Below are 144179 nucleotides of genomic sequence, written 5' to 3' on the forward strand. Positions count from 1 at the left end.
AGGTTCCTGATCAGATGTCCTTACCATATTCTACATTTGGTGTCTGACTGGATGCACCTGCACATTTTAAAATTTTTTTGTTCCCCTTTTCCTCCTGGCACCCCGGACCTTCCTTCCAAGTCTGCCTTTCCTTCCTAAAGCACCTTTAGAAGTTTCTCTAGGGAAAGGTCTGCAGGCAGTAATTTATTTCAAAGTTTATTTTTCCTAATCCTCGAAAGACAATGATTCCGAGCATACAGACCCGGGGTTGCAGTTACTTCTCTCCAAAGTCTGAAGATATGGTTGCATTGGCTTCCTGTTGAGAGCTCCACTGCTGAGTGGTCCCTTTCTCAGGCATCCCGTACTGCTTTCTGGCTGTTCTTCACCATCAGTTGCACCCAGATGTGTGCAGATGTGGGTTTTGACGTGCTCCTCTGGCTTCCTGTGTCTGGGGGTTCATCTCTGTCGTCATTGCTCAGCCCCAAGTCCACTGAGGGCTGCTGCTTCTCTTCCCGTCAGCCCTTGTCTTCCTGGACTTTGCCTGGACACACGATAGACCTGCCAATGCCATTTTCATCCTTTTGCTTCTTCACATCTCCTCTATTTTCTTGTGTCTTTGCGCTGCAGTGTTGGTGATTTCTTTTCCGTTGTTGGTTTTGTTTTTGAGACAGGGTCTCTCTACATAACCTTTGCTGTCCTTGAACTCCCGGCATAGACCAAACTGGCATTGACTCACAGAGATCTGCCTGCCTCTGCCTCCAGTGTGCTGGAATTAAAATCCTATGGCACCATGCCTGGCAGCCGTTTCTTGAGGAGCCTTCCACTTTCCTAATTTTCTCTTTTGCCATGTCTAGTCTACTATCTAGAATGTATTATACATAGTAATATTTTTCAATGTTATGTTTGGCCATGCTTAAATCATCATTTATTTCATTCTGTTTTTATTTCCACAAGCACATAACATTATTTGTATTTTGAATTTAATAGTTTTAATATAGGAAGCACGTAGAAGCCTTGTCTTGCTTCTGTTGGGTCTCTCATGGTATTTGTTTCTTTCTTTTTTTTTTTTTTTTTGGTTTTTCGAGACAGGGTTTCTCTGTGTAGCTTTGCGCCTTTCCTGGGACTCACTTGGTAGTCCAGGCTGGCCTCGAACTCACAGAGATCCGCCTGCCTCTGCCTCCCGAGTGCTGGGATTAAAGGCGTGCGCCACCACCGCCCGGCTGGTATTTGTTTCTTGAAGAGTTTTTTTTTTGTTGTTTTTTTTTTTTTGTTTTTTGGTTTTTCGAGACAGGGTTTCTCTGCGTAGCTTTGCGCCTTTCCTGGAGCTCACTTGGTAGCCCAGGCTGGCCTCGAACTCACAGAGATCCGCCTGGCTCTGCCTCCCGAGTGCTGGGATTAAAGGCGTGCGCCACCACCGCCCGGCTTCTTGAAGAGTTTTATGTTGATTTGTTTGATTGATCTTAAATTGTGGAAGTTCTGAGGGCCTAATTCAGGATGTTTTACTCCAAAGAAGCTCTGTGTTTGTAAGAGGAGTCTCTGACCTAGGACACTCAAGTGTTTAGACTGATGGAGAGGTCAGAAGCTGCCAGAGCCACTCTTGGTCTGTGATTAGCCTAGACATTAATCATGGTGTCCCTCTAAGCCTCTTGACACACATATGTGATGTTCAGCCAGACTTTCCCTCACAGATGTTGTCTAGGGATTTGTTTCTCTGCTGATGTTCTCATTCGGGCTCTTGTGATGTCTGACCTGAATTATTTTAATACTTTCCCAACTTCCTCGATCTCTTTCTTCTCTCCCCCCTTAACCCCCCCCACCCTGCCCCGATCCCCAGCCAGCTGCCTCGTATTTTTAAACCATGACTCTGAAGTCTTTAGGTTTACATCGCTTGTCACCTTTTTGAAGGACTCCCCTGGGCTGGGTCCCCTGCATCTACGACTGAGGCATGGCCGCTGGCCTCCCCTACATCTACAACTGAGGCATGGCTGCTGTCTCCCCTGCATCTATGACTGAGGCATGGCTGCTGTCTGTCTCCCCTGCATCTATGACTGAGGCATGGCCGCTGTCTCCCCTACATCTACAACTGAGGCATGGCCACTGTCTCCCCTACATCTATAACTGAGGCATGGCTGCTGGCCTCCCCTACATCTATGACTGAGGCATGGCTGCTGTCTCCCCTACATCTATGACTGAGGCATGGCCACTGGCCTCCCCTTGCCTTAAGTCTTCCTTTGAAGTGCTTCTGTGATGAATTCTGACTTGTCTTTAACTCCTGATGTCCGTAAGTCCCTTGTATACATCCTTCTGTCTATCCAACATGCATGCTCAGGTCTCCTGTCTCTGCCTTCGTCCCTCCAGGTCCCTCTTGTCATCACTATTTCCCTTCAAGTTCTAACTCAGTGATTTCTCTTCTTTACACCCCACACCCCCAGCTGACGGCTCTTGGCAGCTGATGGCTGCTGAGGGAGGGAGAATCGGTTTTCACTAAGGCTGTGGTCCCTGGTAGGTAGGTGGATCGGGCTTCAGTGGATGGTCCCACGCCTGTGTCTATATGGGCAGTCCCAATCTGACTCAGTGGGCTATTAAAACTAACAAAGAGAGGACATGCAGTTGAGGGGGTGCATCTGGGAGAAGTTTCAGGGAGAGTGGGGATGAATGTGATCAAATATACTGTGGGCATGTATGAAATTCTTAAAGAATTAATAGAATATTATATTAAAATAATGACTCTTCTAAGATGCCCTGGTGAGTGAATCCTGTTCCATCTCCCCTGTGTTTTTGGCTGTGCTCTGTGCATGTACACACACACGTGTATGTACATGTACAGATGTCTTTGTCTTAGAAAGTAATATCATGTTCATTTCTTCTTCCCCACCCCCACCCCTCTCTTTCTTTCCGAAGTCTTGCCTTTGAAGTCAGGTTCTCCTTCATCTTTGCAAACCACTTTTCTCTTCTGTTCATTCCTGCCCCATCTTTAGTGATTTTCGTCAGGAAGGCAAATGCTTTTATGACATCCTAAATGTTTGTCTGGAGCACAGGCAGACGTAATGGAGAAAACCACAGTGTGCACAATTACTTGATTCCACCCAAGGCTCCCCAAGACTCTCTGGACGGAGCAGGGGATGTACAGGGATGTATTTAGAGTATGGTTTAGGGACCAAATTGTTCCACCAGAAGTCAGGAAAACCCTTACTCTCTGACTGGAGGAATTTCCATGAGACCCCATCTCTGAAAATTCTTACCAGCTCTCAACATTAGGCCACAGAAAAAAACAAACTCCAACACAGGAATTCTCCAGCAACAAACCACATCCATGACATAGCTGTCCTGAGATCCAAGGTACCTTGTCTGTATATTTCAGGGTCATTCATAGCCAACTGCTGACAGAGGGAAGCGAACAGGGTGAGTGTTACCAACGATGAAAAAATTGAATCTGATGAATGAGCACCTGCCACTCACACCCCCACATTGGAAACAAATAAACAGCCTCTTGTAACTGGCTAGATGCATTGCAGTAGTGACTGAAAAAACTGAGTATTTCTAAGATGCAATTGCTGTACTGCCCCTCTGCCTCAAGTCCCCTGTCTACAGGGTCACAGGATCATGCAGGGTGTTCACCATAGCCAGAGGGTGGGATGGGGGTGGAATGACCAGATTACACTGACTTCTTGCAGAGGGCCAGTCTACCAAGTCTGCACCACCGAATAAAGGATGTGCCTACATGGACCCACAAGCCTTTCCATGTATTTGCTATAAGGCAGGGCTGGCACCAGGTCCTAAGGATGCAGAGTGTAAGGTGTGTAATTTGGATCGAAATGTCCCTTGAGTGTCTTTGTGCTCAAGCTTGGTCCCCACTTGGCACTGTTGGGAGGTGGTAGAAACATTGAGAGGTGGGGTCTAGTCGGAGGTGGGTGTCTTGAGGTCACTGGGTAGATGCCCTGGAAGTGGATGGTGGTACCCTGACCTTTTCCTTTTTTTTTCCCAAACAAGAAGTTTCCTGTTGATGAGATGAATGATTGCGATTTCCACGAGTTTCCACTGAGATGTGCTTTCCTGCTACAGGCCCAAAGCAGTGGAGTCAAACGACCCTTTCCTCTAAACGAGCTGATTGTCTCAACTGTTTGTTATAGCGAGGAAAAGCTGGCAGACATGCAGGCGGTGAGCAGAGCCAGACATGGCACGTGTTCTTATGGAGTTTGTACTCAAGCCAGAGTGGGAGACAAGGGTTAACCTCAAAGACAAGGCTAATTCCTCAGCCAGGAGAGTGACCACAGAGGAGAGTTATATGGCTTAAAGAATGGGGGCAGGCAGGTTTCCCCGACCAAGGGAGGTTTGTGGGTGACTCTGGGGGCAGCTGAACTTGAAAGTCTAAGAGAAGGCAGAAAGGGCCAGGGGTCAGTGCCAAGCCGTGAGGAGATCCAATGGCTGTGGCCTGAGCAGACAGGGTGTGGATGGGTCTCCTGTGGAGGGCAGAGAGGGCACAGGAAAAGGGCTTAGACTGCCGAGGGGATTCAGGAGTGCCTGGGTTGTGTGTGAAGAGGAGCTGGCAGAGGTAGATGCTTCCAGACCAAGAAGATGCCTTGGGGATGAATGTGCCAAGGTCTCCTCAAGTCCAGACTGTTGTGCAAGATTACTTTAACTAGGCAAAGATGCGTTACATTTGTTTACGCTGCATTTAATTATGTGAAGATGTGTTGCTGTTTCACCTTGCCTGCCTAAGGCACCTGATTGGTCTAATAAAAAACCAAATGGCCAATAGCTAGGCAGGAGAGGGATAGGTGGGGCTGGTGGGCAGAGAGAATAAGTAGGAGGAGGAATCTAGGCTTGAGAGAGAAGAGAAGGAGAGAGAAAGAAAGGGAGACCCCAAGGACCAGCCCAGCCAGCTGCCAGCCAGCTAGACCCCTCAGGTAAAATGTAGATGAAGAGCAACAGGTTAAATGACAAGAGCTAGCAATCAATGAGCATAAGATAAGGCCGAGCAGTCATAACTAATAATACGTCATGATTGAGAGCTGGTTGGTGGCCCCAAAGAGAGGCTGTTACACACAACTGAAGTAAAGGCAGAGCCGACAGGTCCTTTCCTGTTGGAGGAGACCAGAGAGGAGCTCACGTGCCCCTTTTCTTCCCCACAGCATCGTGTGAATAAGAACGAGGAATCTCCTGCGAGCTGCGTTAGAGAAGTGCTTTCATTCAGATGACACAAAAAAACCACAGAATGGTGCTGATGAGACACCTCGGTGATAAACTGCTTGCTACCCAGGCATGAAGGTCTGAGTCAAGTCCTTAGCATCCATGTAAAACCTGGGCATGGCAGAGCATGTCTGTAATTCCAGTGCTGTGGAAGAGAGGATGCCCGGGGCTTGCTGACCAGCCAGTCTGGCTAATCGCTGAGCTTCAGGTTTAGTGAGAGGCCCTGTCTCGAAAATAGCGTGGGGAACAGTAGAGGAAGGCAGCCTCCATGGCTAAGTGGGCTGGTTAAAACTCAGATGTGGAAAATGGCCCCTTTTCTCAGGTTGGAAATTCCTTAAGTAGAAATAAAAGAGGCCTGGACCTGATGCCTCCCAGCCGACATTCTGTTCCTGTTGATGTCATGTTGGAGAATCTTTCTTTCAGTTCTGAGTCGGTGCAAAGACCACCAAGCTTGTTCACAGAAGATCAGGCTGACTTCCCTGGCTGTGCTGTTTGCTTGACTGAGTAAACATGAGTGGGATACAAACCTTTCACTTCTACCTCTGCAAAATGTCTCTACTGACAGTCCACGAGCATGTTGGAGTGGGTGCTTCATGAGCTGCTAAGTACCACGTATGCACAGAGAACACTTGAAGGCTTCCTAGCCACTCACACAACTCAGTCAGAAAGAGGTGGTTGCCTCCCAGTCAGAAAAAGGGTGAGATTTTGGAGGGAAGGATTATTTATTCTACCGAGGCTTGAAGGTCTTGCTTGGCCTTTCCATAGCTCGCCATGGGGCAGCTCACTAGGGTGGTAACAACCAAGCCAGCTGGTTCTGATGTCATTTCATAGGTGACCATGGGCCTGTGCCTTCCTTGTGGGCCAGGTGCACAGTTAGGGCTCATCTCAGGACTACTGAACCAATAATTAGTTTCCCCATCCTGAGAACAAGTGCCTGTCTGTCCTCACGCTGGCTGAGGCATGCGGGACTTGCAGGACATGGGCTTGGAGGACATGCTCTGGATGACCCTGCAGCTTCAGCTTGTGAGGATAGCTCTGTAGTGGTGTTTGCCTCATGGTTGTCCGCTGCCCTCGGCAAGGGGCTGGGAGTCAGTGAAGTGCAGCCTGGGAAGGCGGCCAGACATGTTTCCCTACTATGGTGCCTGGGCCAACTTTTAAAAAACTGTGACTGAAACGTGAGGACTACACTTTGAGCCCTCTTTCTACCCAGACTTGCTAGTGTCTCGAACTCATACCATGCTCCCGTTAACTCCTCAGATTCAAGTGAATGTGACTGTGTCTCCCTACAGCAACAGTTCTTAGCCTCTGGGTTGAGACCTCTTTAAATATTTAACGCTACGATTCGTAACAGTAGCAAAATTATAGTTATGAAGTAGCAATGAAAATAACTTTATGGTTGGGGTCACCACAACATGAGGAACTGTATTAAAAGGTCTCAGCATTAGGAAGGTTGAGAACCACTGATCTATAGGACACGTATGTGGTGTTGTACCTGGGGTCACACACCTCCTTGTGGGGGTCAATAGAGTGAAGGGAGGTAGGCAATGTACGTAAAATATCCTTTGAGCTTTGTACAGCCTTCATCATACTGGACTGCAGTTTGGTTTTGATTGACTGGATGCACTGCATTTGACCTGGCACTCCTTGGCCAGATTTTATGCTCATATCCCATCACCCTGCATGGAACAGGAGTAGATGCTGAATAGAGAGTATGCACCAGAGGTGATGAATGTAGAATCTCTCTTCATATAGTCCAAACCAAAGGCCCATTGAGGAGTGTAGATACAGCTGCTTTGAGATATGTGTGCCTAACTGACCTGGGACATTGAACAGAAGGGTACAACCCAAGTCTGGGGCTTTCTGTAGATCTGTGGGCACTCTCTCTGTCTTGTCTCTGTCTTTCTGTCTCTGTCTCTGTCTCTGTGTCTCTCGGTGTCTCTCTGTCTCTCTGTCTCTCTGTCTCTCTCTCTCTCTCTCTCTCTCTCTCTCTCGGTGGGGGGGGTGGGGATGTGAACACACTCATAACGTGTACCTGGAAGGCAGAGATCAACACCAGGTTTTGTTCCTCTAGAGTCGTCCACCTTGCCTTTTGAGACAGTCCCTCATTGGCCTGGGGTTTGCCAGTTAGTCTATGTTGAATGGTGAGTCCTAGAGACCCATCTGTCTTCCCTTCCCAGTGCTGGGATTATAATAAAGAGGCTTTTTTTTTTCATAGGTTCTTGGGATCTTACCTGGTCTTTGTGCTTGTACTGCAAACATTTTTTCAGCAGAGCAGTCTATGGCCTTGTATTTTGCCAACAGAAGCAGTCTCAGCTAGAGCTTTTAAGGATGCACATACTAGGCGGAGAATCTGACATCCTTCATGTTTCACCAACACATTGGTACTAAGGAAGATAATTGCCTTGGCACTGCCTTGCGGTGGAAGCAAGTCAGAACTTCTGTGCTCAGGAACTGGGCAGTGACAGAGCAGCAGGAGGATCCCCTAACCCCAGACACCGTTTCTTTCCTGTCCCTTCCAAACTCTGAGAAGATGAGTGATGTAGCACCCAGGTCTTGCATAAGTGCATGCTAAAAATGATTGGGTCCCATTTGGACGCTACCAGAGTGTTTCTCTCAAATCTACTGTGGTATTTGGGCATGTGAAATAGACTTTTATCTGCATCCCTCTGCCTTGATCACATTCCAAGTTGTCATTTATGGTAGATTCAAAGCTTGGCTGGGCTGTCATGCCCGCTGGTTAGAGGACCTAGGGCATGCCAGACTCCCTGGATCATGGATCTCTCCATAAAAGCCTTTGAGTGACACTGATGAGACTCTTCCAAGGGCAGAATGAACACAGGTCAAGGAAAAGTTTGCAAAGCATCCTCTTATTGCCAGGTAGAAGCAGATCCATCCGTCCCGCCCCCGCCCCTATAGCAATGGAATGAATGAGGCTCCTGTCAACTTCTATTTTTTTTTCTGCCTTTTCCATTTGTTTACTGAGTCCTAGAGAAACACGCTTCCCTCCTGATTTGTCATGATGAAATTGTTTTCACTCCAATCACCCCAAGCATGTTGGGTATGTTCTCTTTTCCTGCAGAACCTGTAAAGACCGTGTGAGCACTATCATTGTATAAGGGCATTTCACCGTATCTGTAGCTGCCATCATGAGGTACATCTGCAAAGACAGTGTTTCCAGAGGAATTGAAGAGCCAAACCCAAGACTGAGCATGACTGGCTGACCTATGAAAGGGACAAGACACATGCTTTCAAAGCTCGCGCTCTCATCTCTCCAGAGATGGCCATTTGGACTTGGTTCCCATTTATCCACAGGAAGTATGAGAACAGCACTCTGATCCTCACCCTGCCACATAGGAATGCCAGGACAATGTGTAGGGAGAGTGCTGAACTCTTCTGATGCATGGTTATTTAAAACATAACTAGAACCAGAGACAGTGTGTGTAGACACAGCCTGATGCGTGAAGCTGGGAATAAACCATAGAATGGAGCTGGAGGCAGGCTGGCAGAGGACCACATAACTGAGGATCTACACAACCACTGAGAGACAACTTTTCCTCTCTCTTTCCTTCCTCCCTCCCTCCTTCCTTCCTTCCTCCCTCCATTCCCCCTTCCATTTTATATATTTATTTATCTTTGGAGACAGGATCTCATGTAGCCAAGGCTGGCCCCCAACTCTAGATCCTCTTGCCTCCAATTCCTAAGTGCTGAAATTTTAGTCACGTGCCACTAAGCCCAGGTTTTGTTTTAATTTGATGAGTGAAATCAAAGCAACAATCAGGAGATTAAGAAAGTGTGCGGAAAGATAGTAAAATGTGTTAAGGCAGCATTGGTGGTTGAGTCCACTCAAAATTAAAGCAGAAGGGACACTGTGGGAGAGGGAACTAGCCCAGAGCGGGTGTGGGGTGGGGGTGGGGGAGGGGAGTGCAGGACAATGATGGAGGGGGCCAAATTAGAACAAAGTGTGTGTGTGTGTGTGTGTGTGTGTGTTATACATATATGAGCAAAATATACATGTGTATATATATGACACACATATAGGAAAATACCATGTTGAAAAACATTACTTTGAATGCTAACTAAAGAAATAATAATTTAAAAAAGGGCTGGGGATGTAGGTAGGTGGTAGAGCACATTTAAACACAGGAAGCCCTGTGTTCTAACCCTAGCACCACACAGGCCAGGTGTGGTGGTGACACACACCTGTAATCCCAGCACTTGGGAGCTAGTGGCAAGAAGAGCGAAGTTCAAGGTCATCCTCACCACGTGGCGAGTCTGAGGTCAGCCTGGAATAAATGAGACCCTGTCTCAAAAACAAACAAGGAAAGCGTCAGCCTGCCTATGTTTCTGAGGCGGTCACAGGCAGGACAGATGGCAATGACTCGGGTCGGTTTAATGTCTCTCCTTGTGTGTTCTGAACCTAAAAGCTGGGATGGGGAGATGGTAGTTGGTAAAATGCTGCTGTGCAAACCTGAGGACCAGTTCTGATCTGCAGCACCCGGGAAAATGCCAGGTGACGGGAGCCTGTCATCCCGGCCCCGGGGAGGCAGAGACAGGAGGACCGCTGGGCTCACTGGGCAGCCAGTCCAGCTAAAGTCGTCAGCTCTGGGCTCTGTGAGAGGCCCTGCCTCAAAAAATGTGGTAGTGAGTGACTGGGGAAGACACTGATGTCAACCTCTGGCCTACACACACACACACACACACACACACACACACACACACACACACACACACACACCTTAAAGTTATGATACCCTAGAAATCTCTTTTCGAACTTTAAAATTTCATATACATTGTCTTTTTTTTTTTTGAGACAGGGTCTCACTACGTAGACCAAGCTGGACTCCAATTCGCAGTGATCCCCACCTGCATCTGCCTTCCAGGTGCCGGGATTAGGAGTGTGTACCACCACACCTGGGTCAGATTTGTATTCAATCTGAACCAGGATTTGTTAGTGTTGGTTACTTCACTGAGTGTCCCAGCCCTCACCGACTTGGACTCTGACTGTCAGAAGTCTAACACTGGAAGTTGGTTTGGCCTGGGCTGTCTGAAGAGTCCCCAGGAGAAAGTTACTCTCACAAGCCACCTTCTGGGGTGGGGAATAAATGCATGTGTGTCTCACACTAGAAGAAGGGACACACTGTCTGCTGAGTCTCTGCCCATGATATCTCATGGATAATCTTATTGAGTCTAAACTGAGGAGTGAAGTCTTGGGATCACAAATGTCCCAAAGGGCGGGCTGAGGAGGGCGTGCCAAGGAGGGTGTGCCTTTGGGCACTGTCAATCTCTTTTCTTCACAGCTGGTCTGTTATGGAGTCACCCTGGCCATCCTTTCAAGATGATCCTGGGATGTCCCAGCTACATGCCCTGCTCTTTGTTAATCCCAATGAGGGGAGGAGAAAGACCACTGGCCCAAATCATCATGGCCAAATGAATTAAAACAAGCAGTAAATTAAAGCAAGCTTTTTAAATTTATGTACACAGGCTGCCTCCCCCTAAGGCAGGGTTAGAGAGGGCAGCATTGGATGTAAGGAGGACAAGGCTCTTACAGTTCAGGTAGGGGGATTCCAAATTGGGGGAAATAGGCGGGGAGCAGGAGCAGGTGGTCCAAACAAGGTAGTCATGGGGGTCATCTAACCTTCTGAAACAAAGGTAGGGTTGCAAGATGATCATAGACAACTTTGGAAACAAACATGGTTGCCGTTCCTGGAACAGGCAGTATAGAACCATATGTAGTTGAGATTACAGGTGGGACACACCCCAATCCTTGAGAAACAGATTTAATCATAAACAGGAATGAACCTAGTGTGTCTTTACTATAAGTTGGTTTTTAAGCCTAAGATGGAGGCAGGCTGGTTCATCATCAGTCTTCCCTGGGTTATGAGGGCCTATTCTGGTGTGTCTCCTGCTCAGAGTTCTGAGCCCAGCACTCCGCCTACCCCCAGCCCCTACCCCCATTTGGTGGCGTTCTGTGGGAGGCTCCCTTCTCTCAGGTTGCATCCCTTGGGCCAGAGCCCTAGCTCATTTTGGCTTATTCCATTAGGCTCTGGCCACTATCACAAAGTATCATACACTGGGTGGCATAAACTTCACGTGTTCCTTTTGTCACAGTTCTAGAAGCAGAGGTCTGAAGTTAGGTCTGCTGCACTTAACAGCCAGGGCAGGCAGGGCTGCACACAGGCTCTGATGAGAACGGACCTTTGCATCTTCCTGCTTCTGGTAACTCAACTCCCTCTCTCCTTTTTATAAACACGTTACACTCATAGCCTAAACTCTCTTCGATCTCAGAATGCTCAGTTCAGCCACAAGTCTTACCCCCATGCCAGGTGCCCAGTTATCACAGGCTCCAGTGATGAGAGACAGTTTGGGGACTGTGTTTCAGTAAACCATGGCTACTGCCCTTCACCATCCAGGGGCCAAGGAGGAAGAGAAGTTCTCTCACCAGCTCCACCTAGAGAGATCCCCACCTCTGGACGGACCAGCAAGAGCCACAGGAGCCCTGGGCCAGCTGGCTTGGAAGGAACTATTGAGAAAGAGTGGAGAAAAGGGAGGGAACCTTGTGGGGGACCTGCCCCCCCCAGGGTACTCTTGAGTAGGGAGAAGTGATAAATATTTAGAACTATAGAGAGGAGAGAGACAGAAACACAGGATAGCCTCTGGAGGGCCTGGATCAAAACCCACCAGCCCCTTCGGTCTCTTCTAAAGGGCTTAAAGGAATGCCAAGGGGTGGAGCAAAAATCTCCCCCCAGCACAGCCAAGTGCAGACCCTTCCTAACACCTGGTTACCACGCAGGTGGTCAGTCCATCCCCTTATGCAGCCCTGCTGGGTAAAACAAGCTCAGCTCTCACTAGGAAACCTCTGTGGGCTCCCACAGAACCTGACACTCCTGAAAGAAGACCATGCTGGTGTGACAAGTGCCAGCGCGCCGCTAACTGGCATGTGCAGAACCTAGAGCCCTAAGGGGTGAGGCAGGAGTGTGTTTACAGTAGAATGTTCCCAAACTCTAAAGAGGGGATCGATGGAGGGCCCTCCGTGGGGAACCTGGAGACAGTGACTGCAGGCTGCAGCCAGGCTGGGCTCAGCAGTGGATGTCTTGATTTTGTTGTCTTGTTTCAGAACAGGATTCCGTGTTTTATTGCCAATCATTCCACACTTTGTTTAACGTGCTTTCCTTCCTGCGGGATGAAACAAGTCCGGTCAAGTTTGGGGTTGCCACGTGGGCGAGCCCCTTCCATGTTCTGTCGCTTTTCAGCCGCGTCGGGTTGGTTTGCAGAGAGCCACACTCTGCTTCCCTAGCGCGCATCCTTGTCGCCTCCAGGGGCGCTCCGATTCCGCTTGCGTCTCAGGCCGGGAGTGGACCCAAACCCAGGCTGTTATTCCGCACAGCGGGACCCCAAGGCAGTGTTTAAATTACAGAAAGAGAGGTCAAATAAGTTCTTGGCCGGGCGTGTGCGGCTTGCTTAAAGCCTGCTTCCGTTTCAACTGGAATCACGCGCTCCAGCGAAATGACAGCCAGGAGCAGCCCGGTCTAGTACAGCCCATCACCCTTCCCCAAGCGCTCTGGCTGCGTGGGAAGGTCACGGCATGCCCGCGGACCACTGCCATGTGCAGAAAGGGTGAAGGGTCCCGGCTTGGTCCCCGAAGTTGAAACCACACAGAGAGGTTAAGGGGTTCAGGGGACAAGTTTACGTCCGATCTTGGCACCAAGATCTTGGTTGCAACGGGCCAGAAAGTAGAAGAATTAGACAAAGAGAGGGACTTTCCTGTCACTATTTTTTCTGGTCTAGATAAACCAAGTGGGGTTCCGGGACTCCTGGACTCCTGGGTCACTCACCCGGCGCCCCGCCCGCCCTGTGGAGCCCCCGTCGCGAGCGCACCGGCAGGGGGCGCCCGAGCGCGGCTAAAAGGCGCGGCGGGCAGCGGGTGGCCTCAGTGGCGGACCGCGGCGGCCGTGCGCGGCCAGGAGCGATCATCGAGGGGCTGCAGCGCCGCCCGCACAGGACCCAGCACGCCCGGCGACGGGCACCCGACGGCGTTGCCTCTGAGCCCCCCTCACTCCGGCCCGCGCCCTGCCGGCCACCCGCGCTCGGTACCCCGCATCCCGGGCTCCCGATGGCCCCTGAGGCCGGGGCGTCCCCGCGCCCGCTGCCCTGGGCGGCGCTGCTGCTCCTGGCTGCGCTGCTCCCTGTGGCCTCCTCGGCGGGGCCCCCAGGTACGCGCTTGCGGGGCTCCACGGTCGGTCGGCTGTCTTTTTCCCTGCCCGCCCGCTTGTCACTCTGGGGACCGCTGCCCCGCTCTGACTCCGTGTTGCCTGCGTGCGTGTCTTTTCACTAACCTGTGCATCCTCGTGGGTCGAGTCAGGGCGCGCTGGGTGTGGGCACTGGACACTCTGCGTGTGGGAGATGGGCTTGGGGACACCTTCAGCACAAGAGAACTGGGGTGCTTTAAACCGCGTCCTAGAACGTCCGGGAATCAGGGGGCTGGAACTTGCCTAAGTGTCCTGGAGATCCAGGCAAAGGAAAGGAAAAGCGACTTTGGGCATCGCGAGGGGGTGGGAGGTGGAGGGCTGGGGAGCTGGGGGACGCTTTCTTTGGTCAGACTCTTACTGGGGGTGTGGGTGGTCATCTTGTTCACCTGTCTCGAGGTAGGACAGGGTCACTGGGGAGCCCAGAGGGAGGCAGACAGGCAGGACTGTACTCCAGGACCAGCAACAGCCAAAGCCCTAAGCTTCAGGCTTGGGAACTTTGCAGCTGGAAGAAGACTTGTGTCTTTGGTGGAGGGAGAGGGACCCGGACAGTCAGTGATTTTCCCGAGAACCTCACCCTCTCCTAAGCTGGGACTGCAGCGTGGACAGACACCACTTGCTTTGCAAGCAAAGAAGCTTGGCTGGCTCTCAGTTTTCTTGCGTGTTTCACCCAGGAAGAGAGAAAGAAAGACACAAGCTTTTAGCGGGCTTTCATCCCTATGTCCTTGGTGTCTTGGTTTCCACCTCCGTGCATGTATTCCTACACTTGGAACTGTGGCTTTTATGTATGTCATCAGTTTTTAGGAACCCAAGAAGCAGACTTTCTCTCTCTCTCTCTCTCTCTCTCTCTCTCTCTCTCTCTCTCTCTCTCTCTCTCTCTCTCTCTCAAGTTTCTTTCCCAATTAGGGCTACTGGCTTTGTATGCTGGTGACTGCATTATTCTCTCCACAAGGATAAAGGGAGACACTGCTCTGACCTCTTTGGTAGCTCTATCATGCATATTGCTTGGTGGCATTGTATGTCACATACTCTGATGCCGAATTCCTTTTCCATAAAGAGGTCATCTAAGGCAGTGAAGGCTCTTTTCTTCCCTGTTCACGATCTTAAGGCAAGTATTCAGATTTTATACAATGCCTGACAGAATAAACCTAGTTTTCCAACTCCCCCACCTCCAGTCCCACTGCTGCTTCTCTCTTTCTAATCTAAGCTAACGTTTTCTGAGCGTTGAAAGAGTTTTTGCTACAGAAAGCGACTTGAAAGCGGAATCACTAGTAAGCGAACTTTGTGGTGACCCAGCCTCCCTTTCCGATTCCCGGATTCCCGGGTCGGTGGGTCTCCTGCGGGATGGGTTCTGCTTGTGAGTGTGGGGAGGCAGAGCTGTTGGCGATCCCCGGGGGTTCCACAGCGCTGCTGTCAGCCATCCTTTCTTAGGCGCGCTGCTCTGCAAATCTCTGCACTGTGGAATGTTGGAACTGGAAGGCTTGTTGGCACTTCTCTCCACTGCGTCGAAGTGGGATTTGCAGTCTGGATGATGACCAGACTCGAAACGGACAAAGAAGACAAGCACATCTCCAAGTGCCTATTTACCCCACTTAAGTTCAATTAGTGAAGGGAAGAAGTGGGCATAGCAGCCCGCGGATGGCTCCCGTGCTGGGGAAGAAATCACGCAGCAGCATGTAATTTATTCCATGGGCTCCTCGAGGAGCCTTCCTGTCTGTCTTGCCATTCAGTTGCAGCAGCTGCTTGGATTTGCGTCTGATGGGGAAGGCCATGGGCAGACTTAATTCATGCTTCCTGCAGGCGCGGGGCTGCTGTCGGCCTCATCCCTCCTCTTTCGGGTCCAGCGTTTTGGGCCCAGGCGAATTACCCAGAGCCATGCTGACAGTAGCAGACAGTGCTACAGAAGTTTTCTTTGCAGCGCACCCCGAAGATCCCAAGTGAGCCCTGAGACTCGGGATTGACTAAAACCAAAGTAAGCAAGCCACGCCCCCTACGCCCACCGCATCCATTGCTGCAATAGGTTACCATGCAAACATTAAAATAATAGTAGTGCTCCCTAGTCTGTAGGACACATTTTTCTAAGACCACGTATTCATTTACAGTGGACATGCAGGGATGGCTTGGGATGATTTTTATTTAAGGCTAAAGATCTTTTCAATAAGTCCTCGAGTCAAACTTATTCTCAAAGCTCTTTGCCTCTTTTCTGCGTTGATGTTCACATGGATGTTGCAAAAGCTTCCTGGATATAATAAATGGTGGCTAGTAATAAGGCCAGGCAGGGATGCTGAAAACATGAACAGTGCTGAAAGAATATGTGGCAGTTTAAATGATTAATATCTTTGATATCATTTTTTAGTAGAAGTATTAACTCTAACCCCAGGGAGAAACACCTGTGTGACTCCATGTCAACAGCTGAGTAACTTGCTTTCTAAGTGGAATGCTGTATTTACTTAAAAGAAATGGCTACAGAGAAACTTTAGTTACTGACTTGGGTAGCTCTGGCACATTTTTTTTTTTCTTCAAAAATGAACAAAGTAGTTGCAAATTTTTCTTGTCAGTGATACAACTTGAGTTTTTTTTTAAAGTTAAAATGTCATGTTTTAACTTAATGTTGCTGAGCTGTCTCTCTGGTTGGCAGGTGCTTCTCAGTATTAGACACCTTACTCACGACAGTGGTGGTGTGAATGAATGTGGTTTTCATAGCAATGTGAGATGAATGTGATTTTAAAATGTCACATGATGAAACATGCCAAGTCCCAATGGCTACCATCCCCAGTATTACCCAGGGGCCCGATGTGGCGGCGCGCGCATCCTTAACGCCAGCGCTCCTGTGGTGAGATGGGAGGTGGAGATGAGAGGGGGAGTCACTGGAAATCCCTCACAGTTGTGAGTCAGCTGGCCTGGGGTGCATAGCACAGCAACAGAACTCTGCCCCAGTGAGGTACAAGGTGAGAACAGACTTCCAAAAGTCTTGTTCTGGCCTCCATGTGCAAATGTGTGCACATGCCAGAGCACACGTGAATCCACAACACTCTCTCTCTCTCTCTCTCTCTCTCTCTCTCTCTCTCTCTCTCTCTATCTATTGTCTATCTTGAACTTTGAATCTTTTACCCTTGTAACATTTTATTGTGTTGAGAATTGAACACAGGGCATTATGCTTGCCAGGCAAATGCTGTACCACTGAGCTATACCCCTGCCCTAGAGGGATGCATTTTTAGTGTACAAAAAAATGAAAATTCTTTCCATAGTTTCGGATTCTACAGTGCAACCAACCTTTAGAGAAGCTCCATGGAGAGTTTGGTGTAGTTGAGATAGATTCCCAAAGTTGTCCACAAAGGCTTTGGAAACACTTCCCCACCATACATCTGTAGGAGGCCAGATGTTCCTCAGCCCAAAAACAATGTGTCCTAGTGGATGGATGAGTTAGCAAATAGAGGGCCAGCTACCTTCTGTGAAGATGCTTTGCCAAAACACAACCAATGCCGCCGCCCCCCTTCCCTTCCCTTCTCAGTTTGGAAAACATAGTTATTTTTTTTTCAAAGCTTTACTTTGTGTCAACATGTAGGGGCCTCATATAGTTATTCAAACATTTTTAAATTGAAATGTTCTGTGTGTATGAGTGTCTGCACGTATGCATGTATGCATGTATGGGAGTGCGTGGTGCCTGTGGAAACCAGAAAAACAAAACAAAACAAAACAAAACCATTGGGTTCCCCTGGAACTAGAGTTACAGATGGTGTGAGCCACCATGTGGTTGCTGGGAATCAGACCAGGGTCCTCTGCAAGAGCAGTAATCTCTCTTAATAGGTGAGCCATCCCTCCAGCTCTATGGTTATTATTTTTAAATGCATCAGTAAGTGCATATTTTATTATTTTGTCTGTCACTGTGGATCAAACACAAGGCCTTATACATGCTAGGCAAACACTGCCACTGAGCTACACCCTTCCTATAAACTAATTTTTAGATAAGTTTAATTCCTAGCACAGTAGAGAAGAACAGAGGCAACCCCAATCACACACAAGTTTTATGGGAATTTTGTAAGTTTAAGGGTAGAAAGGAATCCAGAGGCCACAGCACTTCAGAGCTCCTGGGATACACAGCTGAATGGAAGTTGGAAGACAGGGCGCTGGGTCAGAGTCAGCTCCATCACGACTTCTCTGCTGGCCTTCAGCAGTCCGTCTTCATTTGCAGATAGACCTGGTCAGTGCGATCCTCTCGCCCTTAGAAGTCTTGGAAACCTCCCCATGACCCAGCCTGCTCCAGCTCCAGCTCCCTGTTCCACGCCATCTTTGCCAGCAGGAGATCCCATTGTGTCTCAGCCTGTGCTTCCGAGGCTGGCAGACGGATGGCCCTTACCGCTGACTTTTCTGAGCACAGAATGCATTGTTGTGAAGTTAGAGGGTGTCGTGGGATTGCAGAGTGACAATTCATGTCCCTAGAAAGCTATCACAGAGGGTTTCCCAAGATACCAGCATGTCCTCTCTGCACTTACGTCATGATGGCCCATCCCTTGACGACAGGAGAGATGGGTTACTGTGAGGATTGACCACCCCCTTCTGGCTTAAAGCAACAAGAATTTGTTGTCATATAGTATTGGAGTCCAGGAGTCCAGAATGGGTCCTGTGGAGCTAAAATCCAGGATTGTGTTCCCTTGGGAGACCTATGGCATGATTGGTTTACTTCCCTTTCAAGCCACAGAGTGCCTACCTTCCTTGGCTCTGGGGACTTACGGGGAGATATTTGGGAACCACTACTCTCCCAAGGGATGTGAATAGAGAACCTGGACACAGACAGGCCCAGAGATGCTCTCGGAGGCTGACTCGGATCGGACCTCTGCTTTGTTCCCTATGGAATTCCAGGGCTGTCTTAGACTGTAATTAAACTTCTGCTATCAGGAGCTTTTGTTTTAATTAGAAAATACGGGGGTGGGTATTTAAAGCTATAAAAGGAACAGGCCTGCTGTGTACTTGTGAATGCGCGGGATTCATCTGTCCAGATATACAGAGCAGACAGGAAACCCCGTCGGTGCTTTGGGGAGAGCAGGTAGTTGGGGGAGGCGGGAAACTGTGTCTGTTGTTGCCCATACTGCTTCACCAGCGTAAATAAGTGCCCACTCGAGTACCTGGAGCAATTGGTTAGTCACATAAACCAGCACCCTCTTTGCCTTCCTGCTAGAAGCCTTAAGACTTGGTTTCATTCCTGGACCATGAGCTCGGCCGCGCTTCCAATCTATGGCCCATAGAGGGCGCTCCCGGCCTTTCCGAGGCGGTCCCATCTTCTGTGGGCTTCTTTAAAAGGGATTTATTTATTGGTGGCTGGGCCTCAGAGAGAGAAAATGAGCACAAACGCCCAGTTACCTGCGTTGTTCCCTTAATGCACTCTTTTCTTTCTGTTTGCCACTCGTTGGAGCTTCCTGCAAATATTAAGTTGGGAAGGTCAAATTACTCATTAATGGTCAACATGGCTGTGCATTAACAATTGCTAATTAAATACTAATAAAGAAGGAATTTCAAGCCTAAGTCTAAAGATGGGGTTTGCAACCTTTTAGCTGTTGGGGTACTCTTGGTACCCTTGTAGGCCCAGGCCAAAGTTGAAGCAGCTAGACCACAGGGGAGAATATGGAACATGGCGGGGGTGGGGTGGGGTGAGTGGGTGGGGGGTGGGGGTAGGAGGGTGGGGGAGTGGGAGGGTGGAGGGGGAAGGGTTCATGGTCTTGGTAACCATGTTCTCTCTCCCTCTCCCCCTCTCCCCCTCTTTCTCTTCCCCTTCTCCAGCCTAAAGCTTCACTTTTGTACCTATGGAGAGTATTGCACATTACTATAATTATAATAATCAGAATATATCATATATCATGCTAGACTAAAAAGGAAGAATAACAACCTGTGGTGGTTAGAAAAAATGCCCCCCCCCCCAAAGGGAGCGGCACTATTAGGAGGTGTGGCCTTGTTGGAGGAAGTGTGTCACTGTGGAGGCGGGCTTTTAGGTCTCATATATGCTCAAGCCATGCCCAGTGAGACCGACGACTTCTTTTTTTCTGTGCAAGATGTAGAACTCTCAGCCACCCCTCTAGCACCATGTCTGCCTGCGTACTACCATGTCCCAACATGATGATGATGAACTGAACCTCTGAAACTGTAAGCCAGCCCCCAATGAAATGTTTTCCTTTATAAGAGTTACCACCGTCATTGTAAGCATAGTGGCCCAGATCCAAAAGTATTCTGGCAGTCGGGAGCCAGGGAATACCACAGGTCACAGTAAGCATAGCAGTTTACGCCCTGCTCCAGGGAAAGGTTTCCCCAATGTTAACAGCTCTGGCAGGGGAGGGTTTCCCAAGCGAAACTGTTAGATTTCTGCTCCAGTCCCCAGGGGCAGAGTGTGTAACAACTCCGCTCTGCTAGGGAAGATTTCCCCAGCGAAAAGGGTTATAGCCTTGCTCAGCTCTGCTCAGGCTCTGTCTCTGCTCCTGCTAAAGAAGGTCTCACCCAAACCTCTTTTAAGAGGTTTATTGGGAGGGAAGAATTCAGGAGAGGGGCTGCCTCTGCCAGGGTGGAAAAAGGAGGCAGCAAACTGAACAGGCTCGGGGCGGAGTTTTTCCAGGGAGAAGATTTGCAGGGTGGGAATTGGTCAGATTTCAGTCCTTGAGCCCAGATTGGCTAGATCGCATGCTCAGGGATTGGTTGGTTTTCCTGCTCAGGGATTGGTTGGTTTTCCCGCTTAGTTGGTCAAGGGCAAATTTGGCTGTGGGTTCAGGACCAACGTGTGTTTCTTTCAGTGGCCCATTTTAGCCTTTTGGCTTTAATTTCAGGGGCAGGGCATATTTCTTTCACTGGCTCTGATTCTAGGACCAAAGTGTGTTTCTTTGGTTTCAGGGTCAGGGTGTGTTTCTTAGGTTCTGGGTTCAGGGCTAAAGTGTTTCTTTCACTGGCTCTGGTTTCAGGGTCAGGGTGGGTTTCTTTGGCTGGCCCTTTTACCCTATAGCCATGGTGTGTCTTCACAGCAACAGAAACCCTAAGACACAATCTAACTGGAGATCTGTAAATTTTGATTAAAAAGGATAGTGTTGTAGTTTTCTACTGCGCCACCAAAACGCCCAATAAAACACAAGGTGCAGACATGAATTTCCCCCTTGGGGTGTAGGTAGACTTTTTGGTTTCCTTTTCATAACAGACTCTTCCCAGTTTGTTCTTACACTGAGTTTCCATGGTCACCATGTGAACTTGGTGAAACTCATCTTCCTGTGGGAGCCAGGTTCCAAGCAGTTAACGTGAGCTGTTCTCCCAAAGGCATAAGCTAGTGCATACTTGTCCTAGGATTTGGACTCAAATCTTAGAAATCCTACAATCCTCCCCTGCAGGCTACCTGATGTTGCATGTCTTGGAATTAACTGTGTTACTCTGATTTTTCTCCCTAGGCTACATGTAAGGGCTGGTGCCAGCATTTCTGACCTGCTCTCTCGGCCGGTTGGTTTTAACTGTCAACTAAATACAACACAGAGTCATCACCTGGAAAGAGAGTCTGATGTGGAATTATTTAGACTGGGCTGGCCTGTGGGTGGGTCTGTGGGGATTGTCTTGGTTATTGATTGATAAAGGAAGACCCAGTCCACTGTGTGTGGCACTATTCCCTAGGCAGTGTGCCGTAAACAGTGTAAGAAAGGAGAAAGCTACCTGGGATCAAGCCAACAAGCCAACACTCATACATCCATTTCTCTCCACTCTTGGCCATGGATATCATGTCTCCCCTAAATTCCTGCTGCCTCGACTTCCCTACGTGACAGACTGTCAACTGGAACTGTAAGCTGAAGAGATGAAACTAGAACAGGCCCCTTTCTGGGTCTCTTCTACTGTGGCAGGATGCTAAGGAATGATCCCATCACACCGTGGTGTGCTGAGCTCAACTAGGGCTTCCTTGAAGAAGCAGTTGTTGTGAATCTGGTCCCTATTACAAAAGGGACCAGGGGAGTGGCCATAAACAAGGTCCTTCCTGTAAAGGGCTTGATAAACTTGCCCCATCAGCAGCTCGAGAGCTTGTGTGTCTAATTCCATCCTTAATCCCATCCTGGTCTAACTCCACACACTCACAACCCATACACATGTGTACCTCACACCCCACGCTTTCTGCCTGTAGAAATTTTGAAAGCATGCGCTATGATTTCAGTCAGATAGGGGTTGGATCAGTGTCCCTGGCGAGCTGTGCGGTGGGATTGGAGAGAAAATGGCTACCACAGGTGACTGCGTCTGAAGTCACTTCTGTATCCTAGTGACTGCCTCAGGACACTGATAGCTAGTACTGTTGGATGAGTGAATGATCTGGCTGATGAAAGGTATCTGTTCAACCAATGCTCATTTCCTTTCTTCTTTAAGATTTTACACATGCACGCTCGTGCGTGTGTGCTCACATACACACACACACACACACACACACACACACTTTTGTTCATTATATGGTTTGTATTGCCACTCTTTTAATAGACCATTTGTCTATCCCCATTAATAGCCAACCACTCAGTGGCTTCTGGTCACATCTGTCCCACTTGCCTTTTTTTTTTTTTTTAAACCTACCTCCCCACACATGTCCGGCTTCTCTTATTGGTGTTCTGTTTTGAGTCCCAGGATGGCCATCAACTCACCATCTCACCAAAGATGATTTTGAATTTCTGATCCTTTTGCCTTCACACGCTGAGATTGCAGGCATACACCACCATGCTTGGTTTCTGTGGTGCTGGGTAATGGACTCAAGGCTTCATGCACACCAGGCAAGCACTCACCATCCAAGCCCCATCCCACGCCACTGCCTGGCACATTTTCTAAGGGAATTTTCCAGTGAGCTTTCAGGGCTAGCTGAGTGGTGACCGGGGACACAGGAATGCCTGAGTGTTTCACATAGTTAGACAATGACTTTCACATTTTGGGGAAAGCAAAGCATTTTTAGAGGGCTGTGTGTGTGTGTGTGTGTGTGTGTGTGTGTGTGTGTGTGTGTGTGTTGGCTGGCATGTCAAGCAGTTGGTAGTGGGCTGAGTCTGAGTTGGACCAGCGAACAAAGGCAATTCTTTAGGAAGTCATTTCTTGGTTGCAAATTGAATTTGAAGAATGTGCAAAAGATCCCATAAAAACCTGGAAAGTGCGGATGTCCCGTGAGTCCATGGCACTGTCATGGGCAGGCATGGCACTGTGCTGCCTCCACAGCTCCCAGCATTTGCTCTTTGGCACATCTTCTCATGGGTGTTACAAGGACAATATCTACCGAATCGCTCCAATTTATCTTTCTAATCCATTCCAGACAGCTAATGGTGTAGATGGGAGGGGGGGGTCTTATTTCCCCCCAAACAGTAGCTTTTGTTTATGTTAGTTGCTAAACAAAGTGTCCGAGAGCTTTACGATTTTAAATCCTAATGACCGCATTTTGCCAGTGGGATTGGTTAAATCCTCCCTCATTTCTGGTTTCATTGTTCTGGGGACAGATGTACTCAATGGCATTCTGCCAAAAGGACTGACATTGTCAAAGTGATATTTCCAGAGTGAACCCCTAAGATCGATAGGAACAAGTTAAAGTGAAAGCGGTTCTCACTTACAAGTCAGAACTGATTTGACATCATGAATCCGCAAGCAATAGTGTGGTAACCCCAAACCCTTTGTGATACCAGCGGATAAACAACGAGGGGACTGTTTATCTCTTCCGTTGTAAACTTGGGAGCAGAGAGTCCTGGACTGGTTCTGGGGTTCAGTGAGGCCATCCTTACTTAAGCGGGGTCATCCCATGTTTCCACTCTACCGTTGCTGTCCATGTCACCATCTCCCATTTGTCACTTCCTGTTGCTGGATGGTGGCTGCTGCCTGTCTGGGGATGATGTGTGAAGAAGAAGCTAAAAGAGGACCTGAGCACATTAGGGCCCCTTTAGGTTGCTTTTCCACAAGCGACAGCACATCCTCTCACCTGTGTCTTGTAAGTGTATCCTAGCTGCAAGGGAGGCTGAGAGTGAGGGCTTTCATGTGTTTAGCATTCTAGATTTCTGGCAGGTGAAAGCAAGGGACAGAGAAGTGAGGAATGGCCTTGGGGTGGGCCATAGGCAGTGTTTATCATGGCAGTTTCAGATTCTGTCAAGCTGCTAAACTGTTAAAATTACTTAGGAAACTTGAATAGGATTGATAAAAATCCAACAGAAAGCATCTTGGGAGATAAGACAGGCTTATTTTAAGCGTATCCTTGGGCACCTAATCAGTCTCTATTGACTTATGTATTTCATTTTAATTTTGTCACTTGCTGCTTTAAAAAAATTCCTTAGTGATTTCTTAATTATTATTGTTGTTGTTATTATTATTATTTTAAATTTTAAAACAGGACATCCCAGGCTGGCCTTGCACTATGTAGTTCAGGATAACCTGAACTATTTTAAACCAGAGATTTATTTTATCTGGGTGTCTCTGCAAGCTGGTATTGGGCACGAGTATGTGCAAATGTGTATGCAGAGGCCAGAAGAAGGCACTGGCTTCTCTAGGATACCGATCAGGGATAGCCCGTGCCATTGCTGTCTTTAAGAAGTTGCTAACCCCAGGCAGTGCAAGCTGCTTGATGGGAGACATCGTGAGCCAGCACCTTCCTCGGGGCTCTTGCTCTGGACCACTCTCAACAGCCCTGTGTGGTGGCCTGTATGTGACCAGTTTGAGTGCTGCTCCCATACAGATCTCCAGGCGACATGGTGTTGGGTGCAGTTTCTACAGCCAAGTGTGAATCCCCTGAGGTGGCCCCCACCTTCCACCAAGGTGAGTGCAGACTGGTGGTGCTCACAGGATAAGGGAAGCAGAGTGGGCTGTGGCATAGGCTATGTAAAGGTTAGCGAGTGAGATTTGGATAGTGTCACCATTTGGCTTCTGGGGGCCGATGAAGAAGGAAAAAAAAATGTGGTTCACAATTGTATTCAGAGGCTGCCCAGAGCTGTCATGAGCACTTTGGCATGCATGCAGGGGGATGGAGCCTTCTGTTCTGAATAAAGTGATGCTTTGTTATCTAGAGACTGGCTGGGGAAACAACCACGGGGAATCCAAGTTTAGCTGAAGTGGCAGTAGATGCGATCCCGGGGGTCCAGCCGGCTCCTGTGGGCATCAGGGAGTGCTGATGGCAGCTGGGGATGCTGTGGCCACTTGCCAGGAGCAGCCCAGGTCATTCGGGGTCTCTTGAGCTGGCGCTCACTTGTGCACTGTGCAAATGCAGCCGGGCACAGTGACACCTGGAAGCAGACTCCAGCTAGTGAGCACTCTGTGGAAAATTATTGGCTTATGAGGACCATGAACCTGGACGAAATCCGGGCACCCAGGCTGTTGCCTTGGCTGTCCTTGTCCTTGTGGGGGACCCGGGATATCTGCTTGTCTTGATGCTTCTCTTTGCAAAAATATGCTATAGCTTCCCTGTGGTGGGGTCAGACTCTTTCTGAGCAAAGCTCTTTTAGCTCCTTGAGATATTTTATTATTTATTGTTTTATTTTGGGTTTTTCAAGGCAAGGTCTCACTATGTAGCCTTGGCTGTCCTGGAATTCACTATGTAGACCTGGCTGGCCTTGAACGCACAGAGATCAACCTGCCTCTGCCTCCCGAGTGCTGGGCTTAAAGGAGCACACCACCATGACAGGCTCCCTGTGGTGCTTTAGAAGAGCATACTTCACAGACCCTGAGTCAGAATCCCAGAGAACCAATGTCAACTGTGGAAAACCCTCTTACGGACCCTTGAAGTTGAGAAATTTCCAAAGAGGAACCAGGCCATTGTTTTAATGTGCAGATTGTCTCTACCTGATGGCCGCCTCTCAGGGAAGGTCCAGTCAGCCATCTGGGGGTCGTACTGGTACCTGTTCTATGTCACATAGCCTTTAATCACCCTGCACCGTCAGTTCCCCCCCCTTTGGGGAGACAGGGAGGGTCACAATTATTTGGCAAATACCTTTCCATTTGGAGACTGATTTAAACATTGGCCAGTTAACTCAGAGATCTGGCCATGTGTGCCAGCTTACTGGATGTTTCTGGATATACCTATGCTGTCTGGTGTTTGGGGGAGATGGCTGAGGGATTCTGCTTCCCTCTCAAATAAATCTCAAGCTCACCTGTCACCTGATTCCCACTAGCGAGCTGGATAACAACCTAAGTGCGTCCTACCCCTTTCCAGCTTATCTGCTGCGTTTTTGGTTAAGTACTTGCAGTTGAAGCTGAGGAGATGACTCAGTTGGTAAAGTACTTGCCTCATAAGCACGAGACCCCGAGCCTACCTTCTAGAACCCAGCCGAATGCCAGATGTCATGGTACATGCTTGCAATCCCAGTGCCGAGAAGACAACCCCAGGTGCATCCCCAGGGGCTCACTAGGCAGCCAGTCTAATGGGTGAGCTGCGGGGCATCGAGAGGCCTTATTTCAGGGAGGGTGGACAGTGTTCCCGAGGAGAACTCCTGCGGTTGTCCCTTATCTCACCACACACACACACACACACACACACACACACACACACACACACACACAGAGTCAGTCTAGTGGTTGCACTAAACTCAATGCTTTCTTCAATGGAGAAGCTCCAAAACATTTAGATCAGTGATTCTCAACCTGTGGGTTGTGACACCACCACCACCCCAAACCAGGGGAAAACACAGATATCTACATTACAATTCATAACAGCAAAATTGCAGTTATGAAGTAGCTATGAAAATAATTTTATGGTTGAGGGTCACCACATTGTGAGGAACTGCCTCAAAGGGGCACAGGATTAGGAAGGCTGAGAGCCACTGGTTCAGATGTTTCCAACGGATGGTGAACTTGATTTTCAAAGATGAAGCGTGGAGGCTTCTTCCAACAGCCAGACCTCACACCGCTGGAGAATGATAATATCAGTGTGTTTGGGGTTAAGTGACTTACCTGTTTCAAAGGCCTGAACATTCCTCTGGGGGCTTTCTTTGTAACCAAGCTTGTCCTCGCCTGCACTGTGGACCCGCCTGCCTCTCCTTTCTATGGTAGGTGCTCACTGGGCACGACAACCTCTTTCTGCTGGTGTTGGCTCTCCTTGCCTTGGGTGGTTCATCACTGGCAGCTTTTGTGACCGCATGTATTGGCTGCTGGGTTAGCGTCAAAGGTTGCTGTTGATTTTCCCGGGAGATCTTTATTAACGGTGTCCTAGTCCACCTGTGTTTGAATACTAGTAGCAGAATCTCAATTTGGACTTATTTAAATTTCAGAATTCATTGTTTCTTGGAGCCAGATCATGAAAAGTCCAGGAATTGGCTTTAGGGACCCTTAAAACTCAGAACTCTTTATTAAGTCTGTTTTAGTTGCTATAACTAAATATCCAAGGCTAGATGCTGTATAAAGAAAAGATGTGTGCTCAGATCATAACTTTAGCTCTCTAGTCCCTTCTGTTTGTGACAGCTAGATCAGGCTTCCCGGAGTCCAGTATCTCCCTCCTCAGCCTCTTGGTGGTGTCCCCGCTTAGAATAAGTGCAGAGAAGACTTCTGGGCTTGTTGGGGTCGCAGGGTCACAGGTCTGTTATGAATTGAGGGGAGCCTTACTGGATAGGCAGAAGAAGATGCAGCCATTTGAAGCTCTCCTGAGCCCACTACAGTCCTCAGGGTCTCCACCGTGTGAGTCACTGGCCGACTCTGGACTCTCTCAGTTTCTCTTACTTTAGGGTGTCGTGAAGGTTTGGCATTGAGAAGGTTGTCATCTGAGGGAGCCCTGTTCCCACCTGAGCATCGAATGAATCATCTCTAATGGAGGCCAGATGGAGTAAGAAGCTGGGGAGGAATGAGGTTTAGGTGTTTATTTCTCTTGATAATAAGCTAGAAGACATTGAAGGCTTCATGTCTGCACTCTGACCATGCCTGGGGACTGTGGTGATGGGATGGGTGTACCTGAACACTGACTGGAGCATGTTTCTCTGCCGGTGTCATCTAATGAGGACATTTTCAGGATGTCACAGCTTCTCCTTACACTCTGCTGAGCTCCTTTGGATGCCACACAATTTGAGATCAGGCTAGGACAGGCTAGGAGGGGACTTTCAGCCTAGAAGTCAACTTGAGTTTGGAGTTGGGCGGTTTTTGCTCATTTCAGAGCCTTCCAGGGCTTAGGAAACACTATCTCCATTTCTGATCCTGGGAAGTCATGTGCTGGACATCAGTGGGTATGGCAAGGGTCTCCTGTAGCAGGAATCTTAAAAGTTCTTATTAATAAAATCAAACCCGAGGTGAGTTATTGGGGTCCATGCTGGTAGATCAGAGAGACAGAACAAGCCACAGCTATCTCACCTTGCCAATTCCTCAGCTGGTCCTGTTTCCTCAGACTGGAAGCTTCTGTGTCCTTATCCCAATGGCTCTCAGCTGAATTGCTGCTCAAAAGCCTGAGTGCTTAACCAGCCAAAAGCTTCTAGTTTCTGGTCCTCACGCCTTATATACCTTTCTGCTTTCTACCACCACTCTCTGGGATTAAAGGCTGGCTTTCTGGGATTAAAGACATGTCAGGATGCTTGGCTGTTTCCAATGTGGCCTTGAACTCACAGAGATCCAGAGGGATTTCTATCTCTGGAATGCCAGGATTAAAGGTGTGTGCTATCACTGCCTAACTAGTGGCTTTTCTGTTCTCTGATCCCAGATAAGTTTATTAAGGTACACAATATTTTGGGGAACACAATACCACCACAGTCTCCTGAACATAGGGTGAGGTCATCTTGAACCTTGCCTGGAGGAGTTAATACGGCCTGACCACAGAGTAATTTTCATGCCCAGTGTGGGCAAGAACAGCCTACCAGTTGGGGCTATTTGTAAGGGCACTCACTTCCTTTGTCCTCTGTTAGGGAGTACCTGGCTAAAAGGGCTCTGGCTTCTATCCCGGACTCCTCTGTACAGTGCTCAGAGGACTATATTGGGGGACGTTTTCTACTAGGCAGGATTACTGGCTCAAAAGCTCCAGGACCAGCCTCTTCGTGGGAGCTTGCATTCTGATTTCCCCTGGTGTCCATGAGTAGCTCTGTAGGCTAGGCCAGGCCTGGTGCCCTGATCCCCTGGGATCTGGCAGCCTCACAGCTCACCTGGGCTTGTCTGATGGTCCAGAGCTTGAGAAAATGGACAGAGAAGCAGGAAGGAGGGTGGTGGAGACACACGAAAGCCACATTCTCTGATTCAGTGTCATCAGCAGTGAACTTGATGTTTTCATTTTTGACCCATTTTTTTTCTCCCTCCATTTGGTGTTGAATTTAGGTGTCTAAAATAAATACATAGAGAAGTTCCCTTATACACCTGTCAGACAGAATAAAGGTGATGCCTGGTTTGTTATTTATTGACGCGGAGGAAACACGTGGCTCTTCTCTCTCGCTCGCTCGCATGCAGATAGTGTTTGCTATCGAAGACTTGAAGATGGCTCTAAGAACCCATGACTATCATAGCAGAGTATGACCAGGTCTCTGGAGAACCAGTGAGTCACTTAAATTACTTTTGAGATTTTTTTTTCAGCCCAATCAAACTCACTTTTAGTTACGTAAATTTCTTCAGTAAGTACTTGGGTGAGTATCAGGGAATTAGTATTTCTTTTAAAATCATCATTGTGCGGTTGGTTGGTTGAGCAAGTATCTGCTCCTCTCTCTCTGGTCAATATTTTCATAGTGGTTTTCTCTACAGCTGTGGGGTTTAACTTTGGGATCTAGAACGATTCTGTCTGCAGTGGCTCTCTGGGGCAGACCCCGAGGTGGAGCATGGTTGCGTGATTATCGGCTTTCCTTTCTTTCTAGATGGTAAGCTGCCTGTAAGTCAAACTTCAGTATGGACCTAATTCATCTAATGCTCCTTGAGAGCCAGCTTGATCCAGCGCTTTCTGTGCTGTAACAATTTGGGCTAAAATCATTCAGCTGCAAAATTACATTGTAGCAATTCAAAGTGAGTGGGCCAAACAGGAGGACATTCCTGCCTTGTTTCTTCTTGGGTTGGTGTTCCCTGGAAACCTTTCTCTGGCCTGCCTTCTTCTCGTCTCCCTCCCGTTCCTCCAGCTGTTTCTCCACACACACCTTCCTTTTTCTCTTTACCTGACGAAGCTACTATACTTTAAAAAAGAAAACAAAACCTGGAAGGAATCCGTTATAACTTTGAATCCATTTTTCTGAGCATGGCTTCTTCATAGATGCTGCCTGTATTGGGTGGTTTTACTGACCATGCTTTGGACCCGGTTTCTGTCTTCTGAGACGTTGTTGCTCTCCACATGGCTCTCATTAGTGAAAACCTGTGTTTTGACCCAACATGGACTGGCCTGGGATGCAAGGAGGGTTCTGAGCATCTGGCTCCAGTGCTCAGGCCAGGCTTATCTGGACCGAGACACTGAACACTGAGATGGTGAGGTCGGTCTGCAGCTCACACAGAGCTGAGGTGTACCTGGAGCCCTTAGGCCACACATGGATGTGCAAGTCATTAGTTTTGCTAGTCACTAAGCCTGGGTAGCACCCCACACCCTCTCTACCCACCCACCCCTGTCTCTGTTAACTCTTTGTAGCCCAGGTCAAGCCATCTCCAGAGTCCTTGTGTTTCTCGGGAAGGGAGGGATGTCTGGATATGGAAGGTGATAACTGGACTGATCTGTACATCCTCTATCATGCACGGGTGGCGAGTTCTGCCTCCTTCTCCGTTTTAATCCTCATCCCTTGCAGTCTTTCCTCATGGACGCATACTCACAGAGGCATCTCTGTACTGCAAAGGACCAAAGGATGCTGGAAGGTTGTCTGGGTCAGCAACTAGGAGATCTCGGTCAAACTAGAGGTTGCTGACCCGACATCAGTGGACTTGGTCTGGCCTACAGGTTGTGTGTGTATGTGTTCCCACACTGTTTTTAAAAGTGGAATTAATTGCTAATTAGCTTAAGAATTGAGATATTTAACCCCAAACTAACATTTCTGTCTTGGAGCTGGTTTAGTGGGTGAAGGTGTCGGCCAGAAAGCCTGACCACCTGAATTCAATCCAATGTGGTGGGAGGGGAGAATGGACTCCTGTGAACTTCCCTCTGACCTTGACACATGCCCTATGGGGTATATGTGCCTCCCCCCCCCCCCCCCGCAAAGTAAACAGAGTGCAGGAAGAGTTGAAATGACTTCTGTCTTCTTAGGAGAAGGATCTCTGCACACCTGCCAGTCTGGAGCCTGAGGGCTGTGTTGTCAATAGGTGCCTGAAACTAGACTTTGACCCCAAATCCACAGGCATCCTTTGCTACACCTTCCTGGCTCTTGTGAGCAGTTGGTAGGAGAACCCTGGGTTGATGTGGTTATCACACACCGTTTCCTTCACTTATTGCCAGTGTGTGGTTAGTGATGGGTGCCAGGACATATCAGAGGAGGAAGGCAGAGCGGGGGCCAGCCAAGGGTGGGACCTGCCTACTCTGGAATGGCCACTGTAGACTTTGGGCAGGCTGGCCCCGAGGACTTAGCTCTGGCTTGGGGTTAAGGTTGGGCCTTAATGCTGGAGGTCCTCTGAGTTCTGTTCTCAGAAGCTGAAGTCTTCCCAAGGACAGTCATTGCAGACATGCTGGAATCTAGCATCTGTCTTGACTACTGATAGCTTGATCCTTTGACCTTGAACCATACTGGCTCCCAGGAGCTGCACTTTGACTTTTGAAGCAAATAGCCCTCTTGGAGTCCTCTTGGGTTAGTCTTGAGGTTTGGAACTAGACTGATGCCTAAATAAGCAAGTAGATATCTTGTGGCAGCTGAGATACAGAAGTGTGGCAATGGGTGGCTACCTGAAATTTCACCAGAACAGCATTTTGCTATTTAGAAACTGGCAGAATATTCTCAAGTCTAGACAAAGTCTCCTGGCATGAACTACTGGCATGATTTTGCCACAGTAAGGAATTGCTGGAGCCCTAGCTGACTAGAGTTGGCTGCTGCCTCATGATGAAGCACCTTCCCGTCTTGACTTCAAAGCCAGCCTGGGATGCGGGGGAGGGGCAGGTTGCAGCCAGAAAATTTTTCGAATCTAACCCCAAGCCCCCCCCTTCAGCCGTGGCTTAAGCACACCTCCTCACTTAGCATGCCTCGGAGATGAAAAGCAGCTTGCTGGGGTCCTACTCTCCCCCCACCCCATTACACTTCATAATACTGCAGCATTGACATTTGAGTTTGTCTGGTTCCTGACAGACAGACAGAGCTCCTGGGACAGACAGCTGTCAAGCTGCACCACTGTCCTTCCTGAGACGTGTATAGAAAACTATTTTTCAAAGGCTGTGTGCTCCAGCTGTATCCTGGGCACTTAAGAAGAGCCTGGGCCTGGCGGATCAGGCCTGTAGCGCCAGCTACGTGGGAGGCTGAGGCAGGAGAGTGGGGTCAAGGCCTAGCTGAACTATAGAATGAGCTCAAAGGAAACTTAGGAAGAACCTGTCTGGAAATAACGTGTGTGTGTGTGTGTGTGTGTGTGTGTGTGTGTGTGTGTGTGTGCTGCAAATATAACTCAATGGTAGAACACTTGCCTAGAAGTACAAGGCCCTTGATTTGATCCCTGGTGCCATAAATAAATAAGGGCCTCTGTGTGGTAGTTCAACTTCATGCTATCGGAATGCTCATTTCCTAGCCAGAGTCTGGAACCCAGCCTGGAATTCCAGCAACCTCTACCCCTTCGTGACTTTATTTCATATTTAGAGATTAGAATCGCTAGCCCTTCAAAATGATCATCAGAAGTAAGACATGTTGTCATGTTTCTAGTCCAGGTACCAGCCTACTGTGACCCTAAATCTGCATAGTGGTATGCACTTTCTGGAAGGACTGACCTCTCTGTACCGGGTTGGTACCCAGTACCCAGGCACTGATGGAGGAGGCAATTATTGTGGGGCCTGCGTGGCCCACAAGGTTGTTCTTGTTTACCATCTCATCCTCTTGTCTTAGTTATCCATGTTTACTAGGAGATGCTGGAAATGATGTCAGTCTGAAATATCAAAGCCGATGGAAATCTAGGAAATGAGAACATGGAATCAGGTCAAAGGCTACATTTCATTGGCCCTGTGTGTATTTTGGGAGGAAGGGGAGGTGGTATGTTGACCTAATGAGTTTTGAAAAACCTTAATTCCAAAATGATTCTAGGGCTGCCTCTGAGACATGACTTCAGGGTGCCCCCAAACCCTTTATGCTCAAAAGTGATTTCTACCAGTGGCACTCGGGAAGGCCTAGAAAGCTATTTCTCTGGTTCTGTTTTTGTCATGAGAATGCAAACATCCCCAAGAAAGCACATGAGGGTTCAGTTCCCGCTTTCTTCCAAGAAGGCGGGGAGGAGACCTTGGCCAACTTTGGTTTGGAAAAGGATTATTGTATGAAGTCTAAACGACAAGACTGCTGTGGCTTAGATGAGTCTGCAGGGGTTCTCTGTTAAAGGCTTGCTCTCTAGCTCATGGAGGTGTTGGGAGGCTGTGGAATCTGTAAGAGGTGGGACCTAATGGGAGATTTTAGGCCATTAGAGTTTTGCCCTGGAAGGGGACAGTGGGACCCATCTCTTTTGCTTCCTGGCCACTGAGAGGTAGGGCGCGTTATTATACCATACGATTCCACCACTGTGGCTGCCTCACCACAGATCCAAGGGCCACAGGAACAACCAATCATCGACAGACACTTCCCATACCATGACCAAGAGAAGGCCCTCCTGTTTCTAAGTTGACTCTCTCCTGGTTGGTTAGTATAACCAGGAAGTTGGTTAGGACAGAGGCACAGCAGGGAAGTAAAGCGAACGTTTGTAGATGGCTCTTCTTTCTAGATGGCAACGATGAACTGTTTTCTGACTTGGGAAAAGCAAGTACGGCTCATTTCTCATGCCCAGGAAGCATTGGCGTTCTGTCTCTATGGCTTGAAGATGGTTTACCTGTGAATTCTCCTCCATGGCACTTCAGAGCCTCATATCCGGAGTTGGGAGGGGTCCTCTGTGGATTGTGGTCAATGAACATCACCTAACATCTTGTTTTTTTGTCCCCAGACTGAACATCCTTCCTCTAACGCTTCCAAAGGCATCACATCCATCCTCTTTACGCATGTTGTGAATACTCCCAACATGCTTTCCTCCAGAGGCGGTGGGGCAATGTTCAGGGAGGGAATGTGTGGCGAATGTTACAGTCACCTGTGTTCTTCTGTTCAGCAGGTTCATTGGTATCAAAATCACATGCTAACCCGTGTATGTGTGTGTCCTCAGGAAAACATTGGCTTCCACTTCCTCTATGAGAGTCCAAGTGCATTTTTCTTAATGCTATTAAAATTAAGGGTTTCTCCCCATGCGTCCCCCCCACCACCACCACTTTGGTTACATTTTTTGGAGTTTTTTTTTTCTGAAAGTTCTTTGTGTTACTGAATAGTCAGTTATCTTATTGCCCAAATGAGCTGAAAATCTGTTCAGCTGTTGCGATTGCTTTGTGAATATCTAGCACTCATTGCCACCATCTTGCACTACAGTTCTAGTTACGCAGTGAACTGAGAGACGTTGTTAGGTAAAACGTTATGTGTTATCTTGGCGATTTTGAAAATGAAGAAAACTTTAAGACCTCATAATTGAAGATACAATGGTACTTTTAAAAATTATTTTATGTGTGGAACTATTTTGTTTGCATTTTTGCAAGGGCATCATCATGCTCATGCGGTGCAGTGCCGGCGGAGGCCATTAGTGGGTGTGGGATCCTTTGGAACTGGGGCTACAGATGATCCTGTACCATGTGGGTGCTGGGGACCTGCATGTGTCCTTTGCAAGAGCAGACTGTGTTCAGAAGCACTGAGCCAACATTCCATCTTCACAATGGTCCTACTTAATGGTCTATTTTTTCTTCTTCTGGGAAAATATGGAACAATTTAAAAATAAAGTATATATACAGATAAAAGCAGAGTTTTATGTCCCCTTTAACCTTGTGATGGCCTTGGTTTATTTTCTTCATGGAAATCAGCACTTTTATCTCCTCCCTTTAAGTATAGTGGATATTCTTCCTAACTCTGGTCATACTGCCGCCTTCAAGGTGTTCCAAAGCTGTCCAACTTAACGTACATGACCCCGGGAACAGATGTAGTGAACAACTGCTTCTGGAGAATCTATGAAATTACTCCTTTGTTTCGCTTGCCCTGACATGTCCGCATAATCAAGGCAAGAAACACCAAGGGTTTATTTTAACTCCCCCCGCCCCCCCCCCCCGGTTTGGTTTAAATTTACCACCCACAGTGATCCAAACTACAGAGCCCCATGTGGGATTGGCATGTTTGTTTCGCTGTCATGCTGTGATGGTGTGCAAACATGATTGCACTCGAATCTTTAGGATCAGGCAGATCAAATGTCATTTACATTCTTACTAACAATGTCAGGGAACATCAAAAACTTCTTCCCCCAGTCTGCCCTCGTTGTGAAGTTGATAGTTGCACTGTTTGTATAGTTGACCACCCACTGAAGCCAAGGCATGTGAAACTGCTGTCCACTAAAATGGGCCTGAAGGTCACATGGGACCCACCCAAAGATGCCACCAGTAGACCCGTGGAGTATTACAACATTGCCTATGGGAAGGCACTGAAAAGTCTTAAGTACATCAAGGTGAATGCGGAGACAAACTCCTTCCTTATTGAGGATGTGGGTAAGTGACTTGCTCTTCTTCCCGCTCGCAACTAACTTCCTGCTCGCATCAACATTTGCAGCTGTGGTCTTAGATAACTGTCAGCAAGTCAGAGTGTGGCTGGCCCGCCCTGGCTGCCCAGGACTCGCTGGCAACAGGAAGCTGAGTTCGCAGACACAGCAGGTTATTCCTCGAGGCTTCACCGTGAGGCCGTTTGGATTTACCTCAGGCTTCTTGCCCACACACTTAACCCGAGCATTCCTAACCTCAAGATGAAATTGAAAGTTTTAGTTTTTGAATGTGCTTTGGAAAACGTACTGCTCCTTTATTTTTTGGTCTTATAGAAACTTGACTATTAGATGGTTTAATAGCCTAATATGAACATTTTCCCATTCAGCAGCCATTTAATAATTAAGTACAGCTGACCCTTGAACAACTTTGGTTTAAACTATGTGGGTCTGCTCATATGTGGAATTTTTTTTGGGGGGTGGGGACTTGTGACAATTGGAAAGAAAAGCTTGCTGAAGAACTGCAAAGCCTCGTGATACCATGAAAAAGTTGGTTGTGTCAAAATGCAGAAAATACATAAAAAACTCTGCATTATCATCTACTACTATAATGTAATATACAAATCTGTTTAAAGCTAGCATTTATCAATTATACATGCAAACACTTAGAACCACACACAGCGCCTGTCTCAATTAGTCTTAATCGTCAACACGACCCAGGCTAGAGGCATCTGAGAGGAGAGCCTTAGCTGAGAAGTCACCAAGATCAAGTTGGCCTGTGGGCATGCCTGTGGGAGATTGTCTTGAGTATTAATTGGTATAAGAGGACCCAGCCCACTGTGGGCAGCAACATCCCTAGGCAGGTGGTCCTGAGCCATGTAAAAAAAAGCTAAATAAGTCCAAAGGTGAGCCAGAGAACGCACAGCAAGCAGCCTTTCCCCAGGGGTTCTGCTTTGAGCCCCTGCTTGAGTTCCTGTCCTGATTTCCCTCAGTGATGGAGTGTGACCTGGAAGTGTAAGAGAGGTTGCTTTGGGTCAGAGTGTATTACCACAGCAACAGAGAAGATGTTAGAGCAGCAACCCTTACCTTTGTGCCTTTTACAAGAGATGTATAAACAAAGGCTGTGGTATTAAATCATGACTGCAGAAAACGGACCCTCGCAATGTCGGCCACCTCTCTCTGTGCACAGTCCACCTCCACGGTAAATCACACATCTCAGTAAGAAAATTATATCTTGTCGCTCTGATTTACCTGTCGTTCACCGTGATACATGTGAAATGGGAATAGGTATCACTTGACTCCTGTGGTCCACGAGGCTTCCAGTCAGCGGCAAGCTCTTTGTAGCTAAGATTTTTGGGAAGGTCAAAGTTATTATATGCAGGCTTTTACCTGCATGGGGGGCTGGGGCCCCTAACCCCTGAAGTGCCCAAAGTCTAATGTATCATGTCACTGTGAAGGCATGTAGAAGATCAGGCATGTGGACAGGATAACCTTTTCTGAAACTGGAACTTTATTTTCAGTTAATTCTGGAAACTGGGAACATTTTAAGCTTTGGGGGTCTGGACTCTGCCTTTGAGATGCTGCCTTTATACCCTCTTTTCTTCTGCTGAAATTCCTATCATCATATTAGGTCACAACTCGGAGACTGGGCATGAGGGTGCTTGCTACAGAGCCAGCTACAGAAAAGCAGGCATTTCTTGTGCCATGTCAGCATTCTGGTCCTGGCATGAATTCTAGTTGACCCCTCGGCATCAATGCCCAGGCTGAGTCTCTGGATTTACTCCTTCTCCACCTTCTGCTGGGTACCACTGTATTCTTTGGGTAACTGAGCAGAAAGTGAATAAAGCAGACATAGAGGTGTCCAGCTTCCCTTCTTCCTGCCTCCAGCTAAACACACAGTCCTCTGAAGTGCTGTGGCTCCCACCCCCATTCCAGCTGTGAGGTTAAGTGTGGATGCCATCAGGCCAAAGGCATGAGCAAGGCCATATTTGCTTACATGCTGGGTTATTGTGTTTGCTGTCGAGAAGAAAAACACGCGACAAAGAGCTGTACCACCCACTAAACAACATCTCCCAAGTAAACTATGAGTTAACTGGATGGGAGTCAGAGACATGTGGACTCCTTTGCTGGGAAATTCAAGAGTCCAGAGTGAAGAAAGCCTGGCAAAGCACAGTTCTGTATTCCGGTGGGACCTGGAACATTTCCCTGTTAGCTCGGCAGCTTGTGCCAGACCCTAAATGCCACCAGCTCCTGCCATAGAGAGACACAAGTCAGGCTTGAGCATAGCAGGTGTCCCAGATGGTCTTGAACTTCTGGCTCAAAGATGAATGAGGCTTTGTATTTAAAAAACACCCCTGACTTTGAGAAATGCCATTATCACTTGGGTTTTCAACAGGGCAAACACCCATCTCTCCAAGCCTTCATCTCTCCCCATGCTCACAGACTTTAATCTCTTTAAGGAATGACTCCCTGCCCACCTGTCAAAAGACAGTCATTTTGAGGAAAATTGGTATTGTTTAGTTTTGGTTTTGAAAACTCTAAGTTCGGGGTGTGTCCTCTTTGGGCTGTGGTCCTGTGGGTTTCCTTTTGAATCCCAGCAGCTTCAGGGGTTCAGCCAAGGAGACCTCTGCTGCTTGCCTTGACCCCGAGACCAAAGTGAAAAAGCAAAGCCTAATTATTTCAAGATTAGCATTTTCAGAATTCCAGGAAATATTTTTCTAACTTTTTTTTTTCTTTTTTAGTTGAAGTAGTCAAAAACCACATGCAGACATAGCCTGGGGAACATTTTACTGTGAAAAAGAAAAATTCCACAGAGCTTTATGTAGAGCAATAAAGATTTTATGAGTTTCATTGATATTTATTTATTTATTTATTTTTTCTAGATCTTTCCATTTGGAGCGTCTATGTTCAGTGTTAGTAGTTTGTGACACTGTGTTCAGATACTGTGTGGTTAGTGAGTTCTAATCCCTCAGCTGGGCTCATATTAAAAACCTTGAGTCTGTTATCAGTGGTGTAGGGATCCAGGTTTGTTACACTTGCCTGCACTCTGTACTAACCACAGCTGGTGTTCTTAGGGTCAGCCATGTTTCTGCTGCATGGGGAGAATGTTAGCGATTTTCCTAAAACCAAAGAGAAAGCTACTGTTGGACTTGCTGCTGTATCTGGGCTTTTATACTTGGTTATAACTGGTGTAAGTGAGACGGTTAATGAAGGAAGTGTGTGTTTCTGGAGGCCTGGGACGGTGGTTTGATGTGAACCGTGTGTTGCAGAGCCAGGGGTGGTGTACTTTGTGCTGGTTACCGCAGAGAACCACAGCGGAGTGAGCCGCCCGGTTTACAGAGCTGAGAGCCCACCCGGTAAGTCTGGCCCAGAACGGGAGGCTGTGCTGTGCTGATTAGACTGGGAGAGCACTCTCTCCTTGCTTCTTCATGCCAATCAAAACACAGAATTAATGGACGGGTGAGATGGCTCTGTGGGTAAAGGCACATGCCACCAAGACTGATGACCTGGGTTTGATCCCTGGAGCCCACACAGTGGAAGGAGAGAACTGACTTCTGTATGTTATCCTCTGATCCACACATGCACAGTGTGGAATGCACACACCCCAATAAATAAATATAACTTAAAAATTAAAATTAGAATAACCAAACGATTCCCAAACAATCCACATGGTAGGCTTGTAATGGCAAGACCAAAGATGAAAATTAGGAGAGAGGTTTTTTTTTTTTTTTTTTTGTGTGTGTGTGTGTGTGTGTGTTTTCCAATTTGGGGAGTAGTTTTGGTGCAGTTTATAAACATTTTGTCCAATGTTCTTCAACATGGCTCAACTAGCCATGTGCAGACCCTACAACTAAAGCTTAGGTGTGGAGTTGTTCCCAGCCTGAGCCCAGCCTTCTGAAAGACCGTTTGACTAGTCACTAAGATGTACGGAACTTCTGAGAATCCCGCAGACCTTGTTTCTAACTATCCAGTTGCATTTCCCCGATTTAGGAGGTGAATGGATCGAGAGTGATGGTTTTCCCATTAAGGGTCCAGGACCATTTAATGAGACCGCCACAGGTACTTCTTGCTCACTTGGTTCATGTCTTCACCGAAGCCACATGTCCCAAGAGGGCTGTGGTTCTGTCACACACATGTGCTCACAAGCCTTCATCTTGTTCCCATCGCTAAACTAATGCACATGCTGGTGGCCCAGACTGCAGCTGGTGGTGTTTGTGGCTTCCTGCTCCTTCCCATCCCCATGTGGGCAGCGTCTGTGTTTACATCTGGAGACCGTCACCCGCTAATAAGCAAATATGGTGGCCGAGATGGTAGAACTGGCCCCGTTAGGAATTTCATAGCCTTTTATCTGGGAACAGCGTAATGGACTCAGACCCTTATAAACAGTGGCTCCCATGGGCCGCTGTGTGTCCTCAAGTCTTGCACTTTTCTTGGAATACTCTGGAATGTTTTGTGATATACGAGATCCCTGCCTTCCATCTCTGCTCCATATTTGCCTACGTGTGTGCTGCTGTGTGGACATTGATGTTGTCTGGTCATATTGTTTTACTTATTGAAAGAAGAGCAGCTATTTCTTATGAGCTGTTGCTTGAATACATTTACTTGATGGTTAAAAAAAAAATAATGCACAAGAATGCAGTTATTTCAGAATGTGGTTGGGCGGTAGCCCAAATGTAACAGGGCAAAGAGCCGTGCTTTGTTTTTGTATACCATGTGTTGAAACACATTGGCCTGGTGGTGTTTCTCAGAGAAAGGTGAGTATATGTTAAAGCTCATGACCGTGATAGGTTTTTCCAATCAGTGTTTCTGGTGCAGACAGTTGACAGTGTTTTATACCAGAACAGGGGGTGGAAGGACAAAACAATGAGCCAACGAAGCTGGCTGCGGGGGAGGTAATATGCTCTTCCTTAGGTATGCTGGGCTCCAGGCAACGATGCGGTGTTGCATGGAAACATTTTGTAGGTGAGTAGAGATGAGGGTCTGAAAGCTGGAAGAGGGAACAGGAGTTAGATATGGTTTTGGGGAGTCGTTCTACAGAGTGAGGATTGAATTCTAGAAAGCATAGTAGGAGAAGATTGGGAGAGAGAAGAAGAGGGAACCAAGGATCAAACTTGGCACACACTGGTAGTATAGAAAGTCCCTTTATCCGCAGGGAGCATGTTCCAAGAGCCAAGTAGAACCTGAAATCACAGATGGTACCAGATTCTATACACATCATGCTTTTCTCTCTGTTTAGATACCTGTGATCATTTAGAACTCATAGGTTAGGTACCATAAGACTTTAGCACTAACTATAATAAATAAAAAAGTTTTAACAATGCATGATAATAGTAATGTGAATGTAACTGCTCTCTCCTACCTCTCAGAATAACTTGTACTGTATTTACTCTTCTTCTTAGGGTAAGACTAGGAGTGGATACAATGTGCAGGTGATTAGCTAATAGGCATAGTGATCCTAGTAGTAGGATACTATGTGTAAGAAGATGTTACTAGAACAAAAGTACCTAGATACTTGCAAGAGCCAATTGGATGACTCAAAAAGTTACTAGGTAACAAGTGGGTAGCGTGTAGTGTATACACAATAGATACACTGAATGAAGGTATCGTTTCTATCTTGGGCAGGATGGAATGGGATAATGGGAGAGTTCATACACTTTACAGAACAATGCCCATTTTCACTATGAATTGTTTATTTCTGGAATTTTCCACTTAACTTTTCAGAGGATATAGTTGCTTACAGGTAATTGAACCTGGGAAAGTTAAGCTTTGGATGGGAGGTAGGGGGACTACTGCACATGTAAGATAAGGGCAATGTAGGAAAGGATATTTATTTCAGACATGTTCACTCCTGAAGATCATATAATCAGTCAGACACAAACATTTTACTGACTGGTGTACATGTCTTGTATTTGAATTTCATATTTTTATTTTATACTCTTGATCTGACATTAGTTTTAAAACTAGGAATTTTCTTACCTTTTCATAGATAATCACTTTCTTCTTCCACCTTTAATGGGAGTGTATGAGTGTGTTTGAAAGTGTTGATGCGTACATGTCTGTACATGTGTGATGTGGCCTCCCAAGTGTTACAGATTAGGGCTTGGGAATCAAAGAAATCCATGCTCTGACTCATTGTTGGTTTTAGGCACCGTGACATTATTTGGTTTCTTTCTGAAGGAGTTTTTGGATCCGTGACTGTCAAAGCTCTCTGTTACAATACATGATCTCCACTTACCATTCATAATGAATAAAGGATACTTGAAGAGGTCCCTAGCTGAACTTTCGGCATATGATGTAGGCCATACCTCAAAACACTGACTAGATAATGCATGATATCCAGGGAGCATAGACTCAGAAAATGCTATATTTCATTGTCAATGAAAATAATAAGAATTTTCGGAAAATTGTCCATGAGTGATTGCCATGTTTTCTCTATCTGTTGCTTTTGAGACTTAAAACAAACAAACAAACAAAAGAACCCAGCCATTTCTTGTTCAGGGCAATGGTTGAGTGGATAATTCGGTCGAACGAAAGGGGCATTCAGAATGGTGCAGGTCCTCATTCACAGGAAAGCATTTGCCTTTAAAAACAGAAATAAATAACACAACCTCAGCGTCAGCGCTCGGCGAGAGGCCTTGCAGGAGCTGTTTGATGCTGCGGCTGACAGTGTCTGGTAGTCCACCAGTGCTGTTTGAAACCAAGGGAGAATCCATTCTTTCTTCTGCTGAAGACAAGGATTTCAATCCAAATTCCAGAAGGCCTCCTTTGTTGGCTTAGACCTCTCAGGTCCAAATACTCTTTACCTAAAAATAGAACTCGATAGTTGTTAATCTATTCCTCCAGTGCCTGTGGTTTGGCAGGCATAGGACCCAGAGGTCTCTAGCATGGGGGGGGGGCGGCAAGATGGACAAGGAGGATCACTGGCATGAAATGTGCTCACTAGTGGGGAATTAAACCAGGAAGCGGCTAAATGGACCACAGTGCATCTGACTAGCGTTGGGTAGGGCGGCCACCAACAGGGGTGGGGAGGGCTTGCACAACAAACGTGTTTCCGATGGTTCTGGAGTGTGGTGGTCTAGGAGCAAAGTGTGGGCAGGTTTGAACCCTGAGAAGCCTCTGTGTTTGCAGACGGTCTGCTCTTCTGTCTTCACCCAGACTTCCCTCTGTCTCACACCAGACAGAGGCAGCAAGAGTCTGTGGGTCCACACTCCTTCCTTCTGAAAGGACACCAGTTGGGTTGGATGAGGGCACACCCTGATAGCCTCATTTAAACTTGATTATCTCTTTAAGGACCCTATACACCAATATAGCCCCATTCTGAGGTTCTGGGGTTAAGACACCAATGTATGAATTTTGAGAGGACAGAATGAGATAATCACAAATTATTAAAAGATAAACTGTATAGTAATCTTAAATAAGCAGATGGGGAAGCCTGGTGATAAGACAGTATTGTCAAGCTGAAATGGTGAAGTAACATGAGGAGGAGGAGGAACATTCCAGAGAGTCCTGGAGGTTGGACAGGACCTAAGGGCTCTGAGTACTGTTGCTCAACCAGATATGAAAAGTTTGGACTCAGAAGCACTAGACTAAGCAAAAACTCAGTTCCTGGGCAGTGGCCTCGGCTTCTTCCCATCCATCTGAATGTCTCCTCTGATCTTCATGCACAATCCACTTTCTGGGACATCAGTCTGTCTCCCCCTCTTCTCATCTCAGGGAAGTGATGTCATGAGTCTGTTCATTTTCTAGAACACTGGTCTATCGTTTATTTCAGAATTCTTCACTGCTGTCTTAGTTTTTCCAGCAGCTGGCTCCAGAGTAACCTAGTCATATATAGGCAGGCCCCTGGGGTCAGGACTGTGCATGTCTCAACTTTGATAGTGAGCAGCCCACAGGTACAGCTGGGCCAGTCAGTCTTCATTTGCTAAAATTTTGTCTTGGAAACCATGTTGCATCCTAGTTAATTTTCGTGCAGACTAGACTGGTATCTATTTTAGTAATTTTTATGGCTTTCTACAAATCCAGTCCTCTGTGCTTTCCCCTCAAGTTGTGGGGCTGAAATGGATCCAGAATTGAACCAAGGTCCGAGTTTTGCTTCATGACGCCTTTGCATTGTATTTTAGTTATGAAGGTTGTTTATGTGCTCAGTAGCTCAATGATAGCTTGATCTAAGTTGGGTGCGGTGCACACCATTGCCACCAGCACTGTGGTGCAGACATCCCCTTTGGTTATAGCCACCGGCCTTTCAGCTGCTCCCCCAGTCCAGGAACATGAGTGCACATATCTAGTAGTTTATCTCACACACCAGGCATCCTGGGCCGTGTCAATCTCCACGACGATGGCCCATTTGCTAGCCCTGCCTCCTAGTCTCTAACTGCTAGGTCTTATCATAAACCTAGAGTTAGGCTAAAGCTGAACCTTGCTCAAGCTGGAGTTCTGAACTCCTCTGTCTGTTGGCAGGATATGTTGTTTCTTCTAATCCTCACACCATAAGCCTGCTTCCAGACCTTGTCAGGCCCCAGCTCTGCAGGCCTTTGCCCTCGGCAGAGTCCCGAGGCCACCCTTGGCTTGTTTCTTCTCTGCTTCAACCCAGACATGCACTCACACTACCTCCCCTCTCTGAACTTCCTTCACTGGTTCCACCAGGACCACCCAGCTGCTTAGAGCTCCCTCGCTGGCCTCTAATTAGCTGGACCAGGGGAGAGAAAGAGCTAAGCCACCCTGTGTTGTCTCTACCATCACAGCTGTGTTTCTCAGCCTGGGCCCTCAGTGCCGCTTCAACAAATCTGTAGCACGAATTGTTAGAAGGTCTCGTTAATAAAAACAAACCCAGTGCCAGTTATTGGGGTGAAAGCTGGAAGATCAGAGGAACAGAAGAAGCCACAGCTTCCTCACCTTGCCAATTCCTCAGTTGATCCTGTTTCCTCAGACTGGAAACCTCTGAGTCCTCATCCAGATGGATCTCAGCTGAACTGCTGCTCAAAAGCCTAAAAGCTTAACCAGACTAGTTCCTGGTCCTCACACCTTATATACCTTTCTGCCTCCTGCCATCACTTCCTGGGATTAAAGGCTCTTGTTACCACGCCTGGATGTTTCCAGTGTGGCTTTGAACTCACAGAGATCTGGGTGGATCTCTGCTTCCCAAGTGATAGGATTAAAGGCGTGTGTGAGTGCCACCATTTTCTGGCCTCTATGTCTATCTAGTGACCGTACTGTCCTCTGACCCCAGACAAGTTTATTAGGATGCACAATATATTGGGGGAACACAGAATCACCACACGAATCTGTCTGTCCTTACACAGTTACCTTTTTCTCTTCCAAGATGGCGGCTGCAAAGGGTGACCACTTCCACCGGCTTCTCTCCTGGCCTGTGTCCTCCTCCCCTCTGCCAGGTGCTCTTGCTTCCTGCTCCCTTGGGGTAAAGGTGATTAGGTGACATACCTTGTCTTCCTTAGGCGACTTCCATCTCCCCTTCTCCCCGCTTTGGGGAAAGGTGAGTCACCCCTTCTCTTGAAGGCTGGCTTCACTCACAGAGTGTCTTTAAACCCCAGTGAGACCACGGGGCACATTTGGGGTTGGATTCCTCTTCGGAGCCTTCCCTCCAGTAGCCTCGCCGGTGCCTGGTTCAAAAGGCTGAGACATACTGTTGCACAAATAATTTGACACTGAAACAACTTAACCATGAAATCCTCAGAAACCGGTTCAACCTCTTCTTGCTGTCTTGCTTAGCTGGTGGTTTCTTTTGTGGTTGAAGCAGAATGTCTGAGGCTGGATAGGTTATGAAGAAAAGAGGTCTGTTTTGGCTTGTGGTTCTTGCCATGTGAGTGGCTGCTCCTAGGTCAGGGCCAGCATGCCCGAAAGCTGGAGAGGCTGAACTGTACTTGCTCATGCAGCCTTGAATGAGTGTTCTAGAAGGACCTCCATAGTTTAATAAAGGCCAGCATTTGTTCAGAGTTCAACATTTGTAGGGCCATGGGCTGCTGTCTGATCCTGTGTCTACCAAAGGCTCTTCTTTCCAAGTTTGAAAATAAAAAATCCCTGCAAGTTTGGGACAGTTGTGCTCCAGTGAGGGTAGCCTGAAATATATTATCTAGAATTCCTGAAAAATGCATTAGTCTGGAAAGATACACCTCCTTCTTATCAAGCCATTCATAAATTACAGATGGATTTTATTACAAATTACAGATGGATTAGCTAAAAGCAACAGGCCGAACGAAACAAGCAGCTATTCAACAAGACCAGGCCTCTCATTCTCAGAAAACACATGCCTTGCTCTCCATTCAAGCCCTCGATGAGGCAAATGCAGAAAGACTTCTGTTAAAACCATCCCAGAGAAAATCAAACCTTTGAATGGAGACATGGCTTTCCCTAGAATATTTCACGCGGGTCCTTCTTAGACTCACAGTCTAGGAGGCTGCCCCTGCGCTGTCCTGAGGGGCCCAGAAACATCAGCTTTTAAAGTCAGAAAAGAATTACTGCTCTCTTTGCCTTTGGTGGCCCTTGTGAACTGTCAGGAAGTGTGGCTGGAAACTAACATGCTACCGGATGGGTCCATGGCAGCTGTGGGATCTGACTCACCCATTAGGAGCATCGGGAGCCTTCACAGCTGGTTACCCTGAAAATCTGGATGATCCTTTCATATGTGTTGGGAGAATCAGGCCAGAAATGGGATCCAGTAGGCTGGACTTGGCAAGGGCTAACTCTGAGTTCCTTTTACAAGTGAGATGGTGATGTTGCCATCAGAATGACATCAGAATCTGACATTGGTTTCCTGGGTGTATGGATAAGTCCCTGCCACTGAAAGGGCAAAGACATTGGCCTTGTCTACTTAGTGAGAGTCCCAGGGAAGGTCTGTGACTCATGAAAGCGCAGACACTTCCACACCGGCAGTTGTAGAGCCTCCTGATTCTTGCTTGCACTACTATCAAGGGCTTCTTCACTGACCTGTGCAGAGTTCCCTGATGTCAACGAGTTGTAATTTGTGGGTGACTTGGCCTCTTGCAGCCCAGCTTCGGCCCCATGTGGTGAAATAGATGCTGGCATTGATGGATCCTCTGATGGTCAACTCTGGTGGGGTCAATAACAAAGCCACCTGCTGACTGACAGAATGTGATCCTGACTGTGATTTATGGAGTTACTCAAGCAGGTCTCCAGAACCTGAATCCACAGGATTTAATCAGGAACCAGCAAAGGCACGAGAAAAACTGGCCACGTCCAGTGGGAGTCCCCTCACAATGATCAGACATTAAAAAAAAATGTTATTTTTAATTGTAGAGTGAACACTAACATTTGGTGGTGTGGTTTACAACATTCAAATGCAATCTTGAGAATTTTGAGATTAAAAACAGATTGTAAATAAGCAGTAGCACTCTAGGCGTTGGGTGAGGGCACTGAGATAACTTTCTTGGCTGTTCTGTGAAAACCTTGAGGAAAAAAATTTAAGTGGTCAAGTGCTGCACCCTGAGTGGCCCAGGGTAGCACAAGGTGTTTGCCTCGATTCTGGTTGGTGGTTTACTGGATTTTAAGGGCCAGTTGTAGGGTATAGATACGGGCAGCGTGGTGGTGGCCTGGGGTCACTTCTGACTACAGCAGAGCTTTCTGTCCTTGTGATGGGCAGGCTTCTGGTGGAAGCAGAAAGGCAGGGTCTCTGACATACTCCACAGGCCCAGTGAGCTGGAACCGAAGGGCCCTGTGGGAGATGTTTGAAGTTAGTTTTATGTCCTTCATGAAGAAGGCTCTTTGACTTCTGTCACCTGTAATGTTTTACCTGGCATTAACAAGCCTGGGGAACGTCAAGGTTCTTATCTCTCTCTTTTCTCCTTTTCATCCTGTTTTGCTTTTTAGACTGTTATCTTCCTTCACCTCCTGCAAATGCTTTCCTGATTCCAGGCACTGGTCAAGAGGCACTATTCCAGTGTCTCTGAGGGTGCCAGAATGAGTGTGCTGTCTTTCTCTACTTCAGGTTCTGAACGATTCCTTGGACAAGTCAGCCAATGGATCTATTGGCATGGTTGTCTAGGAACTTGGCTCTTCATCCTATGGTCCTTCCTTGGAGCACTGGGTATACCTCTAAATTTGAAAGAAACAGGGCAATGAGTAGACCTCAGTAAGACAGGATGTCACTGGCTGACTTCCTGATAAGGAGCCAGATCAAACCTTTCAAATCTCACTAATAGTTTGTGTAAGCAGGTGTGTGTGTATGCACACAATGGACAGGGACCTGCACCTGAAACATTCAGGAGGCACCAGGGTCTTCTCCAAGACTGGCTGCTGTGTTTATACCAGTGTGGCTACAGGGATGCTCCCAATGCAGCCACCAGGAGCTTCCGAGTAAGTGCTACAGCGCATTGAGCTAGGACTACAGATCCAACAGCAGGGCTCTAATTCCTCCTGCTCAGTGCCTGTTGCCATCCAGCTCCCAAATGTTCCCCCTACCTTTGCCTCTCAGATTCTTTGTCTGTTATTGGTAGGATATATTTCTGGTGCATGATAGTCTCATAGATCCATTCCAAAATTAAGGAAATTAAGAGTCCTTCTTTGTAATTATTAGATAGTTGATCTTATTTCATTATCACCCCAAAACTCACTGAGTAAAGAATTAAAAGTATTGAGGTTGTTTATTGGAGAGGACACTGGCATTCAAGAGACTTTCAAGTGTGTATAGTCAGGTGCTGCATCACAGTGGGCTGTGTAAACAACTAAGGCCCTGGAGATCATGTCACTTAGTGATGTCATAGTCACCTTAGCAACCATATAACATGCACAATGCATTTCCCAGGGTGTGTTTCTGCTGTTGATGACACAGGACTGTATTGTAAATACTGGGTGTGTTCAAGAGTTTTGTGAATCTATTCAGAGATAGTTCAGGAGTCTGTGTATCAGAATATGCCCAGAAAGAATGGCTTCATGATGGCTATAGGCTGGTGAGGCAATTGCTGTAGCCAAAGCTATCCCAGGACCCATTATATACCCCAGGCTGGCCTTCAGTTCACTTCATCCTCCCAAGTGCTGGGCTTACAGGCATAAGCTCTATACCCTACTGTTATATACAGTCTCACAGAACAAGAAACTGATGTAGTCAGGGAGTGTTCTTGGAGTCCCCCTGTAAGTAGTAGATTTGATGTAGACTCAATCTACAGGCAGATTTAAAATCTGCTACATTTAACTAGCATAGAATTATACCCTGGCAAAGCATCGAGTGGAATTTTTGCCTCTTTCTTCTTCTTCTTTTTTTTTGTGGTGAAAAGAAAAGTTTGATTCCCCACAGCTTCAGAAATGTGCTGACTTGCAAAGCCAGTGACACAAATCTGGAGGAGACAACCCAGTGCTGCCTGGCTTCCTGGTCTACAGCCAGGTGGCACTTGTTTCGTTCTGAGCCTGGCAGGGGGACAGTGTGTAGCTGTCACAGGTCTTCTGTGACTTACCTGGTTGTGTTGCGCTAAGACCGATGTGGGGAGTATGCCCTGCCAACTGTGAAATTAATATGCTCTGCCCTGGTGGGTGTGAGCCTGATTGCTGTTGGCAGTTATGACTTCCTGCTTTCAAGATAAAAGACCTACAGAGTGTATTAGAAAATATCGGAGGGCTTTTGTGAGTCTATTGCACACAGCTTAGAGAAAATAACTTAAGTTATTTAATTGCAAATGAATTCTAACCATATGGAGTGTTTTCCAGATGCACACATCTGCTTTAAGACAGGCTCCCTGGATGATCTGGAAAAGATAGTTGACAGACTCCAGAATACAAGGAAAAGAGAGTTTCAAAGTGTTTGAAAATCAAACCCTGGAGAGAGAAGTCTAGGGGGGTGGACCCTCTCTTTGTGACGTTTACCCACACTCCTGTTGTTCTGGGAATAGCCTCTGGCCAAAGTCCTTCTCTTCTCCCTGGAGAGACTGCAGTGTGGTTTGTGTAGAGTCTTCTGGGCAGGGCATAGTGTGCCCACTCCTCAGGGAGCCTGTCTAGACCCAAACTCCTATTTCATACTTGTGAGTAGTAGAGATGGGGTCACTAGTGGGAAGGTGTGTGGAGCGAGTCATGGGTTTAACCCAGGATCAGAATGGGTGGCTTCATGTCCCTGGTTGACACTAAATGGCCCTGTGACTTTATTTGCTTTTTCTCCTGGATGTGAATGTCTTCCGCCTCGCCCCGAGGCACTATGTGGACAACCAGGATGCAGATGGGTGAGGTTGTTGCTGACTTTCATTAAAGTTCTATCTAACATAGGTCACTGTGTTGGGTTATCAGCTGCTCTGTGGGCCGGGCCACACTCTAGGGCCCCTGCAGGAAGATTGGCCACCACTGGTGGCAGAAGCCACACAGTCCATAGGACAGCTGTTGTCTCTGCCATACAGATGTGTGGTTAATGCTTGATAGGCACTACCGTGCATCAGAGTTCCAGGATGCACACCACAGCCAACAAACATGTGTGGTCTTGACAAAGCCTCCTGCTCTGGGAACTTCATCCTTTCCTCTTTGTCCATCCCATCACTACAGAATTCAAAGGTCTTCTCACCTCTCAGCGTTCTGCTAATGAGTGCAGGGTTTTCCGAATGAGAATCTGTTCAGAGACGAGACCTGCAGCTACCCTCGAGGACAGAATAGTCCAGGGGACACCAGGTCTCCAAGTTGCTTGACTAGAGACGACTCAGGGATAAAAAGCAGGCGCAGGCTGAGAGTGTTGGACCTATATGCATCAGCGAGTGTCTCTCCTGGACTCACAGAGGTCCTCCTGTTCATTGCATTCTGCTGGACCATTCTATTGAATTACAAAAAGTTTAAATTTTTGTATATTGGGGAAAACTTTTGTTACAACTTATATGCTGTTCTCAGGTGACTTTAAGGAGAGGTATCCAGTGGCTCATTAAGCAACTCCAGGCACCCCACAAAAGCATGGTCCTTTGCTTAGATGGACAGCATTGGAGATGGTCATTTCAGAGTAACTGTCTGAAGTGGCTGTTCATGTGTGTTGGCGAAGCCCATGCTAATCATGGCATTAGTTTTCAGATCTTATCTGAGCTTGGAATTTGTAGTCTAATAGAATTAGTCAGAATTGATGCTAGAGCTAATGTAGCTATGTAGAGCTTTGCCATGTAGATGGTAAAGAAAGGATGCTTGAAAGCAACGGCCTTATATGATTAGAGAGATACTCTTCTGCTTAGCAGCATCCATGAATGAGGGCCGGAAGGTGATTCACTGTTAGAAATGGGCAAACATGGTGGTCACATGACCAGTAAACCCTTGTTTCTCACCACATCAGTTCTTACTCAATGCAGATACAAAACTGTAACTAGTGTCCCCCAGGACACATTACTTTGAGAAAGTTAACAATGGGGACATTTTAAGTCAGTTCAAGATTTTTGGAAACTGGCTAATTCGTTAGTAAGAAAGCCAGAGACCCTGAAGATAGAGGCAATGGTAGGGTGTAGCTAAGATTTGTTGTGGGGCGGGACTTACAGAGGGGTGGGAATAGAGACTCCAGGTCGAAATTGGTTGGTCTAGCTCATTAAAGCAAGGGGAGCTATCTTTTCAATGTGACAGAGCAGAAGCCTTCTGGAGGCCAGTTATAAATACCCCCTAATGACTCTCTGCTGTATTTTAATATCTACTGTTAGCCCTCATCAGAGAGTATAAAGTCTGTCTGGCCTAAAGGGGGTGAAAGGAAATGGATGAAAAATGATATTATAAAGGCTCCAAGATCTGTGGCTGGCAGCCCCACCACATGGAATATTTTCATTTTAAGTTCAGGAGACCTCTTGGCAAGAAATAGAAGACCGTGTGGAGAGAATACACCCTGGAACTTAACAGAACAGGTTACCCAAAATGAGTGTTTTAAGCCCCACAATTAATTGATGAGACTCAATGTGTGAAGAGATTTCACATACATTGATGTAAGCTCCATGTGGTGCATCATTTAATCGTTTCTATGTCATGTCCTTTTTAAGAAAGGGAAGTGCCCAACAAGCCCGTGCGCATGCGTGTCCGAGCCTCCGATGACAGGCTCTCCGTTGCATGGAAGGCGCCGCGCCTGTCTGGAGCCAAGAGTCCACGCCGATCTCGGGGTTTTCTTCTGGGCTATGGGGAAAGTGGCCGGAAGATGAATTATGTCCCGCTGACCAGAGATGAGAGATCACATGAAATTAAAAAGCTCGGTGAGTCTGAAATTCCAACGCTTCCATCATGCAGTACTGAGACACTCACTCAAGACAGAACGCTGTCTTAGTGGTGAGGTGCGTCTCCCGGCTGTGATGATTAGCCAAGGCTATGCTCTGTGCTAGTTACTTTTCCCCTTGCTGTGACGAGATGCCTGACTAAGGGAATTTTAGGCAGGATGGGGCTCTTTTGGCTCATAGTCGAGGGGATGGAACCCAACAGAGGAGAAGGTGGCTGGTAGCTCTCCGGCAGCAGGAAGGAGCGTGCAGCTGGGACATCTCAAATCTCGGCAGAACAAGAAAGCAGAGTGAACAGGAAGCAGGGACCAGCTACAAGACTTATAAGACTTGCCTCTGGTGACGCACTTCCTCCAATAACCCTCACCCTGTAAAGATTCCACCACCCACCGAAACAGTGCCACAAGCTTGGGGCCAAGTGCTGAAACTCATAAGCCCATGGGGACATTTCTCATTCAAACTACATCTCTTTGTCCCACCCTGTCTTGGCCTCCATCATATTAACCTTTGTTCGGTGGCAGGACCACACTTCTCCTAAGTTGTTTCTACCCACAGATGCCTTGAGCCAGGACACTTTGCTCGAGGTGAGGTGTGGTGAGGAGGGAAAATATGGTCCTGTTCTCATCACTTGGTTCTTTGCAGTTTTTTCTTCAAATCCTGAGACCCTGAACCCTGAGTCCCACTGAGATTGAACACTAGGACAGCTGAGTGAAGCCTGCCAGGATGGCTTCTCACTTTTCCTTTGGGCAAAGGTAGCAGTAGCTATGGAGTGCTGGTGGGCACGTTCGTGGGGATTAGGAGATACCATGTGGTCCGTCTTAGAGGGTCATTACCTTTATTGGCAAGCTAGAGGGGAACGCAGACAATGCTCTGAGAAGATGCTGTGGCCCCCAAGGCTCCTGCATGTGCAGGAAGTGCCAATGGCCCATCACTCTTGCCCCTTATCTACCTGATGACCTGGTACATATCTGGGACCCTTTATATACCCTCCTGGGGGAAGCCAGGCCATAGAAACTCAAGGGTCCAGGGTGGCCCTGGCAGCACATCTGTCTTGTGGCCCTGGCAGCACATCTGTCTTGTGCTAGCACTCAAGTTGGAAAAAGCCCCTTGTCTCATTGTCTCCCAATTGCTCTTTTACCAGTGATAAGTACTTTTGGTCCCCACGGTTCATGTTTCTTTTATTTCCTAAGGGGTCGAGATCCAGGCAAGGGAGGCTATGACTTACTGGGACCACTGAGAAGATCCTAGTAAAACATCTGGTCTCTTCCACCCACGTGCAGTCTGGTGCCTCTCAGGCTCTTGCTAACCTGGTGGTGTGGACAGCGGAGGTGGAGGCTCACATCACTCAGGGGGCATGGAGGCCGGAGGTGGAGACGGGCATCATTGGGAACAGAGGCTGGGGTGGGAAGGAGTGAAAGAGGCAGCCACAGGCCTGTGGAGTGTAGGAGTGGAACACAGGGAAGGGAGTAAGGTGCCCCTTGCTTGGCACCTCTGCCCTGAAAGGTAAGTTCTTCTCCAAGATGGGTGAGGAGCAGGAAGACGATAGGATGTGGGAGTGGAGTCAGAGCATGTAGAAGAGAGACTCACAGCCAGGCCATGCATGGTGCACAGTGATTTGCGCTCAGGGGACAGCCCTGGGTGAGAGCAGCTTCCTGGAGACAGAGTTCTGGGAAGAAAGCCTCTGGCCTGCACTGTTGATTTGCTCCGAGAGCTCATCTGCTAAGAGCGGAAAATGTAGATCCTTAGAGAGCCCAGGCAGACACTCTGAGAGCCCAGTCCTGGCTCCCTGGATTACGCTGCAGTGTGAGTGGCTCAGATTTGAACTGGTGAAGACCTCGAGCAGATGCCTATACTCCTCTTTCTGAAGCATCCCAGAAGTCTCTGCTTCATCAGATGCTGTGTTCAGCTACCTGGTGGACACCCCAGGAGAGCGTCTGTCAAGCCCCTTGATTGGGTGTTCCCAGCATGAGAGAACAGTGTGGTATTCTTTGTGTCTGCATGGTCCCCACAAGGAGGTACAAGCCCTTCTGAGCCACACAGAACCTCTGAGCCATCTCAAAGCCCAGACTCCAGCAAAAACGCACCAGCCAGCTCTCTTCTCCAATGCCACAAGAAATGCCGAGAGAGCCAAGGGAGAGAAAGGAGGCCCCAGGCTGGGCGTGCTTGCGAAGAGCAGATGTGGAAAAAGAGACTTGGTGTGAAACCACAGAACGATCTGGAGTCACTCCAGTCCCTCATTCTTGAACTGTCCCTTTTGCCGCTGGATGGCTTCATTATGCATGTTGTTCAGCTCTGGTTTGATGACAGGGACCAGACTCCACCCAGCTCTCCAGCCAAAGAGTAGAGACACTCTTTGTGGGTCCAATACCGTGGGAAAGTGTTGTTTACGTGGAGCGTTTCATGTGAACGCCCATAGGAGTTTCACAGGAGTCTCATTCACGTCAAGCACTAAAACGTAATTTGGCAGCATCCTGTCCTTCACGGCTGGCCCTGCTAGTTTTTCTTCTCTTTAGTACTACACCTCTGCTCACCTGAAGACGATACAAACTTGCTCTATGCTGCCTAAACGTGAGCAAATTTGGACCTAAGGTATACGTGAGCTCACATCCCCATCGCACAGGGTGGGTCCCTCTCGGGATTCTTCTACAGTATGTTATCCTTTGAATTGTCATCTCATCAACAGCTTGGGCTTCTCATGGTGGGTTCCTGTGAAAAGGAGGCCCGAACAGATGCCTGCTCTGGGACAGGGTGGGATGAGGGTAAAGTGAATTCCCTGGGATCTGCTGTTGCCTGGAAAGCCTGTCTTTGTGATTTATCCCATACAACACTTTAACACCACTCAGCACAGAGGTGCCACAGCCATGGTCATGGCAGGAAGTGGACACACACTGAGGAACCTTGGAGACTGGCTTGAAGTCACATCAGCGACGCATCTCGTATCTAGACAATCGTTAAACACATTTTATCGGTGGTCTTCTGTGTCAGTGAAATCCCTGGGAGATGTAGCAGTTCCCAAGGGATTGTCAAAGGAGACCCCTCACAGAAGGGGATGGAGTAAGCCCTGGGGTGGAGGGGCCTCAGGACTACAGAAGGGAGAGGAGATGATGAGATCAGGCCCTACGCAGGGGTGGTAAACGACGGGAGACAAGCAAATCTGAAGGCCTTCAGGAAGATGCCAGATGGGAGACACTTGGGAAGTGAAACGCAACATTCTGCTCTCCTACACCAGAGGCTGAGAAATGAACCAGCCGAGAATTGCGTCGATGAGGTGTATGTGGGATGCCCTGGGGTCACTGGGTGGTGATGCTGGTGTCAGTTTGGAGGTTGTATTTCCATCCAGTATTCAATAACCAAGGTGCAAAGAGAAGTGTATGTCTAGTGTTGGATACTTCCTGCTGTGTCTGTGGCAGCTGCTTAGGGCTTGCTCCTTCCTCCGCTGAAGTCAATAGGAGCCGGGGTCCCCACCACTCTATGACGTCAGCAGTCACCTTACCCCTCTGAGCCTGCCCTTACCTGTGAAACAAAGACAGTGATGGGGGGCCTCTTTGTAGAGCATAATGAGGACTAAATGAAGACTAATCGAAGTGCTTAGCAAAGTTGGCAGGGGCAGGGCAGAGGAGGGTTATGGGCTGTTCCGTAGACAGGCTCCTGAGAAATGAGGACACCGTCCCACCTCCTACTCTTTGGTCCACAGCCTCTGAGTCCGTGTATGTGGTCTCCCTGCAGTCCACCAACTCCCAGGGGCCGAGTCAGCCCGTCTATAGGGCTGCCCTCACAAAGCGCAAGAACTCAGGTATGTTTCCAGGGGTGCAGTCGGGGGAAACCGTGGTCTGGTGTGAATGCTGTTTCCCACCTGATGCTGGCTGTGATGGGGTGATGTGATCCGTGAATTTCAAGGGGAGGGAAGGGGCCCATGGGGCAGAGTGTCAAGGGTACGAACATGTTTCTTTCATGTGTAGAGACAGGGGAGTTTCTATGATAAAAACCCTTTCACTGAGGATTACGGACAGCTTCGTAGTACAGTTGCTTTGCTGTGCCGGGGAGCGAGGCATCACTCCACGGAATGACACAGTCTAGTTCGTCTGTTAACTGACCCCAGCGAGACACAGAACGAAGCAGGAGAACGGGATAGGTGTGGTGGGGCGGCACGGAGGCACACACACACACACACACACACACACACACACACACACACACACAGCACGGTGCTTCATTTGATGTAGAAGTGTGGACCTTGAGAGTAGTATGAAAACATCTAACTGTGGTTCACTAAGAGCCCAATCCTTGGGCTCTTATTTAAGTGTATTTTGTCTCACATCCACTGATGGGTATTTGTGACATCATTCATAACACTAGCCAATTACACAGATATTTTCTGGCCGTGAATCTCTATTTAAGGTGGCCTAGTTTCGTCCTGTTGCTGTGATAAACACCATGACCAAAAGCAGCTTAGGAGAGGAAAGGGTTAATGCACTATTACCCTTCGGGTGGGGTGACAGTCATTCTTGAGGGAAGTCAATGCAAACACTGAAGCAGAAGCCCTGGAGGAATACTGCCCCAGGCTCACCCACTGGCTCACGCTCAGCTAGCTTTCTTAGACCGCCTAAGCCCACCTCCCAAGGGCTGGGTCTTGGCTGGTCCCCCCATGTCAATCAAGGTCATCGCTTATAGACATGGCCACAGGCCGATCTGATCAGGACAGCTCTTCAGCCGAGGCTCTCTCTTCCAAGATGACTCTAGCTTGTGTCAGGTTGAAAGTAAAAACTAGGCAGGATAGGAGGGAACCCCAGCACGATCCTCTTGTGGACTCACAGTGTAAACTGGAACTTACTGTGTTTCTCCACACTGCATAGGGATGTCCCACCTAGATCCTGATCCATTTGTACCCTTCACTGGTTACTACCACAGAGAACGGACAGCTTTTCTAACAGTCTATTCCAACGTCCCCCATTTAGGTAAAATCTGTATTCTTTTGAAAAAATAAAAAAGTATAAAGAAAACCAAAACAAGAGGAAGAGAGTTACAAGCAAAGTTGAAGACATCTTGTGAGTCTTAATTAGTCAGAGACCGAAGTCAGTGAGCCCCGTGACTGTATTTTTTGATTATAAAAATAAACCCCAGTAAGAAACTGGCAAACTCAACTCTATCTTATATTGGAATATAACATTTAATCTGCCTTGCAACCACATACTCTAAAATGTGAGTCTAACATCGACTCCCATGAAATTCATAACCATTGTTTAAAGCAGAATTTTTACTTCATGTCACGGTCTCCAAGGAATAACACAGTAAACTTCTCTTCCCCCCACACATATGCTCTCATGAAAGTTTTATTATTTCTGAGAAACTTACAGCACATAATGAGCAAGCACCGAGTTTCTTGCAGTGTGTTCTACCAAGGCATAGATGCCCCTTTACACTCTTCCACATACCGACGGGCTCAGGCAGCTTTTACAGTGAACTATGTGCTTCTCAGCAAGAGTGAAGACCCCCCCCCACCCCCCCCCCCGCGTCTTAGTCTTAGTCAGGATTTCTATTGCTGTGAAGAGACACCATGACCACGGTAACTCTTATCCAGGAAAACATTTAATTGAGGTGGTGGCTTACAGTTCAGAGTCTCAGTCCATTATTATTATGGTGTGACGTGGTGCTGGAGAAGTAGCGGAGAGTCCTACATCTTGAAGGAAACAGGAAGTCGATTGTGCGAGTGCGAGTGTCACACTGAGCGACGCTTGAGCAAAAGAGACCTCACAGCCTGTCTCCAAAGTGACACACTTCCTCCAACAAGGCCACACCTACTTCAACAAGGCCACACCTATTTCAACAAGGCCACACCCACTCCAACAAGGCCACACCTACTTCAACAAGGCCACACCTACTCCAACAAGGCTATACTTCCTAGTAGTGCTTCTCTCTTTGGGGGGCATTTTCTTTCAAACCACCATACCCCCCTTATACTGACAAAATATTCACTTAGCTTTTTGTTCATCTCATTTTACCTAAATCAAGCATGAGCAACTAAAAGTTAGGCAGGACTTGACCAGAGGAAGTCAGTATAGAGCCTATGGTAAGAGGAGCCTTTCTGGGTACCCACTGTCATTTCAGAAGACAGTGAGCTGGATGTACCTGAAGACATCAGTGTCCGCGTCATGTCATCTCAGTCTGTACTCGTAGCCTGGGTGGATCCTCTTGTGGAAAAACAGAAGAGAGTTGTCGCATCAAGGTACACATGCTTATTTCTTATCTTTATGTATGAGAAATACAGCTTCTCTGGCCTTTAAATGAATTCAGTAATTTTCTTTTTAATTTTGTAAAGATTTATCTATTTTACTGTTTATGCATGAATGTTTTGCTTGCATGTATGTATGTGTATGTACCATGTGCATGTACTGGTGCCCACAGAGGTAGAAGAAGGCACCAGATATTCTGGAACTGGAATGATAGGTGGTCGTGAGCCACCATTCGGATGCTGGGAACCAAACCTGGATCCTGTGGAAGAGACCAGTGCTCTTAACCGCTAACCCATCTCTCCAGCCTTACTTTCTTTTCTTTTCTGTGTGGGTACCAACTGACCCCTCTTTTACTGTTGAGTGGTCCAATACCCTGTGACAATCTATTTCCTGCAAATCAGGCCTGGGAGTATAATTCACAGGACAGGAAGTCACATCTCATGGGCTCCTTTTTGTCTTATATGTGGAAATGTCCTGAGTTTGTTGTTCCTCTGCCTCATTTTCCTTCTGTGCAGTGTTCACTGTGAGAGGAGTCTTCTTGAAGAGTCAAGGAAGGATGATTTTTTATGCAGAGTGGTAGATGTTGGTCTGATGCTGCACACATAACCCCTCAGTAGACATTTGCTGACCTCTGAAGTTCGTCATGTCCTGCTTGGTTGTGTGTAACTAAGAGCCCCTTTTCTCTTATCTCATGATGTTGTGCTGTTCTGCCTTTTATACCCATTTGTAGTAGCAACAGCCCAAAACAATCTTACCAAGTTACAATCATCTTTATGTGAGCTTTATGATTTTCCACATTGCAGAGAAACCCAGTGAATATGGGTAAAAAAAAGTTTCTATGTTCTAAGACTTGATAGTCTATAACAACCAAGAAGAAGCCAAATATTTGTAGCCTGGTTATTAGGTGTTAAGTTTTGAACCTATCTACAGCAAGAGAGTGGGGCATACTTTGAAATAAGAAAAATATAATGCTCAGATTGTAAATGTATATACACTGTGATCCACAGTAGGTACAGGATGGCCTTGACTGTCTGCTGGTAGACTGACACCTGCTGCTATTGAGGGACCCAGAAGAGTCACTGTGTTTCTTGAGCCGTATACTCTCCCCCAACAGGAAGTGTTCATGTTTACCCTGGGCTTTGGTGTCCAACATCTTGCTGGAAACCAGAGGAAGCTAGACTCTCCTGAGAAGGACTGCTTGTCCATTGCTGTGCTGAGTCCTCAGCTGATGCCTCCTCCTGCCTTCCACATGTAACCAGCAGCACTTGTGTGTGTGTGTGTGTGTGTGTGTGTGTGTGTGTGTGTGTGTGTACTGGCTTGTCTTCTGCTTGGTTCATCCTTATCTTTTGCATGTAAAACTCAACCAAATAAACCCTAGTTCAATTTCAAATGCCTTCTGTAGGAATTGCTGCTGGTTATATGTGTGCACGCGCCAGAGGTCAGCCTTGGGTGTTGTTCCTCAGGTGTCCTCTGCCTTTTTCTATTTATGGTCTTGAGAGAGGGCTGAACACTGGCCTGAAGCTTGCCAAGTAGGCTAGGTTGGCTGGCCAGCAAGCCCCAGGGTTCCCCTGTCTGGTATTACAAGCATGCCCGACTTTTTTACATGGGTTTTGTGAATCAGACTCTGGTCCTTACACTTGCCTTGCAAGCACTTTATCAACTGAGTTATCTCTCCTGATCCCTGGAACATTCTTCATGCCTCAAAAGCTTTCTATTGAGAAGTAGCCATGAAGAAAAGTTTGATTAAAAGGGGTGTAGTCTTCAGAGTTTGCTGCCCCTAGAGTGCCGAAGATGTCTGCTGTCTGGGTTTTTTTGAGTATCAGTACATTTGGTATTTCTCCCCTTTGCAGATCATACTGGACACCTCTCTAAGCCACTCTGTCCTGCCCATTTTTCACAGCAGTAAATCTATTCAAGACCACATGTTCCCTGTTCTGCTGAGTCTGTAGAACATGTTCAATTGAACATGAAATGAGGCTTTTTTGCACACTTACATGTGCTTGCACGCATGTGTGAGTTTATGCATGCGTGTGTGTGCATATGTATGTGCGTGTGCATGTGCATGCGTGCGTGCGTGCGTGCGTGCGTGTGTGTGTGTGTGTGTGTGTGTGTGTGTGTGTACCTGGCTACCTGGAGTCAGTTCTGGTTCTTGGAATTGTCACATTCTTCAGCCCGTGTGCACACACATCACTGAGAAATTAGCTGCTCATAAATTCTGCCTGCCTCCTTTGATCCCTTCCTTTTGTCTTCTCTGTTTGGTCTTTGGAACACTGGGATAGTCTGAGTTTTGGACAGCAATGCACTCTGTATTTCTTGGCCTGTCTTCCACACCTTTCCAGGGACCCTGTCTGCAGATTCTTAGAGCCAATGACATGGTCAAAAGTTTTGATTTTTTTCCTCACATATCCCTGCTTGCTTTCAGAAGTCACCAGGGAAAAACAAACATCAAGGACTCTGGAATCCCACTTCAAAGACTCTGGTCCACAGGATGATTGTTGTGTGGTTTTCTCATAGACAGTACACAGTGCGCTACCGTGAGAAGGGAGAGTCGGCCAGGTGGGATTACAAGCAAGTCTCTAACAGGCGCGTCCTGGTGGACAACCTGATCCCAGACACAGTGTACGAGTTCGCAGTCCGGATTTCACAAGGTGAACGGGACGGCAAGTGGAGCGCATCCATCTTCCAGAGAACGCCAGAATCCGGTTTGTGTCTGAAATGGCCTTGGGGTTTCTATGGAGGGTCACTCGTCCATTGGGACTTAGCACAATCCAAGAAGTCCGTGGCGACACAGGGCAGCACTGGCAGTTTTTAAGGTCTCACTAACTATAAATCTCACTAGTAGAGTTTGTATGTGTACTTAGAATTAGAGTTGGAGTTTGGGTTTAGAACTATTAAATTAGAGAGAGAGAGAGAGAGAGAGAGAGAGAGAGAGAGAGAGAGAGAGAGAGAGAGAGAGAGAGAGGAGAGAGGGAGAGAGGGAGAAATGATAGGGGTTGAGAAGCAGTTGTGTTGGGTCCATGCTTTGTACTCCAATGGCCCATTTCTGCCAAAACGTTCTTCTGGCACGACAAACCTACCAAACTCCAGTGTTCAGCACACACAGGTTGCTGTTGTGGCCACAGATGTTCCTGGGTGGCCTAGCTTTTGTTGCATGATCTTTCTGAGGCTGGGGTTAATATTTGAGTTTGGGGAACATCTTTTCTGTAGCCCAGGCTATCATTCAATAGCAGCTGGAACTACATCTTTAAAAGTTGTCCTGGGATGGATAGGAAGCACGGCTTTTATCCCAGCACTTGGGATGCAGAAGCGGGTGGATCTATGAGAATCCAGAGATAACCTGGACTACATATCAAGTTGCAGGCTAGCCAGGGCAACATAGTAAGAGCCTGTCAGGAAAGCAAAAGTTGTCCTGAAAGGATGTTGCAGATTTTGAAGTCTAATATTGTAATATTGAGCCAGAAGGGAAACTTGGAATTCCAAAAAAAAAAAGCCTATTTCTAGATGTGACTAGACTCGCTGTGTGAGTTGGTTGAAGTGACATGAAGTCACTACACGAAAAGCTGGCGTACCGCCATCTCTCGTGTGTCATCAACGTGAGCACACCATCTCATTAGTAAACAGTGGGCGAGGGGCCTGTCTCTGTTTGCATTGGGAGGTCCACAAGAGCCTCGTGAAATGTTTGATTTCCTGTCATTGTCTAGCTCCCACCACAGCGCCCGAGAACCTGAATGTCTGGCCGGTCAGCGGCAAGCCCACGGTTGTCACAGTATCCTGGGACGCACTGCCAGAGACGGAGGGGAAAGTGAAAGGTAGGCATCTTCTCCTTACCCTCTGAGTAGCCCTTCTGAGCAATGCTACTTTGGTGACCCTGACAAATGTGTGGTGCTCTAGACAAGCAGCGTGTATAGTGAGGTGCTAACTCGGGGACATGGAGGCTTCGTTCAGATGTACATTATCTGAGAGCCAGGCAGGTACCTGCCAGTTATTCTTGACGTCTCTCTGCAGATAGGATCTTCAGCATAGCCTCCCTGGAGATATTTGTAACTGTACTATGTGCTACCATAACATTTGCACTCTGTATTAATTCTAGAGCTTTCCATTGTGCCTGCGAGATCCTGAAAGAAGAAGCTGGCAGGGGTCTGCCAGGACCATAAAGATCTTTAAGGAGACCATAAATACTTCTAATGGGGCTGAAAACCTTAAGTTATAACTTCCAGAAAGTGGATTTGTTCCGTAAATTTCAGCCTGTATTGATTTATTTGGGTCAAGAAAAGGATAAAAAAAATAGAGATAAAGAGTATCAGAGCTTTAAAAGAATAAAAATAGAATGGGATATGTACAGCAAATGAAGCTGAAAAGTAGTCTGTTGGGACTGTTGAGAAAGCCCAGAAATATTTTCATTTCAATGTAAAAGTTTCAGAAATCTGAAGACATTTAAAGATTCACATTGGGTTTTGCCTGGCTTTGCTACAAGTGTGCCCTCACAGTAGGAAAGATGGAATCCTTATTTAGAGACAGGAATCTTTCTATTATTGGGTAGTTTAGTTTGGGTTTTTGTTGCTGCGAAGAGACACCATGACCATGGCAACTCTTAGAAAGGAAAACATTTAATTGGGACTCACTTACAGTCCTGAGGTTCAGTCCATTATCATCATGGTGGGATATGGCAGCGTGTAGGCAGACATGGTGCTAGAGAGGGAACAGAGTTTCTACATCTTGCACAGGCAACAGGAAGTGAGATACTGGACGGTATCTTGAGCATAGAAGACCTCAAGTCTGCCCCCACAGTGACACACTTCTTCCAACAAGGCCATACCCACTCCAACAAAGCCACACCTCCTAATAGTGCCACTCCCTTATGAGCTTATGGGGGCCAATGACATTCAAACTACCATGTTAGGTTTGGGAGAGGCAAATTTAAGTCTGATATACCCCAAAGCTCTGAGCAGTTTGTTTAGGCTTAGAGAAACACAGAAAACCATGACCAGTCTCCTTTGAGAATTTCCTGATGGAAACTATTGAACGGTTCATTTTTTTTTCATTCAACTGTAAGATGACTTGGCTCACACGTAGTGTGCCTTTTCATAGGAAAATGGGGCTCCAGGAGGACGATTGGTGTGATATTTTCTATACTTATTTTCTTTTCACTTTTTTTTTTTTTTTTTTAGGAAGAATGGATTTTTATTATTCTTTTAGCTTGTTCTCATCCCCCACAGGAACAAATGAAGAGAATATATACTTAGCTGGCCCCTTTAACTTGTGATTGTTATGAAAACATACGTACTGTCCCCTGTGTATAAGGACCGCAATGCTGGAAAGACCTCTGAAAAGGAGTCAAGACACCTTTTCGGCAGATTAGATTTTCAGCTTTTGACAGCAACAGTCACTGCCCACCTAGCGGATTTATTTTCACAATACCGACTCATTCTTTTTCTAGCTCACATCTTAGTGCCTATCACAAATAATGCCAAAGGAAGCCACATGTCACTAGCTAAGTATTGCAAGAAGTAATGATAGCTACTGAGTTCTTCTAGATGGAAGATTTGTGTATCTTAACCCTGTAGAGTTTCCATATGGGCATAATTGTGAGATTAAAATTCATAGTTAATTGGGGGCATAGTAAGAGAGCACACTTTTTGACATGGTTAAGCATTTTTCTAGATGTACTTAATCCTCTAAGGAATCATAAATATGTGATTTTATAGCATGAGGGTTCTCTCACTTCTCTACAGTGACTAGTTCTACGAGAAAAGGATGCTGGGTCTCCCCAGACAGATGATGCAAAGACATTTCTAGTTGGAATTTTTTAGTGTACTTTTTATTTATTTTTTTCTTTATTTCTTTAGTGTACTTTTTAAAGCTTAGACCTTAGAGAAAGGGGAAGACTTCCCCATACTCATGTAATTGCTTGTTCTGAGGCCATTCTCATATTAACTTGGTATGTTATTTGAATCTTAAATTCATTGAGAGAATAGGCAAGGACAGTTTTTTTTGTTGAACATTAAAATTACACTGTGAAATATGACTTTGGCTTTCATTGTTGCATATATATGTACATATTTCTAAATATGTACATGCAACCTACTCAGCCTATCTAATATTATTTGTATGTATGTGATTTCAGGGCTGACCACTTGGGAGGGTTAGGAGGGGGCAGAGGGAAAATGGTGTAACTATATTTTAATTAAAAAAATAAAGAACAAGTTTAAAAATATAAATAAATATAAACAAAATTCACATGTAATAAAAAGAAACAGTTCCTTATACTGGACTGCACATGTTTTTCAGACTCCAAGGGCATTATGTGCTTGTAGACAAGCCAATAAAAATGGAAGCATTAGGAACGTACAGCCCTATTAGTGGCTTTTCCTCACAGTTTTGAATACTATGAAATATTCTCAGCAGCACAGAGTGAATAAAAACTTTTATAATTCTTGCAAGAGTGAAGATTTATGACAAATATGGTATTTTTTTCTGAGTTAATGTACTAAAAGTCACTTACTTCATTTGGTAAATGAAATGTGATGTGAACAATTATTCAGAACCAGTTCCTGGGAGTCATCACTTTTGGGGTCCCTTGGTTTCTTGCATTGGCGTATGTAATGCCACTATAGAAACTCTGTAAATTAATGGAACCCCCCAAACTAGCATATATATTTGATCAGTTGTATAAAGATAACTGCCCCCACCCTGTGTGCTTCATGTGCTAAAAAACAGCAAGCTGCCTGCTTGCAGCTTCCGAGGGCTCAAGTGAGTGTGAGCTGGCCTTGCACCCCATTCTTCTGCTGCAGCTGTTGGCCAGGTGTGCATCACCAGGGTGTGAGCTTCAGCAATGTGTGTTCTAATTCCTTCTGCCCACACTGTCTGTCTGCCGGATACAGGACTGTGTTCATTTTCTTCCTTCCAACCGTCTGCCAAATCATTTCAGAATACATTCTTTCATATGCCCCCGCTCTCAAACCATTCGGAGCAAAGTCCCTCACCTTCTCTGGACACACTACTTCTGCCCTGGTGGACGGTCTGCAGCCGGGGGAGCGCTATCTGTTCAAAATCCGGGCCACAAACAGGAGAGGCCAGGGGCCACACTCCAAGGCCTTCATTGTCACTATGCCAACAAGTAAGCATTGTGTGTTTGTGCTTTTCCCCTCTCTCTCATTCCTGCTATTTGTTTTGTGTTACTTTGAACCATGCTTTTGGGTTTAGAAACGCTCAGTTGGTGGGTTTTCAGGGCTGAGTTTGCTCAGCTATTTTAAAAGTATTTTGTAGTCTCCTTTGAAAGCAATCTTCCCCAAAACTAAAATGTTACTACTGATATTAATAACTTATTTACAGCATTGTCAACATATTAGTTACATGATTACTTTAGTATTTAGTTTGGGGCTTATATTGGGGGGGGAAGAACACGTTTGTAAGCTTAATATGGCATTTTAATTGTTAGCCTTCTGCTGCAAGCATTAAAACGTTCACTTTGTCTTCTATTATTTTGGAGTGTAACATTTCTCAGAAGACTTTCAATTGTTTGGTTTGTCTGATCAGTATTAAAGCTAGCAGGTTCACAAAGATCTGGACATGGGGGGGGGACTGTTTGTGGACCATGCATCCTTTGTTACTTTTTGACATTTATTCTGGATATGCACAGCTCTCCCCTTCACTGTGTGCTGTGAAGACCCACAGTTTCATGCAGGAAGACACTGAAAAAGATGTTTCTTCCTTCTAGGTCCTCCTGTTGCCATATAAATTCCTTTCCAGTACAGTCTCCCTCCCCTCTGTCCTTCTTTCAAGACAGAATGAATCACAGGATATGTTTAAGATATTATTTTGCCAACCCGGGGCTCTATTTTAAGCCTTATTTGGGGGATACAAATGCATCCATTATGAAAGAAACCTGAAGTCAGAGAGGAAGCAAGTGACAGTATGCTGAGGGGAAGCAGGGATCTCCTGTGATGCTTCAGAGTGTATGAGCTCGGTGCTCACTCCCGTCGCTTACACGTTCCACCGGTCATTCCACTGTGACTTGGAGTGCAGGTCACTTGACATTAGGAACAGCCATACTACATTGCTAACACACTGATGATTAGCTTAAGAAAGTCCTACGTAAGATCTTGCACTTACAAAACCAGTGACTCATAGTCATCCCTCAGTATTTTGGGGTTGGTTCCAACACCCCACAGTGCTACCAGCTCTGCAGACATTCAAGCCCTTTTTCTGAAATAGGAGTGTTTGCACAGGACCCCCCCCCACACACATTTCCCCATATACTTCAACTTACTTACACAGCAATATAGTGGAAATGCTGTGTGAATGCTATGTTATTTTTTTTTGGGGGGGGGGATGAATCTATGCATGGTCAGCACAGACACATTTTTTCCCCTCAAACATTTCTGAAGCAAGATTGGCTGAATCTGAGGCTGCAGACTCCCTGGATGCAGAGGGCTGACTGTACATCTAGGCACTCATTTCAGCATTTCTTCAAATGATAAACTGTGGCGTCCCTTGATTCAGTCCACACATACATTCTAGAACTCTGCTATCTAAAGTGAAAATAAAACAAAAACAAAAAGAATGTCATAATTGGGAATGTGCGTGTTTGGTGTTTGAGAAATTCAGAACACCTCCACACTGGATGGTGGTTACTACTGAACCTCCTCTGACACCCATCCTTTAAAAATCTGTTCCAGCCAGTTCCACGGAGGCCAGCCCACGCCAGGATGGGAGGAACAAACCTCAGCCTTCTTCCCCTGCTCCCAAAGCTGCAGCTTCTTCAGAACCCACTCCCCCAGCCAAAAATGTCAAGGATGTTCTCCTTGACTTAAAGAACAAAATCCTGGCCAACGGTGGGCTGCCCAGGAAAAGCCAGCTTCGCTCTAAACCGGGAGAGCTGGATCCCCAGGCCACAGAAGTCACTGGTGAGGAGGAACTGGATTCCCTTGAAGACCCTCGTTCATCACGGTTGGAGACCCTAGACCAGAGGCGACCCCTGAGGGTACCGAGTAGATCTGGTCCTTGGGTTCCAGCTTCTGGCAGGACTCCATCAAGGGCTGGCCCGCCAGTGCCACCCCGCAAGGAAGGGATGGACAGGCGTGGCCCCTCACTGGTCCCCCACCCTCGTCCAGGGGTTGAACCTTCAGTGACAGCCTCTTCTGCCTACTCCCGGCTCAGCTCTACAGACAATGATTCTGTGAACCAAAATGAGGATGATCAAGATCTCTCCCCCGACCCTAAAGCTGCTTCTTCCCAGTCACCTAAGGATCCAGTCGGGTCACCTAAGAATTCAGTCAGGTCCCAGCCAACCTCGACCCCTAGCCGCCATGTGGCTTCTCACATGCTCAGGGACAAAAGCCGGGTGCTCCCAGGGGCAAAAGCAGAGTCCTCTGCATCAACACATTCTCATTCTTCCACCAGTGAGGAAGATTCCAGTGCTGCAGCCCAACCCTCGGGGCTTTTCCCACTGCACAGAGGGCTCTCCAGACCACACTCCCGATCCCAGCTTTCCAGGGGCTGGAAGGACCGCCAGGATGCCCCCGCTTCCAGTTCCCACACACCTTCCCAGACTGCCGTGTCGCCCTCCGGCTCTTCTCACCCCTTGGCCTTGACAGAAGGCTCCGAGGAAGAGAACACTGACGCCGGGGACACCAGAAGGCAGGCGGAGGCCACTGCACAGACCCAACAGACCCGGCCTGCCTTGGCGCCCTTCAGTTTGACACGGAATAAACCCTTCACTGCCCACGGCAGAAATCCGAACAGATTCTCCAGATTCCGGGGACTAAGGCTGCAGCCCTCTGGGTCCCCTCAGTCTACCTCAGCTCCGAAAGTCCTCACCAGGGCTTCTTCACAGCCTGCATCCCACACCAGGCCTGGCTCTGATGTCTATGGAGATGGCGAGGATGAAGAACCACTTTCAACCACTGTGGTCAACGATCGTACACCTTCCTCCTCCTCCAGGCACCCAGCCTCTGGGGGATGGGACACCCTAAGAAGAGGTTCCCAGAGAGGGGCCAGCTTGTACAGGAAGGACCCCACCCCAGAAAACCCCAAAGCTGCTGGAGCAGATGTACATCCTGAGGGCAAATCCCCTCTGACCTCCACGGTACAAGACTTTCAACAGAGCACCAACGAGGATGCTCACCAAATATCCCCAGGGCCCACCACCCGCCAGTTGTCCCCTGCTCGGCTTCCAGCATCAAGATCACAGCCCTTCCCCGGGTCCACTGTTCCCCGAAGAATGGTGCCTGGCCGCAGCTCAGAGGTTTCCAGTTCTCAGAGCAAGGATGACGACAGGTCACTTTCCCAGCCCAAGCTGTTGCGTGACCGCCTACGCACAGCGAACTCCGGTCGGATGCTCCCCGCGGCCCCCCAGAGTCGGCATGAGGATTCCCAGAGCAGCTATGAGGATAACAGCACTGAAGTGGAAGACCCAGATCCCCGGGCTCCCACCCACTCAGCTCGTGCCAAGGATGCCAACCCATCCACTCTCAGGCATCGTCAGGGGGGCTCCCAGCCAGGGAACGGTGATAGCAGCCCTCAGCCCAGTCACACGGGAGCCTCTGTGAGACCCAGTCGGCCTGGCAGCTCCCATCCTCGGACCCAGGTTTCCAGCAGGGCTGGGGTCCAGGCCACACCAGTGAAGAAGATCTCACCTTCCAAGGGTCCCCTGCCACCCGAATCTCAGCAGTCCGTCTTTGCTGAGGAGGAGGAGGAAGAGGAAAACGAAGGAGTTTTAAAAGGCAAGGAAGACTCTCTGTCTACCTCAGTTGCAAAGTGGCCTTCCTCTTCCCGCAGGGGTGACAAGTATGGGGACAGAAACTTTGACAAGGACAAGGTTGCCATTGCGTTGGCTCCCCAGGGGGGGAGCCTTGTGCAGGAAGAGAACACCATCCCTGGAAGGCGACCACCAGGTAGCCCTTCAATAGTCTCACACCCATCTCCCCGGTACCAGCCTCGAAACCCTGTTATGGCAAGCCCCACCGCCAGCACCCACTCTTGGCCAAGGTACACCACCCGAGCCCCTCCCAGCTACGCCTCCACAACTCCCATGCTCTCCTTGCGCCAGCGGATGCAGCGGAGATTCCGGACCCCAGTCTCGCGCCAGCCCCCGAGACCCGTGCTTACACAAGGTAAACTGGTCCTCACCTAGGGCCACCCAACCTGTTCTGTTTCCTTCTAGAAAGGGCTCAGTGGTTCAAATTGGGTTTTTTTGTTTGTTCATTTTAAGGCTTATATTGTGTGACTAAGCTTCCCCAATAACCAAGCAGGCATCATTCCCACTTGTTTGTTTAGCTGTGTGTCGGGGGCGGGGATGGGTGTGCCCTGTGGCCTCTCTGCTTTTAGATGGGGTTGACCCTTGCAAGAGACCGGAACTGCTGACTTCAAGTCACATCAACCGGAGATGTCTGAGCTGCATTCGGGCTCCTAACATGAAGCCCAGTATCCTGTCACCCTCGAAACTGTCCCTTCAACTGTGAAGATGTGTCATAGCCAGATGTCATTTTCAGTTATTCACTTGGCAGAACGCATTTAAGGAACCAACACTAATAACACATATTATGTGTGTGTGTGTGTGTGTGTGTGTGTGTGTGTGTGTGTGTATGTATGTATGTATATATGTGTAGCTAGAGTTTTCCTGCCTTGCCCACAGTCAAGACAAATCTTTGTCACCCGCCAGTCCCACAGCTGCTCAGACCCAACCAAGTAAACACAGAGACTTATATTGCTTACAAACTGTATGGCTGTGGCAGGCTTCTTGCTAACTGTTCTTATATCTTAAATTAACCCATTTCTATAAATCTATACCTTGCCACATGGCCCGTGGCTTACCGGTGTCTTCACATGCTGCTTGTCCTGGCGGCAGCTGGCAGTGACTCCTTCTGCCTTCCTGTTCTTTCTTTTCTCCTCTCTGTTAGTCCCGCCTATACTTCCTGCCTAGCCACTGGCCAATCAGTGTTTTATTTATTGACCAATCAGAGCAACACATTTGCCATACAGAAAATCCCACAACATATATGTGTATGTTGTATATATATATATATATATATATATATGTATATATATATATATATATATATATATATATATATATATTTGTGTGTGTATATGTGTATGCTTATATGTGTGTGTGTATATGTGTGTGTGTGTGTGTGTGTGTACTTGTCTTCTGCTTGGTTCATCCTTATCTTTTGCATGTAAAACTCAACCAAATAAACCCTAGTTCAATTTCAAATGCCTCCTGTAGGAATTGCTTAGACATTTCATTCACCAAATGGTGTCTATAACCTGCAGAAAGCATGTGGTAAAGTCATAGATTTGGGTCAGGCTAACATAGGCCCGAATTCTGTAACAGATGACAGAACATAGACCGCTATGAACTAGGGTCCATGTGAACCCGCAGGGCAGTGTCTGAGGCATTTGTGATACCTTTGTGTTCAGTTGAACCTTGCACTTCTTTCCCATGTAACTGGAGTTTCTTAGAACGTCTTCGACAAGTGTGTTAGAATCTGTTGGTATTATTTACCGATTCATTAATTCATTCGAGACAGTGCCTCACTCTGTAGTCCAGACTGGCCTGGCACTTACTGTATAGCTCAAGTTGCCTTCCAACATAAAACAATTCTCTTGTTTTAGCCCCTGAGTGCTGAGGTCGCACGAATCGCCACACCTGACAGCATTTGTTAATTTGCTTGATGCAATGGCCCATGTTGGGATGGTTTTTCTACTATGACTTTTTAAAGTGACAGCTGCATTAACAGATGTAGAGCTAGATGTAGAGTTTGCCAATGCCTTGCATGTAATAGAACCCAATACATGCTTTCTATACAAGGGAAGGCATGAACTAAGTCTGACAAGCAGTGGTGTCCGAAGCCCTGACACTTTTCCTGAAGGCAGGCTGGGCCACAGAGTCTCCTAGTTGAGAATAAATGCTGCTGTCTTCCTAAAGAGCTGGTCCAAAACAACTCAGTCAATACTTCTCAAGCTGTACTGCAGGACCAAGCATGCTGGGACAACACCGTGTGACTACAGAGACCTGGGACAGGGTCAGCTGGAAATAGCTGTCCTGTTTGATGGCCTTTAAAACTCCTTAGAGATCATCTCCATTGTTCAGACACCTTCCCGTTCTTCAGGTGAAAATGAGGCTAGAGCTACTAAGGTCTGAAACTTCATGTACAAAGGTACTAAGGAGGCCCAGTCTCTGTCCCCCAGCACTGTCAGGCTGTCACTTGACTGTCCTTCTGTAGAAGTCACAGTGGGAGCTCATTATCTCATACGTAGATGCTATTGGTGGAAATTCTATTTTGTGTTCGTTGGAAATGAAGTGCTCGCACTTACAGTTTGGTGAAGTCAATGGTCTAGCAAGATTGAATTTACTAGGAACTGTTTTTTCTTTTCCCTGCTGTGTAGGTTATAATGGAAGACCAAATGTAGAAGAGAACGTACCCCCTGGTAGTATTGGAAAACCGAACGGACAAAGAATTATCAACGGTCCTCAAGGAACAAAGTGGGTAAGGTAAACTTCTTCACACGCTCAAGGTGTCCTTATGCTGTTGGGAAGAGAAAAATCATAGATGCTGTGTGCCAGTAAATCAAGTAGTCTGCCCCTTCCCCTCCCTTCTCCTCCCCTCCTCTCTCCTCTCTCCTACCCTCCCCTCTCTTCTCCTTTCCTTCTCCTCCCTTCCCCTTTCTCATTGATAAAATTTCCGTGTACTCCAGCTGGCCTCCAACTTGAGATCCTGCTGCTTCGTAGCCTCTCTGGCACTGGGATTATAGAGGTGCCCCATCCTGTCTACCTAATAATTTAACAGCTTAAGAAAGAGGAAAAGTCAAATGTTTCTACTCGGTAAACTGAGGATATCTCTCATGTTCAGTCAACTCACTCCACAATAGAAACTTTCTCTTTTTTCATCTTTAGTTTTAACTACCTTAAATATAATTGCTTTCAATGTCTAGAAAGTCTTTGGTGATCAGTGAGGCTTGGCCTTGGAAAACCTCACTGTGGAATTTTCCATTTGTCCTGATTGATAGGAAGAGAAGAGAAATTTGTGGCCTCACCACAGCAGTTACCTAGAGCCTAAGAATGGCTTCTCCTACGTCCCTCCCTGTATTTAATTTTTATTTTTAGTTTAGTGTATAATTTGATGTTGCATGTATTTTCTGTTAGCTGTCTCAAATCCTCTATAAAAGAGACAGTTAATCCAAAGAAAAAACTCTACACCAAGTAGACAGTTTTATCAGCTAATCCCTTGAATCCAATATTGTCTGACTGAAATTGAAAATATGTCAGAGTGCTTTTTGTTTACACAACAAATATGCTAAACTCCTTCCTGGGGCTACGATAAATGTGTAGGGCATTTTTGTGGGTTGAGTGTAGTGAATATCAAACAATATGCAGGGCTTGAAAATATTCTTTGAAAGAACAAAAAAAATCTCACTGTGGAATTGCCGGTCAAGCTTTCTACTTAAAGTGAAAAGGTTTAAAAAAAATATACTGAGGGTCTCTGAAAATTTTCATCACAGATGACCTAAGGATGAGAGCCGTGCCAATCAAAATAGAATTGTTTTATAAATGGTTCCGAATTGGAAAAGGTCTTAACACTACATACCACCCTAGCCAAAGGCTGAGAGGTGGCCAGAGATGATTTTGAAAGTAGGGTCTATAATAAATGTCTCAGGATGATTTTTACATCACGGGTATGTAGAGATGGGTTTCGGGGGTTTCTCAGCATGGGGTCACTGGGGCCCTGTCAGGCCATTATGTATCTGAAGTCACTAACAGATGAGGATGCTGCTGGTCCAGGACCACCACACTTAAGGGACTACCATGGAAAAGCATGAGATTCTTCCTCAAAGGGAAAACGAGAAATTTTTAAGTTTTATAATTCCTTAGAATGAGAAATTTCTGTATGTATTCTATATTTTATAGTATTTCAATATATTAAAATTTTTTAATTCAATAATCAAAATTTTATTTTTAACGTAAGTAGCACAGTGAAAACATTTCATATTTTTAAAGCAACTGGTGATATCTGTTCATTCGATCATTAAAGATAAGGAATACTAGAAAAGGAAACAAACATTCTGTACTCCAAAATGCTTCTCAGAAGTGACCCCTTGGTGATAACTTGGTGGATACCCTTCCAGAACCTGTGTCTTTGACATTTTTAAGCTTATGTATAAAGTGCATTGTTTATTTGCAAAATAATCAGTCCTGTTGCCTGGGTATGCATGAAGTTAGGTCACTATATACAAGATTCACACATTCCTCTCCTGGATGCCAATGGCCCATTATTTATTTAAGCTCTTCTATCAATTGAGGGATCCTTAGGTTGGTTCCTGTTCACGATGTACTAAATGGTTGAAGCAAAGTACCTGGGATGTCTTTTGCATATTTCAGAAGCAAAACAGTTCATATAGGTGACCAGTTGTGTTACAATGCAAGCAATACAATACAAGATACAATTGCATCTAATTTTGCAAACCTTGCAAACGATAGTGACAAGCTTGCTTTGTCTTGCATCCTTTCTTTTTTCTGTGGATGCTCACATGTCTGGACACATAATTGGGGATGTGAACATTTGGGGCTCCCCAGTACCTCCTTCCATCTGTGTTGTCTTGGTTTAGGTTGTGGACCTGGATCGTGGGTTGGTCTTCAATGCTGAAGGGAGATACCTCCAAGACTCACATGGCAATCCTCTCCGGGTGAGACTCGGGGGAGATGGTCGCACCATCGTGGGTGAGTGAGACTGATTCCTAGGAACAAAAGCTGAGTGAGCTGTGGAATAGCTTTGGTCTTCACCACACACACCCCTTGTTTCTAATGGTTGCCCGGGGTCTTGTCACTTTTACCCATGTGGGAAGAAGGTCCCCAAATGGGGCCAGAACACAGCATTTTCCTCATAGCCTTAGTCACCCTATTTCTTCAGACACTACCCTCTGCAAATATCCTCTAGTTTGTTCTTGAACTTGGCCATTTAGAGCTCAGGTCAGAAAAACAAAGCACACAGGCCAACCTCTGTACGGCCTGATTTGGAAGGCTGTGAGCCCAGAATAGTTCTTACATTTTAAAACAATTCTTCCTCCGTGCCCCAAAAGAAGAATGTCTTGTGACGTGGTAAAATTATATGAAATTCACATTTCAGTGTCCATACACAAAAGCTTCGTTGGAATACAGGAACATTTATTTATGTATCCTCTAGCTCATGGCTTGTGTGTTGTTTATGCATTGTCTCTTGTGTGTTTTTCTCTACAAGGGCTGGGTTGAATAGCTCCATCTGGCCTGAAAAGCTTAAAATACTTACTCTCTGGACTTTTGTGGAAATGTTTGTGGGCCCTGGCCCAGCCTAGCATGTTTTCTCCCCTAGGAGCAGAAACAAAGGGCCAAGAACTGCTTCCCTTAACAGACAGTTTTCTCTGGGAATGGTGCACACTGACTTGAGAGTTTATATAGTTCCATAGTGGGAATGATGGACAGACCCCCAAGCCCACCTCTCTGGATAGCAGCAAATATCACCACTGCAGATGCACAAGCAGCTACTCCCCTGCCTTTCACTGATTAAAGCATAGGCACACATAAGCTTTGAGAAGGCACTCTCTTGTGTTTTCTGGCCCCCGATTGTTTCACCTTGTTGCATATCTCTTGCTTGATGTTATTTCAGATCTGGGAGGAACTCCCATGGTGAGCCCTGATGGCCTCCCCCTCTTTGGGCAGGGGAGACATGGCAAACCTCTGGCCAGTGCCCAGGATAAACCCATCTTGAGTCTCGGAGGGAAGCCCTTGGTGGGTTTGGAGGTCATCAAAACAACTACTCATCCTCCCACCACAACCATGCCACCAACCACAACGATGACCACCACGGTGCCAACCACCACCACCCTTCAACCCACCACCACCCGCCGGACTACCACCACAACCACCCGCCGGACCACCACTACCACCCACCGGACCACCACCACCACCACCCGCCGCACAGCCACCACCAGGCATCCCACAACTACAGTCCGAGCTACCCGGAGGACAGCTACCACTACCACCACTCCAGAACCTACCACCCCTTCTCCTACCTGTCCCCCTGGGACCCTGGAACAACAGGACGAAGCTGGCAACCTTATAATGGGCTCAAATGGGATCCCAGAGTGCTACCCTGAGGAAGGTAACCAGCTTTGTTCTCATCTAGACAACTTACTTGACTAGGATACCGCGAGTCAGAGGTGGGTCTCAGAGCCGGCCAGAGATGGGGGAGTACTAGGCAGAGGAGAATGACGGCCAGACAGAGGCGTCTTGAATCCCAGGGACTTTGTTTGGCAACACTGTGATACAGTCAGGGTTGTCAGATTCAGTAACTAAGAAATACAGTGTGAGATGCACCGCATCACATATGTATATATATGGTGTAAACATATATACATTTGTTGTACATCTAAAAATTCAGGGTGTCTTTTGTTTGTCTAACAATTGAAAGTTAGTATTATTGGTTTGGGCTATGTTTCCTTAGGTGCTTTCTACTGTGAATTGGTGTGTGTGTGTGTGTGTGTACGTGTGCATGTGTGTATGAGAGAGAGAGAGAGGGGGGAGAGAGAGAGAGAGAGAGAGAGAGAGAGAGAGAGAGAGAGAGAGAGAGAGAGAGAGAGAGAAGAAATATTGGTAGTTGGTTCTGTGCTCATGTGATGTATCAGATCTGTTGGGTTCTGACTGGGTGGCCCATCGGATAACAGTCTCCCTGTGAGCTCCAGCAAAGCCAACAGCTTGTGCGCTGGTCAGCAACGCTCCCGGGGATCAGCCTTCCCTTTGGCGAGTGCCAGCCTCAGGTGGTGAGGCTTCTCCCGAGAGTACCGGGTTTCCATCAGAAGAACACACTACTTCTGCTTTGCCATGGATGACTTAAGCTCTCCAGTCACTCCTGACGTCTGCCTGTCTTCCCACCGAGGAACCGGAGCCTCGAAGATCCAGGTCATGGTAGAAGAATACGTCATCCTCCTCCCTTCTCATTCTTCTGTTCAGATTCTCCGGACAGGGCTTTCCTCTGACACTGAGGGGACAGACACGTGCTCTTCCCTTGGGTCGGAATGGCATGGAGGCTGGAAAGCCTGGATCGTTTTTCAGTCTAACACAGGGGAGGCCCTTCCTCTTAGGATGGATTTACAAGCCAGGAATCCTCACCAAGCGCTGCTGCCTGTGATGAGTCCTTATGACTCTGAGCACGCACACTCTGCTCAGAGTGAGGATCCACTTTCAAGGCACAGTGTGCATGAAAAGGTGCAAAATTAACTGGACAGATCTTAAAAGTCCGCAGCAGAAAGCCAAGAAATAAACGCGAACCAAGGGAGAGAGCGTTGGGGAGAGAATCCTTATACTCTTCACTTAGTGAGTACAAATCTGAATTTCCTTTTTTTTTTTTTTTTTTTTACATTTATGTATTTATGGGGAGGGTGCTGGGCACACATGTACCAGAGCATGTGTATGGAGGACAACTTGTGAGAGTCAATTCTCTCTTTCCACCCCGTGGATCCCAGGAATGGGACTCAGGTCATCAGGCTTGGTGGCACGTCCCTTCACCTGCCAAGGCGTCTCTCTGGCCCTTGGATTCACCTTTAACTTTTTAGTATTGAAGTGACTTCTTCCTTCTGCATGCATTAGTATGTTTGTTTCTGAAAGTAGAAATGTAACTATAGACAATTGCTTAGTAATTGGTTGTAAACAGAAGAATGATTGCCTAGGATTTGATTTCACCACTGCTGTTGGGCATTTTTATTTTGTCTGCATCTTAAAGGCCCTGGAGCATGTGATTTCATTCACACTGTTCTATTCCAGACTTTAATTTGGCATGAAACCCAATAGGTTTCCTTGGCATTAGTGTCAACGCTTTTCTTTGCCAATGACAATGCATCCAGCTCTTTTCCCTCGTAACCCTCCTCTGCCTCCTTGGTCCAGCCCAGAGACTAATGTCCCTCTAGGCAGCATTTTGAAATCAAGTGCAAATAAACACACAGTCCTGTAGATGTAACCAATTGTCTTTTTAAAATAAGAAACACAGAGCCAATGTAAAAGAGAAAGCCGAGAGGTCAGAGCTCAGAGATAAAATCTTACCTCCTGCAGTACTCCTAGCTTCCCCGAGAGAGAGCTACTTCCTGTTTGTCTGTGTTTAAATAGTCTTTCTATTCTGCCTTCTCATTGGTTGTAAACCCAACCACATGACTGCCTCATCACTGCCTGTAAGTACCGCCCTCCAGGTCTTAAAGGCGTATGTCTCCAATACTGGCTGTATCCCTGAACACACAGAAATCTACCTAGCTCTTCTAACCACCACGCTCTTGCTATGGCTCTAATAGCTCTGACCCCAGGGCAACTTTATTTATTAACATAAAATTAAAATCACATTTCAGTACAAATAAAATATCACCATATTTCCCCTTTTTTATTTTAATAAAAAGAAAAAAGGCAAAAGGTTATAACTAACAAAAGAAAAACTATATACAAAAGTACAATAACTATATACAATATATACAAGTAACAAATACCTAAACGATGTCTAGTCTATTTGTATTTGACAAATCAGAGAAAATAATTTCCTTATTTATCCTATTTTAGTAAGTCCAAAATGTATCTAATTTACTTTTTATCCTAATTAATTTTTAACTATAACTAACTAATCTTCAACTCCCTCAGAGATCCAAGAAGGAAATAATATTAGCTAACAAAAATAAAAACAGGAAGTGCACAAAAGCAACTTCCAAAAATTTTGTGAGTTGACAGAAACAGCCAGCCGCCTGGACAGTCACCTGAGGTTTCTTCGCAGTGTTGGGGCATCATCTTTAGCCTATAGGCTTAGCGTATCTGACAGACTCATTTGTGAAGTAGGTTGTACACAACAACAACAATTCCACGTGTCAACACAGTCCTGTGGAAAAAGTTTAATTCGTGAGAGTGGCACATCTCCCTGCCATTTTCAATGGACTACGCGTCATTTTTAAAATCCTTCAGTGAGAGCTGTATTCTATCTCAGCTGTTTCTAAAACCAGAATGTTCTCTTCCTTGCTTTTATTCTAATCGTAGTTATTTAATATTTTAATTAAAAACCCTCTCACTGAGGTGTGGTTGACGTATAAAGAGCCGTGCATGTTAACGCGATCTGAGGAGTCTGGGGTGAGAAGGCTTGTGTGCACATCCAGTCATCAGGACTATAGATCTGTCCATCACCCCTCAGAGTCCTCTCCCTTGTTGTTAGATTTGTTCTCTGTATTTTTTTCCTCCATTTCATGTCTTGGAGTTGCTCTTGTTCTCTGTGTCACTAATTTGGTCCCCTGACCGACCTAGCACTCACAGATTCTTACTTCCCGTGTTTCTCACAGTGGGCCCCAGTGGCTTTCTCTGTCCACTCGTTTCCAGCTTAACATGTCCTTATCAAATATGACCCTGAGCCAGGCAGAGTGCTTAATGGCCTCTCGGGTAGGAACTTAGTTCCAAAGATGGCTGGAGATGTGAAAACAGCAGAGTCCGATTGCTCTAGAAAAACCTGCTCGCCAACTACATCACGCACACCTCCTTTGTTGACGGAGCGCCCCTGTAATGGCCTCTATTGCGGATGCTCTGTCACCACTACAGTGGCATTCGGAGCAGAGGTGGTCCCCGTCAGGCCCCAGCATCAGAGGAAGGAAGCCTGTTCCTTGGCCCCCCTTACAGAACCCACAGAAGCACCTGGGTCTCACCCATGCTCTAGCTTTCCCTTTCATGGTCCTTTCATATCACCTTCTTCGTTGTTAAGTCGAGTTCTGTCGGGAAGGCACACTCACCATGACTACACTGTGGCTCCCTCTGCACACAGCTAAAATCAGCCCGACACCAGCCTGTCTGCTGCACTCCCCAGCCTGGGAACCTGAGTGTTTATTGTTGCCACGGTGATGATTTGGAGCCTGCATTGGTGGTCCTGAAGGGTACCAATGGGGGGCTTTTCCAACCCCCTCTCCTCACCCCGCTTCAGCTGGACATTCCATTCCGTTTGTAAAGTCCTGGTGTTTTGTTTCAGCTCTGCAGCTTTTGAAGCATCTTTTCAGACATCCAAGTCTTGGCTCCCTTGCTTAAATCATGCCTCCTCCTCTTTTCCTTTGAAAACTGCTTTCAAGAAATGTTCTAGGAATAACCCTGAGCCGTTCAGTCCTGCCAGCAACTCTGTTATTTATGGATACTTCCTCATTTGTTATGGATGCTGTGCTTCCCTGTAGCCATAGATGTACACGACATGCTTGTTTCCTGTGTATTATTACATTTAGCTAGAATTGACTTCTCTGCTCAACAATGAACCCCAGAGCTGAGATAATAGGCTCTCTGTCATGTATCTAATTTCTCAGGGTACCATGTTATCATCTTGAGGCATCTAAACATCTTAAGATGCAAGCATTCTGGGTTTTCTAGCTGGGAAGTAAAAGCCAGTGATCTTTGTTTTCCAGGCTCTTTCTACAGTACATTGGGTGAAATTGCACATATTTGGAAGTACTTTGAGCCAACTGAACATTCGAGAATTTGTAGCGTGACCTTGATACATGTTGGAGAGATACATCCATCATTATAGAAAACAGTTCCAGCCTGCCACACTCACCCTCTTGACAGAAAATACAAAGAACTGAGTAATCAGGATGTGCTTGCAGTGGACCCACCATACCATGTGGGAATGTGCCCAGGTTCCCATGACTGGTATCTAGTTCCTCTCTCTAAATTTCTATGGAGAACAAACTTTTAAAAAACGACATTAATGTCTCTGGAGCTGAGGCCCTAATTCCTTGGACACATCATGCGTTCGTTGTCTTGCATGACCACGGGTGAGGTACTGGAAAGACTCGACGGCACCCACATGCCAGTGACTGGAAGCCACTTTTGTATGAAGATCAAGCTTTTGACGTGTGGTCTGGGCTGGATTACAGGATACCCAGTTTTACAGAGTTCCAGATGGTCTTGTGTGGTAGAGTCAAGTGGTCATCAGTTCTAACAAAATGTGGATGTACAGTCATTACACAGAGAAGACACATCTACTCAGAGAGAAGATGGTGGATAACTCAGAAATAAACCAAGTGATTTTTTATTTGATTTTAGAAATGCATTGAATGACTTGGTGGGACGTTCACTTATGCCAGAGGCCTTGTGTTGGTTATCACGTGTAAGGTAGCACGTGACCTCCTCCGAGGCACCAGACATCTCAGCAGTTCAAGGAGTTGCCATGGACATGGGATTCACAAAGAGAGCTCTGCTTCATCTGTTCCTGTTTGTCCTGAGATAGTAAAACACACACACACACACACACACACACACACACACACACACACACAATTTTTGTTCATTTTTTTAAAACCTGGAGACATAATGAAAATGGAATGGAAATGATCAAAATAGGAAAGCTACACTGTGCTCCTAAAAGCTAAATTCACAGAGTTAAAAAAAAAATGGTGGTCAGGATCCAGCAACAGCAAGATAAACCCAAACTTCAGGCACCATGAACCTGAAGACAGATTTGACTTGGCTCAGAAGTAATTCTGTCTTGGATGCAAGCATGTTGATGTTGCCCTAGCCTGTGGATAATAATAATATATGATATATATATATATATATATATATATATATATATATATATATATATATATATATATATATATATGTGTGTGTGTGTGTGTGTGTGTGTGTGTGTGTGTGTGTGTGTGTGTGTGTGTGTATAAATGACCATGCTTGGGATTTTTTTCACAAGATGACCACCCTGCCCCTGAAGGGTGGATGGTCTGGAACTGGCCTGATTAACATTCACTGTCAGCACAGGTTGTCACCCTAAGGTGATGTTCCAGGATGCTGGAGCCTGTCTTGAGCAGCTGAGGGTAGCTGTGAGTGTCCTGCTGCTACGTTCAGAAGATGCCAGGCAGGCGACAGCAGAGTGCCCCCGCCCTCCACTGTGGCTCACTTGGACACTGTAACACTCACCGTGGGATACAGTGAAACATCGCTGTGTAAATTAGATCTCATGGGGAAAAAAAGCCAGATTGTGCATATGGTTTCCCGGAGATGGGAATTTATATACTGTTCCCCTTCCATTTCACGGTGAAATGTTGAGTCAACAACACAGGTTTACAGATAGTTGGCTCGGCTAGGTTAGTGTCTAGAAAGTAGAAGCAGTTTGATGGAGTAGAAAGCACATGGTCTCTGAGCCACAGAGGCTGACGCTCAGGTTCTGCGTTCCACCCTGTGTGGCTTCAGGTCACTGTACGTCCTCTCAGAGCCTCGGTGTGGAGCCTGAGAAGTGTGTGTGACAATTATCCCAAGCATGCGCTGTGACGATGAGCTCACACAGGACAGCACACACTGAGAGCACCTAGGGTCTCCCAGGGCATCTGGTAGCCACTGCCCCTTCCTCCTGTCAGCCCGTCATCCCTTTCAAGAGGGCATTGTGTCCAGAGAGTTCTGTACCACAGCTGTGGACTTCAGATCATAAGAGGGGAGAGGGGTTTCTTTGAGTTGTTTCTTTGGATAGAAAATTTGTTGGATCCAGGACTTTCCCACCATAGCAATCACTCTGTACAGCCAGGTGGGGATAACACCGCCACAGAGCATCTAAGCGACTTCAAACTGAACTGCCCAGAGAATGCAAAAAACGTCCTTCTATTTCCTTAAATCATTCACCTGTCTTGACTGCCCCATCCCCACTCCCATGGTTGTTTGCCAGCCCAGTCATTACTTCACTACTGGAGTTCTAAATCTAGTTTTCATGATTAAGTGGAAGACATTAAAGAAAACTCGTCTACAATTCTATAAATCACATTGAAGTAAAATTCTGTCCTCCTAAGGAGTCTAGGGGTTAGTAATGTCGTAATGAGAAATGTAGTCATTGACGTAACATATCCAAAGTTCATATGCAAGTTCAGGAATCCAATCAATGTCAGCAGGCAGGAAAGACAGACGAGAAAGAACGACTTAAGACAATATGGGTCTTTCATTGGGAACTGGGGCGGCAGAGAGGGGTCTCTGTAAACCCTGAGCCTGCCATCTGCTTACAAGTGGGGGTGGTTTAGGGCACAAGGGGAGCAGGGAAGGAGGCTGAGGCATGTCCCTCTGGCTCTCAGTCAGCCGTTGCTAGTGGTTACCACCGAGCCTCAGTCAGTGTCAGGTGATCGACAAATATTTCTCCTAGCAATTCCTAGGGTCCCTCAAGGCAAGAAGGGCAGGGGCCAGAGAAGCACGTCACTTAACTTCTGCAGTCAAATGACCGCGGTTGCAGGAAATGTCACATTCCAACCGAAATGGAAAAGCCTTACAGCAGGGCATGGCCCTGGACGGCACAGAGAAGCGCAGGAAACTCTGGGAGAGCAGTCTGCCAAGCCTGAGGCAAGCAGAGGCAGGAAATCACCTGGTTCTAGAATGTTCTAATGGCAGCATAGAAGCAGGAGGAGAATAAAGGCAGATGACTGGAGCTCACCGGGGAAGGGATGTTCATCGCCTTGCTGATGAACAAATCATCATCCCTCTCCTGACTGATCTCAGAGCGTAGGTGTCCAGGCTCGTGGCAGGAGCATGGCGGCCCTCCCTCCAGGTCTGGAGCACTTTCAGACAGGTGGGTGGGTAGCCGAGGATGCTAGGAACACAGAGTTGGGTGTTTGCTCCTGCACTAAGGGTATTGGGTTGCCTTCCTCTGATCTAAAAGAGAGGAAGCCTGGCTTCCATGTGGGGGTTCTGATGACCTTCCTTCTGCTGAAGTGAGGTGACACTGGTCTCGGTGCCTGGTTTCTGGGGGCCACTCAGGATGAGTGAGTTGCCATCCTCAGGGGGCAGGATTCTGAGACAGCATTGGGAAGAGCCATGGGCCGGTGATGATCTGTGCTCTTCCCTCTTCCTCCCTAGATGACTTCTCGGGCCTGGAGACTGACACGGCACCACCCACGGAAGAGGACTATGTTGTGTATGATGACGGTATGGAGCTGATCCCAAAGCACACGCTTCGGTTTTTTGATCGCCTCAAAGTCTTATTTTAGTTATAAGTGTTTGATCCCGATTGCATTTTCTTCTCTGGGACGGTGGTGGTAACTACCCCCCTCTCCTGAGTCAATCTCAAATTCAGATCGGATCTAAAGGAAAGCAGGCAGCTTGCGGAGCTGACGCCGCTTCCAAACCAGTCCCTTCAAATGCCCTTGCTGCCACTGCCAGACTTTCCCATCAGCAGCAGCTCTGTTGGCAAAACCACGTGGTTTAGTTCAGCATGGAGCCTCTTAGTTCTTCCTCACCCTTTCCTTTTCCAATTAAATAACAGATGCAGCTACAGATGCGTTGATCCCTTATCACAAATATTAATGATTTTCAAATGGTTAATTTCCATATTCCCAAAATGCCCCTGACCCAGGTACAGCAGCCCCCTTAAGAAATGACAGCTGCCCTTGGTCGTTACAGGGCCCTGGAGTTATCTGGTCTCTTCTGTAATTACCTCTACAGTTGAGAAGTTCCCCTTGGAGACTTGCCCAGCTTCTGTGGACCTCTGCTGTCCAAGCTTAGGACAGGCTTCCATTCATCTGCCGGTGTCAGGTGTCTTGAGCCATGATCTGGTGAATGATGTTGCCTTTGATGTTTTGTTCACTCATAATTAAGTTGGGAGACTTGTCGGGCCTGCAACAGTCAGCTGGGTAGCTGGGTAGAGGCGTGCAGATTGAAGAGACAATGAAGAAGACAGAAAAGAGTCGAGAGGTCTGCCGGTCAATGCCAACAGCCCCGAGTTTATTTCACAGTCAGCTTATATACAGTCTTGAAGGACAGAGGCAGAACAATGCACAGCGCAGGCATTCAGCCACTAGCTATCCTGCCTTGTGTCAAGGAGCAGGCAGTTTCATTTTCTATCTCTGCCTGGCATCAGCAGCCTGCATCTAGCTAGATAGTGTGTTCCTTCTTGCGGGCTAATCAGGACTTTTTCTCACATCCTTGGAGCACACAAGCTTGAACTCTATTGACTCAGAATAGACTTCAGATTCAAACTGGGAAACTGAGTCAGTTGTGGGCTCTCACAGAGACTCTGTGGCTTAACCCATTGCAGTTTCCAGATAAGGACTGACCTGAAAGAAAAACATCAGGTGTTAGAAAGCCCAGAAAGATTCCTCAGCACCTTGGAACTGTCTTTCTTACTATCTTTGAGCAGCTGGAGGGGAACAGTTTTATTTTCTCTTTTAAATATTAAAAGATTAGTTTCTTTTAGAGCTTTAATCCCAGTCCTCTCCCCCAAAAAGTCTATACCTACATTTTAAAAAAATTTCATTTTTTAAATTTTATGTGTATGTGTTATAGCTAAGTGTGTGTATATACACCGCTTGAGTGCAGTGACTCTGGAGGCCAGAAGAGGGCGCTGGATTCCCTGGAGCTGGAGTTACAGGCAGTTGTGAGCTGCCTGATATGGGTGCTGGGAACCAAACCTGAGTCCTCTGCAAGAGCAGCAAGTGCTCTTAATTGTTAAGCCATCTTTCCAGTCCCAAGGTTTTTTAAACATAAATTTATTTTCTGATGTGATTTTTAAAGATTTATTTATATTATACTTATTCACTAATTATGTATGCGTACATATGTGTGTTGCGTGAGTTTATGTGTGTCACATGCATGCAAGTGCCTATGGAGGCCAAAGGTGTCAGGTCCCCTGGAACTGAAGGTGTAGAAGGTTGTGAGTCACCTGCCATGGGTGCTGGGAACTGAATCCAGGTCCTTTGCTTGAGCAGTAAATGCTTTAAACCACTGAGACATGAGAGACATCTCTCTCGCCCTGATGTGATATTTGTTTGTTTGTTTGTTTTTTGAGACATGGTTTCTCTGTGTAGTTTTTGGTGCCTGTCCTGGAACTCACTCTGTAGACCAGGCTGACCTCGAACTCAGAGATCTGCCTGCCTCTGCCTCCCAAGTGCTGGGATTAAAGGCATGTGCCACCACCGCCTGGCCTCTGATGTGATCTTTTATAGCTTTAAAAGGAAAAGAAATTCAGGTAAGGACTAGCTTTGGGTACGAACATGGTCTGGAAATTTCTGAAGGACTCTCATTTCCTGTTCCCTAAACTTCATTTTTGTGGGTATATGTATTTCTTTGTTCTTTCTCTCTCTTTATTAATATGCAGCTGCATATAGCAGTTGGTGAGGGTATGTGTGTCTCTGTGTGTGTGTACAGAAGGGGGATATGTGTGTGTATGTGTATGTGAGTGTAAATGTGTGTGTTTTGTGTGGATGTCTGTGTGTGGTATGTGTGATATATGGTACAGTTGTGTGTATGCTGTATGTAACATCTGTATATTTGCATGTGGTATGTGTATATCTATGTATGTGAGTATGGTATACATGGTATCTAGGTGATGTGTGGTGTCTGTGTATGTAGTATAGCTGTGTGTGTGGTATAGTACGTGATACATATATGCGCATGTGTATATGTATATATAAGTAAGTGTATGTATATTGGGTTATGTTGTAGGGGGTAGGTCTGGTGTGGTGTGTGGAGTGTGTCTGTGTTTGTGTGTATTTGTGTGTGTCTACAGTTGAATCTTAAGTATCCTTAGATTGCAATCATTGCCTCTTTTGGTAGGACCCAATTACAAAGACTTCATTTCTTTTCAGATTATGGACTTGAGACCACGAGGCCACTGACCACCATCATGCCCTCGACCACCGCTGCCACAATGAAGGTCATCCCAGAGCAAGGCACCGTCAGCTCCTTCCCAGAGGAAGAATTTGATCTGGCTGGAAAGAAACGATTTGTTGGTGAATGTCACGTCCTTAATTGGAGAAGTTGATTTTAACTTTTGCCTTTGAAGGCAGCGTAACTAAGCCTTGGCCTAGCTAAGGTGGTGCATTTTAAGAAAACATTCCCTGGGTGAAATTTCCATTTGGAGTAATTTAGTGAGTCCACTTTACTTAGATACACATTAATTTTCAAAAGTCCACACTAACCAGAGAGCTGTTAGTGCTCAACAGAGGATTTCAGCAAGTGTATACACACGAGTGTGCCAACGCCCACACGTGTGCTCACAGAAGCCAGAGGACAGCCATTGTCTTCTTCCTCCATCACCTCTCCTTTGTTCCCCGAGACAGCATCTCTCTCTGAATCAGAAGCTCGCTATTTTAGTTGGACTGGCTGGCCAGTGAGAATGTAGATCTGTCTGTCTCCAGCCCCAAATACCTGGGCTACAGAATGCACAGCTATGCACAGCTTTTTATGTGGGTTTTGGGGATCCAAACTCAGGTCCTCTTGCTTATATAGCAAGAATTCTTACCCCCTGAGCCATGTTCCCAGCCCTGTGGCCAGTCTTTTGAAGACGCTGCATGGTTGGACCTTAACGTGCACAGTTTCCTAAACTCTGAACAGTGCAGCTTGGTGAATGCTGTCACTAGCCATGACAAAGTTGCAGAACCAAAGCTGTCTGTCTACAGTTATCTTCTCCAACTTCATTAGCCTCAAAGAATTGGCATCTAGAAATTGATTTCTCCCCTCTTCTTTGTCAGCAATCAAAACAATTTCAACTGAAAATTCTGTGCAGCTGAACTATGCTCTATTCCCTTCCTGAGCCATCTTTCCCATGACCTTAATGAACTGCATTAACAAGACAGTTGGATTAATATGTTACTGAGTGGAGACAAGCAACAGCTTAAATTAACATCACACTTTTCAGTTTCCAAAACAAATGTCTTGCCATGAGCAGAGAAGAAGTCTTGCCAGCCAAGAGGCAGTGACTGGGCGTCTCACCATACGAGTTAAAGAGCAAGCCCATTAGTTTGAAGCAGCAATTTCTGGGGCTAATGCCAGTGTTTGCCTGGTGTTCAGCAGCCTGGAGAGTCCACCAAACTTACACTATCCCACTGCTGTACCACAACTAAAAGGGAAAGAGGCATTTAGTGGTATCATTAGCCCTTCCACAGATTGCTTCTAAAGACTATGAGGTCTTCAGAAATTTCTAGTCATTTCATTTGAGAGCACTTGAGGTCTTGGTTATATAAAGCCTTCACTTCAATTCCTTGGCATTCTTAAATTCTCTTAGAATGGAATACAGTCCAAAGAACTGTGGGCTAGTAGCAGAGAGCCTATTGCTTGTCCCTGGCACATCCTCATATTAGGAGGCTCACTTGTAACGGGGTACCAGGCCATGACCTGCATAGTCCCAGTCTCCTGTAGCCCCTGAAATCTTGTGGATGGGCTTCAGCATGTCATAAATATGAGGATGAGAAATTAAGCAACAATGTTGCAGAGGGCTGCTTGGCCCTTGGCTTTATGTCCAAACTTCCAAAAGGGTTGAAGGTTCACAAAGCTCTGCAGGAAGCCACCCAGGGAAAAAGCTCGAGGCTGCTGTATGTTTCTCTGGTCTTAAGATGGCTAGGGGAATGAAATGTGATGAGGGGATGCCAGTTAACTGACTCACAGTTTTCCAAATTTGAGGGCATAGGAACGGAAAAATGCTGGAGGCTCCTATTACATCAAACTCGTCAGAGGACCTCTCTAAAGAACTTTGAGGTTCTAGCCATCGGCGTTGATGGGACAATGAGACCTTTTGCAGTCATCACATTTCAAGCTATGTGTCCATGGATCCATTAATGAGAAGCAGGGATTGCTCTTTGATTTTACTTATGTGTATGTGTGTAGTGTGCGTGTATGTGTGTGTATTTGCATGTGTGGAGGCACACTTGTGTGTAGAGGCCAGAGATTGGTGTTGGGTATCTTCCTTGCTCACTCTTCACTATATGTACTAAGGCAGTGTTGTTTGTTGAGCCCAGAGCTTGGCAATTATTATAGTCTAGCTAGCCAGCTTATTACAGGGATCCCTTGCATCAGCCTCTCAAGTGTGGGGATTATGGTTGGCTACCATGCTGGCTCCATTGTCGCGAGGGTGCTAAGGGTTGAAATTAGTCCCTTACTCTGTGGTAGCATGCACTTTATTCACAGAACCATCTCCCCAGCCCAATGTGCTCTTGAACTAGCATCAGGTGTCTCTGAAGTCTTGGCAGGGAGAGGCTGAATTGTGGATCTGATTTCCTCCATTCTTTCCAGCTCCTTATGTGACATACCTCAGTAAAGACCCATCGGCCCCATGCTCCCTGACTGATGCTCTGGATCACTTCCAAGTGGAGAGCCTGGATGAACTCATTCCAAATGACCTGACGAAGAGCGACCTGCCTCCTCAGCATGCTCCCCGCAACATCACCGTGGTTGCCATGGAGGGCTGTCACTCATTTGTCATTGTAGACTGGAACAAAGCCATCCCCGGAGATGTGGTAACAGGTGTGTCCTAGGCGGATGCTCAGCGTTCTCACTTAGAGAGAGGAGCGGTCAGTGGGTGGATGAACAAACAGACAAGTAAGGTGGAGAAGGCAGACATCATTTTCAGTGGCATGGGGAACACGGGTAAGTGCAGGAGCCCCGTGAGTAGTTAAAGAACACTAGATGGAAGCCAGGGTCCTCAGTTATAATTCCAGACTGGTTTGTATGACCTTAAGCTAGTAATATGTCATCTTGCTGGGAGTTCTTTCCTCATAGGAAAAATAAATATCATTATATCTTTAACCTTGTATCATCCTGAAAATAGCCAGGCAAGCACTGGTCAGCTGAAATCCTGTAGGAGAGGGTGGTGAACATGTTTCTACTGAACTGATACTGTATGGCTCCTTCTGTGCCTGCTGGCTGCTCCCATGGCAGCCTGGGTGCTTCCCAATTCCTTACGTGGGCATTGGGGAAAATGGAAGAGCCCTAAGGGTCTTGAGCCTCTCCGGTGGGCCTTTGGCCTATGAGATGCTTGTGAGTTTCTGTGACTGCGCCAAGATGACAACAGAGAATGAGTTAGAGTGAGTTCTTACAGAAACAGAATCGAAGCGTTCTGTGAACAGTCTCCTCCTTTGCGGATGATTTTTTTCCAGGCCTGTGAGCTGTGTAGAGGAAGTAGGTACATGCTGGCTGTGAATTTGTCTCTCAGTGGCAAGGGTAGTGTTGGAGGTTAGAGATCAACATTATCCATCCCAAGTGTCATGCATGTAATTCCACACTTCGGGTGCTTTTGCTGTAGGACCCCAGCACTGTCTTTTAAGGAGAGAAAAGTGTTCAAGAATACTCAAAGTGCAGCTTCTCTTATGGAGCTTGTACAGTGGCCCCAGAGCCAGGGTAAGGGACTAGGAAATACAGTCCCCATGCATCCTGCTAGGTATGGCTGAAGGCTTAAAGGGCACAGGGCAAGTGTGGGTGAGGGATCCGGGTCTTTGGCATAACTGACAACTGCTCATTTCATGGTGTGTGCTGAGTGAGACCAATCTCTGAAACGTATAACACATTTCTAAAAGAAAGCAGAGATCAGTAGAGGAAGGCCTGTACCCAAATCCGGGAGAATCTTTTTGATTGAATGTGGTTTTATGAATGGCCTCTCTCTCTCTCTCTCTCTCTCTCTCTCTCTCTCTCTCTCTCTCTCTCTCTCTCTCTCTCTCTCTCTCTCCTTCCCTCCCTCCCCCTCTCTCATGCGTGTGAGGTGTTTGTGCACATGTGTGTAGTAGGTACATGTGTCTATGTATGCAGGGAAGCCAGAGGAGGATGCTAAGGGCCTGGATCTATCACTCTCCACCTTATTCTCCTGAGACAGGAACGGAACGTGGAGTAGGTTGGTGGCCACAATTCCTCCATCTTCCCGTCTGTGCCCCGCCCAGCAATGGGGTTGTAGGAAGGCAGTTGCCCACACTCGGCTCTTTACGTGCATCTGAGGATTTGAACTCAGGTTCTCATGCTTGAGCAACAAATGCTCTCTTCTGCTGAGCCACCTCCCCACTGCCATAACTGGCAAATGGGTGAGCACACAGGACAAAGTATATATGTGTGTGTGTGTGTGTGTGTGTGTGTGTGTGTGTGTGTGTGTGTGTGTATGTATATGGATATACATGCATGTATATATGTATGTATATATGTATATATATCATTTTATGCTGTCTGGCTTCAGATCCCTCATATAACCACTCTCCTTGAACAAGGTCAAGGTCAGCAACTGAAAATCATAGGTGAGTTATGACAATGAGTGAGGGTCACTGTGGGTCTGTCAGTCACCCCTGCATGCCTGGGAGTCACTGCCGACATTCTTCATTTCATAGAGGACAACTGTCTGTCTCTACCAGGGAACTGGGTTTTGACCATCTTTTGAGTTCTTATTTATGTATTCACTATACAGTGGTGGTTTTCAGAGTCACATTTTCCTTCCAGTGTGTCATGTGCTTTGTCCATATTCACCCTTCTCCCCTCCCCCTTCAACCTCCTTTTCTGTTACTTCCATGGCATATATATGTGATTTATCCATATCTATCTATCTATCTATCTATCTATCTATCTATCTATCTATCTATCTATCAATCATCTGTCTATCTATCTGTCTGTCTGTCTTTCTCTTACCGTTCTATCTCTCTATATCTATCTATCGATCTGTCTCTCTAAATCTATATCTATCTACCTATCTGTCTGTCTATCTATATTCCACATATAATAGGGAAAACAGAACATTTGTTTGAGTCTGGCTTAGTTATTCTAAGTGCAGAGCACTATTGTTTTATCTCCCACTTTTCCCTTCTCTGTGCAGTCATGATGAGATGGAATTGGCCCTGATGAGCTGAGTGAGGCCAGGGAATGAGGGTGCAGAGAAGGAAGCGAAGCAGGGAAGCAGTGAGATGCCAGAAAGCGCTTGACTTTTCTGTCCCTGCCTGAATTCACCAGAAGTAACTGAAGTGTACCATCCCGTCTCACAGTGAAACTTGTTCTCCTTGAGGTTCTCACGGAGCTGTATGCATGCGTTACCCACTCCCTAGCACGGCTCGGTGTGACCTGGTTCGCTCTTAGTTAGCTTCAGCTGTCAACTGAGGGAGTCTCACCTGGGGCATTGCCTCTATTAGATTGGCCCATTGAGACAGCTGTGAGGCATGTTCTTGATTGGTAATTGATATGGGTGAGCCCAGTCCACTGTGAGTGGTACAATTCCTAGGCGGGTGGGTGTGGGCTGTATATGAAGGGTAGTGGAGCAAGCCAGAGGAGGAAGCAAGCCGCTAAGCAGCTTGGTTTCTGCTGCAAGTCCCTGCTTGAGTTTCCTCCCTCACTTCTCCGCATGATGGAACATGACCTGGAAGTGTACGGTGATGTACGGTGAAATAAGACCTTTCCTCTCCCGAGTTGCTGTTGGTCATGGAGTTGGTTGAAGCATTAGGAAAACAAACTGGGGCCGGTTCCTCTATGCTCACCAGGTTCCTCCCTCTCCGTTCCCAGGATACTTGGTCTACAGTGCCTCTTACGAGGACTTCATCAGGAACAAATGGTCAACTCAGACGTCGTCGGTGACCCACCTGCCCATTGAGAACCTGAAGCCGAACACAAGGTATGACCCAGCAGTCACTTACAAACATACAGCGGGACCTGTGAGCTTGGCCACAGTGTCATTCGCTTGGGAAGAAGGAATTAATCGGTCTCACCATTTCCTTGAAGTCTTGATTTAGCTCATGGGATACCAATGAAGGCTTACCATGTGCCTTGTCCTTTGCTTAAGAGAAATTACTGCATGTATTGTAGCTGTTACTTAGCAACTGGGTTTGTTCCTTGTTTTCCTAAACATTACCTTCCATAAGGGAACTTATAGAAGTTGGAATAGAATTGGTTCAGTTTTTAATACAACCTTGCTGTGTGACGTTAGCGGGACAGTATTTTGTCAAACACATTAATTAACTGACACTTAAGCTTTGTGATGCAGATGTTCAGAAAATTCTAGAAAAGTGTACTGCATGCATTGGTAAAGGTTACAAGTGTGTCTTCATCACTGAGCAGCGGCTGGCTGACAGGGCACTGTTCTGGAAACCAAAGTTTATGGCACTCAGTGAGAAACTGGCAAAACTTGGTCATGTGGGAGTGACTGGCTGTATATTCTTCAGTTGTATTGCCTGGCTTGGGAGGTATGACTAACAGAAAGTGACCTGGTGGACGATCATGAGCGAGCCACTGAGCATGCCTTGGCCAGGCAGTGGCATGCTGGTAAACTGGGCATGGGGAAGGGGGCCATCCCTGGTTTATAGCATTTTCAGTGTCTATGGTTCAGGTACTTTTGCTATGGTCAATCACACAACATCAGTAGACCTGTAGGATCCCTGAATAGCTCATGACTGGCTCCTGCAGGTTGTCCAGGTAGCCACAGTCCCACACTGATGGACAGAGCCAGCAGGCTGGCTGTGAAGAGCTCCAAGTAGCTTCCACAGGCAGAGAGGCAGGAAAAAGCCGGAACAAATGACTCGATAAACAGACGTGTGCTAGAGGGGACAGAATCTGGCCAGAGCCCTGCTACCAGGAGACGTCCCCAAAGCTGGGAACACTCCCTGTGACATTTTAACGTGCCACTTAGGCTCCCTGGAACCAAGCTTCCATAAACTGTTATGAATTGCAGGATTTGGCAAATGAAACGAAGCAATAAGTCAGGGAGAGGAGAAAGTGCTCCATTCCTTTCTAATGAGATGAATGTTGACCAGAGGTGAAAGTTCACCGGAGGAAATGAAAGCAGCAGAATCAGATGAAACAGGGTCAGCATCCTTTTCCTCTATGTGCAGGGATTGCTTACTTCTACAGCACAGCCCCATGCATATCAAAACGCTGGAAGATGCCTTCCAGTGGGCAAAAGTTGAACCTTAATCTCCTGGCCTCTCCCTGTTCCTCCTCCCCTGTCTGTGTCCAATGTTCTTTCCACAAAATTTGTTACCATATTGGATTTTGGGCATTTTGACTGTCAGGTGATGGTGGCGTAAAGTGAAGGTGTCCTTGTTCTGACCAGGGTTCTGGGTCCAAACTTCATTTAAGCGATTCTTCCTCCTGTTTATTTTGGGCCAGGGTTTAGGGCATGGGGGGTGAACTGGATGCAGCTCTCATAGTGTGTACAGTGCTGTCCTCATGGGGTTTACTGTGTGGTGCGGGGAGGAACAGATGTTAAAAAGGAAAAACAGTACAAACAGAGACTTCCACAGTCAGTGTCTTGAGGAAGTTTAGGGAGAGTACATAATAGGGAAATTCTTGCTCTTATGAGCCTAAGGCTAGTCAGGTAAGACTGAGAAAGTTAGGTCTAAAGCATATGGAGCAGTTAAACCAGAGAAGAGGTAGGCAAGGTGAGGTGAGGTGTGAGGCGGGGTAAGGTAAAATTGCTCCAGGAAGAGGAAGCCTCGACATTTGAAATGTTCTAGGAAGATGGAAAGCCTCAAAAGAGAAGAAGAATGAGGGAAAATGGACAGTACCAGGCTCCATCTGCCCGTGCGCCCAGCCTCTTCTTCTGCTTCTTCTGAGCAAGCACAGGCTGTTGGCTCTTCAGGTGGAAAATGCAGGTGGGATGCAGCCTGGGATCTTCTCTGATCAAATCCCCTCAGGACCCATGTGAACAGCAACTACAAACAACTGGGGGGGGGTTGCCCTAAATTACTCCACAGCCACTGATTAAGAGTGTGAATACAGTGTGGATACAATGAGAAGAAACTCATTTCCCCCCCTGCACACGGAGCAGCTTCCTGTGTTGCCGTGGAAACTCAGGTAACCATCGTGCTGAGTCAACTTCGTTGGGAGGTCACTCCAGTTCTCAGGGCCTTTGACAACCAGCCTTCTAGTCCTCAGGAGAGACAAGAAGTCACTCCACTCAAAGGAAGAGCTAGAATCTAACTAAGCATGAGCATTGGTAGTTTAGGTCATAATCTGTTTTTTACTAAACAAGGGTCCTGCTATCATTCCTTGGGTCTTCATATTTTAAAATCCTATTTTACAGTAGAAAGATTGGATCAGAGTTTTAGGGCAGTTCCGTCAGGGATGTGAGGAACTACGCAGCACAAGTGTCCCATGTGGCTTCTGAATGTAGATATCACTCCTAATTTTTAAATGGCTTCTCTTTAAAGAAAAAAGTGTTTGCAAAATGCAACTAGAATCGTTGATGTGTACCAACCCCCCTGTTGGAACTGCCTTTGGGGCTTTTGCCATAAATTACTCCACAGCCACTGATTAAGTGTGAATAATCAAGAAACATGCACTGCTGGGTCAATCGATATTTAGAACCATGTTCTTAATTGTGCATATCTTTAAAAAAATAATCTGAAATGAAAAAAAAATCAATATGTGGATGACTTCAGATTTTTACCGAGTGGCTTTTCTTTTCTTTAGTCAAACCACAGGAGAATGTCTCTGCGTGCTGTGAGGCCAGAGGTGGCCTTGGTGATGTCATTACCTGTAGTCAGGAGTCAATGGCACCCCCAAATGTAAATAGTCCCTCTGTAAAACTTTGTATTACCTCTTTTATCAGCACATGTATCTGTGTACCTGACTTAACCAGATAAAGAATTTTGAAATAGTTAGGTAAGACATTCCTTCTGGCCAAAAGCTAGAGGAAAATACTATTTATTAGGTTCAGGGAGCCACCATTCATGGGTCCTATGATAGCCTTATGCTATGTGGAACCCCAGGGAGTGGAAGTCACAAAAGTTAGCAACGGTGGTTCCAACCGACATACTGATCCTCAGTCCTTCTTTGAGCATCAGTATTGGCAAAGTAAGATGCCTGGAGACTCCGTTTCCTTCTTGATGAGCTAGCTGGCTCAAACTGTGCTTTCTAGAACATTCTCTGTTCCAAGACAAAGTATGGGCCTGCAGTAAAGCCTCTCCCCTCAGGTTTTCCTCACCTCCTCTTCCTGGTCATACTTCTCTTTTCTGGAGGTTACAAAGCTCAAAGCATGGCTTTCATGTTAGTTCACTGGAAAGGCCACCCCTTAGCCACTGTTTCTTGCTAGTCACAAGTCACGTTAGTGCTGAATCCACCATGGAGTCTGAGATGTTGATTAACATTTGAGTTCTACTCTGTATTTTGTTGTACCAGCTCCTCTCTCTTGGAGCTTATCCTGGTATCCGAATCTTAATCAGGTCTTTAAAGGATGGACTGAGAGAGTTACCCAGTACCTGCCTGCTTGTATGCTCCAGAAAAGCACTCTGGGCAGCTGTCGGCCTGTTTTCTATTCCATTCCCATCAGCTATATGCTTGTGCTGTGTTAATTGTACCATTTCAAGAAATCATCACAAATGAGAAAGTTCAGGGGGAAAAAATATGAGGATGACTAGGTGTGTGTGTGTGTGTGTGTGTGTGTGTGTGTGTGTGTGTGTGTGTGTGTGTGGGCGCGCGCGCGTGTGCATGCATACATGAATGGGTGTGTGTAAAAACTGACCAACAGGACTCCAGAGTTATAACAGAGGCATGGTTGGAAGGGTTGGGAATCTGTCTCGTTCCTCAGAAGTCAAATCAATTTCTCTTTTAAAAGATGTTTTCTTTGGATTTCAGGTATTACTTCAAAGTTCAAGCCAAGAACCCTCATGGCTATGGGCCTGTCAGCCCTTCGGTCTCATTTGTTACGGAATCAGGTATGGGTACATTCATCTTTGTTTTGATTTTTTGAATAGTGAAATAAATGATCAGAATGGCAGCACTGGCATAGTGAAAATTAAGGCAAGAAAATGTCTTCTTTTCTGTTGGGTGAGTTTGGGTTTCTCTTTATAAAACAAGCATCCCCCATCCCTGACCCTGCTAGGTGAGGAGAAAGATAAGGTCAAATTCTAATGAAAGGAATGATAAATTTAGTTTTCAACCTAAAGATAGCTTTGACTCGTTAGCATAAAACAGCTTCAGAAATTGCTTTATTGCTGGATTTTTACTGATTGTTTGGTTTTGGTTTTATTGAGACTGAGTAGCCCAGGCTAACCTGGAACTGTCTAACTAGCCCAGGGTGGCCTCAGGTGACTGAGTACTAGAATTATAGGCATGAGCAACCATACCTGGTATTAGTTTAAAGTTTAAAAACAATACTTTTGTTCCAAATCACTGGATAACATCCACCTTAGATGATGTGGGAGGCAGCTGTCTCTCTAGGTTCCATCTAAGATGACCTTTATGAAGAGGAAGAGAGATCTGTACTGAGTATTTAAATATGAACATCTATTCTGTCTTAATATGCTATCCCATATATGGCCTTGCGTTTTGGAGTGCTGTGGGGTAAAGCTCTCAGGCTCTGTAATACCATGTTCCTGCATGGACCCCAGGAACATGGGGCAGATGGCTGGCCCAGCATACCAGAAGGCATGGGCTTGTGACCCAACATCACCTAAGAATGATCTTTTTCTGAAGCAAAATGTCTTTACAAGCAAGTTTTGTACTCTCTGCAGTGGTTTTTGCAGCTAAAGCACAGATAGTTTTAAAATACCGAGTGTCGTAGATTTGAGTTATATTTAGTCCTGGCCAGGATCCAGACAGTGAGCGTGTCTGTCATCACCAACGGCTTCCTCCTGCTGTCCTGCACCCTCTGCTCTTTCCACTGAGTTCACATCACCTAGGATTTGACATTAGTGCCCTAGAGTGCAGACCCTTTGGCTGGATTCTCTCAGAATCATCCACGCATTGTGTTTGTTAGTCCGTCGTTTATCACTGGTCTGTATTTCATTGTAGAGCTGTGCCACAATCTGTTCATTCAACCCAATCAACTGCATTTTAAGTTATTTCTACTGTTTGATAATTACAACGATGCTATAAGTGTCTACATGCAAATGCTTGGGTTTGAATTTTATCTTCTTCTGGGTGTGATATTATAGCATACAGAATCTTCTGAGAAATCACTGGACTTCCCCAAATATGAAGTTTAAAAACAAGAGCGTTGACTGTGAAGTTTTTATATGATTTGTTTATATTATTTTCAATGTGTGTGTGTGTGTGTGTGTGTGTGTGTGTGAGAGAGAGAGAGAGAGAGAGAGAGAGAGAGAGAGAGAGAGAGAGAGAGAGAGAACCACAGTGGAGGTCAGAGGACAACTTTCAAGGGTTGGTTCTCTTCCTCCACCGCACAGGTCCTGGGGTGAAACCCAGGTTGCCAGGTTGGCCTTACTGACCATCTTGCCTGCCTGAAGTACTGTGTTACTTTTGTAGCACACAATTTCAAAGCTTTGTCTCTCCCAGAAACTCACAGCTTCTGTGTCGACAACAAGGCAGTTGACCAGGGAGTATTTCTCAAAAGAAAATGCTTACAAAACGAAACCCATGGGAAACTTTGGCATCCGATAAACAAACCTTATTTTTTTCTCTCTATACCAACTGGGTTAGCTCTTTGAATTCCAGTCAGCATTTCACAACTGCTCCACATGTCATTTATTTATTTTTTGTCCACAGACAATCCTTTGCTTGTTGTGAGGCCACCAGGTGAGTTTTCCATCCTGAGGATTCCGATGCTCTGGTTGACATGAATGTAAGCTGTGTGATCATTATGGTGGCCCACAAGTAGAAATGGTGGAACATTTTACACCTGCACGATCTTTTCTGACAACTTTGGTTCACCCACCCTCCATTCTCTTTGCGGAAGAGAATGACTTGAAAATACTTTAGTAGGACCATAGCTGTTGGTATCTAAGAAAAACTATGATGGGACTCGCTAATACCTATAAAATAGGTACATTGTTTACATGTTTATGAGCATTTTAATGTGATAAAAAATGACAAAATGCAGCAAGTATACAAGGGTATTTTACACCCCACCCCACCAATGAACTGAATAAACCCTGTGTTTCAAGTTCAAGACAGAAATAAAGAGTGACCAAAAGAGCAGGGCTGTAGCTGTGGGGACTATGGTAGTACTGTGGCATGTCCCCAGGGTGAAATATGCCAATACAGCTGCTGTTATTTGAGGCTTACATCTTTCATTAGCTTTGAGAACCCTTTGTGGAAACACCAAGATCTTAAATACCCTAGCACCCTGCCCTTCAAATGTGGTAGTTAGCTCTTTGGTTGTCATGGCAAAAACCAGGGAAAGCCAGGGAGAAGGGTTTAGCTTGGTGTATGGTTTTGGAGATTTCAGAGCACGGTCACTCAGCTCCCTCAATCCTAGGCTTAAGGTGAGGTGTATAACAATAGAGTGTAAGGACATGAGCAGCAAAGCTGTTCTTCATGGCAGGCAGGCAGGTGGGAGGGAGGAGGGGGAATCCCTTCAAAGCCTGCTCTATTTCCTTCCCCAGCTCCCTTCTTCACGCAGGTATGAGTCTATCAGCGGGTTAACCTATGATGATGTTGGAACCTCTTGAACCAGTAATCTCTCCACAGCCCATGAGAAGCTGACCAAGCCTCTAACACATGAGCCTCTGGGGGACATTTTTAGATCCAACTCATAACACCTCAATTGTACTCTAGTAATGAAAAAGAAAGGGGAATACAAAATGCATGCACATGTGCTCAGAGAAGCCCCAAGAGGAACACAGGCCCAGTGAAAATGCCCAGTTTTCTGATAGTTTGTGCAGACAGTGACCCTGTAACCACCGTACCTTAGAGCCTGTGTTTTGTGTTGTCAAGGTGGTGAGCCCATCTGGATCCCATTTGCTTTCAAGCATGACCCGGGCTACACTGACTGCCACGGTCGGCAGTATGTGAAGCGGACGTGGTACAAAAAGTTTGTGGGAGTCGTTCTTTGTAACTCGCTGAGGTACAAGATCTACCTCAGTGACAACCTCAAAGGTAGGTCTTATGCTTGGGTGGCTGCAGGAAACTTCTTCCGGGTACTGACTTGGAAAGCAGGACCTTAGGATGTGTCTGAGAGCTGGAACTGTGGGGACTTCAGTGCAAACCAGTTTTGTAGACTCTGCTCTGAGATTACTGGCTTCATATATGCATATCCACTATATTTTAGGAATGAAATCTACAATCAACTGGCCTGATCGGTTTTAAATTTATTTATATTTCTTTCTAGGAAGGATAAGCTTGTCAAAACCAAGTCTTCCCTCCCATCCCCAACTCTGGAGATTGATCTGTCACACCTCATCACTAGATAATTAGCACCCCACCCCACTGTGTGTGTGTGTGTGTGTGTGTGTGTGTGTGTGTGTGTGTGTGTGTGTGTCCATCTCTTCCACCCGTTTTCTCTCCCTTCAAAATCTCTAGGAGAGATTGCTCAGTCATCTTCAGGATCCCAGTGTGGGAACGCAAGGGTGTCCAACCTTAACGTGGTTCAGCACCATGGACAGCACCCCAGCCTGAAGCTATGTGTGGAAAGTTTCTTCTAATTATACAGACATGCCTGATGTCTAATCTCTATTTTGTTTTCCTTCATTCTCTCTTGAAAGCTGAGGATTAAAAGGTCCATCACTTGCAGGATGGAGCTGACTGTATTGTTCAAAGTCCCCCCCCAACTGAACATATGTTAAGTATTTAATATACAAGGTCTTGCTAGCTTCTTATAACACTTAATGACGTTTGTGCCATTACAAACATTTTTCAGACATGGAAACTATGGAATGCATGATTTAAATAATGTTCCCAATTCGAACAATCTCCAACGCTTGTTCTAACATGTAAGCAGTTGTGACACTCTCCGATAGCCACTGACCTGTGATGTCCTTATGCAGACACATTCTACAGCATTGGAGACAGCTGGGGAAGAGGTGAAGATCATTGCCAGTTTGTGGATTCACACTTGGATGGAAGAACAGGGCCTCAGTCTTATGTAGAAGCCCTCCCCACCATTCAAGGTAAGAAGGACAGAGCAGCTATTTTATGCTGCGAGCGGGTGGGAGCAGGAAATTGTTATAATGAGAAAATGCATGGTAGCTCTGCCTTTGACCTAAATTTTAGAGATTAATGTTGGGAGCTCTTTGGATCATAAAGAGTAAAATTAAGGAACTGATGAATTAAAGTACTACCACCATATGCTGGCGTTGAGAAGCTGGGAATACAAAGGATGCAAGATCCCATCCCTGTTCTCAGAAACAAGCTCTGCTATCAGGAAGACAAAACAACTGTGTGAAAGGATGCTCCAGTAGCCTCGACTCAATTGTCTCCACATTTAGCCTTATTTACTTTACTCTTGTCAAATAATGGTTTGGGCACCATGATGTGTAAATGACAACAGATTATGCCACCTGGTTGTCCTCTTGTCAAGGAATTGTGTTCTTGGTGATCATATGAATTCAAGGTCAGGAGAGGCAGTATGCGTTTAATCTTATGATATGGATGAACATGAAGAGTGCACAGTGGCGTCCTTCCAGAGGACCCAGCTTGAGTGAAGAGTAAGCGTGAAATTCACCAGGAGAGTCCTCAGGGCCAGGGTGCCAGCTCTCTGATGATGCATTATGAGGTGGGACACAAAAGCTGCCAGCTGTGGTATGTCACAGATGAGCCCAGCCTTCTTTGCAAACCAGCAGCAACTGGAAGTGGTTCAGCATCTTCCCATTGGACACTCAGCTCTCAGTGATGTGGTACATTCAGGGTATGACGTGTGCTGATTTATCTATGCAGACTTTACATGAGTGTCCTGGTTTAGTTTCTATGGCTGCGATAAAATACCATGACCAAAAGCAATGTGGAGATGAAGGGTTTATTTGGCTTGCACATCCTGATCATAGACTATCATTGAGGAAAGCCAAAGCAGGAACTCAAGCAGGGCAGGAACCCGGAGGCAGGAATGGAAGCAGCAGCTTGCTTTCTTATATACCTAGGGCCTGCCCAGGACTAGCCCCTCCTGCGGTGAGCTGGGCCTGGCCACATCAATCATTAATAAAGAAAATGCCCACAGGCTCCCCTACAGGCCAGTCTGATGGAGTAATCTTCTCAATCGAAGTTCCTTCCTCTCAGATCACCCTAGTGTGTGTCAAGTTGATGAAAATACTAACATAATGAGTTACCCATTTTCAAATAATTTAAATACACAGGTAGTAAAATAAGCATATTTAGAATCTTTCATCTGGAGTAAAGAACCAATGGCATTTATCTACTCTTTAGATTTATTATAGACAAGTGCTTCGGGTGACTGCAGATTTGGGTGGAGGGGACATTTCTAACCTTCGGTGGATGGAGCAAAACCTAAGACGCAGAGACAGTTTCATGCCATTCTTCAAGTCTGACTGAGGCTGTGAGGCACAATTCCTTCCACTTCCTCTCTAGTCTTTCTATTAGGACTTAGTGGTCATTTTGGTTGAGAATTTTAGCTGATTAGGTGGGCCACAGTGTAGAGATAATCTACTTAGTCTGCTGATTTAAATTGTAACCTCATCTAACGATGCTTCAGTGGGAACATCTAGAGTACCGTTGAGTCAAATATGTAAGCCAGCCCAGTTCATCACAATAAATATACAACATCTATCCAATCCATATCTTTTCAGCGCTTGCCATGCCCCAGCTTCCGTCACAGTCCTGTGTTGTCCGTATTCCGCTGTGTCTATGTGCTAAGGTTGTGGTATTGACCATGACTGATTAATATGCTCACTGGTAGAGTGGCAGCTAACCAGCTAACCATTATTTGACAAGAGTAAAGTAAATAAGGCTAAATGTGGGGGCAATTAAGTCCCCCAAAACATGTTGAGGCCACTGGAGCATCCTTCTACATCAAGAGGTTAGCAATGTGTAAATTTTTTTTTTCTGCCGGGCGGTGGTGGCCCACGCCTTTAATCCCAGCACTCGGGAGGCAGAGGCAGGCAGATCTCTGTGAGTTCGAGGCAGGCTAGGCTACAGAGTGAGCTCCAGGAAAGGCGCAAAGCTACACAGAGAAACCCGGTCTCGAAAAAACAAAAAAAAACAAAAACAAAAACAAAAAAAAAAAAACAAAAAAGAAAGAAAGAAAGAAAAAAAAAAAGAAAAAAAAGAAAAAAAAAATTTTTTTCTGGAAAGATCTACAAGTCTGCTCTAGGTTCTCAGGCTTAAGTCTTGGAGCTGAGCAACTCCGAAAAGCCGGTAGCTCTGAACTCAGAGAACAGGATGGGATTGCATGCTGTGAAGTTTCCCCAGATCACGGTACACTCCTCAGTGAGTGCTCTCTAGTGACTGGCTAAGATCACATTCTTTTGTGGTGAGTGAGAGGAGGAATGGATTATCCCCCTGTAAACATGCTTGGGGTAGACCTCTTGTTATTCTGAGGACACTTAAAACTGGCCCAGTGTATTTACAAATAACACCTAGGAAGTGTCTGCCGGAACATACTGTCTGAAAGTAGACTGTAGGATGAGATGTTTTCCTGCTAGTCACTTTGACCCATCCTTTTTCCCTCTCTTTTCCATTGCTGTTCCAGGCTACCATCGCCAGTACCGCCAGGAGCCTGTCAGCTTTGGCAACATCGGTTTTGGAACCCCCTACTATTATGTGGGCTGGTATGAGTGTGGAGTCTCCATACCAGGAAAGTGGTGACCAAGGATCAGCTTCCTGCAAGTTCACCCTCCTGGCCTGCTTGACTAACTTGCACTAGGGACTGTGGGCATGATAAAGACAGTGCCCCAAGCCCACCTCCCCAGGGTATCAGGAGGTCACAGGGTGGACACAGGGCATTTGGTCCTCTTCAGTTGGGATTTGGCCACATTTCTTGGTCTGGACTATAAATAGAATCCAGTTTTGCTGAAACTTCACTTCTCCATGCTTTGTTTATTCATAATCACACATTCCAGAGACGTCAACTTAGCAGCAGATCTAGTGTGACCTCCAGACCCTTCCGGCACAAAATTTGGACAGTCTGGGATCTCCAGGGAACAGCACTGTCATGCTGTGTTTGCTTTACAGAATGCTTTCTGCTTTTCCCATCTTTGAATCAGCTGAGTTTAAGCTTCACACCTGTTTGTATGAAGTAGAATTGAATTGCTGAAATTACCAAAGGAAATACACTCTCTTTGGGATTTATACTAAAGACTTATCCACCACTGGGCTAAGTGCATCAAATCTTATTTGTAAATTCTCAATTTTGATACATATGTTGTGTATATATGCATATACATATCTACACTCATCAAGAATATTGATTAAACTTGATAAATTTATATTTGTTCTTTAGATGAATGTGTGCAAGACTTTGTGGACAAAGGTTCTGTTTGTTAATGTCTTTCTGAGGTGTCCAAGAGTAGGTTCTCGGCAGAATATAGGTTCTGGGAAAAGGTATGTGTGCTTCTAGGAGTTGCTGTTGAACTCAGGCCACAGTGGAGGCATTGATGAGCAACACCATTACCTGCAAGCCAAGTGCTTTTCTCCAGGCTTTTAATATCATGGAGCAGATGACTTGATCACCTTTGTTGAAGTGTGTGTGTGTGTGTGTGTGTGTGTGTGTGTGTGTGTGTGTGTGTAGGCTTGTGTGCATGTTTGTGTGTGTGTATGTGTAGGCTTGTGTGCATGTTTGTGTGTGTGTGTGTGTGTGTGTGTGTGTGTGTAGGCTTGTGTGCATGTTTGTGTGTGTGCACTTGGATGTGTGTGCAGAAGCCAGAGATCAGCTCAGACATCCCCTCTCCCAGGAGCTATCCCCCTTGTTTGTTGAGATAAGGTTTCTCACTAAGAGTTGGAGTCTACAGATTGTTCTAGACTGGCTGGCCAGGGAGACCTAGGGATCTGCCTGTCTCTGACCCCCCTTCCCCCCCTCCCACCACCTCAAGTGCTAGGATTGCAAGAATGTGCCACCACACCCATTGTGTGTGTGTGTGTGTGTGTGTGTGTGTGTGTGTGTGTGTGTGTGTGTGTGTACTGGGTATTTTACTCAGTTTACTCAGCAAGTGCTTTCCTGACTGGGTTCTCACCAGCCTCTTTATCTAATATGTTTCCAGATGAATGAACACTTTAGGTCCAATGTGATTTTAAAGCCATGTCTTTAAAAATTCCGTTTTCCTTTCTTTCCGTCTCTACATCTACTCCTGAAATGGAAGCATCTTCCTCCCTGGACTGTAACACAGAGGGTTCATTTGAACCTTTTGTTTCCAGTGTTGTAAACGTGTTCACCCTTCCTATGGCCCCAGCCAGCCCTGTGAATGAAGGGCTTCTCTTCTCACACTGTGTCAGCATCAGAGGAGCTGAGAAGGAGATAGGTTGGAAGAAAGTGCTGCTGGGTCTCGGGGCCGTTCCTGACACAGACCACGGGCAGAGCGCAGTGCAGGAGTGTGGGGGCTGGTGGTTTTCAGACCCCGCACCATGCTGAGGTAAAACCTGTGTATCTGGAAGTTCTGATGGTAAAACTTACAAGGACACAGCTGTCTTTCCACAACTTGGAGACCAGCCTGTGATGTCAGGCACCTTCCTGGCATTTCACCATGACTGCTGCACAGTGCCAACAGCAAAGAAAACACCTGAGAAAAATGCTAGAATTTCTCCAAATAGCCTGCAGACCCTGGGATGCATGTTGCCAAGGAGCTATGACTGGGGCCCACCCCACCCCTCAAAAATTGTGCATTTGGATATAACATTGTGAAAGTTTTTGCACTTTCTGTAGGTCCGGTGTGCAGTTCTCAAGTGTGAACTCTGTGGATGACGAAATCACACTGCAATGTCAAAGGTCATGCACATCTGCTTTACAGACACAAATCGTATGTTTATCCACATTCAGTTTACAAACTACATAGGACTCTTTAAGCAGTTTGGGGAGGTTCTCACACACAATAGGGAGATTGTTGAAGAAGATGCTTTAGTTTCCACACCGGCCAGCATCCAAATGTGCTTCATGGGACCAGATTGAAGGTGACCCACACAACATTTTCAGAAAGTATATAATCTGTAGGGCTTGCCCCTTGGAGGCTGCGATCTGGCATCTTTCTCTGCTCTCAGTAGAAGGCTAGTGACTTGAGAACCAGAGACTGAGCATAGGCAGCAAATCAGGAGTGAACTCCAGGTTGATCTAATCAATCAGACAGACAGACAGACAGACAGACAGAGGTGCTAGAGAGGTGGCTCAGCAGTTCCAAGCACTTGCTGCTCTTGCAAAGGACTCAAGTTTGATTCCCAGCACCCACATCTGGTGGCTCAGAGCATCTTATAATTCCAGATCCAAGGAATCTGACACCCTCTCCTGGCCTCCATAGGACCAGCACACACATGAACACATACACACAAAGACACACACACATAAAAATTTTTAAAAGAAAGAAAGGTAGGTAAATTGATAGATAGAAAGATAATAAATGATAGACAGGTAGGTAGGTAGGTAGATAGATAGATAGATAGATAGATAGATAGATAGATAGATAGATAGATAGATAGATACCATCAAAGGTCTTGACTGGGGCAATTGACTCACATGGTTATGGAAGATGACTAGTTCCACAGCAGCCTGTCTGAAAGCTGGACTGTCTGGAATGCTGGCAGTACACCTGGGTTTAGAGTGAAGGATCTAGATCCAAAGACATCAAGGGTGTTACTGTCAGGCCAAGAGCAAAGGCCTGAGAACCTGGCTGGGCCAATGGCGCCCAGAGCTGGTGACCCTGGAGTTCTCTTTGCAGAAGAGCATGCCCGGTTCCAGGAGAATGAAAGCGTGTTCTCTTTCCTCTGTCTCTGTTTTCCCAGAGGCCCCAGCTGACTGAGCAGTGTCCACTCACACAGAGGGTGGCTCTTCCCCACCAGTCCACTGACTAACTGCCAGCTTCCATGGAGCACACCACCACAGACAATCCCTCTAACACATCATTGGCTCTCTAGGCATTCCTTGATCCAGTCAAGTCGATACCAAAAATGAACCATCCTGAGGAATGCTATCAGCAACATTCCATTCCAATTAAATTACAGAAGACATCAAATCAGTCTCTGGTGGTCATTTTGAATTTTTAGAAGGGCAAATTCTGGATGTGACACTTTAGAAAGGCCATTGAAAGCAAGGTGACATTGAAGACAGAGGAAGTTATGAAAACAGGAGACCATATTGCAATGACTTCTACGAGATGCTTTGTCAGAAGCCTGTGATGAAAAAGAGAGCTTGTCAACTCCAGATGTCAGTGCGCATAACTATGGGGTCACAGGAAAAAGTCTGTGAGTGGTCTCAGAGTGACAACGAATTTTAGAAGAGTCCAACCACAAGTGAGTGAGTGTCTCTGTAAAATGGTGACCTACCCTTCCACAGAGGAACCTTTAAACACAACCAAGGATGATGATCCCTGGGCTCTATGGCCACACTGTTGTATGTGGCCTGTGAATCCACAATGGTCCGTACACATCTGAAGTGCTATAAATGATGCAAAAGAGGTTAAAAAAACAGTAGTCTGGGACAGAGACCACAAACAGTGCGTGAGGCCTGAAAAATTTATGATCTGACCCTTTTAGGAAAAGTCTATAGAGCCATGAATTTGAGTTTTCAAGGTTTAAAGTCTTAATTTAAAAGTAATGTATACTAGTCTAGGAAGAGATCTTAGTAAAGTGTTTGCTGTGGTTTGAGATGGACCCAACATAGAACAAAAAACAAAAACAAACAAACAACAACAAAAAAACACATTTTAAAAAAGCCTGTGTATCATGGCATATGCCTTTAATCTCAGACAAAGGCAAGTGGAACCTGGGACCTCACTGGCCAGCCAGCCTCACTGGTGAATTTCAGATGAATTGAAAGGCCCTGTCTCGAAGATAGGTTCCAAGCTCAGTTGATAAATGCCTGCTACCTAAGCGTAAAGACTGGGGTTAGAATCCTAAGCACCATTATGAAAAGCTGGGCATAGTGGCATGTGCCTGTAATCCCAGCACTGGGGTCAACCAGACTACCTGAATCAATAAGCTTTTATTTAAAGGAGAGGCCTTGCACACAAGTGTTCACATTCACACAAACAAGAATACCATACATGAACAGCACACACACACACACACACACACACACACACACACACACACAGATACACAGACACACACACACACACACAGATACACACACACACACACACACACACACACACACACACACCAGCATGGATGGCTCCTGAGGAACAATACCCAAGGTTTACATCTGGCCTCCATACATGCACACATACTTATACACACATTTGCATGTATATTAACATGCACACACTAGCGTATACTAGCATATATTGTTTCGTATATTTGTGTTCTTTTGTCTTAAACTATGTTTATTTCTCTGACCACCACCTCCCTGTGCCCTGAGGTCTGTGTTTTGTGGCTGTGTCCTGGGTTCCCGTGCTTCAGGCTTGGAAAGTCCTTTGCTTATGTTGTGATCTTGGGAACTATGGAGCCCTTTAGGCAGCTTCATGCACATTTAACAAATCCATTTACTTAAGACGTAGTGTGTGGCATTTTCCAAATGAGTGTTGACTTCTTTTTTCCCTTTTGACCTATTCAAGCCACAGGACTGGGTTAGTTGGCGGTAGGCGGGCAATTTGAGAACGTGAGGAGAATGGCATTAGGGTGGGTTGGCCTCTCTCAGCATGGAAAACTGCTCTTAGTCATTGTGAGTAATCACAGAACAAGTCCACTGAAAGCATCAGGCTCTGACCTGTAACTTCTTTTCATTTTTTTATTACTATAATTATTTTACTTTATGTGAATGGATGTTTTTGCTTGAATATAGGTCTGTGTCTTTGGTGAGTACTGGATCCCCTGGAACTGGAGTTATAGACAGTTGTAAGCTGACGTGTAGGTGTGGGAATCAAACCTGGCTCCTCTTCAAGGGCAGCCAGTGTGCTTAACCAATGAGCATCACTCCGGCTCCCAGACCTATAACTTCTTATACAGTGCCTCCAACCATCTCCTTAAGGTGTAACTATTGCTGAGTGGTGGTGGCAGATGCCTTTAACCTCAATGCTTGGGAGGCAGAGACAGGTGGATTTCTGAGTTTGAAGCCAGTCTGATCTACAGAGCAAGCTCCTGGATAGTCAGGCCTGTGCAGAGAAACCCTGTTGAGAAAAAAAAAAAGTAACTATTTTGCAGAGGACTGGGTTCAGTTCCCAGCACCCACAGCTCATGACTACCTGTAACTCCAGTTCTAGAGGCTCTGACTCCCTCTTCTGGTCTCTACAGGCACCTGCACATATTTGGTGCACATAAACTCACACAGGCATGGACCCATACACATAAATAAATAAAAAGGTATCTTTGTTGATAAGGTGTCATGCTTGGATGATTTAATCTTTAAAATAATGTAAAGTACTTTTCCAAACACTTCACTCAGATCCTAGGTCATGCCCTAGTCTCAGATTAGGCTGAGCTCAGGGATGCTGTGGAAAAACAGAGCTCACAGTCACAGAGGGTGAGTACATGTCTATGTAATAGCAAAGCCACAGTCTTGGGACAGAAGATGCTGTGTGACATGCTGCTGGGTCTCTGGGGGACTGTTCTGGGCCCATTTCTTGGATAATTCTTGCTCTTGTTCTGTTGTGTGCATGTCAATTTTCTCCTAGTGACCAGCTTCTGCTGAGTTCTTATGACGTAAAAGAACACTATTTCCAATTTCCTTCGGCCACACTGTGCCCTCCCCTGACTCTGTGCCTGTAAGCCCTCAGGAAACTCAGCTGTTCTCAGCTGCCTGCCCAGGTCTCTTAGATCCAGACTCAAAGGTGTAGACTGAGGCTCTGGCTGGCTTACTGATCTGTACATGCCCCTATGTAAAGACTTTCACTTGGTATAAACTGGCAGCCGCAGCTCGACTAGAGAACAGAAGACGAGGTCTCTCTAGAATGGATAATCAGGTGAATGAAAGTGAAATAAAGTGAGTTGCCTTATTAGGATAGTGCTCATTGTTAAATGACTTCACTTTGGATGTGTTGAGACTTCTCTAAAAGACTCCAATATTTCTACTTCATAGAGGAGTCCAAGAAGGAAGTTTGAGAAACATTCCCTAACCCACAATGAAAGGACTGGTTAGTTTCATTCCACTGCACTTGTGTTTTCAAGAAGTTCTGCCTTTCTCTGTATCCAAGATGCTCCCAAGATGATGTCTCCTGACAGTGAGGTGACAGGTGTAGTCTTTCTACGATATTCTGTTAGGCAAACAAACAAGACAGACTACGGTAGAACAGAACGGAATGAGATGGAATGGAATGGAACAGAATTCCAAGAAAGCACAGGATGGGTTAGGCAGAGATAGACAATTGTTAAAAGTACCAACTAGACACTTTGTACCGAGTCTGGGGTGCTCAGTTGGTAAGATGGGGTGCCTCTCATCTTTGTGGTACTTGTGTTACACAGGCCAGGACTCCCTGGGGTGCCAGAGAATTACTCTTTCACCTCGTCTTCCAAGAGAGCTGCTTTGTTAAGGAGCAAAAGCAGGTGGCCCCACTGTGGCTCTGGAGATGATGCCAGGACTAGATGCCCACTGTAGGGACACTCTGGATGGGTCTGTTAGGTCACCTCTACAGAGTGATACAAATAGAGGAAAAGGAAGGGAATCATTGAGTAGTTTACCATCTATCCATCCATCCTTCCACCCATCCATCTGTAGCTGGAAGTTTCTAGGTCCCACCTAGCCCCGCGGTTCAGAGGAATCTCTCCCACCTGTGGTCCAGCAGCCACTTATAAAATAATTACTCAGAGGCTTATATTAATTACAAACTATTTGGTCTATGGCTCAGGATTCTTGCTAGCTAGCTCTTTCATCTTACATTGACCCATTGCTATTAATCTATATTTTGCCATGTGGCCGTGGCATTACCAGTCTGCTGGCATCTTGTTCCTCCTTGGGTGACTGGATCATGTCTCCCTGACTCTGCCCTCTTCTCCCTTTATCTCTCTTATATTTTCCTGGTGATTATCCTGCCTTACCATAGACCAAAACAGCTTCTTTACCAACCAATAGTAGCAACACATATTCACAGTATACAGAAAGGCCATCCCACAGCATCTATCCATCCATCCACCCATCCATCCATCCAACCATCCACCCATTAATTTATGGAATAATAATAATAACCACCAGGATTTCCACAATGACTCCAAGACACAGGCTCTGACAGCAGTGGAGATTCTAACAATTTGGACTTTAAGTGTCCATCCCCATTTGATCCAGGGATGTTTACTATCCTATGGAAGCCTCAGGTTTTGCTCGATTCTTTCCTGACCTTGCTCTCCACAACCTTGACCTTGTTCTCCACAGCCTTGTTCAGGCTCCTGCAAAGATTCTGGGACCATATTAAGCGAACAGACACAGATCATGTATGCATTTCATGGATCAGGCAAGCACTCATTTCGTACGGCATGGTGATAGTGAGCCCACATCCCAAGAGTAAACACACATCACATTCCAAAGAGGCTGACTGAAGGAGACTTAACAGAGGGACCACTTGTACAGGTGTGGGTGAGTACCACATCAGTGAGCCGCTATTATTCGAAGCCAAAAGGGCCAGAGGAAGGAGTGCTGGGAAGAATCTAGAAGAGTCTTGGAGATGCATTTTAGAGAACCAGCGATGTTGCTCAAGAAATTGTGCCAGCATCCTGCAGGGTGGACACATCCCTGCTCTCTTCCCTCCCTTCTCTCCCATACACACCCCTGCTTCCTGCTAATGTTTCCCATTGGTCAAGACTATCTGGAAGCCAGATGGCCAGGAAAATGGTTGAAGCCCCTTCAGAGTCTTTTTTTGGAGAGAGTAGAGACTTTTAGTAGGCATTTCACTGGCTCCATCATTCATAGCTAAGGAGGCCAGACAGGTGAATAGTTGGTGATGTTGTGTCTCTGGCCGGGATGAAAACTTTGAATCTCTGCTTTTTCCACCAGCACATGGGTCTCCACTCGTCTTTCCCTGACCTGGGACAGACATCACTAATCAATCAAGCCTGTTCTTCCTCTGAATCTGCATTTGGCTTCATCCTCATCACCAACCCTGACTGCAGGGCAGCTTTCTCAAGTAATACCAGAAGCCAAGTTTAAGCTCATTTACATCTTCGCTTAGTCAAGGCAAATGACTCTGTTCTGACATTTGACAGAAATGAACCTTCCACCCCCAGTACCCCATGGTCTGGATGGAAGATAAAGGATACTGTGAGCAAAAGAGGTAAAGGACAATGTGAATTCAATCAGCACTTCCCACAAAAGGGACTCCTGGTTTTGTCTTATGTTGACATGTTTTTACTTCCTGCAGAACCCAGTTCTTAGTTATATGTATCAATATTTGTTCAGCCTACATTATCTGTCAGCATCAATCATGTCTAACTGTGTGTTGGTTTCCCTTAAAAGTTTAATCAAGTTAGACACCCATGTCCACGTGGCTGAGGAAAAGTCCCTCCTGAAATGTATTTCTTTTGCACATTTAGAGCTGGTTATTAGTGAAGCTGCAGAGCCCCGCAGTCACAGGAAGGGATTTGAGGCTGTCCCTTTAGTACACAGCGGAGGAAGGCACAGGAATGTCCACCCACCATCTCAATTTCTGCCCTGGGAACACTCTGCCTGCAAGAGGAAGAGACAAGGGATCGGACGCTAGCCCAGACAGAAGTGGCCACGGTGGCTGTTGTTCGGGAGACCATCTGCACCCCAAGACTGCACCTTCCCTTTCACGTATGGCTTCTCTCGGAAACTGGCCTCTTTCTGAGCCATGGGCCCCTCCCCGCCTCAGACCAAAGGCGTGCGGCTCCTGTACTTAAGCACGTAATGAAACTTGCGTATTCCTTTTCCTGTGGTCTGTATATTTGACTGACTAAAATTATCAAGCCCTCAGAGGGAAAGAATAAACTTCCAGCTCCCTTCACAGTTCCTCCCCGTCTGAGAGAGCAAGGTGACTACAGCTTAGTCATCCTCTGTAGCCACCTCCTCCTTTCTCCTTGCCCCAGAGTGGATGCCAAAGCATGTCCCCCAACCCCACCTGGGCTGCCCACTTGGTGCTAGGCATGTCTGGCTTGCATTCTATCCATCTACTCTAACAAGAAGGCTAAAATCTACGGTAATCAGGTAGGGGGATCAGATGGGAGGATCCGATGCTGGATGGCCAAAGTCTCTCATAAGCGCTTCCCTGCTGCAAGGAGTGTGAGGTTCCTTGGGGGACGAAGGTGTGGGTGAGGATGTCTTCAGGATATAGTGACAATAACAGCCTTCTCTTAGGGCCCAGGTCACCTGTAGGATGACACTGACCCACAGATGCCCTCACTTCTGGAACTTGTCAGGCTTTCTCTTTGTTCAGCATTTATCCAACCTGTCTTTAATTCAGCAAACCCAGAAGTGCCGTGTGTGCTGGGAGTGTGAGTGATAATAAACACAGCCAGGCCGGCGCACAGTCCGCAGTCACTTTATTTGACAAATTGAAGTAGAACAAGTGGGAAAGCTTCATTTTTTTCATACTAGTTTGGAAAATGAGGACTAAATATTAGATTTAAAATATTGTCCATGCACTACGATCTCAAATGGTCTAATGTTGTGGGGAATACAGCTGTTCGATGTCTCTGGATTCCACTTAGAATGTTTTGGGGCTGCCTTATCATATAGGAAATATTTATTTGGTGACTGTGACTCCTTTCTGAAAAGTGCTGTTTATCCCCTGGGAACACTGTAGTTAGTGAAGAACAAACTGTGGTCTGAGAGGCACAAACACTTGTTAGCCCTTCCAGAAGGTTGGCTTGGTCTTGCTTTATCTATAGTCAGGCTATTTCTGGGCTGAATTATAATTGAGTTGAAAACGGTTTGTGCTCTGGTTCACAGTTTGAAAATGACAAGGAGAATATTGTTCATATATCTGCCCATATGTCAGCAGCAGTACACTTCAGAAAATGCTTACTGAGTGCCAGACTCACTGTTTGAAAACTCATGCACCATAAAACTCATCTTTAGTGCATGCTTCTGTAAGTTTTGACAGATGCACAAGGTCGTGTAACCACTCCCAGCAGAGCTATCACCCCAAATAACCCCTTCCTCCACCTCCTGCTCCACAACCACCAATCTGTTTTGTATAATTTATGTTTTTCAGGATGTTGTGGAAGAGAAATCATACAGACAGTGCATCTGAGAGTCTCACATGTTGTTCCAAACTCCAGGAATTTGTTCTTTTTCATTATGAATAAATTTGCTATAAGTTTCCATGCACAGGACTTCTTTATAGATGATATCAGTAAGAAAAAAAAACATAACCAGATAGTGATGGTGTATTGTAGCATGAATCTTACATGGTCTTATTAATAAGATCAAACCAGAGGCCAGTTATTGGAGTGAATGCTGGAAGATCAGAGAAGCAGAAGAAGCCACAGCTTCCTCACCTTGCCAGTTCCTCAGCTGATCTTGTTTCCTCAGACTGGAAGCCTCTGAGTCTTCATATCTGAATGGATCTCAGCTGAACTGTTGCTAGAAACCTAAAAGCTTAACCAGTCAAGTGCTTAACCAGGCCAAATGCTTCTAGTTTCTGGTCCTCACGCCTTATATACCTTTCTGCTTTCTACCACCACTCCCTGGGATTAAAGGCTGGCTTTCTGGGATTAAAGGCATGAGTCACCATGCCTGGCTGTTTCCAATGTGGCCTTGAACTCACAGAGATCCAGAGGGATTTCTGTCTCTGGAATGTTAGGATTAAAGGTGTGAATGCCACCATTTTCTAGCCTCTGTATCTAGTGGCTGTCTGTTCTTTGACCCCAGATAAATTTATTAGGGTGCACAATATTTTGGGGAACACAATACCACCACAGTGTATGCCTTTAATCTCAGCACTCGGGAGACAGAGGGAGGCAGATCTTTAAGTTCAAGGCCAACCTGGTCTAGAGAGCACGTTCTAGGACAGACTCCAAAGCTACACAGAGAAACCCTGTCTTGAAAATCAAATCAAAACAAAAAAAAAACAAAACAAACAAACAAACAAACAAACAAAAAACAACCAAGCTATGCACTGGGAGAAAATACATGATAATCATACGTCTGGTCAAAAATGTATTTCCATACCATGTTAAATACTCGGTCTTAATGATAAGAATACAATAGCTAGTTAAAATAAGTGGGTAAAATATTTTTAAACTTCTTTGTCATTTTTGGGTGTGGGGGTGTTTTGTCTGTTTGCATGCCACATTCATGCAGTGACCACTGAGGCCAGAAGTAGATGTTGGATCCCATGGGACTAGAGTTATAGAAGATTGTAAACTGCCATGTGGGTGCTGGCAATTGAACCCAGGTCCTCTGGAAGAGCAGCTTTTAACAACTGTTCTATTACGGTGATATTTTTTTTCCATCACAGGCAATTTATTTTGTTCTATTCATTCACAGTTAATACAGAAAATACTTGGAAACATTTCCATATAATGTTTGACACAGAAATCATCAAATAGAAGTATACAATGTTGACAGGAGACAGTACATTTATAATTTATAACCCCAAATGTATTTATAAATTAGAAATGGAAAGATCTACAAATGAAATTATGTTCACCAAAGTCATTTAATCTGTCAGTTTCTCATTCATTTTTATGTCTTAATAATATTCTATTGTATGAATAAGCCACATTTTATTTCTCTTCAGTATTTGATAGCTATTTGAGTTGTTTTAACTTTTTTACTATTAGCAACACACTGCTGTAAACCTTCATGTACATGTTTCATAGGTGCACATTTTCAGTAGTTTGAGGATATATTCCTAAGGGTAGAATTGTTGAGTAACAGAGTAACAATGTTTTGCATTTTGACCAACCACCAAACTGTTTTGCCAAAGTGGCACACCATTTTACAGTCTCACCAAATCCTTGTTTTTAAGGCTCTGATTTTTGTATAAAAGCATTCAATCATTCTGTCAGACCAAACCAGGAAAAGTAAGCTATAGTTCAGAGCTGTTCTATTCCATTTACTATGCAAAGCCATTCTTGATGTTTGCAACCCTTTTGAGTATTCTGCCATGTGGGTGCTGGCAATTGAACCCAGGTCCTCTGGAAGAGCAGCTTTTAACAACTGTTCTATTATGGTGATATTTTATTTGTGCTGAAATGTGATTTTATTTATATGTTAACAATAAATAAATAATTAATAAATAAAGTCGCCTGGGGATCAGAGCTAAAAGTGAGCCAGTTAGCAGAAGTCTGGCGGTGGTGCACATGCCCTTGATCTGATCACATGGCAGCCAGGGTCTCTGTGTGTTCAAGGACACAGCCAAGCAGTGACACGAACTTTTAATCCCAGTACCAACCATAGAGACCTGGAGGTCTGTAAAGACAGGCAGGGTCGAGGAAGTCATGTGGTTGGGTTTAGAGCCAATGAGAAGGCAGAACAGAAAGGCAATAAAAAGGTAGTCACACAGGAAGAAGATCTCTCTCTCTCTCTGAGGAAGCAACAGTAGCCAGCGAGTGATAAGCTTAAGGCTCTTCGCTAGTGCTCTGAACTCTTGGGCTTTTAACTCTGAATTTGGCTTTGTGTTTCTTATTTAATAAGACCATTTAGAATTTTGTCTACATTCCATGTCTCTAGGCATTAAAATATTTTCAAAAAGACATTTCACTAATGATATTTGGATGGACACTAAGCATGGGAGCAGACAGAGGATAAAGTTTCTTATTGTAACATTTACTGTTTATTTTTACGTGTCTGAGCATTTGCCTGCGTAAACGCCCTGGTTAACCAAGGTGCGCTTTGGTTGTGTCATGGCTTTGGTCTGTCATCAGTTCTCCGTTTGGGGTGAGTAGGTTTGTTCACGTCCCCCCAGGAGTAGTGCCATGCAGTAGGGGCCCAGGCTCACCACCAAGCTTTCCTTGCACAAGACAGAATCAGAGCAGCAGAACAAAGATTTGGGAGACTTAGTGTAAGATCTGAGCCATTGCCTGTGGACAAGAGAGAGGTCAGACTCAACCTTGGCCTAACTAGGCTAACCCACACTGTGCAAAAACATGAGCATCCTCAGAGGATGACAGCAGGACAGGGTTTAAGTGGCCAGGGGAGGCGGCAGGTAGAAAGCTCTAGTGCCCGCTGCATGGCTGTCTTCCAAGCTCCCACAAGGACAGCTTGTCGTGTCCAGTGGCTTTTCCAGCCCAACGTTCCAAATTCTTCCACATACGAGTCCAAAAAGCCTAAAAACCAGGCCAAGTTTATCATAGCAATGGCCCTACTTCCTTGATACCAATTTCTGTCCTGATTTCATTGCAATTATTATGGTAAAATACCTTGATCAAAAGCAACTTAGGGGAGAAAGGGTTTTGTTAGCACACAGTTCCACAGTCCAGTCTATAACTACATAGCAGTCATGAAATCAGGAGCTTAATACAGCTGCTCGCGTCACATTCGCAGTGAAGAGCAGAGAGAAATACATGGATACCTGCTTATCTTCTGGCTTGCTTGCCCTTTGCTCGGGTTCTCCACTCTTAAACAGTTTAGAGGGGCTGGAAAGATGGCTCAGTGGTTGAGAGGACTAGATGTTCTTCTAAAGGGCCAGGGTTCGATTTCTAGCACCCACATGGCAGCTCACAATCATCCGTAACTCCAGGCTAGGCAACTTTCCCAAACTTCTGCTGCACCATGAACTCATGATGGCTGCCTATGAGACCATCACGTCAGCTGAAGAAGAACCCCGCAGAGTGGTTAGGAGTATGTTTTGTATATGGAAAGCCTTCCATTAATTGAAGAGATCTTTGTTTGATGAACAGATTGCTCTTTGGTTTCCTAGGCTCTAACATCCACTCACACATTTTGCCCCTCCACGTCTTGGGCATCATGGTAGCAGACATCCCAACACTGTCATGGGCTCATTAATTACATAGAAACTTTGCTCATATGTTTGGGTATAATTAAACCCAATGCGTTTGTGCTGCCCCTGTTCCTCCAAATTGGATACTAGGTAAACAGTCATCTGCAATTTATTAACTTAGGTTCTGTTCAGTCAGCCTTATTCATTTCAGCCATTTCTTGGGGCGGGGGGGGGGGGGGGGGGGGAACCGGACAACTGGATGGATGAGATGACTCATATTTGTCATTCCAGCATTTGGGAAGCAGAGGCAGGAGGATTGCCATGAATTTGAGACCAACTGGAGCTGCATAATGAGTCCAAGACCAACCAGGGTTACACAGAGAGAGACTGTGTCTCAACGAAACAAAATGGCCAAAGTCATACTTTTTTTTTTTTAAATAATGTGGAAATAAGAAGAATCTTAATTCAGTCTGAAATTCTAACCTCACTAATTTTTGGTCAGTTTGGCCAATGAATGTGGTTCTCAGTTGTGAGTGGTCTATATTTGTCCCTAGTTTCTGCTATAATAACGAACAAATATGTCTCCCCTGAAAGGCCACCTATGCCCTCTAAGATTTCCAAATGTATGAACAGATGTCACCCATACGAAAATCTTTATAAATTCCCTGAATTCTTGCTATATAATTTCCTAAAAATTTGATCTATTTGCCGAAATTAAATGTATGTATTTAAGATAGAATTACAAACCTTTCTCAGGATCTCTGTGGAAAAGATGTGTGGGCTGTTGTGTGGCTTCTGAGGGTGCCCCTTCTGGGTGCCCCTTTCTTCCCGAGAATTGCTTACACAATCTTTTTTTTTTTGTTTTTTCGAGACAAGGTTTCTCTGTGTAGCTTTGCGCCTTTCCTGGAACTCACTTGGTAGCCCAGGCTGGCCTCGAACTCACAGAGATCCGCCTGGCTCTGCCTTCCGAGTGCTGGGATTAAAGGTGTGCCCCACCACCGCCCGGCTTCAATCTTTTAACACAATAAACAGTGTGTGGTGAGGTCTGAGCAATACCATTACTTTTTGTTATTTTTTCAGGCATGCCCATGCAGTAGTGCTTGCTTGTGGGTATTGGTAAGAGCTCTTGGAAGCTGTGTAGACTGAGCCACCATGGTTATTCATGTAACACTGCGCACAGTCTCCATGGCCAGCGACAGTGTGGAGGCCTGTTTTTAAAAGAAATTTTGAAGAGATAAGTCTCTGGTTCATGTTAATTTATTTCTGTTTGAAGTCATCAAAACCCATTACCAAATTTGAAATGTAACTGAAGTGTCTGTTTTTCATATTTACCAGGAGAGAAGAAGTACACTCATTAAGTACACACCAACTTACACAAATGTCCACACATTATCTACTGCATGATCACTCTGCTCATCAGGTGCCAAGACCTATTCAAGCAGCATGTGGGCCCCGCCAGACCCAGGAATCATGAGGAAATCCATAACTCCCATCAGCTCCTGGCTCCTTTTCTCTTTTGAAAGGAGAAAAAAATCAGATATGACAATTCTGAGAATCTTTCTAGAGACATCGGAGGCTGCATGTGGTAAGTGAGAAAAAATAGGGGTCCCTGCCTCTGAGATGGTGCCATCTCCTTTTGGTTGGGTTTACAGCTATAAAAGACGACCTGCGTCTGCCCACAGGATGAGGATGGCCCATGTGACCTTTGCAGGAAGGCCCTTGGTGTCCAGAGTTCTCCCCTGTGACAAACATTGCCATCTTCATCAATGAATAAACATAATAGTAAGATTTCCGATGTTCTGATTCTCTTTGTCATCAGAAGCCAAGTGTGCTATCTCCAGGCACGATCAGCTGGTGTCCACTGAGGTATCCTACCACTCCCTTTCCTGCTGTGGGGATTGTGGGTAAGTGTTGTGATAGGCCCTTCCCCATCCTGGCATCTGGATGAGCTCAAAGAACAGAGCTACCTGTTGGCTGTATGTGTCCCACTGAGGCAGAGGAGTGTGGTCTGCTGTGGTCCTCTTGTTACTTAGTGGCTCTTGGGTACCACAAAGTCACTAGCTCATCCTGGCTGATGTCGGATGCTTTAGCTCCTCCAGAATCCACTTCCCTCCCTCAGGTAAAGCTCCCCAAAGAGAACCATCTCCATTCTCCACCGTGCATCTGATGTGGACGAAGCTCACTTCTCCTCCAGCTTCAGGAGTGGAGTGGACATGTGACAAGAGCCAGGCATGTGAGAGAATCTGTCCTTTTAGGGTTCAGGATGCTAATAATTGCAGGGAAGCCAATGAGCACCACTCTGTCTGCCACAATGGATAAAGAAGTGCCATCTCTCCAGCCAGGCTAGGCTGGGAGGATGTGCATCTGATGCTCCTTCTGGTCATCTCCCAGTAGCCGTAAAATACCAAAACTAACACATAATAAGACATAGCCCATTAGATGAAGAGAAGCAGGTTCCAGGAAGCCGAGTCCCTGGTGTTAGCCTACCCTGGAACAGAACATCTCATAACATCACAATTAAGTGAGTCCACAGTAACTATTGGGTCTCAGTCTGTTGTAATGGGGCTTCTGAAACTGAAACCTGAAATAACCCTGGTAAATTCTTAGAGGAAACATGAGTGGTGGGAGAATTCACAGCCTTCCCATCTCTTAGATGCTGTTAATGACAGCTCTGTGGGAGGTGGTGGAGATGGGAAGCCGTGAGTGACTCGGGAAGGAGGTGGGGATGGCCAGGAGCCGGTGGCTAGTGGATCAAGCACCAGGGGCAGGATGCTGAAGGGGTGGCCTGGGTGGATAGAGGGATTTAGTAAATGACTCTAAGAGTGTGGGGCCCTGGGTTTAGGTCTTCTCACTGTCCCTCAAGAAAAGCCAGACAAGGATGGATGTCTTTCTAATTATAGTTGGCTTTCAGGCTGCATCCCTGAGTTAACAGTATTTTGTCCCCGGGTCACAGGAGTTTCTCGATTTATACATTTTATATTTCTGTTTGTAGAGCCCGGTTTTCACGGATGCTTTAAGTGGAATACTTTCTTCCTCCTCAGTTTTAATTCTCCTGTTTATAACTTTTCTTTTGACTTGAGAAGCCTTCAAACCTGGCCAACAACATTGTATTCTATCCAGTATTAATATTACTAGGAAAACACTGAAATGCTCCTAGGAAGTGACTCATACAAGACTAAACTGTCCAAGTTTTGAGTATAATTTTATTATTAACAAACCGTACAACAAACAGTTTTATTTTATGCAGAAACTGCCTTCAGAAAGCACGAAAGTTGTGTTTCACATGAAGTCTGTGCTGAACGAAGTGCCGTAGGCAGCCCTGTGGGAGCATTTTCTTGATGTTTGTGAGGGGCCAGGCCACTGTGGACACTGCCACCCCGGGACTGGTGGTTCTGAGCTGTATGAGAAAGCGGGCTGAGCACGCCATGGTGAGCAAGGCAGGAGACAGCATCCTCCGTGGTCTCCGCTTCAGTGCCGGTTTCCAAGTTCCTGCCCCGACTTCCCTCCACGATGGATTGTAACCTGGGGGTTGCAAGATTAAACCAATCCTTTCTTGCCCTCACAAGTTGCTTCTGGTTATGGTGCCCATCACAGCGGCAGGAAGCAAACCAGGACTCTGGGTTGACATCTCAGCAGACAGGTCAAGTGCTGTTCCGGAGAGGCCGTCACAGTTTTAGAAGCATAGCTTCAACATTGCAGTGTTGCTTTTGAGCTCCTGAGGATTCAGGTCAAAGTTCACATGGTGAAGAAATGCTGACGGACGGCACAGGTGTGGGATCGACGACAGAGTAGGCACATGTTCACCTGGACAGGCCACACTGGGGCTCCAGTGTCTCCAGTCTCCCTCCCATATGCATGATGGACCGGTTCAGGGGACACCCATGTAGAATCTTGCTATAGCTCCGGAGACAGAGAGGAGGAGTCCAAATATCCGAGGCTCCCTTGTACCCCAATGGGACCGAGATGTAGCGTTAGAAGTTAGGTCTGTTTTCCTTCGTATCGGGGAATGAGAGTGACAAGCACCGCACAAACAATTCTTCCCAGAGATCTGTGCTTGCTGTCACGCTGGAGAAGAGGAGAACAGACACAATGTACTTAGAAGTAAATGTCCCGAAGGCCTAACTTCTCACTGATACACAGCAGGTGACCAGGGAAAGGTCCCTTAGCCTCTGGGTGCCGACCCGGCCAAAACAAGGAGAACGGTGTCGCTCCTCAGCCTCAGTATCCCTTCCCATCAGTGGCCGCTCCTAGTCCCCTCTTCCAGAGTGTTGGGGAAGGGCTGGTTCTTTAGCCAGCCAGCCAGCCAGGCCCAGTTCTCTTCTCACACCCTGCCCACTCAAGCCTTCTCCACCTGTGCTGAGAACAGGAAGCTAGAAGCAGAGCTAAACTCTAAAAATAGGAAGGCTAATTTAAAAACAAACAAACAAAGACAAAACAAACAAACAAAAAACTGGTACCATAAATGTGACTGGAGAGGTGGCTAAGAAGTCAAGAGCTCATACTGCTCTTACAGAGGACCCGTCTTCAGTTCCCAGCACCCACATTGAAAGGCTCACAACTGCTGGTAAGGTCAGGTCCATGGGATCAGACGCCCTCTGCTGGCTTCTGCAGGCACACACACACACACACACACACACACACACACACACACACACACACAATTAAATATCTCAAGTACAGTTATAAAATCTCCTTTTAGAAATCTTGGGGGCTGGAGAGATGGCTCAGAGGTTAAGAGCACTGGCTGTTCTTCCGGAGGTCAGGTCCTGAGTTCAAGTCCCAGCAACCACATGGTGGCTCACAACCATCTGTAATGAGATCTGGTGCCCTCTTCCTGCAGGCATATGTGCAGATAGAACACTGTATACATAATAAATAAATAAATCTTAAAAAAAAAAAAGAAATCTTGCAACACCACTTTCCCCGCCATCTTCATCCCCATTCTTCCTGATGTCTGATAAGTCAGCCGCTAACAATAACACAAGAGTCAACTGCATTTAATCTGTTTAGATTTCATTTTTATCTAGGCTGCTTGCTTCAATATTCTACAGACCAAAAAAAAAATCTGTTTTGGAAGCTGTGTGTTAAATTTAAAAGTACATTTTTGGGAAATAGTCTCAGATGCAATCTGGAATAAATTTTATTTAAAATATTGATGAAAACATTTTTGGCTTCTGAGCAGGCATGCATTCTCTGCTGAGTATTTACTTGAATGTTCTTGCTTAAGTCAACATAATTACATTATTTGGTTTGCTTCGACTCAGCTATAAGCTATTATGCTATTAACAGTTGTTAGAGCCTAGATTTGTGTATAGTAATCTGCTAGCTAGACATTTCAGGCATGATCTCTAACTTTGAAAACTAGAAGTCTGATTAGGAAAAAAAATGGAGCAATTATAAGGTAATGTGTAAGCCAAATGGAGCAATTAGAAAAGCCAGGGATGAGAAGAATCACATCATACTCCCCTTCCACACCATGACAGACATTACTAATCATTGCTGTGTGATCTCTGTGGCCAGGGTGGTCCTGGGATCTTTTTCATCAGTCACTACCAATCTATTAGAGTCAGCATGCTAACTGCGCCTCATATCCACTTCTGGGATAGATTGCGTCACTGCTCAGAGGCCTTCCAAGTTGAATAATTCTGTTTGGGTCCTGTGGCTGCAGGCTTTGTGCTCGAGAAGTAGCTGGATAATTATGAGATCTGTTAGTTGAGAATGAATCCATGGCCCATGAATCTTTAGTGAATTTTTCCACCCATCGACTCACATCATGAATTCACGTAATACTGTGAAGAAGCATTTGGAAGATTAATCAGAAAGTTCTGAAATCTGAAATTTAGATAAATCTGTAAACTGAAGAGACCCAGAAGAGTAAGATTTCCAATGTGTTCTGCCACTAACTAATGATGTGATCTTGGGCAATAACCAACTTCTTTGGGATTTGAACTTTATCGTGAGGACAGAGAGAGAGAAACATTTTAATAACATTTTTTTCCTTAATGATCCAAACCAGTAAACTAATATCAATATTGGATGAAAATACAATGGTTCTGCTTGAATCTGATGATTAGAGTCTTACCCTGGGCCCCTATACGAGTCTTGTGGAAACTCCTGGAGTACATGCAAGTAGCCTTTGTGACCCAAGGGACCAAATCTGGAAACTCCCTAGATAAGAGATTCGTTGACTCTCTCCCAGCTGAGCAAACACAAGTCGATGAATGTGAATCAGCCGTACCTGACTCAGTGTGGTTGTGTTAGGTGTAGCTAGAGTTTTCCGCCTTGCCCACAGTCAGGACAAATCTTTGTCACCCGCCAGTCCCACAGCCACTCAGACCCAACCAAGTAAACACAGACTTATATTGCTTACAAACTGTATGGCCGTGGCAGGCTTCTTGCTGACTGTTCTTATAGCTTAAATTAATCCACTTCCATAAATCTATACCTTGCCACGTGGCTTATGGCTTACCAGCATCCTCACATGCTGCTTGTCATGGCGGCGGCGCCTGGCAGTGATTCCTTCTGCCTTCCTGTTCTTTCTTTTCTCCTCTCTGTTAGTCCTGCCTATACTTCCTGCCTAGCCACTGGCCAATCAGTGTTTTATTTATTGAACAATCAGAGCAACACATTTGCTATACAGAACACCCCACAGCAGCTGGGCTTTGCTAAAACAAGACCCTGGGTCTGGGGCGCAACTCAGTGTTGGATCTTATCATGGAGGAGGTATTGGGTTCCATGTCCCATGCTGCTGAAATAAAATAAAATAATACCAATACATACTGGAAATGACTTCTCTTGGGGGGCTGAATTTCAAAGCAGAGAAAGCGAGGGTGCCTGTTAGGTTTCGGGCTGCTTACTTCCCACTCTCTCATGACGTCCTGTTTTGGGAACTTCTGTGTAGCCACATGATTATCTTCACATCACTTCACTTTCACTAGCACGGGACAGTGTGAGGCCACTTCTGTATATATACAACGAGGAATGCATAAACTCCTAATGGGTTCAGAGGCCAGATTTCTAACTTCAGTCTGTTTGTAGTATTTTGACATTTTCTTCCTGACACCGGCTCGGCAACACATGACAAGCTTTTTAAGGCCTGAGTTTATTGTTGCTGCCATGAGGATGGTTCGCAGGGACCTGTGCTTTAGTGAGACATCCAGCCCATGAAGCTCCCCATTTGGCTAGCACATATTTCGAGCTAGTGCCTGTGACGGTGAAGCAGTTTTTGATCACGGAGAAGCACAGGAAATACAGCAGGTACCTGTCAGCTGGACGTTGTATTTGATCTGGAGTCACATGGGCTGGTCCGTGTTGGGGCAGCCTGGGAATTCTTTACATGGTCCTCACCCAGACAGCTCAGGGATTCAGTCCTGCTGGAGTTGTGCAAAGACAAAAGGCAAGTGAAATCACTTAACACATCCTGCTTTGCGATGGCTCACTCCCGAGGAACTAAAGAGAACTCTGGAGAGTCCACTCTGTGATCAGTTTTCATAATGAGTTTCCTGAGCTCGAGGGTGTTGAAGATGCTGGATCAGCTGTGGGTGATCCAGGCTTTATCATAGTCCTGCTAAGAAGCAGAAAAAAAAAAAAAAAAAAACACCTTAAGCGTAAATAGACCTGGCCAAGATCCAGCAACACTGGAAGCCAGTATTGCCAACTCTAACCCAAGCTACAGCAGGTGAGCAGACACATTAACATTTCTTTATGGTAGGAGATCTTTAAAATGGGAAAAGTGAAAGAGAACCAGAATCTGTAGGTCCCTGGCTCTGGAGGGGGAGTTCTGAAGCATTGGCATTTTCTTGTCTGATTCCACAGTGACATGTCACATCTGCCTGGCTTGTGGATCTGTGTCCTAAATGGCTGTATTCACCCACTAGGCATGAAGGGGCTGGCTCTTCCCGAGTCTTGTACAATGGAGGACAGTTCTAGAGCCTGCATATAGGAAACATGCCTTCCGGAGCCACCCCAGACCTGCACTAGAGTGACTCTAATAGGGTCCTGGAGACCAGCATGTGTTCCTTGCTGCTCCTGCTCCTGGGCTCCTCCTTGTCCCAAAGAGTCAAGTCACATCAACCCTGCCTCCTCTGTGAGTCTTTTTCTGTTCTTACGGTATCAGGTGCATTGCTGACTCCATGTGTTCCCATGAGTATTTATCTGCCTTGCCTTTGGAACCTAAGCTGAGAGCTGGGACAGTGACATTCTCATTTGCCATTGAATGCCAGGTCTTTGCACAGATGTTCCCCCACGACAGAATTGAGTAGTACCTGTTGAATAAGTATCCAAATGGACAGGTAGGTGAATGGGTGGATAAATGGTCAAGCGGTGATCACCATGCTTAGAAGATGATGCTGGAGGTTGAAGTCCTTATTTGCTGCCAACAGCATAGTCCTTGCTGTGTGTTCTAGTTACTTTTCTGTTGCTGTGGTAAACAGCAAGATCAAAACAACTTGGGGAGGAAAGGGCTTATTTGGCTTATGGGTTACAGTCCATCATCAAGGGAAGCCAGCACAGGCCCTCAAAGCAGGAACCTGGAGGGGAGAACTGCAGCAGAGACCATGGGAGATGGCCGCTTGCTGTCTTGCTCCCAGGCTCAGGTTTAGCTAACTTTCCTAGAGATAGCCCAAGACCACCTGCCCAGGGTTGGCACCATTCATCATCCACCAGTATGCTGGACCTCCATATCAATCAGTAGCTGAGAAAATGTCACACCCACAGGGCAATCTGATGGAGGCAATGCCTCAACTCCTCTTCCCAAGTTAGCCACTAAGATTGGCCATCATATTATGGGATGCACACCATATGGTGACTAAAGAGAGTGGAGAAGGAGGCGTGGGAATGAACTTTGTGATGTGCCGAAGGTGCTCAACTACAGGGAGGCTGGTCACGGCTCATTGTCCTTAGCAGGGATCATTTTGTCAGTTCAACTGGGCCACTGATGTCATTAGGAGGTGAACATTGCCCATCTGAGACCCAAGATTGATTTTGTCTATTACCACAGGTCTCAAAAGAGACAATGGCTACTGAGGAATCTGTGGGGTGATAACAATTTTATAACATGGCCACGGCCCACTAAGTCACCACTTATGATGGCATGTTACTAAAGACTGTCCTGAACTGAGTCCACACAACACCAAAGCAGTTGGATGCTTAAGTGAGACTGGTTATTGTATGTAGTTTAGAGTCCCAGGCTCAGTCATTGGTCAGAATGGGTCCTTTCAGCTCAAGTCTTGGCTGTGCTGTCTACAAATAAAGTAATCACGAGGCTCGGGAAATGACATGGCGATCATCCCTGGGACAAGAGCTAACCAGAATGAGAAGGAACAGGGAGTGGTTGAGGTGTGTGATGGGGAAAGGGCCCCTGTTTCTTTTAGACTATCTGAGAGATCACGGGGCTGAGGCACAGCTAGACCTGCAGCTAAAAGTTGGAAGCAAGCCTCAGTAAATGATGTCGGCACATGAGCTTCGAGACCATGAAGAGCTTCTCTATTAGGACAAACCTGTCTCCCCGGGACATCTGACAATCATTTCAGCTGTCATTTCTGAGGAGAGACAAGCAAAGGGCACGTAGCAAGCAGAGGTCTGGAGTGCTGCTAAGTACCTTGCAAGCCTAGGACAACTTCCCCAGCAAAGATATAGCTAGCCCAATCTATCAAGAGTACAGAGACTGAGAAATGGAATCCACACGAGAACACGTAAGTACAATCAAGTGTTGTGAGTTACAGGATCAGACTTCCCAAGATGCAGTGGTGTTCCTGTGGGACAAATAGTTCTGTGGAGGTGGAGTCCAGAGGGTACAGGGAAGGAAAGGAACCCAGGGAGGGCTCACCTTGAAGGGAGAGGAGGTGTTGCCCTGGCCCGTGAGACAACCATGGGAATAACAATGTCCTCCCCAAAGGGGCAGCCTTGGGAGCCAAGGCCAGGGCACGGAATGCCACAGCCTCCGAGGTGTGGAGGGAGGTTGTCTAGTCTCTAGTGCATGGTTCTACTCAGTTACAAAACCCGTCCTTTGCCATAACCACATAAGAAGACAATTACACATCAGCTTTGCCCACAAAGAGGTCACATTGTAGAAGATCAAAACAATCTCTCTGGCCAGGGTCCTGCTTGAGCATGTAATTGAGAAGAAGTCAATTAGAGTCATTCTTGGTGTCAACTCTAAAGTGTATTCTAGATTCACCTTGAAGGGCTAAGACCAAGTATAGGAAATGAGAGCTCCAAGGTTCGACATCAGAGCAGCGAGGTTAAAATCCTACATATCATGTTTTCAAGAGAGGCCTGGGGCTATCAGGAGCCTGTGAGACTCTGCTCAGGGGATTCATCAGAACACCTTGCCCTTTTACACAGGCCTGTCACCTGACTCCTAACATCTCTCTCTGATCCTGTCACTTAGGGGTGAGCTCAGCCAGCCAGGGATTCAATGTTAACAGAGGGTGAGTGTTTGAGAATGTAGGATAAAATGCACTAAGAGTTGCTTAAAATTCTGGTCGATGTGGCAAACAGATTTTCCTGAAACCCTGGTGTTCTAACCTCCGTCTATGGCATGAGATAGTGTTACAGGGACATAATGTGCTTGGTCAATGATCAAACCCTTAAAAACAACACGAGAGCTTAGAGCCTCCGACGGGGCCGGGTTCTCGTCAGAGCACAGCTCGATTCGCAGAAGTGCTGATGTGCAGCTTTGCAAAGTCCTATAAAATTGTGGTGAGAAAAGGGAAATTTATACTGGAAGCCTTCCACTCGTCAGCTGAGTTTCCATTGCTCCGCTTGCTGGACTCTCTGGCGATCTGCTGGAGGGCTGTGGCAAGGCAAAAAGCAAGCCCGGAGCTCATAGCCAAGTACAGATGGCTGCCTCGCCACTGGCTGTCAGGAAGGTGAACTAGGGAAGGACACAGGGCTGTGAAAAAGACATCCATGTGGCATGTCAGGTCTTGACATCTCCCAAGCACTGGATGCACCTGCAGAAGAGATGGCAGATATTGAGTGTAACAGCAGAGCTACTCCCGTCCGGTCTGTTGGGAAGAAAACAAATCCATCTAAGGGCAGGAATGGCTGCTCAGGACCACATACAGTGCTCCCAGAGCCTTCCCTTAGAGAGGAAACACTTATCTCCTGATGTAGTGATGTTCCTGCCCCTGGAGCCTGCTCATAACCCTGAGATGAAAGGATGCTTATGTAAGACTGGTATTCCCATGATTAGGAAACACGGGACTGTTATCTTTTAAACCATTGCCTCAGTATTGTTTATTAGTCAGCATCATTTTTAGTTTATTACTCGTGTTCTGGGAAGGGAAGGAGAGGGAGAGAGTGAGGGAGATGGAGATGGGGAGAGAGAAAGGGAGGGAGGGAGGGAGAGAGAGAGAGAGAGAGAGAGAGAGAGAGAGAGAGAGAGAGAGAGAGAGAGAGAGAGAGAGAGAGAGAAGTAGCCTGTCTTGCTTGGGCTGCTTGAGCCTGTAGACTGAACCTACATAATGCTTCAGCGTTCTGGTCCCAGGATTGAACTGTCAGAAAGCCTTTTTCTTGCTCACCCATGTACATGTGACACTCTTGTAATCTACATGGGGATACCTTTCTGTCATTTCCCTGGGGAGACTGCACGTACTAGCATGGCCCTTGTCTGAGATCCTTCTCCGGGTGAATTCTTGAATCCTTGAGTCCCTAAAGTTGCTAGAAACACTGTCTGAAATGCATTTTGAGCATTGAGGGAGAGGGCAGGAGTTGTTGATGTGACAGGTGAATCAAGAGTCATCAAGAGGCTGTGCCTGGTTGCTGTCAGCCTTGTACACACGAGTGATTGTGTGTCTCTGTTTGTTTGCCTGTAAGTGGTGTGGTGTCTAGGTGGAGTCTGGGCAAGACCGATAGCCATTATGTCACAGTCAGCTGAGGATCAAGTCACAGCAAATGAGCTTCAGGTAGTGTTGTCTGAGCTGTGGAAAGATTCCAGAAGCTGGGATCATTTAAAATGCTCACTTATAGCTGCGTCATCCCACTCATCCACAATACTGTAGTGTAGAGGAAAAGCTAAAGGCCACATATCCAGTCCTGACAGCACATAACAGGAAATTGTGGCTTGCAGAAGTTGCCTGTTACTGGGCACTGCACAGCTCACTAGTGGCAGAGCATGGATTTAGAACTTGTGTCTCTTGACCAGCTGTAGGGCTCTTCTTCATCATCCTGTGCTCTAGGCTGCTGCTCTTCCAAACTATGTCAGATTCTCAGGAGCAAGCTTCTAGCAGTTTCCACCAGCGTCAGTACTGTGCATGGCACAACAATCACCCCTCCCCCATGGGTGCATTATTATTTCTCTATAAACTCATGTGTTCAGATTCCTGTGAAAATATTTTCATATTAAAATATGAGGTCCTGAAACAGAAGAGGGCAAAACAAATGTTTTAACTTTAAAAAATATTTTTAATCGGCAAACCTCATATTTATAGTAGAAATCCACATGCAGAAACATGCCAATGGTGGGGTCTATAAAAGGGATAATATTGGGGGGGAAATGAGTTTCTGCTAGGAACACAATTGATGTTTGTACTTGGTCTGAAACTCTAGTTGTTAGCTATTAACAGTCAAAGAACCCCTGATTTCTTGCTGTTAGAGATATGAGGATTTGGATTAGGGTGCTCCCAGGTCAACATCATCCACGATGCTGTGATAAAAACAAAAGCCTGAATTTTAGAGTCTTTTTCTCTTGAGCTCCAACTCAACCAAGTTGGCCAGTAATTATTAAAAAGGTAACTACACCCCAGACTCAACGTTACCCCGGGCTTTACTGGTGACAGTATTGATATGATATATGATAGTCCTGTTCCTTTAAAACACTGGGTAATGGATCTTTGATTAGAAACGAGAGCAGGGCCTGTGGATCCCCATGGGCAATATCTACTGCACATAGTATTCCCAAAATGTGTGTAGATGCTTACAGTGGCTAATACTGTCAATCTGATGGAGTTTAGAGTCACCATGGACATGAATCTCTGGACACACCTGTGAGGAAATTTCTAGGTTGGATTAATTGAGGTGGGAAGACTCACACTAATCATGGGTGGCATCATTCTTTGGGCTTGGATCTTAGTCTGTACGAAAGGATCAAGTGAGCTGAGCATAAGCATTATCTTCCCCTTCTCTCTTCTCCCCTCCTCCCCCAGTAAGCTTTCTAGTTAGGATTGACAGCCTGCAAAAGTGACATGGAGACTTCTATTAATTATGAAAGCTCAGCATTAGCTTGACATTAGCTTAGGCTTGTTCCACTAGCTCTTATAACTAAATTAACCTGCTTCTATTAATCTGGCTTTTTACCTTTCTTTCATTCTGTATGTCTGACTCCCCCCATGTCTCGTTGGTGCCTCTCATGTGCCTAGATCCCTTCTCCCTTCCTCTCTTACCCTGGAAGTTCCGCCTAACCTCTTCCTGCCTAGCTATTGGCCATCCAGCTCTTTATTAAACCAATCAGAAGGTGCCTTGGCAAAGACACATCTTCACAGTGTAAACAAATATTCCGCCTCTCCCCCCTCCCCCACCCCCTGCAGAAACAATGTAACCAAAAGTCTCAGGTTGCTGCTGCCACCATGACTTCCCCTCCATGATGGATTGTACCCTCAAACTGTGAGCCAAAATAAACTCATCCTTCCTTAAGATGTTTTTGTAAGCTATTTGCCATAGCAATCAGAAAATGAGCTAACATCATGCTGTTGGAATGAGTAAAACAGATTAATAGTGTCGCTCTTACAATTGCCTCATTTCTGGCTCCATGGTTGTCAAGATTGTGGGGGATGGAGACACACAGGTAGTACATTTCTACAGTGTATTTTGTGTTCTAAAGTTGGGAATGACAGTAAAGCTTTTACCTCACATCTTTAAACCTAGTTATGCACTCTTCTTAGTTCTCAGTTTGAAACATGGGGCTGTCTTTCTTACAGCTCTTTCCACTACACAGAAAAAAATCCAAAATTGGTCACCCTTGTCAAACTGGTTTTGCAAGCCCATAGATTCTTGATGTGTCTAAGCCTCTTTCCAAAAGTGACTTTTGTGTGGTATATCTACCAGATCTTTTTGTTTGATGTTGATCTATACTTCCTCCTGTCACCCATTCACATCCAATTGCCTAATGTGTCTGAATGAATGAGTACCAAATTGGTAGCAAGGGCAAGTAAGAATTGGTATTAGTTAGGAGCAATCTCAGAATGTAGTTCTACCTAACGTCACCCATTTATGTTTGCTGAATTAGGTACGGCAAACAAAAGCTGTCAGTCAGTAATGAGCTGAGAACTATGGTGCTGCCATGCCAGTGGTCTTGAAGAGGATGCTAATAATTCATCAGCTGAGCCACTCACTTCTACACGCACAGACAGTTCTCCATGCTGGAGAAGTACTGGGGGCAGGCTTGGAGATTCAAGGTCTCCTGTCTCTTCTGCTCTACTCTTTGTTTTGTGTTTGAAGTCAAGACGTGAACTCTCAACTTCCTGCTTTTGCAACCGTGGCCACAACGTGTCCCCCTGGAACTGAAAGTCCAAGTAAACCATTCCTTCTACAAGTTGCCTTGGTCACAGGGTTTTGTCACAGCAACAGAAAAGTAACTAATGCACTATCCCAAGCAGATTCGTTTTAACATGGTTTGTTACATTTATTTATTTGTATGGGGGGCACACATGATACATCGTAGAGGATTAGCATGCCACTTGGTGGGGTCAGTTCTCTCCTGCTGTACTGTGGGTCCCGGAGATCAAGCTTAGGTAATTAGGCTTGGTGTAGGACATCTTTACACATGAAGCCATCTTGCCAGCCCACAGATAATTTTTACAAAATGTTTGGTGACTATTTTAGTGTTCAAACTCACATGCTTCCTTTTTATGCTTAAAGATAAAGCAGTCTTCCAAAACACTGCTCCCTCTCTCTCGGGGGATGGGCACCAGGAACATCTGCTCCTGGACAGGGATGTATTTTCAGGCATGGAAGGGAGGTTGTCTTGAATACCATTAACCAGCAGGATAATAAAGTGTTTTCCTGCTGGGAGAATGCTCCTGTCCTCATGCAAGGACCTCCCTGGGGCCCTGCTCACTGTTTGATCTTCTCTTTAATGTTGGCATTTTGGAGAAATGGTCCAGGTCAGCGGTATGAAAGTCACACTCTGTGAAAGGCCGAGTTGGAAGACGGCTGGGTCCTGGTGCCTTGTTAAATCAAACAATGTTCTGAGCAGTGGAGCTACCCTTGGAGACAGTGTGTTTACATGTCCAACTCCCGACAACAAAGGAAATCGGGGGAGCTCGTGACAGGGGAAGTCCACACCACATGGCAGGCAGCAGCTCAGAGCCATGCTTTCCTGCTTCTTGTCACCCCCCTCAGAGGGGGCCTCCTCATTTCCAATTTCCTGAACTCTGATAGACCCTTGATTTCCTGATGGCAGTCTACCCCTCCCACCAGATGTTCCCTGTAGGCCTTTCCAGTGAGATGTGCTGTCTGTCACCTGATACCTCTAGGGATTGTCTCAGCGAGAAGCCATGTTCCCTCCTCCAGCTATAACACCAACCTCTGGGGGGCACAACCTCTGGGGACACATTTAAATTGAGCAGGGTTGAGAGGAAACCAGCAGGAAACCCAGGTTTTGCTCTTCCTGGAGCCACTGGGTTCAATGTTTTATTTTTCCTATTTGGAGACTATCATTCTACAAAGGCAACATTACAAATGCAGATTTGACCCTCACCCCTCCTAGATTGGGTCTTACTGTAAATGTCCCACCACCACCATACACATCCATGTGTTACAGGATTGACCTCCAGGGTTAAGAAGGATAGAACCTTTAAGAGGTGTATCCTAGAAGGTTTTGAAGTCATAGGAGGCATATCCTTAAGAAGGACTATGGGACCACAGTCCCCTGCTCTCCCTGTCCCCTTTCTGTTGATCCTGGCCATGAGCAATGGTGAGCAATTTCACTTTTCCATCTTGCACTGGTGCCCCTGAAACCATGAGCCAAGATAAGCCTTCTTTCTTGATAAGTTGATTACCTCAGGCATTCATTACAGTAACAAGAAGCTAACACACACTTGAATTGTACATACAATTTCCCCATAAAGGGGTGTGACAACAATTCTGCATGTACTTGTTTATATCATTCATGGTTATAAAGCAGAACAAACAAGTAAATATCCCAAATTACCTTATGTGCTTTTCTAGTTCCCTTTAGAACTTGCTATTTGGGAAGGAGGGGCTTGGGGAACCTGGAAAATAAACTATTTGTATTCTGATGATGTTCAGAGCTAGACTCCAAGGAGGATAGCCATGAAGGGAGCAGAGACCATGAGGTGCTAGAAAGAGCCAATATACCTGGGCTGCCTTGTTCTATTCATAAACACTTTAGAGTTGATTTAAAAATAACAGCATGTTGAGGAATGGGATGTAGCTCAGTGGTAGAGGATTTACCCAGCTCACAACAGGTCTTACACTTGATCCTGAGCTGGAAGGAAGGAAGCAAGCAAGGAAAATGAATCGGACTCTCAAACTCTCCCATATCTGCCTCTGTTCTCTCGGCTTGGTCTCTGTGCCCCACCACACTGGGGACTGCTCCCCAACACAGAAGCAGGTGTTCTGAAACCAGGTACAGACAGGCCTGGGCCTTGGAAAGAAGGTAGAGTAAACTGGGCCAAGCATTTTGAACGTCTCATGCCTAGACATCTTCTGGGAAAATGGAAGGGCAATTTCAGAACACAGACTGGAGGAACAGCTTCTTGGTACAGAAAAGGCTTAAAGTGCTCTGTATGTTCTCAGCAGCAAGTGCTGTCTCTGGCACTGTGGATAGCGTGGGGAAAACACCCTCTGACACTGAAGGCAGCCACATGGTTCCAGGCTCGGTGCAGATTCTCTTCAACCCTTCTCTCTGGGACCCAGGGAGGTGGGGCCTGTCCTCTTGCCACAGGTCCCTTAGAGTAGTGTGACCACAGCCTTCTTTCCAGCTCCAGGATCCATGCATGTTCAGCTCAGCACATCAGGCCCATGTACCAGCTCCAGCCATCTTGCCAAGGCTTTGCTCTGTGCAGTCACATTTCGGCTGTGGCTCAGAGCCGAGGAGGTGCCCTCGTCCGATGCCAGTGTCCTGCGGGAAGCTCTGTCTTCTCCCAAACCAGCGTGCTGTGCCAGCTAGTTCTTTTGTCCACTTGACACAAGCTAGGGTCACCTGGTTCTCTGGAGTAACAGAACTTACAGAATGAACCTCTCCATCTATACATAAAGGGGGATCTATCAGAACGACTTACAGGCCGCAGTGGACACAACCCAACAATGACTCGTTGTGAACAGAAAGTCTAAGAGTCCAGTAGTTGCTCAGTCCTCAAGGCTGGATGTCTCAGCTGGGTCTTCAGTAGACACTGGAATCCCAAGGAAGTAGGCTCTAATGCCAGCAAAGAAACGGACTTGCAGCAAGGCTAGGGAAAGCAGGCAAAGAGCAAGAGCTTCCTTCTTTCTTGTTCTTATATATAGGCTTCCAGCAGAAGGTATGGTCCAGATTAAAAGTGTGTCTTCTCTCCTCAAGGTCAGTATTAAAGGCATGTGTCTTTGCCCAGCTCCAAAGATCTGGATTAAAGGTGTGTCTTTCTACCTCAAAGATCTGGATTACAAAGCAGATCTTCCTACTTCAAATTAAGCAAGAAAAAAAAAATCCCTCACAGATGTGCCCTCCATTTTTTGAGTTTTAGTTCCAGATGTAGTCAAGTCAACTCCATCACACATAGAGGTTTCTTACATATTACCAAGTTTGGTTACCAGCTCAGGATGCATCCTTGTCTGCCCCCACCCCACTCCCTACCCCACTCCCTGACCACTCTTTTGTATGCTGAACCTGAGGAAATACTTCCCAGAAGAAATCATCTCATTGATGCTGGTCTCTTATTAATCATAGCATGTTATTCCAGCTGACCATCGTCAACTGTCCCAGTAAAGTAAAGGTTTCACTTCAGTGGTGCTGGTATCCTGTCAATCACAGCTGATTCTTCAGCCCCAGAAGACCAGAAATCACCCACTCTTAACTCAAATACAACATACAGATGGTCCCAAGGGAGTCTTTGAGGGGCTCTCACACTCCCTAGGTAGACCTCCAACATCTGCATTTCTCTTACCACTCTTACCTTCCCTGTTTACACGGAATGGCCCATTAAGCTTTGAGTACTCAATGGCCTTTTCCAGCCCCAAGTTCCAAAACACTTTCATAATCCTCCCCCAAACAACATGGTCAGGTCTGTCACATCAATACCCCACTCCTTGTACCAATTTCTGCCCCAGTTCTCTGTTGCTGATAAAACACTGACCAGAGGGAACTTGAGGGGGAAAGAGTTTATTTGGATTACAGAGAAGAGTCAAGGAAAGCCAAGGCAGGACCTTGAGGCAGGAAGATGGGGGCAGGAGCTGAAGCAGAGACCATGGAGGAGCACTGCTTACTGGTGTTCTGTCTATGGCTCATTCAGTTTGCGTTTTTATATCATCCATAATTGCTTCCCCAGAGTAGGACCATCCACAGTAGACTGGGTCTTTCCACATCTGTTACTAATCAAGAAAATGCCTGATGCACCTGCCTACAGGCCAATCTTATGGAGGCATTTTCTCAACCCAGGTCCCTCTTCACAGATGTCACAAGTTTGCATTAAGCTGACAATGTGAACGAGCACATTCTTCCAGACACCTCTCCTTCATGGAGACGATGCTCTCCCTTGCTGAGCTTCCCTGGTTTCTTGGGTAATGGATTTCTCTCATCTTCTTCCTCTTCATCTTTTTCTTTCCAGCAACTGCTGAGATTTACAGCCTGCTTCTTCGGTGGTGTTTTCCTCAAAATTTTAATCATAAAACTACCTTCAACTTATTTCCCAGTCTATTTTTTACTTTATTAACAAGACTATGAACCACAAAAATGATCCTCGATTTCTCTGTTAACACTGCTCACTGTATTCTCTCTTTCCACAAACTGACGCCATTCCATGATCTAGCCTGGGCTTCTGGAAGGATGGAAATGAGTGAAGCCCAAAGCTCAAAGGTAGACTATTATGATTTCTGTTACATCTTGTTGACCAAAACAAATCTTCAGGGAGTCTGGATTCAGGAGAGGGGAGTGGATTCCACCTCTGTCTAGGAAGAATCACAACAGATTCTTTTAATGGATCCCTGCTACAGACAAGCTGCCATGCTGATTTTGTTACTTTGATTCTTGTTGCTATTTCTGCATGTCTTTCTCCACGCACTCCCACCCCACATGTATGTATTCCTTTCCAAGCCGACATCATGTGTATATGTCCATGGATCCTTGGGCAGGGCAATAGCACACAAATTGAGATGTTTAATGTGTGCTGATTGAATTTGTGAGTAAGGAAATGGATGTATTTTAATTTTTCCCATACTCTATGGTATCAACATCAAATAGTTCACTTAAAAGGAAAGCCATTCCCTCAAAGTCACATTTTGGATTTTGGAAAAGTCAGATTTTATCTCATTTTTTAAAAGTCTAAATTCATACACTTCTCTCACAGCTATTATGTTGTTAGTCTTTAGGCATTACACTGAAAAAGAATGATTTTGACAAGATTTTACAAGAAACATGTACTTCCCAAAGGCTGCGGTGATGAATATAGTAATCAGGATTCCAGGATTGCCGTGCCTCAAAAGTAGCCAAGGTGGATGACACGGATATATGAAAACCTGACATTTCAAAAAGTACAGATTTGTGAAAAGCACAGTTTACCAACAGAAGCAACTCCAGAACTCTTCAGGAATCGACGCTTTAATCTACAGCAGTGTCCATGCCCCAAACCTTGGTAACGCTATCTCCTTCTCTTTGTTGAATGCACAAAGCAGACCTCCAGTAACAGAGAAGGTTGACTTTTGTCTGTGTGTCCTAACACGCAATGTGGCACAACCTCACCTTCCCTGGAAACTGTATCCAGGGTCTAGAAACAGGAAAGGCAGTCAGAATGCAGGACTCGGGAGAGCGACCTCAGGTGTTTCCATGATGTTTCCACACAGCTGGCCTCTCCCTGTAGCCAAACACACACAAGAGGCCCTGCATAGCTTTGGCGTCAATGGATTCTCACAGTTTTGCCCCCACTTAGGAATGGGATGGGTTAACAAACTTTCTGTCTAATTAAATTAAGATTTAATTAATTAATTCTTAATCATCACTATTGAAACCTTTCAACCCTCAAGAGAGAACAAGGCTCTGCTAGCAGCTGGGCATCTGGCCTTGCCTTTAACAGGTGTCCTTCTGGTCTGAGGTGTCCATCCTGGGAGTGGCACTGGAGGCACTCTGGGAACCAGCAGGTCATGTTGGTTCATCTCTCCTAAGAGGATAAAAAGGAAAAGAAACCATAGCAGGTATCTTACTTAGGTTTCTGTTGCTGTGAAGAGACACCATGATCACGGCAACTCTTATACAGGAAAACATTTAATTGAGGGGGCTCGCTTACAGTTTGGAGGTTCAGTCCATTATCATCATGGTGGGGAGCATGGTGGCCTGCAGGCAGATGTGGTGCTGGAACTGAGAGTCCTGCATCTTGACTCAGAGGTAACAGGAAGTCGACTGACTATCCGGGCAGTGTCCTGAGCATAGGAAACCTCAAAGCCTGCCCCCGCAGTGACACACTTCCTCCAACAAGGCCACACCCACTCCAACAAAGCCACACCTCCTAATAGTGCCACTCCCTATGAGATTATGAGGGCCAATGACATTCAAGCTACCACAGCAGGCTTGGAAGGGATTTTTCCTTTTGGATGCTTGCAGGCGATAGAGGCATGACGACTGAACGCAGAGGGCTCTCTTTTGGAAAGTGCAAAAGCAGTGGGTGCAACCGGAAGACAAGAAAAAAGGGCAGAGAGACTTACTGCTTATGGCAAAAGGACGCCGGAGTTATCTGCTTGAACACGGAAAGCTAGGGGATCCTAGAGAGCAGTCCTCACACATTCACACAGGAAAGCAGATGTAGGTGTGGGGGACATGACTGAGCATGCTCAACTTAAGGTGTGCTCTTCTTCTGCCGTTGGTTCAAGGGCTACAAAGGAGAAAGAGCAGACATCCTTCTGGCAGAGAATTTAATATTCAATTGAGGAAAGTTTTGTCTATCTTGCCTAAAAGAACAAGGCAGAGGTAATGGCATGGCTCCCCTTAAATTTCTCCAGCAAATTTCAGCTGGAAGAAAAAGATAAAACAAGCCAGGAACGGCAGCCATTGAGCTCAGGATGTGCCCTGATCAGAGTTCTTATCTGAAACAGTAAGTCTTAGACTATACCTTTTATGGTAGTTTGAATGAGATGTCTCCCAAGGTCTTGGGCGTTTGAACACTGGGTCCCCAATTTGGTGGTACTGTCTGGGGAGACTTGGAAGGTAGCATGTTACCTTCCAAGGGGGTGGGCTTTGGGACTAAATATTCAAGCCACTCCCAGTACACTCTCTCTGTCTTGTGCTTGTGGTCCAAGATGTGAGCCCTCATTTTCCTGCTCCTTCCACAATACCTAACACTTGTTTTCACATCTCTGATCCACAGTCATGAACTTTTATCTCTCCAGAATCATAAGTCCATTTTTCTTTCTTCTATAAGCTGCCTTGGCTGGGGTGTTTTGTCACAGCAACAGAAGAGTAACTAATGCAGAAGTCAGTACCAGGGAGTGGGCTATTGCTGGGACAGACCTGACTATCTTGGCTTTTGAAGGAATGTGGAACGCTTTGGAAGTTTGGACAAGAAAAATGGTTGAGTGCTGTAAGCAGAGGGCCACCCTAGCAGGAGTTCAGAAGACAGCAGTATGTGTCACAACAAGGACTGTGGCGGTCCAGCTCAAGAGGTTCAGAGGGAATAATATCAGCAACGGGACCAGATACCGTGAGTGTGATATTTTGGCAAAGAATGTGGACTCTTTCTGCCCCTTGTCCTAAGAACTTGCCTAAGGCTACATTTAAAAGTCATGAACTACTTGACTGGGGAAGACTTCAAGACAGCCTAGTACTGACTCAACTACATGTTTATTTATAATCACTCTTACGTGCCCCTCCAATGAAAAGGAACAAATATGGGGCAAAAGGGAATACAGGATGTACAGTCCAGAGAGGAAAAGAACAATGGCAAGCTTGGCATTACAGCCAAGACTTGTGCTGGAAGAAAGGCTGTAAGAATTGGGTCAGGAAAAGGCCTGGTCTACAACACTCAGGATAAGAGTCTACGATGGACACCTGAGAGTCTAAGGAACATAAGAGTCTAGGGAAGCCAGGTGTGGCCTGGCCATGGCACAGAGATGACCATGCTATGAACCACATTTATTTCCAGCTTTCTGGTTGGAAAACAGGTGTATATCTCTTTCTTTGAAGAGACGACCCTGCGTGCTTAACATTCCTGATTTCCCTAGGGCTTAGCTGTGAGCACAAGGACCTGGTGCCCTCTGCAGGTGACATGAGCCCCAAGGAAATGCCTCTGCTGTTGTTGGGAAATAACAGTAATGTAGCTCCATCAACCCATACGCTCATGTTTCCTTGGTGGTCGGATGGCACAGTTAGGCTAAGATTCGGAGAACAAAACCTGAAGCTCAGACAACCCTGTATAGCCTGGGTGTGGATTCCCAGAGGAACATGAGGGAGGCAGTGGCTCTCTGAAGAATATGGACAGAGGACTCTTTCTTTGGCTAGAGCTAGCAACTGTGCTCAAAGGATAGGATCAGCAAAAGAAGATCAACTTCTAAGAACAGCTCTAACCTTCTCATCGAGGTCATTCACAGTCATCAAAGAATCTACCTTCTTCCAAGACCTTGTTTCCAAGAAGAAGGCAAATCTAAATTTCCCTTTCCTCTGACTTAGAGTAGGAATCTTAAGTGCCCACAGCCTGCTCACCAGTCAGGTGTCAGGAGAGAAAAGCTGATGTTCTGACCACAGGGGCGATTTCATCTCTGCAAGGGTGAAAGAAGTTCATTCAAGCCCTTGCTTCCAAAATAGCAGTCCCTTTCTCATCCACTTATTGGCAAGAGATGCTCAAGAGCCTTCAGCTTTATCCAAAAAGGCTCTGGGACTTGGGAAAATATGTTGAGAAACAGACGATGTCATGCAAATTCCAAATTCAGCTTAATTCCAAGCTTAATTATTTCCATTCTCTCTCATTGTTTATTGTTGTGGAAGCTGAAAGCTTCACATGGAAAACAACGATGAATTTCTAATAACACAGGATATATTTAGAAGCTCACTAGCTGTGTCTTAAGAAATAGTCATGCTAAGCTCCTCACTCACGTCTATTTCCAAATACAAATATTTCAACTTTTTTCAAGTTTTGATTTCCAAAGACCATAAGCCAATCACTGTTTATACTTACATCTGTGTGTGTGTGTGTGTGTGTGTGAGAGAGAGAGAGAGAGAGAGAGAGAGAGAGAGAGAGAGAGAGAGAGAGAGAGAGAGAGTTTATTTATTGTATTGCTTGGTATGAGACATTCAATCTGGATTATGTAGTCCTGTTCTCCTCCAATTAGATTTTAATTCTCTTTGTCATAAACTGAAGTGGTTCCTTCCATGTATTTAAAATTCTGGGATTAATTAATTGTATATAACATTATGCTTTTGAATACACAGTTCTGATGAGAACTTTCTGAAATTTGAAAGTCTTTCTTGGAGCTGGAAGAGTATTAGCCAACTGGAATGATGAGAAATATCCAGAAAACAATCATAATATTCACTGACCCCATGGTTCTCTCAAGGATTGACAGACTCCTCAATGGGGTGAGGATACACACACTAGCTCACCTGTGAAAGCATATGGGGAGGAAGAGAAAGCTGCCGTGTAAATCAATGACAGATGAACAGCAGACCAAGCCAACAGACTACTGCCTTTCTTCGGCAGCCTGGCAAGTACAGGAAGCAAGAGCAGCCAAAACTCTGGACTGGGACAAGGGTGTTGAAGGGCATTGTCTGAGATGTGGGTATGCAAAGATAGTTTGCAACCAACAGCACAAACACAGACACACCATACAGGACCTCAGGTCTCATCCGGAGTCCAAGACATAGGTAGAGCAGTTTGAGCTAGCAGCACACTGCAGGTAACAGCAAAAACCTCAAATCCAGCTCAGTCTCTGACTATCTTGACTCATACATGGTAGACTTAACAGGGAAGAAGATGTTTCCGGCCATAAGTATTCACTTTATTCTTTAATGGTCTGCATGCAATGTCCAGTATTTAATAATTAGGAAAAAGCAATCAGTGTGGCCTGTCTCTAAGAGCCCAATGTTTACAAATCAACTTTAAAATAACGATGATGATGATGATGATGATGATGATGATGATGATGATGATGGTATTAAAAGTTCTACTGGATGGGGTGGACAGCACTCATGGACATGATATTTTTGGACTTGGCACTGTGTCTCCCATATGGTACAACACAAGGACATGAGGGGATCATGGTGAGAACCCAAAGTTTGGCATTGGAGAGGCCAGGAGAGGCCATTAGTGAAGGTGCAACTTCAGTTACAGTGAAGACTTCTCCATTTGAGGGGTGTGGAGTAGACTCTGGGACTGTGGGATGTCAATCAAAGACAGTGGCATGTGTGGGATGGAGCTGTCCTGAGCCCACAAGACAAGCTGGGTATGGTGCCAAGGGCAAAGCCACAGAAATGGGACGGTGCAATCCCTTTGGAACCAGAGGTCGTGAGTGAGTCCTGGATGTAAGCTTTTTACACTGTTGGGTTTGGGTTTGGGTTTAGGTTTGAGCTGATTGTAACTGTGCTCTGATTTTTCCCTCTGAGAACAGAAAATATCAAACTTTATTTTTTACTGGCGCCTACGGCTAAGAGACTTTAGATTTTAAAAGAGACATTTGACTTTTAAAGTGTTAATCTTTTTTAAGATGGCATGATTTTTAAAGTTGTTCTGTATTTCACATTATCTGGCAACTGTTGAATGAATAAGCAAAGTGCAGTATGTATGTGCATAATGGACTCTCTTCAGACATAAAGAATAAAATAATGCAATTTGCAGAAAACTATGTGGACTGGAGATTGCCATCTTAAGTGAAATAATCCAGACTCAGACTCAGAAAGATAATTGTGCATGTTTTCTCTGACATGCAAATAGAAGGTGCCCTGTGAGTAGAGGGAAGGAAGGGGGTGGAGGAAAAAGACAGGGTGTTGAGGGGAAAGAAAGACAGAATTATAAAATGTACACGGATGTACAGGCGACAAGAAAAGGGAAGGGTGATTACTACCTGGTGGTACCGTGATAACCAGGAATCCAGGGGGGAAAGGAAAGGAGAGGACAAGTATGACTCCTCAAGAGGCTCAGGAGGCCAGAAATGGGTCTCAGGGTTGTCAGTGACTCTCAAGGGGAGGAAGGGAAGGAGGGAACGAGGGAACAAGAGAGGCAAAGGAAGAAGGAAGGAAGGAAGGAAGGAAGGAAGGAAGGAAGGAAGGAAGGAAGGAAGGAAGGAAGGAAGGAAGGAAGAAGGAGAGTATGGACTCTGGTCTCTGGCCTACATAGAGGTCCACTTCAGAACACAGGGACTCCCTGTAGCCACAAAGGATCAATACATATTGACAGGGTTTCTAGCCATCATTGAAGGGACTCCCCATAGCTAGCCAGCTCATTCTGATGACAAGGACAGGCGGTGTGAGCCACACCTAAACACTGTAGCCGGAAGCAGATTGAAACTGAGACAGAAGCATCTTCATCACCCTCAGGCTGGGCTCATGCTGGCTTCATCTATGGGAGGAAGGGACAAGGGACGGTTACTTTAAGACCGAGTTTTAAAGCTCTGAACTGTAAAGGAGCGGTGCATTTTTCTGTGCTCTCCGGATGTGACCAGAAGCATGTTATTTTAGTTAGATTTCTGTTGCTGTGAAACACCATGACCAAAAGCAACTTTCAGGGAGAGAAAGGGGCTTATTTCAGCTTATACTTCCAGGTAACAATCCATCACGGGGTGAAGCCGGGGCAGGAGCTCAAGGAAGGAACATGGGGCAGAAACTATCGCGGAGAGTTGTGGACTAGCTTGCTCTTTGACTCATGTTTAACTAGCTTTCGTATATAGTCCAAGACCACCTGCCTAGGGATGGCGCTGCCCATGGTGGACTTAGCCCTCCTATATCAACAAGCTATTGAGACAATCCCCCACAGGCCAGTGTGAGCTAAGCAGTTCCTAAAGTTCCCTCTTCCCAGGTGATTCTAGGCTCTGACAAGTTGACAATAAAAGCTGCCCAGTACAGAAGTCAGGTTTGCACATGTTCAGTTTCTAACTGAGTGGGACCCAGGATGAGATTGAAATGATGATCACCAAAGCTCAACCCACCCAGCTTGTGACCGAAAACTTGTTCTTATTTCATGGAGTGGAATGGGTTAATTCTGCAGACAATACGACATTGAATTGTTCGTGTGTCCATCACAAGGAAGCCACTGGGCAGCCCATGCAGTTCTGCTGGTGTGCTTGGAAGTGCGAGCTTTGTCTGCGGCAACACCACCCTGAATGCGCTCCATCTGACCTAGAAGTGTGAGCTTTGGAAGAAGAGTCACACAGCCCTGACTCAGACCCCAGATGGCCCAAGACTGATCAGATACCTCACAGGCAACTGCTTCTTTCCCAGTGAAATTTTCTCTAATGATATTTGACTTTTGTTTGCTATGAGAATTAAGTTGTTTGGAAATATAGAAAGTGCTAGAATGGAAGCCAAGCTAAATGTTGGTACCTGCCAGGCCATGCTTCCTTTAGGAGGAAAACCACTTGGGGTAGCACATTGGAGCTTCCAGTGATCCTTGCCACCACGTACGGAAAAAGCCTGGCTCCTGAGCTGGGAGTTAGTGTCCTGAGCGGAGGACAAGTGGGATCCAAGCAGTACACAAGGTATCTTTGAATAAGATCTCTGAAAAGGAACCCAGGCTGGGCAGCAGCCCGTTCCCATCTCTTCCTTGGTGTGAGTGATGCCAGAGTGCTTCACAGGGTATTTGGTTTGCATCTCAGCCATCCAGAGCTGCCTCAGTTTCTCCATGAACCTTTTACACTTTCCAAAAGCTATGGGACAAGGAGTGACAGTTCAGAACAGGCTGGCACTTTGGGTTGCTTTTTTGGGTTCTTGTAAAAAAACTTTCACCTATATTTTTGACTCTCAAAAAGCATATGAATGTGCATCTGTCCAGGTCAAACCAATAAAACATAAGACAACTAATAAAATGCAAATAAACCAACAAATAAATATGAAACTACTCTTGGGAAATTATCACTAAAGAGACATGCTGTGCTGGCCAGTTATGGGGAATTTTGTACCTGTGCACAAGATGCTGCTTAAATGCTTGAGGGTTGTTCAAGCCACACCCAGTCATAGCATGAATCAGGGGTTCTGGTCAGATGCCAGACAATCTGCATCCTGCACTGCCCAAGAAAGACAGCCATTGAAGGCAACATCAGTCTGCATGATGGTCTGCATGGGATGACCCCCATAGGCTCATGTATCTGAGCACTTGGTTCTCAGTTGGTGAAACTATTTGGGGCAGTGTTAGGAGGTGTGGCATGACTGGAGCGGGCATGTTACTGGAGACTTTAATCTTGAGTGTTTAGACCCTGGCCATCTCAGTCGCTGCCTCTGCTTCCTGCAAGTTCAGTATGTGAGCTCTCAGCATCCTGCTCCAGCCCCTCAGCATCCTGCTCCAGCCCCACGCCTGTCTGCCTGTTGCTTGCCGTTACGCTGTCTCCGGATATCTGTCATTCTCATTACTATGTCCCGATGCATTGATTTTATAGAGCATGATCTGTCACAACAGCCCTGGCAAGGCGTTCAGAACTGATGGAAATCACATTTCAGGTCCATTGCACAGCTCACTATTAAAGGCATTTTCCATTTTCCTAAAAGCTTTTGTCGGGACTGTTCTGAGGTCAGCTTTATTGTTGATTTTTCACTTTGTTTCCCTCTAAGGAAATAAGGGCTAAGTTTATAACCGATTCTCTAATTGAAGACTCTGCCTTCCTGAAGTGAGTTTCAATAACGATGTGGCAGCTTGGCAAATATGGGGCCCTCGAGGCAGGATCGTGGAGTTTTACAGAGTTGAAGTTTGTGGTAAGTCTCAAATGACTGTAAACACTTGTCTATTTATTTGTGTGTATGTGTTACCTACACACACACACACACACACACACACACACACACACACACACACACCCTGAAAAATGATCCAATATATTTTCCTAGGTCCTCATGAAAATGAAAGGGTGAATGACAGTGAATTTCACTAGATGACAATATAGTAAGGGTGCCGCTGGATGTGACACACATGTGCATTCTGTGTGTTTACACGCCTAGACTGTGCCTTTCAAGTTCAAGCATGGATCTGCACAGCCCTTGTGACTTGCCCTGACCCACTGACTCTGGTCCATGTTGCTGTCTGGGTTGCGTCAATAGGTTTCCACTTCACGTCTGATGGGCTGTGTGCAGATTACAGCTGAGTTCACAGATATTCTCCTCCTTCTCTTTCTTCTTCCTCCTCCTCCTTCTCTTCTTCCTCCTTTTCTTCATTTTCCTCTTTCTCCTCCTCTTTTTCTTTGTCATCGTGGTCATCATCTCCTCCTCCCTCTGTCTGGTGGCT

At 46.2% G+C, this 144179-nt stretch overlaps 1 protein-coding gene across 5 annotated transcripts; it reads left to right on the top strand.

Moving 5' to 3' along the window:
- Window positions 1-13088: 13088 nt before the first annotated feature.
- On the top strand, window positions 13089-102138 carry Fndc1 (fibronectin type III domain containing 1). 5 transcript variants are annotated; one of them, XM_042262385.2, is made up of 23 exons: window positions 13100-13379; window positions 34789-34983; window positions 38240-38326; window positions 38961-39029; window positions 50909-51115; window positions 54828-54926; window positions 57239-57356; window positions 59878-60065; window positions 61065-61172; window positions 64292-64480; window positions 66042-68477; window positions 70756-70856; window positions 72973-73084; window positions 74007-74501; window positions 82217-82285; window positions 84943-85086; window positions 87365-87595; window positions 90593-90701; window positions 94661-94740; window positions 96530-96559; window positions 97700-97861; window positions 98749-98871; window positions 101403-102138. In XM_042262385.2, the coding sequence occupies exons 1-23, from the start codon at window positions 13280-13282 to the stop codon at window positions 101516-101518; spliced, it is 5568 nt and encodes a 1855-aa protein (XP_042118319.2). In that variant the 5' UTR covers window positions 13100-13279; the 3' UTR covers window positions 101519-102138. The 5 variants fall into 5 exon arrangements, with proteins under 5 accessions (XP_076408988.1, XP_042118319.2, XP_076408986.1 ...); XM_076552870.1 differs by lacking the exon at window positions 13100-13379 and having other exon boundaries at window positions 34589-34983; XM_076552871.1 differs by lacking the exons at window positions 13100-13379; window positions 54828-54926 and having other exon boundaries at window positions 34587-34983.
- The last annotated feature ends 42041 nt before the right edge of the window (window positions 102139-144179 follow it).

Source organism: Peromyscus maniculatus, chromosome 16, assembly GCF_049852395.1.
Source record: "Peromyscus maniculatus bairdii isolate BWxNUB_F1_BW_parent chromosome 16, HU_Pman_BW_mat_3.1, whole genome shotgun sequence".
Taxonomy (NCBI): Eukaryota; Metazoa; Chordata; class Mammalia; order Rodentia; family Cricetidae; genus Peromyscus; species Peromyscus maniculatus.

Coding starts and splice junctions, on each gene's coding strand:
- Fndc1 (XM_076552870.1), top strand. CDS start 34,653: ATGATTGCACTCGAATCTTTAGGATCAGGCAGATCAAATGTCATTTAC. Junction 90,702..94,660: donor AACCTGAAGCCGAACACAAG/GTATGACCCAGC, acceptor TTTGGATTTCAG/GTATTACTTCAAAGTTCAAG. Junction 96,560..97,699: donor GCTTGTTGTGAGGCCACCAG/GTGAGTTTTCCA, acceptor TGTGTTGTCAAG/GTGGTGAGCCCATCTGGATC.